Raw genomic sequence first — 142,231 nt, forward strand, 5'->3', positions numbered from 1 at the left:
AACTGAAACACAGCAAGAAAAAGAATTAAGAACAATAAATGGAACATCCATGAACTGTGGGGGCAATTTCAAGAAGCCAAATATATGTGCAACTGAAATTTCTGAAGGAAAAGAGAAAATGAGACTGATAAAAGATTTTTTAAAAATAATGCCTGAACAATTTCCAAATATGATGAAAACCATAAACCCACAGATCCAAGAAGTTCCAGAAAGTCCAGCAATCGAAACATAAAGAAAACTAAACCAAAGCACATCAGAACCAACCTGCTTAAAACTAGTGATTAAGGGAAAAATTTATAAGCAGCCAGAGGAGAAAAAGACATATTACATACAGAGAAACAAAGCTAAGGATAACAGCAAATATTTAATTATAAACAATGAAGATAGAAAACAGTAGAACATCTTCAAAGTATCAACAGAATAAAACCTCTACCTAGCAAAAACATCTTTCAGAAACAGTGGTAGAAAGACTTTTCACAAAAGTCTTTATGAGTACTTTTAAAGATATATAAAAATAAAAAGAATTCATCACCAGTATATCTGTCCTACAAGAATTTTTAAAGAAAGTCTTTCAAGAGGGGGAAAATGATGCCTAATGGAAACCTAGATCTTCATGAAGGAAGGATGCCTAACCCTGGAAATGGTAACTACAATTATTACTACTTAATATATTTAAAACACACTTGAATATTAAGAGGAAAAATAATTATAATGTATTGTTGAATTTGTAGCAAATTTAAATAAGAAATATCTGGCAACAATAGCACAAAGGCTGAGAGGAGACAGATGTAATTATACTGTTACAAGATCTGTATACTCTAAAGTGGTACAGTATTATCTGAGGGTAGACTGTGATAGATTAAAGAGTTACACACCAAAGAAACCACTAAAACATCACACAAAGAGTTATAGATAATAAGCTAGCAAAGGCAAGAAGATGGAATCGTAAAAAGCTATTTAATAGCAAAAAAACAGAAAAGGGGGAGAAGGGCGAACAAATAAGGGTCAGAACAATTAGAAAGCAAGTACCAAATGATAGATTTAAACCCAACCCTATCAAGAGTCACATTAAATGTGATTAAATGTGAACACCCCAAATAAACCCAGAATGTCAGATTGGATAAAAGAGAAAGAACCCCCCAACCTATGTTTGTTATCTAAATTACTCTTATTATTTAACTGAAACATAAAATATCACTGTTTAAAAAAAAAAACAAACAGAAGAAAGACCCAACCATCTGCTGCCTATAAGAAACCCACTTTAAATATGGAGAAGAAAATAGCTTAAAAGTAAAAGGATAGAAAAATATATACTGGGACTTCCCTGGTGGTCCAGTGGTTAAGACTCTGAGCTCCCACTGCAGGTGACATGGATTTGATCCCTCATCAGGGAACTTTCACCTTTCACTTTCCTGCATTGGAGAAGGAAATGGCAACCCACTCCAGTGTTCTTGCCTGGAGAATCCCAGGGACAGAGGAGCCTGGTGGGCTGCCGTCTATGGGGTTGCACAGAGTCAGACACGACTGAAGCGACTTAGCAGCAGGGAACTAAGATCCTACATGTCATGCGGTCCCCTGCAAAATAAGAAAGAACATATATATATATACACCCCATACTAATATTAATCAAAAGATTATTGAAGTGGCTATGTTAATATCAAATAAAGTAGAAATCAGAGCAAAACAAATACCAGAGATAAAGAAGTTCACGTCATAATGATAAAGAGGACAACTCATCACAGTGATGTAACAGTCTTAACTGTTTATCCGTCTAATAACCACATTTCAAAATACACAAAGCAAAGAGCAGCACTGCAAGAAGATAGAGACAATCCACAATTATAGGCAGATGTCAACACTCCTCTTTCAATAATTCATAGAACAAGTTGACAGAAAATCAGTGATATAGAATGATATAGAAGTCTTTAATGGCCCTGCCAACTAACTTGAATGGGCTTCCTAGGTGGCTCCGTGGTAAAGAACCCGCCTGCCGATGCAGGAGATGCAGGAGACACAGGTTCAATCCCTGGGTTGGGAAGATCCCCTGAAGGAAATGGCAGCCCACTCCAGTGTTTCTGCCAGGAAATCCCATGGATAGAGGAGTTTGGCGGCCACAGCCCATGTGGGCAAAAAGATTCTGACATGACTTAGCCATTGAGCACACATACCAACTAACTTGACCTAATTGAAATTTCTAAAACAATATATCCAGCAGCTGCAGAATATACATTCTTTTGAAGTACATACAGGACATTTACCCAGACACACTACTCATTTAAACAAGTCTCAATGAATTTAAAATGACTCGTAATACCAAGTATGTTCTCTGATTACAGTGGAAGTACAGTTGACCCTTGACAGATGGGTTTAAATTGTGTGAGTCCACTTATAAGTGGATTTTTTTCAATGGTCAGTGCTAAAGTACTACACAGTCTGTGGTTGGTTGAATCTGCGGATACAGAATTGTGGATACAGAGGGCTGACTATAAAGTAATATGTAGATTTTTTTATTATGTAGAGGATTGTCACTCCCTAACCCTTGCATTGTTCAAGGGTTAACTGTAATTAGAAATCTACAAAGAATGATCTCTGGAAAATCCCCAAATATTGGAAGCTAAGTAACATACTTCTTTGACCCAAGTGAACCATGGGTCAAAGAAGAAAGCAAAGGTAAATTTAAAAGTGTTTTGAACTGAATGTAAATGAAAACACAGTGTATCCAGATGTGTGGGATGTATCTAAAGCAGTGTGTAGAGGAAATTTTATAGCACTAAAATGCCTCTATTAGGAAGAAAATGTCCTCAATCTATTATTTCAGTGTTTGCCTTAAAGAATCAGAAGAGAAGAGCAAATGAAACTCAAAGTAAGTCGAAGAAGGAAAATAATGATTAGAACAAAAACCAATGAAATAAAAACAGAAAAGCAATAGATTAAAAATGACCAATATTAAAAATAAGTATCACAAATTCTACAGATATTACAGGGATAATAGGGAATGTTATTAATGTGTACAATAAGTGGCAATGCACTTGACAACTTAGATGAAGTGGACAATTTTTTTGAAAGACACAAACTTCCAAAACTCACTCAAGAAGAAGTAGACAACCTTAATAACCCAGGATCGATTAAAGACACAGTTTGTAGTGAAAAACCTTCTTACGAAGAAAATTCTAGGCCCACATGGTTTCACTAAAGAATTCTACCAAACATCTCAGGAAGAAAGCATTTAATTATACACAGGGCTTCTATTAGACTAGTATTATTACCTTCTTACAAAAACCAGTCAAAGACATTACAAGAAAATTACAGACAAATATTCCTCATGAACATAGATGTAAAAATTAATAGCAAAATTTTAGCAATTGAATGTAGCAGTATATGAAAAGGATAATACATTATGTCATGGGGCGGGGGTTATCCCAGGAACACAAGGTTAGTGTACTCTTAAGAAATCAATGTAATTCGTCACATTAACAGACTAAAAGTGAAGAATCACATGGTCGTTTTAGTAAGTGCAGAAAAATAATTTAAATCTGACATCCATTCCTGATAAAAACTCTAAATAAACTAGGAATAGATGGCAACTTCTTGTCCTGATAAAGGGCATCTATGAAAAATATAGCTAACATCTTAATAGTGAAAGATGGGATGCTTTCTCACTAAGATCCCTAAAACAGGATGAGTTTGTCTGCTCTCACCATTTCTATTTACTATCGTCCTAGAGGTTCTAGCTAGTGTTGTCAGGCAAGAAAAAGGAAGAAAAAAGCTTCCCTATTAGGAAGGAACAATCCAGCTGACTGCAGGACAGCAGGCTTTTCCTGGTCTCTGGGGAGGTGACAATGTATGCGTGCGTGTTCACATACATGCGCGTATATGTGCAAACAGTGTTGTGCTGGCACATCTAGCACCTTGCTTTTCTGAAATACCCCTTGAGATAGGGGAGCAGAAAAGGTTTCACAGACATGACCCATGCAAACCCCACAGTTTCTCTTACGTCTGTCTTTTAAAACAAACAAATTCAAACGGTTTTTTTCCTTAATTTTATTTATGATTTTACCTAATAATATTTGTGCTATTTTAATAAAGAAGGCGTGTGCTAGGTAATTCACGCTCAACAAAGCATCGCAATGGAGGAGAAAGTTCTTGTTTATGTGATTGCCAGCACCCTGGCCACCAGGATAAGGCCGACACCCAACTGTGAGCAGCAAGGTTCCTGAAGAATGAGCGCAGATTCAGAGCGTGAGCTGGGAGGTGTCTGTGAGATGCTGGGCTGGCTGCCTCACTTTCCCCACTTTACAGTGGGGATGTGAGTCGCCTCGTGGCCTCCCACTGGGGATTAGCGAGCTGTCGATAACAGGTGGAAATGCTCTGAGGGGCTGCTCTCTTCTTGTCAAGCAGTTGACGCCAAGTCCTCAGCTGACCCCCATGTGTTCTCCTCTTCGTGGGCTGTGAGGGACTTCTCTGGGGTGGGGGGAAGGCTGTTCCACTGTGCAGGCTTGGAGGGCTGCTCCAATAATTTTACGGACGCTTAGGGATGAGGAGTTTTGAGGGACAATCTGAGAAACACCTGTGAGGTAGGAGGACTAATCCCCCACCCCCACAGTGTCCACGTTCTGACCCTCAGAACCCGTGAATGTGTTAGGTTACAAGGAAATTGGGAATTAAGGTTGCAGATGGAATTATGGTTACTAGCAGCTGACTCTAGCATGGGAAGATTATTCTCAGTTATTTGGATGGGCCCAGTGTAGCCACAATGGCGCCCCACGCCAGCACTCTTGCCTGGAAAATCGCATGGACGGAGGAGCCTGGTGGGCTGCAGTCCATGGGGTCCCTAAGAGTCAGACATGACTGAGCGACTTCACTTTCACTTTTCATTTTCATGCATTGGAGAAGGAAATGGCAACCCACTCCAGTGTTCTTGTCTGGAGAATCCCAGGGACGGGGGAGCCTGGTGGGCTGCCGTCTCTGGGGTTGCACAGAGTCGGACACGACTGAAGCGACTTAGCAGCAGCAGCGGTGTAGCCACAAGAGTCCTTATAAGGGGAGGAGGGAAGCAGAAGAGGGTCAGAGGAAGAGAAGCAAGGGAGGAAGCAGTCAGAGAGGAGCGACACCAGAAGGTCAGGATCTCTGTGGCTGTCTTTGAAGATGAAGAGGCCACCAGCCAAGGAATATAGGAGGCCTCTAGGAACCAGGAAAGGTGAGAAAGTGGATTCTGCCCCAGCATGCTCAGGAGGAACACAGTCTTGATGACACCTTGATTTTACAGACCCATGTCAGACTTCCAACCTGCAGAACTGTAACATAATAACTTGCGTCATTTAAAGCCACTAAGTTTGCAGCAATTGGTGATGGCAGCAATAGGAAACTGCTGCCCTGCCAGCTCTCTCCCCTGTACTGGAAACCCCAGCAGATTCAGAGGTACAGGCTCCATATGCCAGGCTTCACGACCACCAGTGCTCTCTGTGCCGACTCTGAGGCCTTGCAGGCCTGTGGGTAATTGGGAAGAGATTCCAGTCAGCCCACGGGGAGGCCAGAGTTCTACCCCGGGCCCCAGTGGGGAACAGGCCTGCAAGCTGCTGTATGTGGAAAAGAGCACTTGCTTAGGAGTCTGAAGGGCCTGAATCCAAATCCTGAATTTATACAAGGTGCATAACTGTGGACAAGACACTTAACCTTTTGTTGCCTTAGTTTCCTTCTGTGTAAAACAGGGAGCGTGGTACATGCCTTAGAAGATTGTTGGATTAAATAAGTTCACACAGGTAAAGTGCTTAGAACAGTGCCTGCTGCTACTGCTGCTGCTGCTGCTAAGTCGCTTCAGTAATGTTCAACTCTGTGCGACCCCATAGATGGCAGCCCACCAGGCTCCCCCATCCCTGGGATTCTCCAGGCAAGAACACTGGAGTGGGTTGCCATTTCCTTCTCCAATGCATGAAAGTGAAAAGTGAAAGTGAAGTCGCTCAGTTGTGTCCGACTCTTCGCGACCCCATGGACTGCAGCCCACCAGGCTCCTCCACCCATGGGATTTTCCAGGCAAGAGTACTGGAGTGGGATGCCATTGCCTTCTCCAGAGCAGTGCCTGACACCTAATAAATGCTCCAAAAACCGTGAGTTATTATTAGTATTATTTTTGTTACAATGACCATGTCATAGTTGATGTCTTTAGGTAGTGAACAATCCAGTGGGAAGGCAACTTGGGATAAGAATAGTATTCATTGGGGCTTCCCTGGTGGTCCAGTGGTTAAGAGTCCACCTTCCAATGCAGGGGGCTCTGGTTCAATCCCTGGAGGGGGAACTAAGATCCCATATGCTATGGGGCAACTAAACCACAACTACTGAGCCAGTGTGCCACAACTAGAGAAGCTGGAACCCTGGGAGGAGGACCCAGAGCAGGGGGAAAAAAAAAAAAAAAAAAAAAATATATATATATATATATATGTATTAATATCTATAGGGTTGTGGAGAGGACTAAATGAGTTAATACATGTCAAGTGCTTAGACAGTGCCTGTAAGGGCTTAGTAAGGGCTGCAAGCATTTGCTGCTTCTCCTCCTACTTTTCCAGAAAAGGAAACAACGAGGGTAAAAGCTGTGAGGTGGGAAAGGGAATGAAATGTTCCAAGATGAGCAAGTAGGTCAGGAGTAAAGAAGGGACGTGTGGCAAGGGACGGTTAAGAAGGCGGGGGTGTGGGTCGGCGGAGGCAGCTTCCTGCTGCAAGTGCGTCGTCCAGGTTCAGGTTTGCTGGCCCCTTTACTGCCCCGAAGCCTACCATGGCTCCCGACTTGGGCCTCCGTTGCCAGGGCACCCGGCGCTCTGCACAGAAAGGTTTCTTGGGTACCTCCTCTTGGTCCACCCGGCCTAGAACTTTGCACAGCCATTTCGGGTTTGAAAACTGGCCCCCCCAAAAGGGGGATCTTTCCGAGGGAGTGACCGCGAGGCCCTGCAGAAAGAGCAGGAGGGCAGGCTTTCCCGGAGGGTGTTCCACCTGGCCTCGGCCCCGCCCTAGCCCCGCCCCACCCAGGTCCTGCTCCATCTAGCCTCCCCGCCCTTGCACCCCTCTCTGCACCCCGATCTGGCGAGTGTGGCCGCTGGCCTCAGTTAGGCTCACCTACTGTAGGCATACTAACCCAGGACGGCTGGGCCTGGAGGCAGGAGAGGCAGGAGAAGGAGGAAGGCTTGTGGCCAGGTCGCAGCCGGCCCACCGGTCTCCCGACGGGGGGCATACTTTTAAAGGGCTGGGCCGTGTTGCCCATGGGAACTTGCTGAGCCTCTCTGGGGTGCAATCATTCAGTGAAAGTTTACTATAGAGCTGGTCTGTGCCGGGGGCTGGGGACGTGGTAGGGAGCAGGAGCCATGTGGCGGTACAAGCCTTGGTGAAATGTGATCCCTGAAGCCCTGCTTTCTATCCTACTGACCAGGGGACTTTGCACAAGAGACTCAGCTTCTCTATACTTCTTATCCTGACGTGTAATTTAAGAGTAAAACACTCATCTCATAGGGTTGTGCCAATTATATGACTGCGTACTTATAAAGTTCTAGGAATAGTGCCTATTAAGCTTTCTGATTAAGTGCATAACAAGCTTCATTATTAGCTATTGTTATCTGCACCTCATTGGAGCTTATATTCACTGACTTCATCTTATTTTTTTAGAATTCAGGACATTAAAAAAAATTAATATTTTATTTTTGGTTGTGCCGAGTCTTGATTGCTGTGCCGGGGCCTTCTCTAGTTGTGGTGAGCAGAGGCTACTCTTGGTTTTGACGCTCAGGCCTCTCATTCCAGTGTCTTCTTTTGTTCCAAAGCACAGGCTCAAGAGCATGCAGGCTTTCAGTAGTTGCGGCACAGGAGCTTAGTTGCTCCATGTCATGTGGAATCTTCCCAGACCAGTTATCAAACCTGTGTCCCTTGCATTGGGAGGCAGGTTATTAACCACTGGACCACAAGAGACGTCTACGACTTTATCTTTTTTATTTAAAATTTCCTTTTCATTAGGAATTATTTGAGACATATTTTTTAAAAAAGTAGAAACAGTGTCCCCATCACCCTATTTAAGAAATAAAGCATCATAAACACATTCTCTCTGCTCAACTAAAGTCAGAACTTCATATCCCATGCCCTGGAGGCCTCCACTCCCTTCTCGATGCTGCTCATGGTCTGTGAGAGATCCAGATAGTACACAATCAGATCCTGCCACAACCCTCTTGAAAACCTCCACTTAGTAAGATAAAATCAAACACATCCCCTTGACATCCAGGCCCTTCGCTTCTGACCCCCACTGACCCTTCCTGTTTGATCTCTGCCGCCCAAAGTCAAAATTCCCCTTGGCATTTCTCTTCTTTTTTAAAAAAGAGATTTATTTCTTTTATTTTTTGGCTGTGCTGGGACTTCCTTCGTACATGGGCTTTCTCTAGTTTCGACAAACAGGGGCTCCTCTTCGATGCAGTGTGCAGGCTTCTCATTGGGATGGCTTCTCTTGTTGCAGAGCACAGACACCAGGCCCATGAGCTTCAGCAGCCGAGCAGCATGGGCTCAGGAGTATGAGCTTCAGTGGCCGAGGGGCACGGGCTCAGGAGTTGTAGCTTACAGACTTAGTTGCTCCGAGGCATGTGGGATCTTCCCAGGCGAGGGATCCAGCTGGGGTTCCTTGCATTGCAAGGCAGATTCTTAATCACTGGACTACCAGGAAAGCCCCCCTTAGCATTTCTTAAGTGTCTCTGCTCCTTGTATATGCCGGCTCCTCTGCTGGGGGGTTCTGTGTAATCCTTCTTCTCTTTCCTTCCCTGCCTCCAGGAGAAGCAGCATCCTTTGATCCCTCAAGACTCCCCGAGCACTGTCCAACTGGGATGCATGTGTGTGTCTCCCCTCGGCTGTAGGGTCCTGCAGCAGGTCCATGACTGACACACTTTCATCTGCTCCTGGTAAGGGAGAACCATACGCTGGACTCCACAGTTGTAGCTGAGTGTGTTTGGGGCAGCGTGCTAAGGTGCAGTATGGATGGTCATCCAGTGACTCCAGCCCCATGCTTTTCACTGGGAACTCACAGTTCATCAGCTTTGAAAGGTCTGGGGAAGAATCCAGAGGTCCTTAAATGGGGGCCTCATTTTAAAGAAACTCCAGCTCAGTGCGGTTTCCTGCAGTGCCTGGTTTCCCTACTCCTTCCGTCTTCTCGGTTCCCCGTTTCCTCTCTTTGAGCTCCTCATGATGAGTGGATCATCCCTGAGACTGAAGATGTGAGACATTCAGTGACCATGTCATGGATCCAAGAGAACTGTAGGGTTAGGGAAACCAAGTGGATGCCAGGTCTGGCTCCAGACAACCTAGGAGCAAAGGGGTTGCTTCCAGAGCAGGGGCTCCTGGCCTGTTTTCATAACACCAGGTGTACCTGCAAGGCACATTCTCTTCACAGAGAGAGGAGAGCCTGAGTGTCCACTGAAAGTAAGCTGAGAAGTGCACTCTGCCTCTAGGGAGGAAGCTGAGTGCCTCGCAGGAGGGTGGGGAGGGTGGGGAGAAGAGGGACACTTGCTTCTATAGACATTTTGTTCTCTGTTCATGTCTGATTTTTCTTTTTTTAATGAAAGCATATTGGATGATAATCAGAAGAGCTGGGTTCCAGTATTGCAAATACCAGTGACCAGCCTGTTCACCTTGGTCTCTCTGAGCCTCACTTTAATAACCACCCAGTTCTGAAGCTCAAAGAGCAGACCTTACAAGGGAGACCTTTGTAAACTAGACGGGGCTGGGTGCACTTAATTATTATTTACTCTGCACTCAGTTCATCTCAATAGACAATCACTGAGGCTTCTCTATTGACCATAGTGTGTGGATCTCTATATACAAGTTTGGGTGTGTATGTCTGGGCATGAGGGTGTGGGTCTGGGTGTGTGTGTGCCTGGACATGTCAGGGTGGGGTCTGAGGTGACTGTGAACTTAACCATTACAGGGTTTCTGCCCCAGGGAGCTCCTGGTGCAGCAGGACAGGTGACCAAGTGAGCAACTTCCTCTGACACTCCTGAACTCTGTTGCTGTTGTTTAGTCCAAGTCGTGTCCAGCTCTTTGCAACCCCAAAGACTGCAGTCTGCCAGGCTCCTCTGCCCATTGGATTTTTTCAGGCAAGAATACTAGAGTGGGTTGCCATTTCCTACTGCAGGGGATCTTCCTGACCCAGGGATCGAACCCACATCTCCTGCATTGGCAGGTGGAATCTATACCACTGAGCCACCAGGGAAGCCCCTCCTGAGTTCTGCTCAGGGCCAAATAAAGAGAAGAAAATGTGGGTGCACAGAAAAGGCAACATGGAATCACACAGGGGCCTTTGTCCTGGCTGTTCCTTCTGCTTGGACTCTTCTTCCTCAGAATCCTTAAGTTCCGCCGCCTTGCCTCCTTTGGCTTTTTGAGCAAATGTCGCCTTCTCAAGGAGGTCTACATGATCATCCCACTAAGTAGCAACTCCACTCTGCACTCCCAAAATCCATCCTGGCATTTTTTTTTTTCTTTTAAACCTAGGCCCTTACTTTCAATGACAGTAAATTTATCTATAACAAAACTTACTTAAACTAGTCTTATACTTTACTCATTTTTGTTTAATTGTCTGTTTCCATCCTTTGCTTCATTAGAATGAAAGCTCCTGCTATGTCCCTGCCCAGGGCCTGGAATGGTATGCCTGGTGCAGAGAAGACACTCAGTGAGCATTCATGAGTAAGGGTGGTAACAGGGCAGGTGTTCAGGGGTGGGTGGCAGAGAGGCCATAGCCTCTGTGGACTAAAGGGGTGCCTCGTGATGTGGGATCTGGGGTCCCTGCGGATGCTGGGGGTAGGACCCTCCGGTGGGCACAGGCAGAAGACATGGCCTAGAGAAAACTTAAGACATTTTGGGAGCCATTCTCTATGTCCCAAATTCCAGCTGAGTGTCCATCTTTTCCCTCTGCCACCCTGAGGATCACAGTCTATGTTATGGGGGAGGGGAGATTCGCGGGCCCAGCTGGTGTGTGGGGGAGGTGATGGTGGACCCATTCATGAGAATCAAAGGCAACCTGGAGGTCCCTTGGCTACGAGAAGGTACCTCTGGGGACATGGGGGGCGGTGCATTTAGAAGAGAGAAGGCAACAGAAGTCCCTGAGATGGTGATGGTGGTGCTTGCATTGTAGACTCCGTGAAAGTGGAGATGTTTTTGCGAGTGTTGGTAACAGAGAGCAAGGTCCAGGCAGAGGGCACTCCTGGGACCATAAGCTAGACAAGAGCTTGAGTGGGGACTGAGGACAGGTTGGGAAGGGCCTCAAAGCCAGGCAAAGGAGTCAGGATAGAATCCTGGGAGCCCCGGGGAACACATAAGGATCTGGAGCTGAGAGTAGGAGATGGCAAAAGAAGGAAACAATTTCTTAAGAAGATTTGCCTTTCAGGGGTCTTTACCCCTGTGAGCTGCCCAAAGAGGAGGAGGAGACATGCTCTCTGAGCCTCATAGACAGAGCAGGGGGACAGAGTGTCCATCTCACTCTGGTAGTCCACTCATCGACTCACTCACTTTATCAAGCACTTAATGTGTGCTGGCCTCCATACTAGGATTTGGGGATCCCATGAAAAATCAGTCCCAAACTTTGACCCCATGCGAGGGAGAGAATACCCCAGGAAAGAAGTGACAGCTCCAAGGAGGCTATGGTTGTGCCCAACTGGGAGATCAGAGAGGGATTCTAGGACCAGGAGGCATCTGAACTGGGCAGTAAAGGATGGTCAGCGGTTTGAAATTCATCTGATCCGGAAGAGAAGGCATTTTAATCAGGAGCTCCGAACCAGAGGTTTTACTGCAGATTGTTTCATTTAGTTCACCCAGCAACTCTTGGAGGAGGTAGCCAGGCCAGAGGAGGTGATATATTATAGATAAGGAAGTAAAGATCTGGGGACCAAGCCCAGAGAGGAGAAGTGCCCAGCCCCACCCAGGTCAGCGCCCTGAAAACCGCAGAGTTGAGACTGGAACCCAGGGCGTTGGGCTCCCATCCAGGTGCCCATCTGTGGGTTCACAGCCACACTGGTTGTTTAGGACTTGAATTCACGGCTGCTTGCTGGCGCTGTGAGTGCTGTAGAGAAGCTGTCAGTCCGTCCCCACCCCAGGCTCTTGATCTGCCTCTGCCTGACCCCAGAAAGGATCCAGGACAGGGACCCAAGACCCAGTGCAGGCTCCTCCGTGCTTGGCTGTGGGCCCTGGTGGCTCAGAAGGTAAAGGACCCGCCTGCAATGCAGCAGACTCGGGTTCAGGTTAGATTCCTCGGTCGGGAAGATCCCCTGGAGGAGGGCATGGCAACCCACTCCAGTGTTCTTGCCTGGAGAATCCCCATGGACAGAGGAGCCTGACGGGCTACAGTCCACGGGGTCCCACGGAGTCGGACACGACTGAGCAACTGAGAACAGCAGCGCAGCCCAGGCAATGGCTAGGATGGAAAGGGGCTTGTCGGACTTTGAGTCTGAGGGCTTGGTCCCAGCTGCGCCACGTGCTGGCTGAGCAGCTTAGGCAAATCACCTCACCTCTCTGGACCCTTCAGTTCCTGCCTCAGTCAAATGAGAATGCTGTTCTCGCTAGTATTCCCCACGTCCAGTCAGTGGAGAAACCGAGGACATGATAGGTATGACCAGATAAAAGCTGGCTGTTATTATCTTAAGGGACTGGGGGTTCTCTGCACCACGAGAATGATGACAGGAACACTACGACATTATGTCTGCAGGGTGAGTTTCTCTGAGTCCTTACCAAGCCCAGTGCTGAGCACTTGCTGTGTATTAATTCACTGAATGGAGTGTGGATGGGAAAATATTGTGGGTAAAACGATCATCAATATGTATGGTCTGTAAATATAATGATGATGAGGGAGAAGGAGGATAAAGATATCTTTTAAAGCTATGTAATTATCAGGTTCAGAAGTCTTGGCCAGCTCCTGGGGGCTTTGCAGACTCTGTGGCCTGGCCCCTTGACAACTCTGGGCCTTTGCTTCCTTCATCTGAGTGGCTAACATCCTCAGAGCTCAGGCATCCAGCCTCCCAGCCCCTGGATGAGGTGTTTAGGCCCCAAGCCAGGCCAGCCCCAAGATTCCTATTCTGGGGCAGCCCAGCTACAGCCCCAGGAGGGCTGCCAGCAAGGGGCCCAGCAGCTTATCGCTGCGCGGGGACTCTCCAGCGGGCAGACTGTCTCCACTGCTGCTGAGCCAAGCTGATAAAGAGGACAGACCCTTGTGTTTACAGTGGCTGGGAGAGTGGGGCCTCCTGGGGGCGGCCCCATCTCCTGTGGGAACAGACTGTCTGTTTGCTGAGATACCATCGCATTCCTGCAGCCCCAGGATGGATGGGGGCGGGCTGGGGTGCGGAGATGGGAGGGGAGGAGGAAATATGACAGCTGCCTGCTCTCTCTCTGTTCCCTGGGGCCCCACGTTGAGAAGGCCAACACTGGGTCTTCTGGTGGGTCTATGGTTTCCCTGCCTGATTGTTAAGCACTTCATTAAGGTCAGTGATACCCAACACGGGCACTTCTCTCTACAGTTTATAAAATATTTTCTCAACATGTATCTTTTTTTGGTCTTCCAGAGAACCTTCTATTTAGTTAGTTTGAGGTCATAACGTTTCACAGAAAAAGATGCCTTTCTTTCTGATCAGACTGGCGCAGAGGACCGGTGACATGACCGGACATTGGGGCAGGGGTCCTGCTTGACGCTCAGCTGACTAGGCCACCCCTCAATTAAAGCTACTTACATACTGCTTGCTATGGGACAATGACTGTCAAAAGTACTTGAGATGCACTAAGTCATTTAATCTTCACAACAGCCCTCGTGAGATAGGTGCTATCATTATACATTTTACGGTAGAGGAAATCAAGGCATAAGTCACACAGGAAGAAAGCGAGCGGGCTGGGATTTGAACCCCAGCAGCACAACTCCAGCATCCCCAATTTAACCATGGGACTACACTGCCAGCTTAAACTCAGTTCATGATAGTTATTGGGTCGGTCGGCAAGTTCATTCAGGTTTTTCTGTAAGATGTTATATCTCTCCCATGCTTACAAAGGCAGCAAGCGTTTACAACCACAGAAGCAGGAACTGGCCTTGGAGTTAGGCCTGTGTTCAACTTCCAGCACTGACACGAATGACCTTGGAGGCTGACCCTCGCCTGTCTGAGTCTCAGTTTCCTTCTCTGGAAAGTGGAAACAAGACCAGCCTTAGCAGCCTTAACTCTGACCAGGGTGTCAGAGTTGTTGTATGCGAAAGGTCTGGGACAGGGTAGATTTTCATTAAATAACCACTCTTATTACTTTGACAGCTGATGTAGGGAGGTGGCCTGCCCAAAATTGAGATTTCAGAAGAGTATCATTTAAACAAGAGAGACCCGCCACTCAGCTATGGAAGCACAGAGGAGGGGTGACATCTAGTTGAACAGATCTGGTGGCTTCTCAGGATGCAGCATGTGGGTGGGACCCTGGCTTCAGTTGGACAGCCTTGAGTTCAAATTCCAACATCCAGCCCTTACTCTCTGGGTAGACTTGGGGAACTGCTTGACTTCTTTGTAAAATGAGAACACTAGGAGAACTATCGGAGAAGGCAATGGCACCCCACTCCAGTACTCTTGCCTGGAAAATCCCATGGACGGAGGAGCCTGGTAGTCTGCAGTCCATGGGGTCGCTGAGGGTCAGACACGACTGAGCAACTTCACTTTCACTTTTCACTTTCATGCATTGGAGAAGGAAATGGCAACCCATTCCAGTGTTGTTGCCTGGAGAATCCCAGATATGGGGGAGCCTGGTGGGCTGCCGTGTCTGGGGTCGCACAGAGTTGGACACGACTGACGCGACTTAGCAGCAGCAGCAGCAGCAGCAGCAGAACTATTCTCCTGGGGTTGTGAAGAACGGATGAGATTGTTCAGGAAAAGCAGCACTGGGCACACTGGCAGGTGCGTGGTAAGTGCTCAATAAATACTGCTGATATTATTGCTCCTGGGGTGGGAGAGGGGGTGGTAGACAGAATAATGCTCCCCCCACCTCCAAAGATGTCTGTGTCCTAATCTCTGCAACCCTCAACTGTGTATCCTAATCGCTGGAACCTGTGACTGTGTTAGGTCACGTGGCAGAGCGGAATTCAGGTTGCTGGTTGAATTAAAGTTGCTAATCAGATGACCTTGAGATGGGGAATTATCCTGGGTTATCAGTGTGGGCCCAGTGTCATCACAGGGCAAATGAGTTAGGATAAACTAGATAATGCTGTGGTAACAAATATCCCCCCAATCCCAGTGGCTTTACTATAACCATGTTTAGGTACTACCTGATGAGTTATCAGGATGCTCTGTTCTTCAAAGTCACTCGACCGTCCAGCTGCAGGAAGTTCCACATTGATATATTTCCATAATGACAGCGGCAGGGAAAAGAGAACATGGCAAGCCACACGCTGGCTCTTAAATCACTTGCCTAAAAGTATTGCGCATCACTTCTGCTCATATTTTATTGGCCAAAGCAAGTCACATGGACACATTTGAGTTCAATTGGGTGGAGAAGCACAATCCTACTATCTTCCCAGAAGAGAGAAATGACTATTTATCAAGTCTTAATACCTATCATCAATGGTATAGTCCAGAGTGGGGCTTGGGTTGAATGCAGTTCAGACATAATTTGTTTGGCATGTTCAGTATTTTAAATAATTATATAAAGTTTCCAACATGTATAACATCAACCTATGTCATATACAAGTTCATATAATCTGGCTAAATTTGAAAAGTTGGACTATTGTGATAGTGAGCCCAGCTGTATTAATTAGAATTAGGTTGGGCAGATTATAACAGAAAATGTCAAAATAACAGTAGTTTAAATAAGATACATGTTTCTTTCTCATATAAAAGGAGCCAGGAGATAAACCGGCAGCTCAGGCCTGGGTAGGTAGATTCAGAACGCCATCAGGGGCTTAGGCTTCCCTGTTCTGTTGCCTTCCGTGTACAGCTCCCATTTGCAAAGGCTGCTTCCCAGTCCGTGGCGGCTTCCAGGCCTCCAGCCATCACATTCACATTCTAGGCCAGAGAAGAAAAGCTGAAGTCAAACAGGGGGCCTCCGGATGAGCCTTCCCAGAATTCCTGCACAACGCGCCTCCCTGCAGCTTATTGTCTCGATAGCTGTATGGCTATACCAAGGGCAAGGGAGGATACAGATGGTCATCTGACTGCGCTCAAGCCGAAGTAGTCCTTTTCTCCCAGGATGAAATTTTCCCAGCTGAAAATAAATCATCTTTCTGCTATTAAAAAGAAAGAAAAAGAACTGGGGTTGCCATTGGCACTTAACAGTCTCTGCCAGGAGCCTGCAGTCCTGATTGTCTGGAGTGGAATAGTAGATTCTCATTCATACTGGGCCTGAGTGCATCAGTTTCCCACAGACCCCACCACTCCCTGATGCCTCTCCAGCACTCTGTCTGTTACTACTTATCATTGGGCTTATGTTGGCTGTTTTGGTCTTTTTTCTTAGCAGAATTAAGAGGAGAAAGAAATATTTCTTTTATTTTGTTAAAAGTCAAGAAAGAGCAAAAAATATACCAAGAGAATCACGAGAGTAGAAGTATATTTCTCTGGGGAAGAGAAAAATATTCTTTTTTAAAAAATTTAAAAATATATTAAAAACATGTTTTATTGGCCACAGTATGCAGTATTTTAGTTTCCTGACCAGGGATTGAATCTGTGCCCCTTGCATTGGGACTGTGGACTCTTAACCACTGGACCACCAGGGAAGTCCTGCGAAAAATATTCTTAGCTGTGTATCATGCAAACACAGTGTATTAAAAAGAATGCAGCTTAATACACTGCTCTGAAACAGCTGACTTGCTTTGGTTGCCGCTCTGGCCAGGCATCTGACTGGTTATGTAGCTCCCTGGGAAGACAGTGGGTCTGCAATCCCTGGTTTTGCACAGCTCACCTTCTTTTTGGGAGGAGAACAGCCCCATTTTGTCCAACATCTTTTACCCCTTATTTGGGATGACCCTGCCCTTCTTTGTATTCGGGACTTATTTTGAGCAAGTTCAAAACTGTCTTGTAAAGTTCAAGATCATTATGGCAGGCAAAAATGCAGTGAAATAGCACACCACTGTCAGTTAATTACTAAAAATCCTTTAATAGCTGACATTATTATAAATTATATACCCATTATGACAGGGACAATTGAGCTCTCTGTTTTTTTTTTTTTTTTTTTTTTTTGCCCTGCATTGGAACCCCAAACAATGCTGTCTTGTTGGAGAATGACCTGGATGCTCTTGGAAGCAAGTTGGGAGTTTTCATGGGCTACCTATGCTGACCACAGCAGCCTGTGGGCCTCTGAGGACACCCTGTTGCTGGGTGGGGATAAGGCAGCTACCTGAAAAGGCCTCAAAAAACAACCATTTTCCTGTTCCGACCTGCCTCCCCCACTGCTATGGCCGCAAGAGTCTCTTCCCCAGTGAACCTCCAAACTCCCTCTGCTCTGTCCCCTGTTCTTTCCCTGTCCTAGACCTAGCTCAAAGAGCGCCTCTTCCAGACAGCCTCCCCTGATTCTCCTTCCTAAAGCTCCAGACACATAGTTAGTTGGTTCTCTTTTGGTTTTGCTTTTAGGTTGAGCACATAAAGTACACATATTAAATGTAAACCTTGAAGGTTTTTTTTTTTTACCTGTGTGTACACTATGTAGCCTCCTCCTGAATCAAGACATGGACTATGGGTCCTCTCTTGACTCAGAAATGTACCTGTGCATGAGAATTCCCTCTGGAGAGTGACAGATGCGGCCTCTGGCCTAATCCAGAGATGCCAATTCAGTAGATCTTGAGTGGCTCAGGAGTGCAGATGAATAGCACTCAGGTCCACAAGCAGAGGGGACTTCCCTGGTGGCTCAGTGGCAAAGAATCTGCCTGCAATGCAGGAGACCCGGGTTCAATCCCTGGGTTGAGAAGATCCCCTGGAGGAGGGCATGGCTAACCCATCCACTATTCTTGCCTGGAGAATCCCATGGACTGAGGAGCCTTGTGAGCTGCAGTCCATGGGGTTGCACAGAATCGGACACGACTGAAGCAGCAGCAGCCTCAAGTGGAGCAGGTCTGCGGCTCACCCTGGAGAAACCTACTTAGTGCTTGCGGGGGTAGGTCCCCTGTCTTCTTTATTACCCGCCCTGTCAGATGGGGGCGTGTTCTGGTCCCTTGTCTCAGGACCCAGCAAGGTTCTGGGCTGAAAGAGGCATCCACAGGGGTGCTTCTAGGCTGGGTGCTGTCTGAATCTATGCAATTTGGGAGGCTGGCCCAGAGAAAAAGAATACTCTGATGGGTGCAGGGCCTTGGAAGGGCCTCCTACAAGTTACTTTTACCCCACTTTCAGTCTACCTCTGGCAGCCACTTAAGAGTTCATGGTCTTAGATGTTGTAGGGGTGAGAAGCTGTCTGCTGGATAAGACAGCTTACTCCTTCCATCCACAGGAATGGTCACCGGGATGCTCAGCCTTGCTTCAAATTAGAATCACCTGGGGGAGCTTAAAAAGAACCCCACATACCCAGCCCCCCATTAGATATTTAGATTTGATTGGTCTGGGGTAGGGGTGGAGCTTTAGTATTTTTTAAGCTCCCAGGTGATTCCAATGCACAGTCAAGGCCAAGAACCCCTGAGCAGAGGCCTGGCTCTGAATTTTAATCTTCATCTGCTCCAGATATATACTGAGTATATAGCTTCATAGATACTGTATATAAGTATATAATGTATATATACTTAGTATATATATTTATAGTCTTATATATTTATACTCAGTATATACACTCATATATAATATTTTATATGTCTAAAAGTCTATGAATATACTTATATAAAAGATTATATCCATATATAAGGGTTTATATACTAAGAGTATAATTAAAACCAGGTAAATGCATGTCCTCCCACCACCTCCCTTCTGCCTCTCCTGAAGGAGCCAGGACTTCTGACTGTGGTTGGTGTCATCCAAGCGAACCATGTCCCTGGGCTACCTTCGGGCACCCACTCCCTCCTGGAGACAAATCAACTAATAATATTGGACATTTATGAAGCATCCTCTGTTATGTTTCTAATCCTCACGGCAACATTGCATTTCAGCAGGAAGGAAGCTGAACTCAGGAAACCTTAGTGATTGCCTTCAGAGCCTCAGTGGGTAGGGACTGGAGCTGGGATCACACCCAGGCCTTTAGGGTTCCAAAGGCCACGTGCATTTCCCAGGCCAGGCTGCTTCTGGAAGCAGCGCCTGATTACTGAACACCAGCCATGCCCAGGGCACAGGCCCACTTACCCATTAGGCACGGCAGACATGGTGCCTAGGGCCCATGGTAATTTTAAGGGGCCTAGAAAATGTTTTAGTTTTCATTGTGTTTGAAATCAGAAGAAAAGAAATAATAATGATAAACATACAATGATGAATCCAGCCTGGATTACATTTGTCAAATGTAATGTCAATTACATATGCCAAAACACTTGTAAAATAAATTTTTTTTTTTTTTATGCAAGAAGGTACCCATGAAGACAAAAGTGTCTAGGGACCGTGGAAGTCACAATGCAGCCCTGTGCAGAGTCCTGGGTCCTGGAAGTTGCTGACCATTTTGTCCCCCAGCCCTTCCCAGAGCACAGTGAGTGCTAGTGGGGACTGAGGCAAGAAATGTTTATCACACACCCTCTGTACACCAAGCTCTGGGAAGTAAACAAAAGCGACAAGTGTGTCCCGGTCTAGCTGAGAAGAGACGATATGCAGACAGGAAGCCAGACAGGATGCCCTCTCCCACTGTGGTCAGTTCTTCTAGCTCTTCTTATTTTTTTTAATGTTATTTATTTGGGTCTTTGTTGTTGTGGGGGCTCTTCTCTAGTTACGGCAAGCAGAGGCTACTCTCTAGTTGGATTGCTTCCATGTCTTGGCTATTGTAAATAGTACTGCTAAGAACACTGGGGTGCATGAATTTTTTCGAATTAGAGTTTTCATCTTTTCCAAATATATGCCCAGGAATGGGATTGCTGGATTATACAGCAGTTCTACTTTTAGTTTTTTAAGGAACCTCCATACTGTTCTCTGTAGTGTCTATACCCATTTACATTCCCACCAACAGTGTAGGACAGACTTCCTTTTCTCCACACTCTCTCCAACATTTATTGTTCATAGATTTTTTGATGAAAACCATTTGATTGATACTGGTTTTTTGATACAGACTTTGTGGTTTTGATTTGCATTTCTCTAATAACGTAACAATGTTGAGCATTTTGTCCTGTGCCGGTTGGCCATCTGGATGATTTCTTCAGTGAAATGTATATTTAGGTCTTCTGACCATTTTTTCATTGAGTTGTTTGTTTTCTGTTACTTACTATCTTGATCTTTTCATACTGAGGGCTGCCTCATTCTTTTCCAATAGCTGGATGATATACAGTAATTGATTTAACTAGATCCTTTATTGATAACCTTGTTTCCAATCTCTTCGTTATAAAGTCACCTTATGGAGCATAACTCCCACTCTTCCAATTGTACATTAAATAACTGTATATATACATTATTTCACTATGTGCGAGCACATGTGTATGTTTGCATATAAAATGGAATCACAGCATCAAGAGGTGCGGGCACTGTGAGGGAGGGGTTGTTGTTTAGTTGCTAAGTCATTCTCAACTCATTGCAACCCCATGGACTGTAGCCCACCAGGCTCCTCTGTCCATGGGGATTTTCCAGGCAAGAATACTGGAGTGGGTTGCCATTTCCTTCTCCAGGGCATCGACCCAACCCAAGGATCAAACCTGTGTCTCCTGCACTGGCAGGCAGATGCTTTACCACTGAGCCACCAAGGAATCCTGCTAGGGAGGGGAAGTTGGGACAACTTCCATGGGGAGGTGAAAGTGGCCATATTTATCTACATTAAATTCCTTCTCCCCAGTTTTGGGAGCACCTCCTGGGTGCTGTGCTAGGGGTACACAGGGGAGGAGCATTCACGCTTTGCTCTTGGGGGCCTCTCAGATTGGGACAATCACTTGCGTTCCTGGGAAGGAGGTCTGTACAGATGCCAGGAGAGCGAGAGGGGGGCAGCCACAGGCCTGTCTCTCGGGAGAGAGAGGAAAAAACTGGCGGAAAAGAAGGAAGAGCATCGCAGGCAGGTGAACCAGCTTGTGCAAAGGCTGGGTGTCAGTTGACAGGAAACAGGGGGCCTTTAGGGTGTTCTGGGGCGCAGGCCTTCTCTTGTTCAGGGTCCACATGATGGGAGGGGAGATGAGAGGGGACCTACACCTAATTGGGCTGGGAAGTGATTCTTTGCCCTTCCGGGTCATGGGGCTTCAATGGTTCTCAGTCTGGGAGCCTTGTGATGAGAGAGAAGTGCTTGAAACCTTTTTCTGGCTGTGGTGTGGAGGAATGACTGAATAACAAGGACTATCCAGTAATCTCCCAGTCCCTGACGGGCAGGCTCCTTGCACGAAAGGCCTTTGACCCATAGCAAGCGCCCTATAGAAACAAGTCCCTGAATTATAGTCAAGAACTCAAATGAGCCCTGTTCCCGGGCATTGTCTCTGAGATGAGGGCTCCTGGATTTGGCTGAAGGCTAAGGGGAGTGAGCTTCCTCCACCAGGAGGCCTGGGCTCAGGCCGGGGGTCGGGTCTGGGGTCACAGTCCGGTGCTGCTCACAGTGATTGTGACATTCTTTAGGAATCTCTCATCTCTGTCCAAAGAAAAAAAAAAAGCCCCTCCATTTTGCATACTATTCCCTGATACATCTAGGTTAGCTTTAATAGTAAAATGGGATACATTGCAAATATAATATAAAAGTAAATTTCTCCAACCTTTTTGAATCAAATTAGCCCTTCAGAAAAATCCTTTGACTTCGAGGGATTCTCCTAGTTTGAGACGGATGGATGAAGGCAATCCAGTTTCACTGCAGCGAAGCTACAGTCCTCACCCAGGTCTCTGTGTAACTACCTCTGGCCCTCTTAACAACCAGGAGACTGTTGCTGATGAAGACTTCACTTATTCACGCCTCTGTTCATTCATTCACCTGGTATTTCTGAAGCCTGATAATGTTCAGGGCAAAGGGCTTCCCTGGTGGCGCGGAGGTTAACGCGTCTGCCTGCAATGTGGGAGACCTGGGTTCGATCCCTGGGTCGGGAAGATCCCCTGGAGAAGGAAATGGCAACCCACTCCAGTATTCTTGCCTGGAGAATCCCGTGGACGGAGGAGCTTGGTAGGCTATAGTCCACGGGCTGTAAAGAGTCGGACACGACTGAGCAACTTCACTTTCACGTGACACTCACAAGGAGCAAAATAGCAGTAGCAGCTCTAAATGCTTTGCATATATATCAGTCAATACAGTGATCCTACAGGGTAGGTACTATTATTATTAAATCCATATTACAGATGAGGAAACTGAAACTTGGAGAGGATAGGTAAAGTGACCGAGGCCACCCTGTAAGCGCCAGAGCCAAGATTAAAACCAGGCAGTCTGACCCCAAGGCTGCCCTTTTATCTCCTCTTCTGTATACACTGCACGGTTAGGGTCAGAAGCCTTAGGCACCGGGATAAGGGGCAAAGAGCCCTGGGAGCTAGAAAACCTCAGGTCAACCTCTGACTCCCTCCAAGCGGCCCTGTGATCTTGGACAAATCACTCTTTTTCTGGTTCTAGAATCTCCTCTGGCTCCCCTCCCTGTCCTGTTCTGAGCTGTTTAGACTATTTAGATAGTGGAGGGTTAAGGGCAGCACAAGGGGTGTGACCAGCAGCATTGGGAAGGGCAGTTTCTCTAGGTTCCCAGGAGCTGCTGAGTTCCACAGGGTGCCAAGACTTTATTCCTGCCACAGTCAAGCAGGCCCATTTTATCGATGAGGAAATTGAGTCTCCCAGAGGTTAAATAAAACAACTAACTCCTTGCTTATTTAGCTAATGTGTGTGCTCAGTCACCCGGTTATGTCTGACTGTTTGCGACCCCATGGACTGCAGCCCGCCAGGCTCTGTCCATGGGATTTCCCAGGCAAGAATACTGGAGTGGGTTGCTATTTTCTTCTCCACGGGATACTTCCCACCCAGGGATCGAACCTGCATCTCTTGCGCCTTCTGCATTGGCAGGCGATTCTTTACCACTGCGCTACCTGGGAAGACAACATCTCCCATGTGCTGAGCACCTATTAGGTGCCAGACACTGGACTAAGCCTTTGAATCTTCAAAACAACCTCCCAATATTATTATTACCAGTTAAGTGTCAGGCTCCCCGTGTATAGTCTCTAATCTGGGAGTAATAATAGCACCCAATTGGGGTTTGTTTTAGGAAGTTAAGGAGGTTGCCTATGGTCACACAACTGAGAGGTAACTGAACAGGGTTTGAACCCAGGTCTGTTTGGTTCAACAAAATGATGGTTAAGAACCATTACCCCGTGCTGCCCAAGCATAGGCTGCCTGGAGTGGTAATGGTAAAGTCGGCATTTGATTCATAGAGGTTCCATAATTGTAGACAGGACCAGGAAAAGTCCTTCTGAGAGAAAGTAAGATGTGAGCAAACAAAAAAGCCTGAAAGTAGGTGAAATTAGGCATTCGTTAAACCGGCGTTCCCAACATTGCATGTATTCAGATGGCTATTAGGATAATTCAGGTGATACACAGATAAACCAGCTATTTTTTAATGTATTATGTATATATGTATTTATTTTGTAAGAAATGCTTTATTTTTAAAATTTGTTTGGTCACACCATGCAGCTTGTGGGATCTTAGTTCCCCAACCAGGGAATGAGCCTGGGCCCTCAGCAATGAGAGCATGGAGCCCTTACCACTGGACTCTAGGGATTCCTGATTTTATATATTTGTTTCATTATTATTATTTTTAAAATTTATTTACTTTTGGCTGTGCTCTTTGTGGCTGTGCATGCTTTTCTCTAGTTGTGGTGTGGACTTGCAGTGGCTTGTCTTATTGTGAACCACAGGCTCTAGGACACATGGGCTTCAGTAGCTTGGCACGTGGGCTCTGTAGTTGCACCTCCAGGCTCTGGAGCACAGGCTGAGTGGCTGTAGTCCATGGACTTAGCTGCTCTGTGGCATGTGGAATCTTCCCAGACCGGGAATCGAACCTGTCTCTTGCATTGGCAGGTAGATTCTTTACTACTGAGCCACCAGGGAAGCCCCTATCATTTTATATATATATATATATATATATATATATATATATATATATATATATATTTATATTTATATATATATAAATATATATATATATATTTTTTAATTTAAATTTGGCTGACCCAGTTTTTAGCTGTGGCATGTGAACTCTCAGCTGTGGGATGTGGGACTAGTTCCCTGACCAGGGATCAAACCCAGGCCCTCTGCATTGGGAGCGTAGCATCTCAGCCACTGAACCACCAGGGAAGTCCCTTTATGTATCTGTCTTAAAGTCATAAATTTAACTAGCACATTTGTGACGCCATGGCTATTACTGCTTGTGACAAGGCTAAATGAAAGTGGTGAACTGATTTTTAAAATTAAGTAAATAAGCGTCAGTAAGGTGTCTACACTGTTCAGATGATCTCTCACACTCTCAAGTCTGTGTAACAGCAAGTCACACTGGTTCTATCTTCAGATATGTCCAGGATCTGACCTTTCCTCCCCATGCCAGCATGGCCTCTCCTGGGCCACTGCAACCGTCTCCCACCAGGCCGCAATCTCTGCCCTGCCATCTATTCTCCGTGTGGCAACTAGGGGGAGCCAGTCAAACAGAAGGCAGACCGTGGCCCTCCTCTCAGAACCTCCAGGGGCTCCCAGCTCACAGGACAAGCCCAAGACCCACCAATGGCCCGGGTGCCCTATAATCTGCATGCCCCCCACCTCCCACAGTACTTGTCTCATCTCATGACCTCTTTGATGGTCCTGGGATATGCAAGGCACACTCCCACCTCAGGGTCTTTGCGTTTGCTGTTTTCTGAGCAACATTCATCTCCCAGATAGTGTCAGATAGTCTCAGACAGTGTCACCATCAAGACCTTGCTCAAATGCTACCTTCCCAGAGAAGTATCCCCTGACCACTTTCTCTGAACCACATCCACTTTCTCCTGGCATTTGTTTCTTCTTATGTTTAACATTGGCACATTTATCTTCCAAGATGCTGGATACGATTATTTTGTTTATGGTCTGTCTGTCCTCCCACTGGACTCCTTGAGTTCAGGAATTTTTCTGTTTTGCTTACTGAAGTATCCCCAGCACTGGGAACATGGCCTGGCACCCAATAGGAACTAGATGAGTATGTGTCATGTGGGTGAATACATGCCTGTGTGCATTCTTCAAGACAGAAAGGGTCCGCAGCATTCATCAGTCTCAGAAGGGTTATCCATCCCCAAAGGGTACCCATGCTCTCCCATTTGGGACCACATTGACCAACGAGATTTAACCTTCTAAAGGGGCAGATGATACCACTTAGCCAGTTGTTGTTGGGCCTATAGTTGTTTTCCTGAGAATTAATAAGAGAAGCCTTGATTTATCCATTAGTCTTCTGTGAAGTGGGCTGGGATGACTCAGTCTCCCTGCCAGTCCATCTCACCATAGCAAGAGGCAGCCAGACTCTGTCTGTGATGCCTCTGTTCATAAGCAGTAGCCCCTAGAGCCTGGCTCTTCCCACCACCAAGTTCTGCCTTGTGTTCTTTCTGCTCTTTCATGCCTTGTGAATTCCTAGCTAATGCGGAAACATCCAGGCTTCCCAGGTGGCGCTAGTGGTAAAGAACCTGCTTGCCAACACATGAGGCATAAAAGTTGCAGGTTTGATCCCTGGGTTGGGAAGATCCCCTGGAGGAGGCATGGCAACCCACTCCAGTATTCTTGCCTGGAAACTCCCAGGAGCCTGGTGGGCTATGGTCTATAGGGTCGCAAAGAGTCAAACACACAGAAGCAACTTAGCATGCAGAGGCATGGAAACATCCCAAAGACAAAAGACCGTGTTTCCTTTTTTAGGGCCAGATACTAAGAAGGAGAACACTCAACTCAAGCGGCCCTGGGTTCAAGTCCCATCTCTGTCACTTCTTGGTTGTGTGACCAAAGACAAATTACATAACCTCTCTGTTTGCTTTAAAAGTGATTTTGTAAGAACAGGAACAAAATCTGGGGGGATTTGATGAGATAGTGCAAATAAGTGTTTGGTCCAGATGATCATGAGCGTGGAGCTTGGTGAAGCAAGGGGTTTTAAACGAAGCATGTCGCAGATATAAAATGCCCATTATGTGACAGGTGTTATGCTAAAGACTGGGGAGAAGAAATGGGGTAAGTCTTGTGTGAATTAGCTTCTCTGATGGTGCAGAGTGAGAGTGAGAGTGAAGTCATTCAGTTGTGTCCAACTCTTTGTGACTCCATGGACTGCAGCCTACCAGGTTCCTCCATCCATGGAATTTTCCAGGCAAAAGTACTGGAGTGGGTTGCCATTTCCTTCTCCAGAGGATCTTTCCGACCGAGCAATCGAACCCGGGTCTCCTGCATTGCAGGCAGATGCTTTACCATCTGAGCCACCAGGGAAGCCCGATGGTACAGACAGAGGGGCATCAAATGGCCTGTTTCTGACTCGCTCAGTGGGGCTGTGGGTGGCCTGTGCCTGACAGTTTCCCCATCTCTAACCACATGACACTTACATTCCAGAGACAAAGGAGAATTGTGATCAGATCGTATGGGTTTATTAACTGTGAGAAAACACGGGGTACTTTGGGGGAATATTAGAACAACAGGGAAGGAGCAGATTTAAATCTGAGGGGTCAGAGTTACTTCTTCGTGAGTTACTTTGTGAGTAACCTGACTGTGGAAACCTGGGTAGCAGCAGCTAGGACCCTACATTTCTCCCTTCCCATACCCCCAGGAAATTTGAGCTTGTTCTCCAGAGGGGTGGTTTACAAAGGCGTCCTTAGGCTGCTGGAGAAGACTCTTGAGAAAGCAAGATCAAACCAGTCAATCCTAAAGGAAATCAATTCTGAAGATTCATTGGGAGGACTGATGCTGAAGCTCTAGTACTTTGGCCACCTGACGGGAAGAGCCGGCTCATTGAAAAAGACCCTGATGCTGGGAAAGCTTGAAGGCAAAAGGAGAAGGGGGTGATAGAGGATGAGATAGTTAGATAGCTTCACCAACTCAATGGATATGAATTTGAGCAAATTCTGGAGACAAGTGGAGGACAGAGGAGCCTGGTGTGCTGCAACAGCCCACGGGGTTGCAGAGTTGGATACAACTTAGCAACTGAACAACCACCACCTAAGGCTGAAGCTCCGAGGCCCTGCCCTCTGGGCACTGCCACACGCACCCTCTAGTGGTCACAACACAGGCAGCCGCAGGCCAGGCTGGATGGGCCCTGGAAATCCAAGGACAAGGGGGCTGACTGTCACCATCCTTTCTTTCCTGATATTATTGCTATTGAGACGTGGTCTTCCTGGAATGAGGGATGCCTCTGGGACCTCATGTCATTGAACTTTGGTTATCCTCTGTGGCACGATTCCTATTCCCACCCCAAGGCTTATAGAGCCGAGGGAGGTTAAGCAGGATCAGTCCTGAACTCAGGCCTACCACACTCTGGTTTCCGTGCTCTTCAGGTGTCATCTAGCTGGCACCTAAAGGCACCCCACCCCCAATGCCTCATCTCTGGGTGAGCAGAAGGCAAACTCTGCCCAAATTACTGCTCAGGAAAGAAGGCAGCCTCCCCAGGAGGTTTCTGTTTCAGGCTTTCCTTGGTCTGAGGCCCCAGACACAGACCTGACATCCCTCAGGGTGCTCCCCCAGGAACCCTTCAGAAAGGAGTGTCCTGGTACCTCAGGGAGGAACTGGGGAATGGAGGGGGAAGGAGACACGGTTTGACTCCAGGGGTAGGTGTTGAGCATTTGTGGAAGCCCTGAGGGGTAATCTGTCTGCTTGCTGTCCTTTCCCTTTAGATTCCCGTCACATAAACCCCTTCCCCCAAACTGGCTGGGGTGAAATCCAGCCTCTGCCACTAAATACAGGCTTGTACAAGTTACTAGGTCTTTGTGCCTCAGTGTCCTTAACTATAAGTTAACGGTTAATAACTATGCCTACCCCCAAAGTGTTGTTAAATGGAGTCTGGGGCCTTACCCCACAATGCTTTGATTCAGCAGGTCCAATGGACCGGTTTGAAAAGCACTGTTCTCAAGGATATGCTCTGGCAACACAGACCCACATCACTTCCTTGCTGTCAGGGTGAGCCCACATACTGGCTGATGTCTCTGTGGTGTTAGCATTATTTTAGCACTTTGAAGACTATCTTCATGTCAATGATTAATTCCTCTTCCTCAGTTTACTTACCTGTGAAATGGAGGTAATAGTATCTATCAGGGCTGTTGTGAGAATGACTAAAATCTCTGTAATGCTTGAAACATGGCCTTGCCCACAGTAAGCACAAGCTATTATTATAACCCACAGTCAAACCAGCGGATACCCTGATAAAACACTTTACATTAAATTTCTTCTCCTATTTTAAGACGCACTAATTTCCCCAGGGGACAGAAGTGACTGAAAAGAGGCCTCAAGGTCCGTTGTCCTCTCCGTATTGCTTACACTGGTGTTTTGTTCACTTGTGAAAATTCACCGTTTGCTTGCGATTTGTACACTTTCCATGCACTTATCTCATAGGGGCTTCATGGTCCCGTGAAAACGCAGGACAGGCATCATCATCTCCGTTTTTCAAACGAGAAAATGAGGCCAAGACAGCTATTCTGTCTTGGCTAACGCAGAAGGGGATGCGGGTGAGGAAGCTTCTAAGCCCGACCCTCCATTCGCCAGAGTAACCGCCTCTCCCAGAGGGCGCAGACTGAACAGTACCTGGTCCAGGTAAAGCTCAGCAAAGGGTGAGCCCATCCAGCAAACACTGCCCTCCCCCCAGCGCACACTTAAGTCGGGGCGGCCCCGGGGACTCGCACTGCGGCTGCCTCACACGGCCAGCCCCACACGTGGGAACCCACACGAGAACCGCGCGCCGGCGCCCCCTTCGCCCCCGCGGGGGAATGGCGCCCAGCCTCGGGCCAATGAGAGTAGCGGAATTTATTTCATTCAGTGCGGGGCCGGGCTCTTGCCCGGAAAGGGGCGGGGCGCCACGCCGGGGGCGGTGCCGCCGCGCGCCCGGGAGAGGGCGGCGCCCGCCCCGTGGCCGGGCCAATCGGCGCCGCGCCCGGAGAGGGAGGGGGGACCAGGCCTTTTTTCCCTCCGCGCGGGGCCAATCCCGACTTTACAAGCTTGAACTTTTGCCACCCTCGGACGAGAGAGCGCGCCCGAGGAGGTACCCCGCCGCGCCGGCTCCTGGGGCAAGAGCGGCCTTAACCCTTCCCGCGCCAGGCGGTCCGCTGCTGCCACCGCTCCCCCACCAGCTTGCCCGGGATCAGAAGGGATCTGGCCCCCAACCCACCCCCATTTCCGTGGTGAAACGTCGCTGGGGAAATCACGAGCCCTACCCACACCCCTCTTTGTGGTGCAGAGAATAAACTGGAGAAGGAAAGAGGGTGGAGAAGTCACCCAGCCTCGAGGGGGCCCGGACGGCTGGCGGCCCGCCTAGCTCTGAGGGAAAGACTTGGCGACCGAAAGGAGCCCGAGAGACGTTCCCCGCCGCCACCCCACCCTCCGTAACTCCTTACCTCGAGCAAGCCTAGAGTCCCTCTGCGTGAGGTATCCCACGCCACCCGACTGGCCCAGCAGACTACCCCCGACTTTGAGCAGGGGTGTGGAAACCTCGTGCTATCACGTTAGATCCCGCCACCCCAACAAATCAGCCGCCCCCTACTGCCAAAAAACGTAAGCCAGGAAAGCACACACGCACACCCATTTTTATTAGCCTTCCCTGGGATAGGGGTTTGTACCAATTCTAAAGTGCAACGTGTGTTTGAAGTTTGTGCACAAGCCAAGGAGAGGCCAAGCGCCCCGTTTGCGTCCGAGTCTCAGTGGGTCCACCAAACTCTCGCGCAGCCAGCCTGCCCGTGGTTTGTGTAACCGTGTGTGTGAGTGTGTGCGCGCGCGCGCGCTCGCATCTGTGCCCGCGGCGCACGCGAGCCAGAGAGCCGGCCGTGGGCGCTGTCAGGCCCTGGGCGGGGGAGGGGGGTGGTGCTGGGGCAAGCGTGGGGCGGGGGCCGGGGCTCGGCCCGCCCCGGGAGCCGGCCCCTTGGAGCCTCGGGCCCTGCAATGGGACGTGTTCTCCTTTAAGAGTTAAGAAACTTGAAACCTTGTTTGCGCAACAATCAGCGCCGCGGAGCCGCCAAAGTGTCTAGACTGGCATATGATGGGAGGCAGCCAATGACTCCGCGGCGCTCCTCCGGGGGCCCTCAGTGTGCGTTTGAGGAGAACAAAAAAGAGAGAGAGAGAGCCGAGTGGGGGAGCGAGCGAGGGAGTCGAGCCGAGAGAAAGAGCCGCCGGGCGCTGCCTCGCCAGACCTCGCCGGGACCGCGGGGCCACCGGGAGGCACTTTTTGTGGAGGGGGAGGGGGGCGACCTCTGCAGCCGCAGCGTCCTGGGCGTCCGAATGCGGCGTGGGGCGGGCTATGACCTCTGCCTCGGTGGATTGCATTTTAATTAAGGATTCCCAGCAGCTCTTTGGGATTTTTACAGTTTCCACTCATGTGTTGACACCGCGTTCAGGAGAAATTCGCTCCAAGTGCATCTAGCGCCTGGGACCTGAGACAGAGTTGGCCTTTCGTGCATGCAATTCCAGGGATTTTGGTTTTGTTTGGGGTTCTTTTTCTTCCTTTCCTTTTTTTCCCCCCTTTTCTTTTTGCAGGGAGTAAGAAGGAAGCCGAGGGTATCATCAACAAGCCTGCCTTTCGGATCCTGCAGGAAAAACCCATGTAGTGAAGCGCTTGGGTTTTAAAGGCAGGGCTTTCCAGACACATTTGGGGAGTTCAGCTCGAGTGCTTTGTGCTCATGGACCAGCCGCGCAACTTTTGAAGGCTCGCCGGCCCATGCGGGGTCTTTCTGGCGGCGCGCCGCCTGCAGTCCCTCTAAAGCGCCGGGGCTGGAGTTGCTGAGCCTCCCGGCCGCCGGGGTCCATGTAGCCGCGGGCCGGGCGCGGACTGCGGATCGGCGTGCGCGCGTTCCCCGCCGTCCAGCCCTGGCGAGCTCCCTCATGTTGCAGCCTTGCGGTGCCCCTTCGACGACAGGCTGTGCGCGGTTTGCACGGCGCCCTGCGGCAGAGCTTCATGTGGGGCTGCGGCCCGCGCAGCCGGCGCCTCGCTGAGGAAACGGACCCCCGGTAACCGGAGACCGCCTCCCCCCCCTCCCCCGGCGCCAAAGGATATCGTATGTTCAGGTCCAAACGCTCGGGGCTGGTGCGGCGACTTTGGCGAAGTCGTGTGGTCCCCGACCGGGAGGAAGGCGGCGGCAGCGGCGGCGGCGGTGGCGACGAGGATGGGAGCGTGGGCAGCCGAGCTGAGCCGGCCGCGCGGGCACGAGAAGGCGGAGGCTGTGGCCGCCCCGAAGTCCGCCCGGTAGCCCTGCGGCGGCCCCGGGACGCGGTGGGACAGCGAGGCGCCCAAGGCGCTGGGAGACGCCGGCGCTCAGGGGGCCCCCCGAGGCCCATGTCCGAGCCGGGGGCCGGCTCTGGGGGCTCCTCGCTGGACGTGGGGGAGCCGGGAGGCCAGGGCTGGCTGCCCGAAAGTGACTGCGAGACGGTGACCTGCTGTCTCTTCTCGGAGCGGGACGCCGCCGGAGCTCCCCGAGAAGCCGGCGAACCCCTGGTCGGGGCGGCCCAGGAGCCGGAGGGCGGCGGGCGGAGTCGCGAAGCCCGCTCGCGGCTGCTGCTGCTGGAGCAGGAACTCAAGACGGTCACGTACTCGCTGCTGAAGCGGCTCAAGGAGCGCTCGCTGGACACGCTGCTGGAGGCGGTGGAGTCCCGCGGCGGCGTGCCGGGCGGCTGCGTGCTGGTGCCGCGCGCCGACCTCCGCCTGGGCGGCCAGCCCGCGCCGCCGCAGCTGCTGCTCGGACGCCTCTTCCGCTGGCCCGACCTGCAGCACGCCGTGGAGCTCAAGCCCCTGTGCGGCTGCCACAGCTTCGCCGCCGCCGCCGACGGCCCCACCGTGTGCTGCAACCCCTACCATTTCAGCCGGCTCTGCGGGCCAGGTGAGCACGCCGCGCCCTGCGGGTCCTCGCGGTTCCCGTCCAGCCGCCTTCCGTGGCCTTCTCTCTCCCCTTGACTCTCGGGAGGGAGGGCGAAGCTGCGGGTGTTCCCCCGGGTGCCCCGGAGCGTGGGAGTTCCCAGTGGAGGCGCCTCATCCTGGCAGCAAAACCGGGTAGTGGGTATGTGGGCGCACACATCAAACGGCAACTCTATCTAAGGCTTCAGCAAACTCAGACTGGCGCCCTGCCGTCCATGGGGTCGCGAAGAGTCGGACACGACTTGGCGACTAAACAAACTCAGAAAGGTGCTCAATGCGCTTTGCTCTGTGCGGCTTCAGGGATTTAAGGCAGACCCCAACTTTGTAGACAGTAGGAGAGAAGGGCAGGTCTAGGAGAGGCCAAAGACACCCCCCACCCCCCAGTGCATTAACCCCTAGTCTGAGCCGTGGCCTGAGGCATTTGTGTGCGTATGCCTATACCTGTGTTATACTTTGTCGGATCCAAGTAGATGCAAGTTGTAAATTCTGGTGTAGACAGTTCATGGCTGGAGTCAAAGGTTTTCGTAAATGTCCCGCTTGTTCCTGTCTACACTTTGGAGCAAAGCTTTGGCAGGATAGCCTTTCTCAGAGTGAAGACCACCGTCTTGTTCTGATTGTTTCCAGAATCCCTTGGGTGTCAAATGCATGGCCTTCTGTCATCATCATTCTCTATTCTGTGTCCAGCTTTTCTAGAGAATCAAAAGCGTCCTGGAGGTGTGTAGCTGGGGAAGGAAGCAGGCTATTTTAGTACCTTTGAGAACCGTTCCCCTTCTTTGTTCTGTTCCTGGGATTTTCTGTACACGTGATCTACCCAGTCCTGCTTACCTGAGCAGGCTCTGTATGCTGGAGCAGAGGTGAGGACAGATGGAGACTCCTGCATCCTCACCCCCTTCCCCTTGCACTACAGGGATCACACATTTTAGCCTGTAGCATCGACTGGGTGTATGCATCTTAGGTGGCATGGCGGGGGGTTCGGGGTAAGGGGGGGAAGAGGGGTGTTCTGCAGGGGTGTTGGGTCTGGGCAGGCCCTGAGTTCTTCCAGTCTGGCCCTTCTTGGGAGAGACAACACCCAGCCTGGGGGCGTTTAAGAGGGTCAGATCACACAGGTCTTCTGACTCCCAGTGTGGAAGGGAAGGGCGGGGCTAGAAGCATGGATGTGTCCCAGGTGTCTTGTTTATGTCTGGGGTGGTGGCTGGAGGGGAAGGACGGTGCTTCAGCGGTGGTTCCTGAAGAGAGAGCGCTGAAGGGGGCTGGGGAGAGGCAGCGTTGATCTGACTGCCTGCTCCTCATATGGTCATTCCAGGCCAGATTCTCAGGGGCTTGGTCAGTCCCTTATCTGTGGCCCACTGCGGGCCTTTTGTGTTTCTTGTTCCTCTCTGACAGCTTCCCCTGGAAGTGGATTTTCCCACTTTTCTTCTCTGACTCCTCCCTGCCTCTGAGGAGTAGGACCTAACTGTGGTTGCTCTGTTCCTGGTCCCTTTTTTTTTCAGTGGGAGAGAATTTGTGGGGTTCCCTCTGCTCTTTCAGAAGGCCCCGCTGGCCATTTTCTTTCTCACCACATCAGTCTGCTAGGGGATATTTGTTGAGCACTTACCCTGTGCCAGGGACCACGCTGGGTGATGTAGTGGGGAGAGTGGAAATATGAGTAGGATCCATGCCCTCAAGAAACAGAATCTTTGGGTAGGGGTCAGAGGAGAGATGGGACAGAGATGGGGGAAGTAGGGACAGGCCGGGCGTCTGGGGTGTGCATGTAACAGGAGCACCTCCAGCAGCCTTGCAGGCTGGGTGGTAAAGGGACATGAGTGTTGAAGGGGAGGAGGAGGGGCCCTGCTGAGAGTCAAGGTGCCAGGCAAGTTCAGGTGCGTGGGTGGGAAGAGATGGGATGAAGAGATTGGAAACAGGCAGGACCCACCCTGCCCGTACTTTTTGGATAAGTCTTGGTTTGAATTTGGTGAACTTGAGCAGTTTTAAGTTAAAGGGCAAACTGCAGTGGACTGGTTCTGACCCACAGACCTGGCCCTAGGCTCTGTCCTGCCAGTATGACAACTTGACCTTGGAGGGGGAGTAATCTCCCCTCTCTGTCTCCCTATGGGTCAGTGGGATTGGCTCTAGAAAATTCTCGACATCAAGTTCCAGACTCAGCATTGGCACTTGATTCCTCTCCTTGTCCCAGAAGGAGGCGCTGTTGCAGGGGCTGTGCCTGCTCTCCAGCTTCTTCACTAGCTCAGCGCTGCACCCGGCCCCCCCCCCCCCCATTCAAGCCACGCCAGGGGGATTTGGGAGGACTGGTGGTCTGGGACGAGTGTCCTATAGGCACCAGATTGACCCTTTTGCTTCATCCTCTGCCTGATGGCTTAAGCCACCAGGACTGAGAACTGGGGGTCTGGCGGGCGGGAGGTGCTGCCCACCCCACCTCCGCCTCCTGGCCGCCAGCCTGACTCCCTGAGCTGGGCGGGTGCATAGCTGGAGCTCAGCCGTGCGCGTCCTGATAAGGAGACTGCTCCTTCCAGGCCCCTGGGGGAGAGGGCTGGGGCACCGGGGCCAGCAGACACACAGAGTAGGCTGGAATACTCAGCAGGCCAACTGAGGGACACCCACTTGCACCCCAGTGCCCCCTAGGAGGGATCCCTAGTGACAGGCGGCCCCACTCTGGGCAGTGTGACTCCCTGCTGCTCAGAGCAAGCGCTGCTCCATCCTTCTGCTTGCTTTGGGGCATTGGGGCCAGTTTTCTTTAGGCCTCTTTTCTCATCTGTAAAGCAAGGGGGCGAACAGCATCCTTAAAGTCCGATGGGTGGATTCCAGGTTACACAGGCCTGCCCTCTCCCTCATGCTTGTCTCAGAAAGTGGGGTCCCCCATACCTAGCTCTGCCCTGGGCTTCCTCCTCCCGTGGGACTCAAGCCCTGGCTTTCCCTCCTTCTGGTGTATCTTTCTGTCCCAGGAAAAGCCAGTTAGCTGAGCTTGGTGCCTATGTGGACGGAAATGTGGAGAAATACTTTAATCACAGTTCTAACCTGTGTTTATAGAGCTCCTTTCTCCCGAAAGTATCCATTAACTTTGGAATAAATCTCCTGCTCTTTGCTTCACCACTTTTTTTTTTCTGTAATTATATTCAGTAAATTACTATTATCCAAATTGCGCCAGGGAAAGAGACAGAGCTAGGGAGAGAACTTCTGAACGACTGGAGGAGGCCGCCTAGGAAAACATAGGGTTCCCAGGCCAGGACTATAGGAATTAGAATGGGCTAGAAAGTTTTCCTTTTATTTGACCTGGCATTATCCCTTTGAAATGAGATCAATTTCAAGTTGGGCTTCCAAGCCCCCGCCCCGCCCCTCTGGCGGCCCCTCGGCCTGCCCGCCCTGCTCCTCCGAGCTCCTCCTTGGAGGTGAGGAAGGGGTGATAATGTGCAGTTTGCCTCTTGCTGGCGCCAGCCGGCTGCGCTGTTTATCTGGCTGCCGGGGGAATCTGGGCAATTAGGCTCCGCCGGCCTTAAAGCGCCAAGAGCTTCTTTTCGGCTTCTCCCACCCCAGGGCTTGGGGTTGATCCCTCAGGTTCTGGGGGTGGAGGGGACAGGCACCCGGGAGGCCACTCCTCCGGAGGGTGAAAACTGGGAGGCCCAGGAAGGCACGTGAACCTTTCCTAAGAAGATGCTAGGCTGCACAGATGGGGTGGAAGGTAATGTCTCCAGTTGAAACCTTACCAGGCAGTGGGAGAGGCTGTGAACTCTTCTGGCTTTGCAGTTAGGGTCTAGATCCCAAAGGCTCAGTACCCCCTGGGGGCTAACCAGAGGCTTGTCTGGGCTGAGCTGAGCTGACCTGAACTGGGCTGAGTGTTAGCCTTCTGATACCCTCGGCCCCTGGCTGACTGCTCTCACTTCTGAAGGAAGTTGGAGGCGATTCCTGAAGTTAATGTCTGAAGCTGGCTGTCTGCAGAGGCTGGAGTTTCTGATCTCTTTCTCTCTCTCCCCTCCCCAACTTCCTCCCTCCCTCCCTTCCTCCTGCCCATGATCGTTTCTTTCCAAGGGGCCTGTAGAGCCTTAAGAGCGCTCCCCTTGAAGTTTAGAGCACAAAAGTTATTATCCGGAAATCACAAGATTTCTAAGTACTAAGGTAGCTTCTAAGAGGGGAGTGCTGACAGAGGGCCTGGAGGCACCTTACACTGTCTCTTCAGACCTTCTGTCCCACCTGAGTTCTTGACCTGGGGCTCCCTCTTCCCAAATCCGTGCGGGGAGGGTTGATGTGTTGGAGGTGCCAGTGAGAGGTTTGGGTATAGCAGCATTTATTTCCTAAGAACCAAAAAGTGGAAACAACCGAATGTCCATTAGCTCATAGATGGATAAACAAATTGTGGTATAGCCATCCAGTGGAATAGTATTCAGCCATAAATAAGAATGAAGTATGAGAGGACAGCATGGTTGAGCCTGGAAACCAGTATGTTAAATGAAGGAAGCCAGATACGAAAGTCCTCATGTTATAGGAAGCCTTTCGTGTGAAATATCCAGAGTAGGCAAACCCATGAGAATAAAAAGTAGATTTGTGGTTGCCTGAGGTTTAGGGATTGGGAGGAATGAATGACTGCGAATGGGGCAGGGTTCCTTTTGGGGTGATGAAAATGTCCTGTAATTAGGGGGTGGTGTTGGTCTCACAAATCTGAATGTACTAAGAACCACTGGATTGTATACTTTAAAAGAGTGGATTTTAGGGTATGTGAATGATAACTTTTTTTTTTTTTTAATGTATCTTGGTATTAGTCCTGAACTGGCCTCCCCCTTTGCTTAGTTGAAGTAGAATAACCTCGGCCTTCCTGTGTGGCTTTGGATGGGCCCTTTACCTGCCTCTACCCAACTTACCCCATCAGTTAAAAGAAGTTGAGTTGGGGGGAACCTCTGATATTCTAAATTCCGGTGTCTTGGGGATGGAGTCTCTTTTTTACTTGCCTAGGATGGAAGTTTGGAGAAGGCAATGGCACCCTACTCCAGCACTCTTGCCTGGAAAATCCCATGGACGAAGGAACCTGGTGGGCTGCAGTCCATGGGGTCGCTAAGAGTCGGGCATGACTGAGCGACTTCACTTTCCCTTTTCACTTTAATGCATTGGAGAAGGCAGTGGCAACCCACTCCAGTGCTCCTGCCTGGAGAATCCTATGGACGGAGGAGCCTGGTGGGCTGCCATCTGTGGGGTCGCACAGAGTCGGACACGACTGAGGCGACTTGGCAGGATGGAAGTTAGTGGTGTGCTCCCAGTCTCTGTGCAGATGGTTTTGCTAGAATGGAGGAGGATGGGGGTGCTGGTGAAGTCCCTCCTAAAAGCTTTGCAGTTCCCAGGTCTGCGGAGTTGCTTTTTGCCTCACTCATGTGTTAGATGCCCCCAGCTCAGGTGTGTCTGTGGGTGGTGAGTATTGTAACTCAAGGCCTAAGTGGCTTCCATGAGGGGGATCTTCTTGAGCCCCTCTTCCCCTTTCCAGGTCCCAGGTTACAGCCACTGGAAGAGATGCTGGGGTTGATTACAGTGGCTTGACTCCAGCCCACACAGCCCATCGCTGCCAGATTTCACTCTTGGGGACAGATCTGAGGGCAGATGTCCAGACTTCCTGCCCACGTGTAGCCTGGGCCTCAGCCAATCAGATGTTTGCAAGAGGAACCCTGACGCAGGAGTCGGAGGCCTTCTGATAAGCTGGTGGGGGCTAGTGGGAAGAGCTTGAGGCTGGGGGTCAGGAAGCCTGGCCTCTGGTTCTGCCTCTGCACCAGCTCCCTGTCAGACTCTGAGGGGCTCACTTCTCCTATTCAGGCCTCAGCCTTCTCCTCTGTACAATGGAGCACTGGCTTCAATTCTCTTTCCCCATGGGTCTCTAGCCCTTCCTGTGTTTTGCCTCTTGTTCTGAGAGTCTAGTCCTCACTTGAGTCTGGTCAGGGTTGGTGGATAAAGGGGCTCCTACTGAAGGAAGCAGTTCCCCTCCTTGAGTCTTGCGTGAGGTCTCTCTTGGGTGACCCTTTTGGCCCTGTATGTCCTCTTTCTCCCTCCAGCTTTACCATTAACCTTATCACTGTTGTCTTTGTCCACGTTATACTGAATGCTTTCTGTGCATGGGATGTACCAGACCCAGCTGGGATGAAGGAGTGGAAGACTGAATGCTCCTTTTTTTTTTTTTTTTAATGTGGACCATCTTAAATCTTTTATGAATTTGTTACACTATTGTTTCTCTCTTATGTTTTGGTTTTTTGGCCACGAGGCACGTGGGATCTTAGCTACCCAACCAAGAATTGACCCTACGCCCCTCTGCATTGGAAGGTGAAGTCTTAACCACTGGACTGCCAAGGAAGTCCCAACAGGGTGCTTCTTGATTGCCTGTCTCATTGGGGTGTATAGTAGAGGCAGGCCTGGGCTCTGATCCCAGCTCCACCATGATTGGCTGGGGAGGCACTGGAAAAGTCAGTGTTCTCATCTGTGAAATGGGGATGATAATGGTCGTCTTCTTTATTTTTGAGAAAGGATGAAATGAAAGTAGGCACCCAATGAGCATGATTAACCACTCTGTACCTAAGGTCCAAAGGAATGAAATGCAGTGAATGAAATGGAAAGGCCCCAGCGCAGAGAGAGACACAGGGTAGGCATTCAGCAAATGTTTGCTTCGCTCCCAGTGGCTAATCCGTGATTCAGTTTCCTTCTCCCCAATCCAGTCCACAAAAGATTCCCTGTTTCTAGACTTTGTTGAAGTCATTTCTAGCTGGAAAAGCCGGGTTGGGGAAGAGGTGAAGCTGCCTGCTCCTACAACTAATTGTGCCTTATTATAATTGCGAAAAACACTTATTACCCCTTGTGTCATTCCTGATACCTGCCTAATAATAGTTATTACCGCTTTACTACCACTGAGAGTTTGTTTTAGTTTGCGATTTGATGGTGTTTAGTTTCATTTACAGAAAATGAAGGGTCATTTCATGCATGCAAATTGTTACTTAGTTTAGCAAATTGTTACTTCCCAGAAAGCAAGAGGCTAAGGAATTCTTCTGAAGACAAAGTATATGTTTTTAAGGACAAGTATTTTAGGCAAATGAAAGGAAACCCAAAGGAAAATGCCATAGACAATAAGGAATCACACAGGGTCTGAGGTGAGCAGCCACGGAGGTGGCGTCCTGCCCCTTCTCTTTACGGAGGGGGAGACTGAGGCCGAGAACCAGTGGTGACTGGGGTATGGTCTCCCATCTGGGGAGCTGGGTTTGGCTTTTTCGGTCCTAACCAGTCATGCCCGTCTCGCCCTGAAGGGCCTTTGCTCTAGGGTAGCTTGTTTGTAAGTGAGCTGCTGTGTCTCTGTGGGCCTCTGCCCTCACTCAGTTTTGTTAGAGTTACCACACTTAGCAAAGAAAAACACAGAATGCCCAGTTAAATTTGAATTTCAGGTAAACAACATGTAATATTTTAGCATAAGTATGTCCCAGATATTGCAAGGGGCATACTTATACTCAAAGTGTATCCCATGTATATCCAAAATTCAAATGTAACTGAGCATCCTAGCTCTGACTTTGCCTGTACCCGTTTCTCTCATTATAATAATAATAGCTGCTGTTTGTCTAGATATTTTTCTGCAGTTCCAAGAATCGTCTTGAGCATTTTACATACTTTATTTGCTTTTGTCTTCCTGGCAAACCTAGGGAGTCTCTCTGATTATTTTCCCCATTTTAGAGCTGAGGAAACAGGCTCAAAGAGGTAAGGTAGCTTGCCAGCTGTCACACAGCTGAAGGAGATAGAGCGGGGATTGCGCCCAGGTTTGTGGCCTAAGACTGTGGCTTTCCCTATGCTGTTCCAGGGGATTTGGGCAGCAGAGGTGCTGATTTCCTGGGAGCTGGGTTTATTATTTGAGGAAATCAATCATCAAAAACACGTAGAACCCCTCTGTGTGAACTTTCTCATCCCAGCAGTGACACACTGACTCCTGTCTTCCAGAATCACCGCCACCCCCCTACTCTCGGCTGTCTCCTCGCGACGAGTACAAGCCACTGGGTAAGTGTGTCCTCCCTCTGACCCTTGGGGAGGTGTGTCCATCCCAGGCTCCCCCAGGGCCCCGCCTCAGTGCTGAAGAGCCCGAGAGAGAGCAAGGGGAGGAAGGGATCCCCAGCCTGGTTGCCTTTGAAATGGGGTGGGTGAAGTTTTACAAACACACTCCCAGTTGGGCCAGAGCCGACCCAGCCTCTGCAGTGGGCTATTTACATCTAGAAATTCCTCGCTCATCATTAACCTCTCTGTGACCTTTAAACATGAGCCTGTGGGAGATGAATGGGTTTTGACTTCAGCATCTCATTGGAGGTGGGTTAGGGTTTCTGTCTCTTTTCCTCTCCTTCCCTCCCAGCCTTAGGTGGTTCTCCTTTGATGTGTATTAATTAGCACCATGACAGATAGGCTGAGCATGAAGTCACTGTCGAAAGGAGCTGTATGGGTCATTCCCCACCCCCACCCCCACCTTTATTAAGCCAAGAAATTCACCTGGGCAGAAAGAACAGTTGAAAAGTTTAGAAAGCAAGTGTCTTGGTACACTCAAGCATGGAGGGTACCCCTCAGTGGTAATGTCATTGTTGGCAGGTCCCATTCAGAGGTAGGATGTGTTTTCTTCTAAGCCTTGGGGCTGAATGCTTAGCCCGTATGCTGGGGTAGATGCATATGGTTTTAAAAGTAGAGATGGCTTGTTTTCTGGGCCTCCCGGTTCCTCCAGTGGAGAATCCCTGTGTTGGGGTGAGTGAGTATGGCCTTAATAGCACCAGGAGAGTGACTTGGTGACCCAGGCAGCTCCCATGAGACCTGAGCTTTAAAAGTCAGATGGCGTGGCAGTGATGCTAACACATTCCACCAGTGACCACAAAAAGTGGGTTTTGTTTTGTTTTTGGTAAAGGCCTCTTCCCGGTAGTGTGTGTCAGCACCATCTGGGAGGTCACTCCTGAGTGTCATAAACTTGCAGGCATCCAGTCCAGTTTTCCTTCCAGGCCCCCCACTGCGGAGACAGCAGTGCCCACTGGTTCCCTCTGGGAGTTGGTCCTCCTCCGTCTGGGACGACAGAGGCTGTCCCAGGATGGGGTATGGGTCAGTGCCTTAATGGTGGCAACTTCCTCATTGCTTTTCCTGAAGTATGGTCATCTCGTGGATGGAGGAGCTTGATTTAGTTCTCTGAGGAACTGGAAAGGTCGTCTGGGGGTACCCTGTCACTTGAAGGCTGCCCAGCTGATAAGCAGTGGGGCTGAGGCAGAAACCCACAGTAGCCCCTGTTCAGCTCAGCGGCACCCCACCCTTCCTTCCCAGGCCTGTCTCAGCATTTTCTGAGTTAACATAATTGTACTAGTTGCTTAGAAGATCCCTAATTCAAAAGATGGGGGAAAAGAAAAACCAAAACCCTCAAATGTTCTTAGTAAATGTAGCACCTGAGTTTGAGTGTCGAGGATCATTGCCCTGAGGAATCGTGGGTCAGCTGGTGATAAAGCCACAAAATATCAGGACCCCGTCCAGCGAGGCAGAGTGACCATTTGAAGATGAACAAGTGTCCCTGTTATTTTACAAATGGGATCACTGAGATGGAGAAAGAGGAAGTGACGTTTGCTGGTGCTCAGGAGTCAGAAGACGACAGCCCACCGTTTGTTTTTGTTCGTGGCTCATGAGCCGAGAATGGTTTTTGCTTTTTAAAATGGTTAAAAAAAAATACAAAAAAACCCCCAAACAAACCCACCCAAAGCAGAAGACTCTTGTGGCGTCTGAAAGCCATGTGAAATTCACATTTCAGCATCCCTGACGGTGTTCTGCTGGAAGCCGGCTGTGCTGTCTGTGGCCGCTGCCACAGGACCACAGCAGAGGTGGAGGGTTTCAGTGGAGAGTTTCACAAAGCTGAAAATACTCTCTTTGGGCCCCTGGCAGGCAAAGCTGGTGACCCCTGATTTTACTAAGAGTGGAGGGTGGGACTCGAACCCTGGGCTCCAGCTTCCAAATGGGGTTCCTCCCTGGGACTTGAGCAGTGACCGAGGCGGGGAGTGTTCTTTTCCTACAACGGTCTTGGAGGGCCTCGCTAGAAGCCCCAGAAGCGAGGGGTTGGAGAGTGCATGGCAGGGACTTGTAGCTGCAAGGGATGGGAAACACCCATCACCCAACCCCTGGAAAGTTCACGAAGCTGGCTGTGTCGGCTCCACAGCACTTCATGAAGAAACAGGGTTCAGCCTGGGATGTTACTGCTTCAGACAAGAAGTGGCAACAAGACTTGGGGCTTGAACACTTTGGGAAGATTAGGTATGAAAAGCAAAATTCTTTTACGAGGTTCCTACTTAGGCATTGAGGTTATTGTCTTTTTTTAAAAGAGATTTTCCATCTGTCCCTATTTTCCTCCAAACCTGTTTGACCAGGAGATAACTTTCTCAGGCCCTGGTAAATAGTCTGAGTTATTTTTTGTATTATTTTCTTTTCCTTGCATTGTTAGTTTTTCATAAACAAAAAGTCAGTTCACTTCTAAGCTGCTGTGATCACATGAAACCAAAAAACAAAATAAAACCCAGAACACCCAGTCAGCATCTGGCAAGTGGGAAAAGAAAGAGGAAAAAAAAATAGAGAAAGGCCAAATTGGTTAATGTTTCATCTTCCCGCTCCCCAAGCCATGTGGTAAAAGGAAAAAAATTCCTACAGGATCGAATGGAATTCTAGCTCGCAAGGGCCTAGGCTAACGGTTTTTGTCTCAGGGTTTCCCCAGCTTGGAGTGGCTCTCCTGAGCCAGTGGACCAGCTGCGCCACACTAAGCTGGGTGGGAAGATGAAAGATGCTACAGGACTTCCAGGAAGAACATGTCTTCTGACTCCTGGACAGACCTGTCCCTTAACAGGGACAACACCCCGTTGCTGGTGGCAGAGGCACAGGCCCAGGGAAAACTTCCCAAGTCAGCCTGTCCCGAAAGGCACCGGCTTGTCCCACTAGCAGCTCAGTGTTCAGGAGAAAACTTGTGCAAAAGAATTTCCCATCTCCCCTCTAAGTTGCACTGCAGATAGAGGAAACAAATAGTGTGCGCCGTATGAGGTACTTAAAACTACTTAAACAACAAATGAATGCCTTGAAAAAAGGAAAAACCAGTCCAGACGTTGAAAGTTCCTTTGGGAGCAGGTTTGGATGTGAGAGAGTGGGGGAAGGGAGAGAGAAAACAGTTAGTCTGGGAGCAAACGCTTGAGCCCTTAATTAGAGGGGTGTAAGCGGGACAGAGTGAGGATGGCTGGTAACTTGTTAAAACAGAGTTTCCCCAGCTCCAGCGGGAGGAAGGAAGGAAGGAAGGAAGGAAGGAAGCAAGAAGGAACAGCTTCAAGAATTTTAATGGTTGTAATTAAGTGCAGCAGCTATGAATTGTTTAGGGGCTTAATTTAACCTTACCCAAGGAGGCTCCAAGTTACTACTTGCTTGGTCCCCTGAACTTGGGTTATTTCTGTGGTCAGAGCAATTGAAACTTTTTCAGGTGCCAGAGCTGCAGCAGTCAGCATTTTCCAGAAGAGTTCCAGGGTTGGCCGGCCTGGTCTCGTGCGATCGTGGGACGGGGAGTGGCAGCAGAAAGTTGTGAGGCACAGGCTGCCCTTTGCAAGCATCCGCATGCCCACATGTGCACGCGCATGCGCGCGCGCGCGCGCACACACACACACACACACACACACACACACACACTCGCATGCATGCTTGAAAAATAAGAGAGGAAACCCCGACAGCCAACTAAGTTCTCTTTCTCTTCCCTCCTGCAGATCTATCTGATTCCACATTGTCTTACACTGAAACAGAGGCCACCAACTCCCTCATCACAGCTCCGGGTGAATTCTCAGGTTGGCATTTCTTTTTCCCTTGCATGTTACTGTTGTGTTGAATTTACAGGAGGGGGTCCAGTGGCAGGGGCCTGATGGAGGTCTTGTTGTTGTCCCCCCGCCTTTTCTTTTCCCTGGGCCTCCTACCCCTCAAGGAGAAGACTATCAGTGTCTTCATCACTGGTGTTCTTGGGGTGAAGAACAGTCTGTATGAATGGGGCCTGCGGGTGAGAACCTGTCCAGTGTCCGGCAATCCATGCTTTAACTAGTTGTCTGTTGTGGAAATGATGAAAACACAGCCCAACTCTCCATCCTGATTTTGAAGGGATTAACTAGTTGTCTGTTGTGGAAATGATGAAAACGCAGCCCAACTCTCCATCCCGATTTTGAAGGGATCCTTTCCCCCTGCTGCCGAGAGGCAGCAAAATGGATGTGTTTGTTTTCATTGTCTTTGTAGGTTTCTCTTATCCCCGCCTCTAGGGAAGGACTGATGTGAAGGGTCAGAAGAGGGGGAAATGGAGTGGGTAGAACATTCATGAAGTCTGACCCGTGAGGAGTTTTCCAGAGGCTGTGGTTTCCATGTCTCTGGGCAGTGGATGCTGGGCTAGGAAGCAGAGAGAACTCTGATGAAGAGCCTCCTCCCACCCCCGGCATTTAGGTGTTGGCCATAGGGCCTTTCCCATTCTGGGAAAGACGTAGATCAAGCTTTCCTTGAGAAATGACAGGTTAGTGGTGAGCCAGGGGATTCCAGGGCCAGGAGGGACTCAGGTGTCAAGGTCTGTGGGGCCCTTTGGGAGCAGGGTGTGTAGGGGGCACTGTGAGGACAGCTGGGGCTCATGGCCTGGTTCTACTGCATTGACTGACAGCCTGTTGGGCTGGAGATGCTTCCAGAGCGGGCATGGCTGGATCTCTGCAAGAAGGCCTCTGTCTGCATCTGAACCATCCTCCCCTGACCCCACCCCCATGTCATAATGGCAGCAACAGTCATCGTAGCTGTTTATTGAGTGTTTACTTTGGGCCACATCCGGTACTCAGGCCCTTTTATGATCATCGACTCATAACAGTAGGAAGGTGACTTGCCCAGGTCACACAGGAGCAGAGCCATCTGCCACCACGCCTCTGTGCTCCTGACCACGGCTCTGTGCCCCACTTCTCCGTAAAGACTGGATGTACCTCCAATGAACGTATTTCACGGACTTCTGTCATTTCTTATGTACGCTCTCCTTGACTTAAGGGTGTCTTGATGTTGGCTGCTCAGGGCTACCTGCTCAGTGCCTATGTCCAGAGCCCTTCCCCGTCCATTCCGTGTTCTGTCACAGCCTCAGGAGAGCACAAGAGTATGTCTGTTTGGAAGACAGGGAAACTAGAAGCCAGAGCAGGCAGTGACTTGCCCACGGGCACGGTGGGGCTCATGACACAGCTGGTACTGCGGCCCGGGTCTTCTGGGCCCCACTTGCCTTCTGCTCTCTGGTGGCCCCTCTGACTGGGCCGCTTTGTTTTCACCCTGCGTTTTGACCCTACTGCTTAAAATGTCTTGCCCTGAAAAACCTAACTAGAGCAGCACAAGACGTTGTTGGTTTAATCCCTTCTTTTCCCTCTCTGCCTATGTGGAGGGAAGCCACATGTAAATATAAAGCAAGAGGCTTAAAAGTATTCCTGAATTCGTGATTCCATGTCTGTGCCAACAATCAGAGTGTATTTAATTTGGATGGATTGCACTGGCGTCGGTCGCACGGTCGGATGGATGGTTTTTCAGCATCCCTTCGCCTTGTTAATGGTGGAAACTGCTGTGTGTGGAGGTGCCTTACGGGTTCATGGCATGTTTGCAGACGTCGTCTCTCTTGATCGCTGTCATCCCAGAGCTGGCCTGGTGTGTGGCTCAGGCTGGAAGGGAGCAGAGCCCAGAGAACCTGCTGGAGGCCCCTCCTTTACTCGGTTCCCAGGAGGGAGCACCCTCTCGAGGCTGGGAGGTCTCTGGAGACCCTGAGGCCGTTAGGTCTGGCTACCTTGGGGTCCAGTGGGCCCGTGTTTGGGATTCCCGCCCAGTTATCCCAGAGTGGTCTTTGGTTCTGACTGGTGGGATAGCACTGATGCCCTTTACTGTGAATGAGGATCACGCGGCTCTCATGAGCAAATCTGGCACCCAGCGCCTTGGCATTCTTAGGGGCTGAAGGAACTGGGGAGGACGTTTGGGATTTCCTGTTGGGGGGTGATTGGTCTGAGTCGCGGGTGGTCTCAGTAGGCAAGGAGAGCGTCCTCTCCAGTGCAATCATCCAAGCCCGCCTCAGGGATGGCACAGGTCTCCTCCCGCTTGAGGGACTCCTGGTTCAGCTTTCCCAGCTTACTCGTGCCGTGGGGATCCCAGGACCAATGGGGTTGGCACTGCCCCTGCATGCTGGGAGCACGCAGAGTTGGGGCTGTGGGTGGCTGTCACCCTGGAGGACAGGCTCAGGCAGGGAGGCCCTGCAGGATGAGGAGAAGGCCCGGAGAGGTCTCAGTGGATGGTAAAACAAGACTCATCCTGTAAAGGTGCATGGTGCACGAGGGCAGGGCGGGAGGTGAGGTGGGAAAGGTGAGGGCTCCGAGTGGGTAGAATGTGTTGAGCCAGGCCCGTGACGCTCAAGGACAGGTGATAAGGATGCTGATACTGACCTTTATTTATTTAACATTTGGCGTTCACAGTTAGCACTTTGCTAACTGCTGGTTGTTCTCCATATCGTTGACTCATTACCATAACCCAGTGACACAGATGTGATTCCCCCCATTTTGCAGGTGAGGACACTGAGGCTCATTGCTGGGCCACTGCCCCAAATTCCCAAACCAGAGGTGATAGGCTTGGGATGGGAGCCTGAGCCGTGTGACTGCCCAGCTCACGCATTGTGTAGGGCCCACCCAGCTTCCCATGGCAGCGATCCCCATCCTCCTCCCCCAGCCACACCTGGCCAGGTAGAGAGAGCCACCTGGGGTCAGCCTGTCCTGATTGAAGCACCAGGGACAGGGCTGGGGCCTGGCAAGAGGCACCTCCCTATCGGGTGAATCTTGCCAACCACCCAGAGACCAGCTCAGCCACCACTCCAGTCCCCTCTGTCTCCCTGCATCCCAGGGGGCGCCGCTGTCCCTGGGAGCCTGGCCTCTCTCTCGGCATCCTGGGACCAGTGTCGCTGGAGCCGGGTGTCTGCAGCCCAGGCCAGAGACCGCCCTTGTTTGCACAATGACAATGCCAGCACCCGGCCCGAGGCTGGCTATTTTTATCCAGCTCCAAGGTCTCTCTGCTTCACTTTCCTGTCCTGTTGTTGAGGCCGCATTGGGGGAACAGGGTGGGGGTTTTGAGAGGCAGTCATAGCTGGGGCAGTTGAGGACACATCGGTGGGTGTCGTGGGGGCAGCAGGACACACGTCTGTCTTGGCTCAGTCTTCTGCTGAATGCTTGACACTCTCTCATCTGATCTGTATGTCGCTTCCCCATGTTGATACGTGATCCACACCATCAACAACTGAAGCTCATGGGGGCAGGTGACTTCATCAAGATCACCTAGTAAGGGGTCAGAATGTGGAGCTGCCACTGAGTAAAGGACTGCCATGCCTGGAGTCTTCAGTGGGATTTAGGAAAACCTGAAAGCCTAGAAGTCCCTTCTGGCATGCCTTCAGGTCCTTGACACTCTGGCTTCCTTGCCTGATTGCCGCCCCTTGACTGCCTGAAGCCCCCTCAGGTCATCCTCTTCTTTTCTACATCTCCACCCCCTCCCATTCCCTTGATTTTGATTTAGTTTGGGGAGGAAAGCAAGAGTCGCTCTAGTTAAATTCAGACTAAAGTGTGAGTGGCTGGTAGGCAACTCTTTTTGGCAACTGAAAGGCAAGATATGCGATAATTCAAAGAAATTGTAGGATGAAGGGCCGCATGGGAATGGCCATTCTGAGGGCTGGGTTCTCTGGGCTCTAGGTTAGAAGCACAGAATGAGCAAGACATAAGGAGCTTTTTTGCCCTTGATGAGGAGGGGCAGCCAGGCCAGACTCGGTGTTGGGTGCTGAGTGAGCTCTGGGCGTTGACCAAGGCTCGAGGTGATGCGCTGCTTTAGAAGCCAGGCCTGCCTGACTCCAGTGCTTGGGGGCTGGGGTGTGGAGCACTGGCTCTGCAGGAACCAGTGACTCCCCTCTAGAACAGAATATCCCATTCTAGTGCTTACTGGATAACTGTTCAGGTGCTCTATTAAGCACCCACTATATGTGAGTCATAGTGTGAGCTGCCTGTCATGGGCACCAGGCAGTCCTTTGTCTGGTACCTGACTCTGTGTACCAGTGTCTCATCCTGTGGAGTGTGCTGGTTTCTTCAGAGCTGCATCAGTGAGGATGAGCCTCTCATTTGGAAGAGAAGGCCCGGGAAGGAAGAGAGCTCTGTAGGACAATGTGGAGAGCTGGAGGTTTAGCTGGATGTGGATGTCTTTCCTCCACCAGTCAGACTGAAAGCGCCTCAAGGGCGCAGGTCATCCTCTAGGACTTGTGCCTTCTGCAGATTGGCAGAACAGAGGCTGCATGTTCTGGACACAAAGGCTCAGAAAGCTCAGGAGAGTGGCTGAGGGCCACACAGCAAGCATATAGCAGGTGGAACCAGGTCACAACTCAGATGGGTCCATGCTGCCCACCCACCTGCCTCCTTTCCTGTCGTTGGTCCCCAGGGAGGTTCCCCTCTGCGGTTGGTCCTGTCTGATATGCGTCAGTGCCTACAGAGGTCAGGAGGGGAGTGAGTTAACGCAGTATTGAATCCTGCTGCTGTTTCTGGGCTCAAGCATGCTCGCCTCAGAGGTCCTGGTCCAGCACAGACCCTAGACCTCCTCGTTCTCCAGGGTCCTCAGCGCAGCTCCGTTAGTGTGTGCTGAGCCTCTGCAGCAGGCTGGGCTGAAGAGCATGCAGTGCACACCAGCAGGCCCTGGGTTCAAGTCCCAGCTCTGCCATTTCCTAGCTGTAGGACTGGGGGCAGCCATTGAGCCACTCTGACCCTTGATTTTCTCACCTATAAAATCGGGTGGAAATGACAATGTATCATCTATAGTGAGGGTGAAATGAGGTGATGCCAATTGAGTCAGCCAAGGCTTGGTGTACATGTGGTAGGTATGGCTGTTACAGTGTGCCAGGCACTGTGCTTGGGCTGGAGACACAGACATAAAAATTACATCATCTTTGCTCTCAAGGTGCTCACAAACAGGTGAAGACACAAATAGTAGTCATGAAAAGTGGTATAAGAGGCAGTCAAGAGGAAGAAGGGCTTAGTGACTAACTCTTGGCGTGGGAAGTGGCCCAGGAAGACTGTCTGGAGGAGGTGATATCTAAGCTGGGTTTTGCAGGATAAATAGGAGTTTACCAAAGAAACAGGGTTTAGGCTTGAGGGATACAGTCCCAGTAGAAGAAATATCAAGTGCAAGGGCCTAGAGATATGAAAAACAGTCTGGTATTGAGAAACCTAAGGAGGGTAGAGAGGTTGGAAAGGAAAGTATCTGATGTTGGTGGGAGATGAGGTGTGAGGAGGTCAGGGTCTAGGTAATACATATATTTTTAAAGACTTTATAATATACCAAGTATACAAATCAGTGTCCAGTTTGGTGAATTTTTACCAACTGATGGCACCTGGGTGACAGGCAGGGCCTGGATAGCATTGTTGCACATGACTGTGCTCAGCCTTGACGTGTGACAGCGCTCAGGGCCTGTCAGGGTCTGGGGGGCCATGTGTTGAATGAGTGGTTTAGAAGAGAGAGCAGGAGGGCAAGGGGACTGACTTCTAGTTGAAAAGAGGGTTTCATTTGGCCTGAGAGAGCAGGAAGGACGTGTTACTAGAGTTTGGGGCAGACGGTGACCTGACTAGTTCGCCTTGAACCTAGATCGGAGGTGCCCTTGGGTGTGGCCCACTCCTGCTCTGCCTACCCCCCAGGTCAGGCACCAGCTTGGACATTTGTGGATGGGGACTGGCGCTGAGCTCCTGGGCCAGGACCAGCTTGCCGTTTCCAATTCCGAAATGGCCCCAGACTCCTTGCCTCCTCTTGGGGCAGGGGTGGGGGAAAAGATGCACTCCCCTCTGGTTCCAAAGTCAGCAGCATTTGGATCTTAACATATCTCTGCCATGGGTTCTTTTGTTTGTTTTTATAATTTTTTTTTAAAGGTTCTAAAACCTTGTATTTATGGCTGTTCTGAGGCTTTCTCTGGTTGTGACGGACAGGGGTACTTCCTAGTTGCGGGGAGCAGAGGCTTTCTCTGGTTGTGACAGACAGGGGTAACTTCCTAGTTGCGGGGAGCAGGCTTCCTTGCAGTGGCTTCTTTCGTTGTGGTGCACAGGCTCTGAGGCACACAGGCTTCAGTAGCTGTGGTACACGGGCTTATGCGCCCCACAGCACGTGGCATCTTCCTGGACCAGGGATCGAAGCTGTGTCCCTGGTACTGGAAGGTGGACTCTTAACGCCTGGACCACCAGGGAAGTCTGTCTGCCATGTGTTTTCTTTCTGTTATAGCTTTCATCTACAAAAGAAAAAATAAGAGGCGTTTCCTCCCTAAAGCCTCCCAGATATCTCATAGAGGAACCCATTCTTCCTGGGCTGGTGGTTTGGGGTTAGAAGAGAAGCAGTGAGGGGGTTGAGGGCTGGAGCAACAGAGATGATGCCAGCAGTCCTGGGAGGACCGGGCCGTGTGAGGAGGCCTGGCGAGCATAGTTTGCCAAGAAGTACGTGGGGGTGGTGAGCAGTGCACCTCTGTGGGTTTCAGGCTTGGCCTTGCCCTTTGCCCTATGGTGTGAGTTTTGGTAAGCTCCTCACTGCCTAGTCTCAGTTTGCTTTGCTCCCTATACATTGGGCCCACTGGACCACTGATCTCAAGGGCTCCCTGGTACCAGCTCCTGGACCTTGAGGGGTTGTGCAGAGCTGGGACTTCTGGCCTGCAGCATCTTAACTTCTCATCATTGTCTCATCAAAGTAAAACTAAGGCCTGGAACAAGGCCATGCGGAAGGAGATGGTTGGTGTCCTGGACTCCCCACCACTCACCACCCCGGCAATCCTAGTCCCAGAGTATGAAAACCTGGGAACTAGAGCTGGGGGTACACTTAACCCGCGATGAATCCGAGGCCCAGAGAAGGTGACTGGTTCACCAGAAATCACACAGCTTTTACACCCTCCAGGGTCCCTGACAAAGGACCCTGGGGCTGGTGTGTTTCCTGACTGTAGGCTTTGGGATGACGAGTCAGCGTATTGAACGCATATTAAGAGCCTGCTGCATGCTGGTGCAGGTGCTCAAAGTGAAGAAAGCCAGGACTTTTCCCTTAGGAGCCGATGGTCTAGGAGAGGCAGATAGCAAGCGGAGAATGGGGAGTGGTTGTGCTAAGCGCTGTGGAGATGTGGACAGGCCTTCGTACCAGCACAGAAACAAGAACGGGGGGAGTGGTTGTGCTAAGCGCTGTGGAGATGTGGACAGGCCTTCGTACCAGCACAGAAACAAGAACGGGGGACTGTCTTGGGGTGGGAATGAGGTGTTCAGGGAAAGCTTCAAGGAGAGAGTGATTCTGAGCTGGGCTTTGTAGGATGACTCGGTGTTCGCCAGGAGGACGATAGGATGGGGACAGCCTGTCAGGAGGAAGGAAGAGCTTGTGCAGAAGCAGAGGGCTGTGCAAATAGCCTTGTGTGTTCTGAGTTTATTTGTGGCGGAAGGTTAATACATGAGAGATGGGGAATAGGGTAAGTTGAATCCAGAGATGTCCTGAATCTGGAAGAATGGCTGGAAGAGATGGGCAGTAGTTACTGGGCCGGGGGACCTCCGGTGTATACTTGGAACTGAAGGGGCTCTGGACCTTGCCTTAGCATCCAGCACAGGTCCTAGCCAATAGCCAGAGGTCACTGGCTTAATGACACGAATGAATTGACATGAATGGTCATGGCATAAATGAATGAATGAATGAATGGATTTTTGCCTGGGGCAAAGAGACCTAGAAAAGAGAGAGAACACATAAAAATAAAGACAGATCATAACACATTTAACAATCACATTTGTGAATCCCCCCAACAGGTCTATGAAGTAGCTACTTATGAGCCAAATTAAAGGACAAGTAACTGTGGCTCGGAGAGGTTAACCAACTTCCTAAGGTTACCCAGCTAGAAAGCAGTGGACCTGGGATCAGACCCAGGCGCTCTGGCCTCTTTTGGGTTCCTTGGAGTCTGGCATGGTGCCCTCTCTTTCCCTTGAAAGATATGGGACTCCTGGTTCTTGCTCTTCTGGGGCTTCTGTGTTCCTGGGTCTCCGAGGTTCAACGTGAACAGCTGCCATCGGGTTTTAGAGAGCCTCTGCTCATCAGCGGTTGCTGGATGAGTACATGAGTACATCAGTGAGATGGCGAGTAGCTGAGCTTGTGCGTGGAGGCTGCTGGGCTGAGGGGGAGCCCTGTGCCTGTCCATGCAGGGCTGTGTGCCTCTGAGCTGGAGGCAGATGGCCCCTGCCCCTCACTCCGCCTCAGGTGGCCTGTGTCACCGGGGGAACCGGCAGGTTTTCTGAGGAGACCTGAAATTCCAGAAAATGCACTTGGTTGCATCCAGCCTAATCACAACCATCTGTCTGCCGGGCCGCATGGCTCGCCCTCCTGTCCCCGCTGGCACGCTTTCCTCCGGTGTCTGTAACAATCGGGAGCCGCGCTCGAAAGTTTCCTTGTCAGGGTAGACCGCCTGTTGCCAAGAGCTCCTTCTTTGATGCAGAAAATATATCCTGAAGGTACTTTGTCAGATGTTTTTATATTAAACATTCTCCGTCCGTGGCCCTTGGCCGCCAAAGGAAGCAGAGGTGCTTCGCTTTTCCAGTTGTCCTTTGTGGAAAGAATTCCTGGTGTTCACGGGCCCTTTTCCCGTGCCTTGCCCCCACCCCCCCAGTCAAGGCCTGGCACCCCCAGCTTGAGAAGGTAAAGCCCGGGGTGGGAGGGCTGGCACCTCTGCAAAGCTGTGGCTGCCCTGGCCTGAGGGAGGGACGCTACCTTCACCCCATGGTAGAAGTTTCTGGAAACACAGAGGTCTCAGGTCTGGAACAGACATCAAAGGCACTGTCCCAGACTGCAAGGTGAATCATCGCCAAGGCTTTAATTGATCTTTAAAAGGCAAGGGGTAGGCTCAGAGATAGGAGCCTGGAAGCCGTTTCCATCTCAGAGTTGTCCAGCATAGTGCCAGCTCTGGACAGAGCAGGGAGGGCCGGCCTTCTGAGCCAGGCTGGGGGAGAGTGGGCTCGGTCACACAGTCATACAGCGTGAAATCCAAAGGAGAAGGGGCGGGTGGGTGAGGCCGAGCCACGAGTGTAGCCCTGGGAAGCAGCTGAATGGGGAGGAGGCTTTGCTGGGGGCAGGTACGGTGAGTGGGTGGGATGGGAAAGGGATGGGAGCAGAGTGTGGCTGGTCTGGCTCCAGCTCCAGTCTGCAACCTCTTGGGGGTGAAATGGGGCACCCGACAAGTTCTGGGCGGGGTCTACCCCTCCACCCATTTCTGCCCACCTTCCCCAGCCCTCTGTCCACCGCCTCTGTCGGCACTGAGGGAACAGGCTCCCCAGCCCTGTGTTAGATCCCGGCCTCCTTTCCGCTCAGCTGCTGTGTGGTCTTCTACAAACTGCTCGTCTGCTCTGGGCCTCAGGTTCTGCCCTGCTGAGCCGAGGGGTGTGCAGGGTCCCTCTCAGGGCCATTTGCAGGGTCACAGGAAAAGAGGGGACAGTGTTTGCAAAACAAGGCTGCTCTCAGAGGGCAGAGGTTGGGAATGGGGTTTGGGGGGGCTTGGCTGTGAGGGCCGCACCTGGGTCACCCCCACCTGGCACCCAGCTCAGGGCCTGGCATGCAGAAGTTGTTGGGATTGTTTTGTGATTCACGGGAGCACCCCTTCCCCCCTCACCCCCTTGTCCCCTGAGGGGGAACAGATTCCACAGAGAGGCTCTGGCTTCACGTCCTGGGACCCTCAGCTCATGTTGTCTGTCTCAGGTCCAAGGAGACCCTATTTGGGTTGAAGGGAGCCTTGTTTCTGGGACTTCTGCTGCTGTTTGACCTGGGAGAGGGGCCAAGGAGGGCAGAGAGAGTCCAGGTACTTGCGGAGACAGACCTGTCTCCTCTGACCTGGCTGCCCAGCTGTGTCTTAGCTCCTTGCCCTCTTCCTCTCAGGGCAAAGGTCAGGCAGAGCCCCCAGGGCTTTCTTTGAGTCAAAAGTTAATGTCGCATTTCACCCGAGGGCCAGGAGATCCGGGTCCCAGTTCCGACTCTGTCCAGCATCTCCTGGTGGTCTCAACCTGCTTCTGCTTGACTTCTCTATCTGTAAGATGGGTCAACTGGTCTCCCACCTTGGTTCTCAATCCTCTTTTGCACATTAGAGTCTCCTGAAGAGTTTTTGAAAAGCTCAGAGCTCACTCTAGAAATGACTGCGGAGGGACTGCGCAACAGGGTTTTAGAAATTCCCCAGGTGATTCTAATATGCAACCAGGGCTAAGATCCCAGAGCTCGACAGACCTAGAAGGGAGCTAGAGTGCCTGGGCCATCTTCCTGTCAAGTCAGGAGCCTCGATCACTTGATCACTTCTGGGATGGGCGTGCCTGGCAGTTTAGAGCAGCTGGATCCATTCATTGGCTGCTCGGCTCTCATCCCTTCAGCTGCCACATGTGATCTGGGGGCTGGCAGTGGGAGAGCACCAGTGCGTCACGTCTGACCCTCCCTCTGAAAGTCACCAGGTGCCTGCACGTTGGAATCTCCACACAGACTGGTGAAGTGGGCATTGTGACCTCCAGTTTTCAGGGGAGATAAACGAGTCTGGGAGATGGTTAATTTGATGCTTAAAGACACTCAGCTAATGGCGAGTGTCTGAGCAGCACCTCCATGAGGAGGTTGCCTTTTGCATCTTCTGCAGGAAAGTGGGCTCTGTGTGGTTGCTCAGGAAAGCTGAAGGCAGCCCCACCTGAGCCCTGAGTCCCTCCTTGTTGCCCTGATGTCTCCCTTGGGTCTGAACAGCTTCACTAAAAAATAAAATAAGCCACTTAGCCCTGCCCTGTCCTGCTTCTAGACCTTGGAGTAGGGATGTAGGGGGGGTGGGGTATGAATGACAGGATGCTTGTAGACCCAGGAGGGCAGAGGTGAAAAGCCCAGGCCTTGGAGCCAGAACAGACTTGCGATTTAAATCACTCAGCCTCCCTTTTACAGGCTCACTTTACTCCACTTGACAAGTAGGCTTTGCAACCCCTCATGGATGCCGCAGAGACCCCACCTATACCATAGGTAATGCAGCTGGAGCACATTTAGCTTTCTGTAAAGGGTAATTAAGTGAATTGGTAACCACATATTAGCATGAGGGATAGGACTGTGTGAAGCACATACCCAAGGTAGGACCTTCCCAAGAAACCTAGAATCGAATTGGAAAGATTTGGGGGGGAAACTTCCTAGAGAGGCGGGGAATAACGCTGTTTCCCAAGTGCACAGTGTGGGCTGAGAGACAGCCGCTGCCCAGGGTGGCTGCTGGGGGCGTGTCGCCGGGCTGGGGGCGGGGAGGGGCAGCCCGGGCCCAGGGGCCTGCAACCGCAAGGCCATGGGAAGATGCTTGTTCTGGGAAGGGAGCAGTCCTGGAGGGGCAGTAAGAAGTGAGGCCCACGGGGAGGGCCTTGAATGCCAATCAGGGAAGCCCACAATTGTCTCTGTGGTGGGCCGCGGTGCCAGCCCCAGAAGTACTTTTGATTGATAGGTGGATTGACCGTTGCTTCAGAGGAAAGGTTTGTATGGCTCTGTCTTGACTTGGAACATCATTGACTAGTTTTCCTATTTTTGAAATTGTTGCAAATGGAAGCAAACACTGAAGGATCTTCCTTTTTCTTTTTTAATTGGGATATAATTGGCCTATCACACTGTGAAACTTCCCTGCTGGTCCAGTGGTTAAGACTCCAGGCTTCCACTGCATGGGGGCATGGGCTCAATCCCTGGTCAGGGAACTAAGATCCTGCATGCCGCGTGGCAGGGCCAAACCCACGAAACATTGTATTAGTTTTAGGTGTGCAAGGTAGTGATTTGATATGTATGTGTATATATTATGAAATGATTACCACATAAATTCAGGTAACATCACCTCAGAGTGACAAATGACTTTTACTTTTTCTCATGATGAGAACTTTTAAGATTACTCTTAGGAACTTTAAATATATAATACTGGATTATTGACTGTAGTCACCATGTTGTATATTACATCTCCAGGACTTCCTTGTCTAATAGCTGCAAGTTTGGACCTTTTGACCTCCTTTATCCACACTCCCCCACCCATGCCTTTGGTAGTCTCCAGACCTGTGGGCTTTTCCTCATTTCAAAAATGGAATGTTTATGAGGCTCACCCATACTGTTGGGGACGTCTATGGTCACTCATTCGCTCTGGGTAATGAATACTCTGGGCACAGCCAGGGTTCTCCCAGGCTAGTGTGTCCATTTCACTCCTGACGGGCACTATGGCAGTTCCCAGTTTCTGGCTTTTACCTGTGATGTTACAAATAAATATTTCTGGACAGGCCTTTCTGGGGACATAAGGACATGCTTCTCTTGGGTAGATACCTGGGAGTGGCCTTGCTGAACTCTCCATCAAATATACTGTCAGCTTTAGTCCACACTCTGCCCGACTGCCGTCCAAGACCAGTACACTCAGTCAGACACTTCTAAGGGGGTTTTGGTTTGTCCCATCCACTTTACAGATGAGACCAGAGAGAGGGCCAGTGCCCATCCTGGGCCCCACAGCTCCCCGGTGACAGAGCCCAGTCCAGACCTGGGGTCTCCCCACTCTGTACCCAGGCCTCTGCCCACATGGAGAGAGAGGGTACTCAGCCCACCACTCAGATAATCTGACTTCAGGCCCCTTCCCCACCTCCCTGCTTCCCTCCAGGCAGGATTCTGGCTCCATATTCTTTCTGAAGGCCCTGGGCAGTGCACTCTGGGAAAAACAAAAAGGAGAAAAGAGTGAAAGGAAACCAAACATTGGAAAAGAAGTGTGTTTCCAATAAACTGGGCCTTTCACCGGTAGCCAAAACACTACATTCCTGTACCCCGGGAGCAGCCGGTCGGCTCTGCCTCTCAGGGCTGTAAATTTTGCAGGCGCTGGGCTGGGACTCTCGCCTTGTCCGGGGACACAGATGGACAGTGTCCTTGGGGGCTTTGGATCCCTGGGCTTGGTGGGGGGACATGTCACATTTTCATTGGGTTGGCTTGGCCCCCACGGGCCGGGCAGCCGGGCCCTTCTGAGGGAGCAGTGTGAGAGTTACCGTAAGAGACTTTCCTCGCCCGCCCGCCCCCTCTCTTGCTTGGGTGCTTTGATGGGTTGGAGGTGTTTATAGGCTTGATTCATGACCGAGTTACCAGGGTTTTCCACGGAAATAACTTATTAAAGGGGAGGTGCACACAGCGACACTGAAGTCTGGAGAGGGGCGTGCGCATCAAAGGCGCCCGCGGCCCCGCCAGGCAGCCCTCCCTGGCCAGGAGCTCCAGACGAGGGCCAGGAGGGGCAGGGAAGGGGCTGGCCTGGGCTGCGGGAAAAACACTGGACTTAAGCAAATACTCCCCAGACAAACCCAAATTCAAGTCCCTGGAAAAAAAAGCGGGGGATGGAGTGAAAGCCTCGCATCCGTGGGCACCCCTCCGTGGGACCCTCCTGCTCAGATGTGGGGACACATGTGAGTGCCCAGATGACGCATGTTGCCGGGACTGACTGCTCTCGTGCCCGCACCTCCTGTTGGCCCAGGGCTGGTCCTTGGTTGGACGTGCTGAGGCTGTGGGCTTCCTGTTGCCTTTTCCCAGGAGAAAGGGTGAGAGGGGTAGAGAGAGTCTTCTCATTCTCCCCCTTCCCGACGGGGCCTCTCTTTGGTTTGGCTGCATCTGATCTGTCCTTTGTGGCTCAGTGAAAGCCTGCCTTTTCCAGGAAGACTTCAGGGATTGTGTAGTTCTGAGTGGCTTCTCTCTTTTCTGAACTTCCTGTAGCTTTCGTCCCTACACCACTCTGTTGCTGTGGGTTGATTTTGCACTGATTTTGTCTGCTGTTTCCAGCCACACTGTGAATGCCTTCTGGGTAGGGCCTAGGCCTGCCTCTCAAGGGAAACTGGTGGTGCTGGTGCTTGTCATTGCCCACCTCGTGCAGGAAGATATGGATCGAAGTCATTTCCTGCAACTCAGTTCTAGCTCTTTGGCAGTAATAATGACAGTAGCCATACGGGAAGTAATACTAATAGCTAAACTTTGAGTGTAGCAAAATATGTTTGTTCTTCCTTAAGCTCATTCGGCCCCAATAAGGTAGCTTCTGTTATTACTTTGCCCTCATTGTTCAGATGAGAAAACTGAGGCTCAGATGGGAGAAGCAGTTTGCCCAGGGGTGGCAAGCAAGCTAATAAGCGGCAGCACTGAGGTTTGAACACAAATCCATCTGACTTCAGAGCTTGTGTTCTTGGGCAAGTCACTTTGCCTCTCTGGGTCAGAGTAACCCCCACATTTATCAAACCGGTTGGAGAAACAAGACAAGCCCTCATGAGGCTGAATAGGGTTTGTTTGGTTTGATTTATTAAGATGCAATCTACGTAGTAAAACTGTTTGAAAGTGTACTGTCCTGTGAAATTTGACAGTGATGTAACATTATCATCATCAAGAGACCGAACATTTCCATCACCCCCAGAAGTTACTTGGTATTTCTTGTGGTCAACTCTTACTCCTCTCCCCAGCTGCTGGCAACAACTCATGTCGTCTGTCTTTCTCGTTTTGCCTTTTCCAGAACACCCTACAGATGTAATCCCATTGCAAATGGCCTTTTGTAACTTTTTCTTTAACTCAGAATAATGCTTTGAGATTCATTTGTGATGTTGCATGGATAGATATCTGGATTATTTCCAATGTTTTTGGCTATAAACATTTTATACTCAGGTTTTTGTATGAACACAAGTTTTCACTTTGGTAAATACCTAGGAGTAAGATTATTGGGTATATGGCAAGGTATGTCTAGCTTTATAACGAATTGCCAAATTGTTTTCCAAAGTTTGTACCATTTTACCATCTCACTAGCAGCGTAAGAGAGTTCCAGTTGCTCTTCATCCTCACCAGCTCTTAGTATGGGCAGTTTATCTTTGAGTTATTCTGATAGATATGTACTGGTATCTCGTCGTGGTTTTAATGCACATTTTTCCTATTGATGAGTGATGTTGAACTTCTTTTCATGTGCTTATATGCCATCTATGTCTGTGATATAGTGTGTTCAGATCTTTACACTTTTTTTTATATTGGGTTGATCACTTTTTTATTGAGTTTTGAGAGTTCTTTTATATATTGATTATCAGTCCTTTAAAAGATAAGTATTTTGTAAATGTTTTCTCCCAGTCTGTGGCTTATCGTTTCCTCTTCATAATGGAGTCTTTTAAAGAACAGACGTTTTTAATTTTTGCTGAAGTCCAGTTGATTAATTGTTTCTTTTCATGTTTTTGTGCTGTGTGAAGAACTCTGCCAGACCTAAGGTCACAAGGATTTTCTCCTATGTATTCTTCTAAAAATTTTTTACTTTTTGGTTTTACATTTAGGTTTGTAATCAATGTTGGGTTAACTTTTGTACAAATTGTGAGATAAGGGTTTAGTTTCTTCTTTTTTTTTTTTGCCTATGGAGGTGCGATTATTCTAGTACCATTTGTTGAAAAGACTTAACCCTTTCTCTTTTGAATTATGTTGGCCTTTTTGTTAAAAATCAGTTGATCATTTATGTCTGTTCTCTTTCTGGACTCCATTCTGTTGCACTATGTGTCTATCCTTTTATCATTAATGCCATCCTGTCCGGATTATTGTAGCTTCGTAGTGAGTTTTTAAAAATGTTTGCTCGTTTATCTTTGGCTGTGCTGGCTCTTTGTTGTTGCACGCGGGCTTTCTCTAGTTGCAGAGAGAGGGGCTTACTCTTCAGCGTGGTGCCCGGGCCTCATGTTGCGCTGGCTTCTCTTGTTGGGAAGCATGTGATCTGGGGCACATGGGCTTTGCTAGTGGCAGCTCCCTGGCTCCAGGGCACAAGCTCAGCAGTTGTGGCACACAGGATATTCCCGGATCAGGGCTCGAACCCGCGTCTCCTGCATTGGCAGGCAGATTCTTTACCACTGAGCCACCAAGGCAGCCCCATAGTAGGTTCTGAAATTGTGTAGCATGAGTCCTCCAACTTTGTTCTTTTTCAGTGTTGTTTTGGCTATAGCAAGCATTTGCATTTCTATATTAATTTTAAAATCAGTTGTTGATTTTCTACAACTGCTGGGATTTTGGTTAGAATTGCATCAAATCTATACATCAGTTTGGGCAGAATTGACGGCTTGATATTATTGAGTCTTGCAATCAATGAGTAGGGTATATTTCTCCATATATTTGGGTCTTTGATTTGTCTCATTCGTGTTTTGTAGCTTTCAAAATATGGATCATACACTTTATTATTAAATTTATTCCGACTTTGTTCACATTTCTCGTTACTATTATAAATTATAAAGTGTTTTCCTATTATTTATTACTAGTATTGAGTTTATGCATTGACCTGGTATGCGGAGAATTTTAATGGCTTTGGTGCTTGGTGCCATGTTTCAGAGGAAGTGTTGCAAAGTGGAGAATTATTTTCTCCTGGACTCTTTGGAGCTTCACCTATGCCCCATGATTTTCCCTGAGACAGTCGAGTGTGAATTTATCCTACCAAGACGCATGTGACACTGGGCGAGTTGCCTCAAACTTTGGGCGTCAGCGTCCTGTCTATGAAGTGGAAGGCAGTGGAGAGGACTGAATCAGGTGACCTGGAGAGATCCCTTGCAGTTCTGAGCCTGCTGCTCACAGAAGCCACAGGCTGAGAGCTTTGGAAGAGGACTGAGTCCTTGCTTCAGGGAATCCTCCCCTGATTTTACAGAACGGAGAGGGCAGGGGACTTGCCTGGGGTTGCACAGTCGTTGATGAGAGGACAGGGCCCCTCTTCTCAGACTTGGATGGGGAAAGACAGCCCAGCACGGTAATGGGGAGGGAGGGAGAGCCTGGCGAGGCGGCCCTCGCTGCCAGCAGCCAAGAGGCCGCCAGGAGCTGTGACCCTCAGAAGTAGCCAGTTCACGTTTGGCTGTTTTCAAAGTATAAAAGCGCCGTGCTTGGAAATGCGGGTTTTGGCTGACCTCGCCTCGAGTGTGGAGTTTAAAGGCCTTTGTAACTCTTTGGTTTGGAACCGGGTCTGGGCACGGAAAAGGGAAAATGCTGGAACCCGTGAGTGCTCATTCCAGTCGCTCTGCCTGTGGGAGACGGAAGCAGCCTCCTCTTGCCTTCATCACTGCAGGCAGCCCCAGATCCTAAAGGGTACCAGTGGGGAGGGATGGGCAGTGGAGGGAATGGGCATCCTCTGCCACAGAGGCCCCTGCCTGGCCTGAGTCTAACAGCCCCAGGAGCAGTTCAGCACTTTATCACCAACAGCTTTGATTTTCATGGCACCTCTCTGAGTTCTCATCCCATTGTACAGATGAGGAAACTGAGGCTCAGAGAGGTTTCACTTACCTGCCAGCATCACAGAGTAAAGAAGTTGTGACTCAAACCCAAGTTTTCTCTGAACTCAGAAGCTGGCATGAGGGGAAAGGCCGCTAATGGGCATGAGGTTTCTGCGGGGGTGATGAAGTCCTGGAACCAGATAGTGGTGATGGCTGCCTAAAGTTGTGAATGTTCTTAATGGCACTGAGTTGTATGTTTAAAAATGGTTATAATGGTTGACGTTTATTATGTGTATTTGTGGTCTTTCCCCCATCTGTGCTGCCTCCAGCATAGCAGACTCCTGATGTGTCAGAGCGTGTGGACCTTTGCTGCTGTGCCTCCTGGCTGGTAGGACTGCCCAGGGTCCAGGCAGGAGGCCAGGTGGGGGCTTTGGCCAGTGGCTCGCCATGACTGGGCTGGCCTTTCCATGCCATCCCCTTCTTTAAGAATAGAGAGACACTTAAACCCTGGCTGCATCCCTGAGAAGATGCTGGGACACTGTCCCGGAGCTCTTGATCCACACAAAAGAGGTGGACCTGGGTGAACATGGCCTGCCGGCCACCAAAGCCACGCCATAGTCCAGGGCTGGGCTGGAGCCAGAGTAGATGGCCTGGTGCCTGCCTGGTTGGCCTCTGATCTCTGTCCCTTGGCACTGCTGAAAGTTATGACTCTTTCCCCCACAAGAGCCTTCCCCTTTGGGAGGAAAATTAGGGAAGGAAGTCAAAACCTTAGAGGCTGACATTTTTTTTAGACGCACATAATGAAGGATGTAGGGGGAAATGATGGGAGGTACTTTAGCCAAAACAAACACGCGAATAAATAAAAGGGGCTAAATGAAGCAATCTTAATCATTGTTGCACGAGTGAGAGTTAGCTCATGTTGGCTTCTGAGAAGCAGAGGCTGAGATGGGGATTTGGACACACTCAGCTTACTACGGGGTGTGTTCTTGGGAGAAGCGAGTGAGGGAAGTGGGATGGGGCAGCAAGGGTGTGGGCTCAACTGGAGTTTAGCCTCAGCCTGTTCCATGGGGAGCTCTGGGACGGGCACTGCACCTCAGAGTTGGGCACACTTTGAGGCGAGGGGTCAGCTTTTTGTTCCCGTCTCATCGCCTGCGGGTAGGTGTGCACACAGACGCACATTCACACACTCTGGGAGGGACTATTATTGCCTGACCAGGACAGTTCTTCCAGGAAGGGGCATCTGTGAACCATTAACAGCCCAAACCTCCTAGTAGCTGGGGACAAAGGGAATCTGGGCGGGGTGTGTAACAGCATCCACTCCATAGGTATAGAGGAGTTTATTGTTACTATTCTTGCTACTTAGCTGTGTGCTTGAAATTTTTCATAGTGAAAATTAAAAAAAAAAAATCTGGGACAAGGTTCTGAGAAGAAAGGAAGAAAAGGGTAACATTCACCCAGTGAGTACTGGCTTTATGCCAAGCACATCACTGCCTTCTTTCACCTGGGTTATTTTCCTGATGCATTTGGAGAAGTTGACTTGGGACATACTTACACTAAAAGTTATTCGTAATTCAAATTTTAAGCAGGCATCTTGTATTTTACCTGACAACCCTACCTAGAGCACATATCTTGTAAGTGGTGGAGCTAAGATTCATACTCCTATGGGACAGACATCAAAGCTTATGTGTTTTAACCTGGATGGGTACAGCACTAACAAAAGGTTTTTGGAGGCAGTATCTTGCTAGGGCGTCAAAAAGGTCTTCCCTGGGAACTCCCTGGTGGTCTAGTGGTTCAGACTCTGCTGCTAATGCAGGAGGCTTGGGTTCGATCCTGGGTTGGGGAACTAAGATTCCAAATGCCACGAAGCATGGCCAAGAGATTTTTTAAAAAGAAAGGTCTTGCCCGACAGCAGAGCCCAGTTAGAATCGATCTGGGCAGCTTTGGATAATCTTGATGATGCCTAGGCTGCTTTCATTATTCGTGACTGTGGAAAGGAATACACAGACCGAGAGGGAACCTTGGTCTGGTACCTGGAGAGTACCCAGGGCCCCTGCCCTGGCTTGGGCCCAGGAATGTGTTGGGGTGAGGCAGGGAGTCTGGGCCCCCGTTCATTACCTCCCCAGTTCAGCATCCTCCCACGGCTCCCTGCCACCAGCAGGCGGAAGTTCAGCCTGGCACACGGGCCCTGTCCCAGACTGCCAGCATGCCAGGCTCTTTCTCGGCCCCCGAACCTTTGTTGCGCCCTTCACGTGGACTGTACTGCCAGGCTGTTTCTGTCCATCTGGCCAGCTCCTCCTATTCCTTCCAAAGGTCCAACTCATGTCACTTCCTCTCTGGCGCTTGCCCTGGCCCTCAGGGCAGAGCTGGTCATCCTATCCTTCATTGACTCATGGCGCAGACTCAGGGATAGCAGTTCATGTCTTAGCAGGAATGAGCGAGGGGTCTTCTAGCCCCTCCACTGCTAGCTCAGTACTTGTCCACGTCTGCAGGTTGTGCCTGGCGTGGGGAGGAACTTGGTAAGTGGGTGCTGAATTGAAGGCAGAAGGAAGGGTTTTGATGAGGGAGTGGGGTTCCATCTTTCCTCCCCTTCCCGCTGTCCTCAGGAAGGGCCCCCTCTCCTGACTCTCCTCCTCTTGGCTGGTACCTGAGTGCACATGCCTGGAGCCTAGGCCCTTTGTAGCCTAAAGGTAAATAGGTTTAAATGACTTGAGGGAGGTAAAAAAAAAAAAAAATGCAAGTGAGCCAGGAAGTTGTGTAGTGCCAGCTCTGGACCTGGGTAGGTGGAAAAAGGCCCCGATGGCAAACCTGGAGCCTTGGAGCCAGGCCCCAGCCAGCCTGGGCTGAGCCTCCGCCGCCCAGAACTCCGCTCTGGATAAACATGGAAGTGAGGAGCACGGCCTCCCCGCTTTTGAGATGGGCTATGGCCCAGAGGGGGTGGAGGAGCTGGGGAGGAGGATGGGGAGCCAGGACCCCACTTAGAAGAGGGGGCCCTCAGGCACTTGCTCTTTGAGCATGAGAAGAATGGCTTTGAAAAAAATTGTTGCAAAATACACAATATACAATTTACCATTTTAACCATTTTTAGGTGTCTTCTTCAGTGGCATCAGATACACTCACATTGTTACGCTATGCATCTCCATCCATCCATAGACTGTCTCACAAAAGGAGAATGAATGGCTGTTTTAAAGGCTTGTGTTAAATTTTGTTGAAAATACACACCTACATGCTGTTTTCGCATCACCGACTGGGGACATAAATAAAACAGCTGCTGGCACTTAGGGAGCTCTCTTTCTTTTGGGACAGCTAGGACCAAGGAGCCAAGGGAGGTGGGCACCGACGCGTGGTGAGGGCACGACTGAATGTGTGTGGTGGGGCGGACGTTGCTGGTCTTGGACTCTGAACTGGACCCTGGGTGATGGTTCACGTGGGCTACTCGTGGGTACGCCTGTTCATGTCTTCCCATGAAAACAGCGGGTGGTGGTGCATGAAGTGAGTGTCATGATGACCCAGGAAGCTCAGAAATAAGGAGAAAAATGACTCTTCCCCACAACTGCCATGCCTGTTTCCCCCCTGGCCTTCAGGAGCTCGTCTCATGGGTGTATTTTCACTCTGTTGCAGTGCACTGGCAAAGAAGAGAGCATTTTCTGCCCTCCTCACCTGCTGTCATCTTAGAACTGCTTTTCCAGTGTTGCACCCCCTCCCACCCCAGGCTCTGGAATGTTTATGAAAAACCCTGCTTTCTCCAGGGAGCAGTTCTGCTGTTCCCCCTCTGAGGGGTGGGGTGGGAGTGGGGTGCTGCTCCATCTGGGGCCAGAGGACAAGGTCGAATGGAGGGGCTGAACTGTAGCAGGAGTAGCCCAGGTGCTTTGGCAGCTTGTGGGGCACCTTCTTTTCTGAGCAAGCTTATGGACGGTGGATGCTGGGACTGTGGATGCAGCATCTTTGAGCCCTTGCATTGCACTCTCAGGTACCCCTCTCTCGGTCCTATATCACCAGTGGGGAGCTATGGCCCCTGCCTAGCTGCACACAGAACCCAGGTGTGGATTGCTCAACCCAGCAGCCTTCTGGCACACTAGAGATGGCTGAGAAATGTGCAGCTTCATCTGTCCATCTTTCTGGGGCTTCGGATTGTCACTCCTAGGGCCTCCAGGAGGAGAGCGCCTCAGCCAGGCTGTCTGTCTCCCAGTGCAGCTCCTTCATCCTCTGCACAGAGGGATGTGGGGCGGGGGTTAGGGGTCTGCAGTGGCATCATTGGGGTTCACGTAAAACACACCCATTTGCTTTTGTTTTTCAAAGAAGCATATAGCTCATTAATGGAAAATGTGGAAAGCATAGAAAAGCTCAAAGAGGTAATCCTCCCCCTCTCAGAGATAACTACTGGGAAAAGTTTTGGCTTATTCTGTTTAAATTGTTTTTCTGTTAAAAAATGCAACTTTGTGTCCTGCCTTTTTCCTCCCCTCAGCATTTGGTAAATATTTCCTTGAGTCCTTAACACTTTTTGTAAACATTGTTTTTTGATGGCTGCTTCTATTCCAGCCTATGGATCTCCCCAGGCTGATTCATTCGCTCCTCAGCAGGACACCCGGCCTCTCAGGTGGGAAGATGAACCCTGGTGTGCAGAGGGCTCTGCCCACAGGGCAGGCAGTGGTTCCTGCTTCTTCCTCTACTGCTCCTCTGGGCTGTGTTGCTCCCTAACTGGGCCTGGCCCAGGGAGGTGGTCACCCCGAGTGGGTGGTGCTAGCCACTCCTTCCTTTGCGCTTGGGCAGCCCCAGATACGGATGGCATGCCTGTCTCAGTTCAGTTGAGTTAAGTTCAGTCGCTCAGTCGTGTCCGACTCTTTGCGACCCATGAATCGCAGCACGCCAGGCCTTCCTGTCCATCACCAACTCCCGGAGTTCACCCAGACTCATGTCCATCGAGTCGGTGTTGCCATCCAGCCATCTCATCCTCTGTCGTCTCCTTCTCCTCTTGCCCCCAGTCCCTCCCAGCATCAGGGTCTTTTCCAATGAGTCACCTCTTCGCATGAAGTGGCCAAAGTATTGGAGTTTCAGCTTCAGCATCAGTCCTTCCAATGAACACCCGGGACTGAGCTTTAGAATGGACTGGTTGGATCTCCTTGCAGTCCAAGGGACTCTCAAGAGTCTTCTCCAACACCACAGTTCAAAACCATCAATTCTTCGGCTCTCAGCTTTCTTCACAGTCCAACTTTCACATCCATACATGACCACAGGAAAAACCATAGCCTTGACTAGATGAACCTTTGTTGGCAAAGTAGTGTCTCTGCTTTTTAATATGCTGTCTAGGTTGGTCATAACTTTCCTACTAAGGAGTAAGCATCTTTTAATTTCATGGCTGTAGTCACCGTCTGCAGTGATTTTGGAGCCCCCCAAAATAAAGTCTGACACTGTTTCCACTGTTTCCCCATCTATTTGCCATGAAGTGATGGGACCAGATGCCATGATCTTCGTTTTCTGAATGTTGAGCTTTAAGCCAACTTTTTCACTCTCCACTTTCACTTTCATCAAGAGGCTCTTTAGTTCCTCTTCACTTTCTGCCATAAGGGTGGTGTCATCTGCATAGCTGAGGTTATTGATATTTCTCCCGGCAATCTTGATTCCAGCTTGTGCTTCCTCCAGCCCAGCGTTTCTCATGATGTACTCTGCATAGAAATTAGATCAGCACGCACTCCTTTTCAGTGCCTGTCTCAGGTCATCTTTTTGGAAGTTTTCTCAGGTAACCCCACCTTGGGGTGGCCAATGGGTGCTTGCCCTCCTCTGCCAACTCCCAGGAAGGAGGAGCCTTTGCATACCCTGCCTAGATTGGGTGTGTCTCCAGAGTGGGCATCAACCCTGCCACGTTTAGCCGCTTTTCTTCCTGACTTTAGGGGAAGGCCTTAGTATTCCCGAGCTGTGTACTTCGGGGCGGGTTCCTGAACGTTTCTGAGTCTTGGTTTCTTTGTAAATGAGAGTGGTTACTAAGGTCCTGTTTGCCAGGTTGTGGTGTAAATGAAAAGAGATAATATATGCCAGGTGCCTGGTATCGTCCGGGGGCCTGCTGGGTGTTTGGTAAGTGGAGGGGGTTGTTCTGAGTGAGCACGAGAAATTGTGCTGTCCTGCCGTCTCCCCATTTGCCCGCAGGAATGAGTAGCCCTGGCGGGATGGTTGGCCTCGCCTGTGGTTGACTCAGCCGCAGTTGGATGAACTACACCTTGGTTCCCTTTTCTCCTGCCCACACTCTGGTTGGGGAAACTGAGGCCACCCTGAAGTTCCGCCTACACTCGCAGTCTCTTGGCGGATCCCATGAGGGTGGCTTCAGAAACGGCTTTGGAGATTCAGGAACACACTGGATGCATCAGTTGGTGAGCCAGGGAAATTAGCAGTAACGAGCTCATTTCGATAGCAATGAGCTGAGTCTCCCTCCAGCTGCCAGACATTTATGAGGCTGGCTGGGTGCCGGCGGCCGGAGGCCTCCAATGGCCCTCACCCCTCTGCCTTCCGGCTGGAAATAATTCGTATTTAAAAAATAACAATAATAAAAAAAAGGATCTCCATCTCCTCTGGCCTTCTGGTTCTTTTGGGTCCAGGTGGGGAGACAGTAGATGCCTTTTCCCTGTGAACTCTGTGTGGGGCAGTCAAGACAGGAACGGGTCCTCTGCAGCCCCATTGCCTGGAGTCTCAGGGGCCTACAGCATGTCTAGCCAGCCCCCTGGGCAGTAACTTTAGTCCCAAGGATGGGACTCAGCCATGGTGCTCTCACTGGTTGCCCCTTCCCTAGGGGAAGACTCTGTGGCACCCCTCCTCCATCCCCGCCATGCAGCTGGTGGGTCTCAGGTCATCCCTGGCATTTCTGACCCTGTCACAGTTGGTGCCCCCTCTGGAGCCCCGGCCTTACTTAGGGAAGCCCAGTGGGTCACTGGGCATGGCCTTCCCTCCGAGCTGCCCACTGAGCCCTCTGCTGAGGCTGCCTGTACCTGCTTCTGCTTCTCACCTTGGGGTGGGGGTGCATTTACTGAGTTCTTGCCTGAACCCTCAGCCCTGAGATCGGTTTTCTTGGCGCCCCCCCACCTGGAGGTCCTGCGTTCCAGACCTGCTGCCCCTTGATGATCAGCACGCGGGAGGCTGTGCCCTGGTGGCGTGGTTTTTCCCTCTGTGGGCCTCAGTTTCCACCTCGGGACATAACCATGCTCTGCTCTTCCCTGAGTCACCCTGGCTGTTGCAGCTGCCCAGGGAAGGCTGAGTGAATGGGCAGAAGCATTCACCAGCCAGAGACCCTGCAGGGCCTACTCCCATGGGATTCTGAGTGTCCCCTGCGGGGAGAATGTAGCAGTTGAGAGTGCTCCTTTCTTAGAAGGGTGGGTGGCTCTGCAGTGGGGCAGGTTTTCCTAGCTTCCCACCCCACCCCCTACTCCCAGCCAGTGCTGCAGGGTTGACATGGGCTGTGTTCTCTTGGGGTGGCTGGTGGTGGGGCTTAGATGGTGAGCAGGGGGGTCTAGCATGGAGTCTGTTTTTGTATATGCAAAGTGGGTGTCTACCTGGAAGGGCTTTGTGTGGCTGTGCAGGTATTGTCCTGCTAGCTCTCAGTGTCAAGGAGCCGGCCCAAGCCCCGCCCCAGTAGCATTTCCTCTTTCTTCCTTTTTTAAAGTAATACATGATGAATGCAGAGCATTTAGAAAACAAGAGAAGCACAGAGGAAAAATAGATTACCCTTAGCTCTACCACCCTGAAAGGAAATTATTATCATCTAACTAGCTTGCAATAGTATTTTTCTTGTCATCCTCTTTCTTAGCAAAAAATGGGAAGTATTATAGAAATCTGCTCTATAGGTATATGTACATACTGCCAAATGAAAAGAAGGGAGTTATTATTAGCAACTGAACTGAACTGAATTAAAAGTATATATAGCCATTTGTAGTGCTTTTAGCAATATTGAGAACATTTGCTTAATTCAACATATATTCTGTGGGCTTTCTAATGTCTACTTAGCGTTCCATGTCATGGATGTGCCATATTTCCTTACTAGTATCCCAGGCCTGGTTGTTGCAGTGATTTTTTTTTTTTTTTTTAACTCAGAAGCATGGCTTCCTGGTAAGCGCCCTTGTGCACATGTGCACATCACTGGCTATTTCCTTAGAATAAATTCCTAGAAGTGGGACTGCTAGGTCAAAGGCTGTGCACTTTTAAGGTCAGAGTGCTCTCCGGAAAGGCTGTACCCATTTTCTCTCCCAGCAGCCGTGAATGAGAGGGCCCGGATCTTGTAACTCACAACCCTTTGCTCTTTCCAAACCACGAGCCCAGAAAGAGTTGAGGGGGGTTGGGGAAAAAACCACCGTGCTGGGAGCGACTTCCTGCCAGAGGAAGGGAGGCACTTGGTAAATAGTCCACTCCCAGCGTTTGAGTGGATGCTCTGCGGCCTGCCTTGGGAGCAGAGGAAAGAGCTGAGACCTGTCCATGTCTCAGGTGGCTTCTCATCCCCCTGGATGGGGAGGATGCTGACCACCTGAAAGGCCACAGGAGCATGCGTGCAGGACGTGTGCCTTGGCCAACCCTGGTGTCTGATGCAGGCACGTGGACCAGACCTATGGTGAATGTTTGTTGGATAACAAAAAGCAGCTTGTTACCAGCGGAAGCTGGTGTGAGCTCTTTGAAGTAGGGTTTGAGTCTTGTTCACCGCTGGCTACGCCCCGAGCCTAGAACCACGTCCCTTCTCCATAAATACTGGCTGGATGAACGAAGGTTCCCAGGGACAAATGCATCCAAGAATGTGGCAGAGGAATGGTCCAGATTTCTGCAAGGAAACCGATGACCCATTGTGTGCCACATACATCCCCTGCCCCACTCCTAGGTGCTGGAAAGGGCCAGACAGGGAGTCTGGATGCCAGTTTCATGCCCCCACTCCCCGTGAGCAAGGGCAGTTGCCTCACTGACTGAGCCTCAGGACCCACACCCACCAGCACCAGCACTTAGTGGCATGTGGGATCTTGGCTCCCTAACCCAGTATCGAACCTGTGCCCCCTGCAGCGGAAGCTCGGAGTCTTAACCACGGGACCACCAGGGAAGTCCCTTAGCCTGTTTCTTAAGGGACTAGACTTTGTTCTCAGGGGCTCCCTTCTGTGGTCAGGATGTGGTTGAAGAGGCTGTCAGTCGGCAAGATTCTGGCCCCACATATCCAGCCAGATGGGGTACCCCAGTGCGACCTCAGGATGGAGGGTACCTAACTGTCCCAGCCTGGTCCCTGCCACTGCTTCCTACCCACTGGTCCTCAGGCCCCTTGAGGTAGCTGCTGGCACTCCCTTGGGGAGGGGATATGGAAATGAGGTGATCAGGCCCTTCCCCAGCATACCCCTCCATTTTGAATAAGGTTGTGGATTGTTTATTTGAGAGAAGAGAGGCCCCAGCCAAACATCCTGCTTTTAAAGTCCGGAGCTCCAGCCCCAGGCCATCCAGCCCCACCCTCCCAACCAAGAGGCCCTGCTTTTGCAGCACCCACCTGACTGGCATGCCCTCTGCCCCTCAGCTTGACTCCCCCATCCCCTTCCCACCTCTCATCTCCCTGCCTGGGGCCCACAGTAAAACAGCTTTTGAGGGGCTCTCTTTTCCCCCCTGCTCTGTTCCCCTCCGCTCCTTGCACTAAACTTCCCCTTTGCTCATGCTAAAAGAAGGGCTTCCAACTCTAGGAGGGACTGTTATTTTAGCAAAAGACTGTCGCATCTTAGATTTGTGTCTTCATATTCTGAGTACAAGATCATTTTATTGGTGAGGACTTAAGAAAAGCAAAGCCCTTTGCTCAGGGCACATGGCCCATCAGCAGCCTAGCGCAGGACAGAGAATTGGGCTGGGAAAGCTGAACTCCAGTACAGCCTTTGCCTCCAGCTTCCTGTGTGACCTTGGACAAGTCTCATTCCCTCTCTGGGCCTCAGCTTGCTGCTATACAGTGTGAATGGATGGTCTCTTGAGTTCCTTTCCACCCCTGCTTCTCTAAGTGAAGATCACGTGACATCAGGTGGGGAGGCCCCTTAGAGTGCCTCCAGAGCCTGTGGCACCCCGACCCCTCCCTTGCGCCCCACTTCCCGCAGCCAGTTTGGAGCCAGAGACAAAAGCGTACTCTGGGCGGAAGGTGCGGCCAGTGGGGATGTGTGCTGCTGCCTGGCTGGCGGGCTCTGATAAGAGGCCGAGGCTCCCCATGAGTCAGCTGGAGGTGCTGGGGGTGGGGGAGATAGGGCAGGCTGGCACCGGTCTCGCCAGTCTCTGCCCGCACCCTCTGGGGCCTCATACAGGTGAGAGGATTCAGGGCGCAGGCAGACAGAAAGGGACCCCAGCAGCTGCGTCACTGTGGTGACTCTTGTCCTATTTTGTGTTTGCAAGCCTGGGATTTTCTGGCCCCAACAAACCTGAGAGCTTCAAACGGCCACGTGACCCTGAGGCTCTCTCCTGGTCGTGGGACAATGTGTGGGATGGGACGTGTGTGGTTTCTGGAAGTTAAAGGTCTCCCTTCCCGGCGAGCCAGCTCTTTGTTCCACATCCTCAAGGACCCTGACTTCAGCCTATTGTTCCTGCTGCTGACACAGAGGCTCCCAAGTTCCTCTCTGGACTTGGGCTGGGGTGGGGGGTTCCTGGGGTTGGCAGTGGGGGCCTGGGGGTTGGGATCTGTGCATACCTGCTTATGAAAAGGCATCCTCTCGTTCAGGGAAAAGCTCATTTGGGGACACCCTCTTGCTGTGTGGGAGGCTGAGACAGCAACTGCCAGGCTTTTGTGTCTTTTGAGTTTTGTCAAACTGAGGCTTGGCGACTTGTGGCTGCGGCTGATTCTGTGCCCTCGGTGGACATGATAATTAAACTGCTCGGGTGGCCAGTCAAGGACGAGGTTCATTGTGACAGTAGCTGATGGTGGCATTGCGGAGAGGACTCACTTCTGGATGTGGGCAGTTACAATGGCCCACTAGCAAACCCAGCGTGTCCCCCCAGTGCGGCTTCATTGGAGTCAGAGTTCATTATGAAGAACTGTGTTCTTCAGAGTTGGGAGGAGGATCTCAAAATGCAGAGACCTTGGTTCTGTAGGTTTAGCTTTAACACAAAAGGAAGGGAAAGGCGTCTTTAAGTCACTTTCAGTGAACGCTATGCAATTGGGCATTTATTATGTCAGTTATTGGTATGACAGTACTGATACAAAATTCCTTCTGGCCTGATTTTTCAATTTACAAAGAACAACCCAGTTGATCCAGTTGATCTTCCATGAGAAAATCCAGCCAGGAAAACAGAAATTCTTAGCTCCATTTGGCAGGTAGGGATACTGAGGCTTGGCAGGAGTTGCAATTTGCTGAGGGCATGTATCCAGCCAGTGGGGTGTGGACGGGCCTTGGGCCCCTGGCTGCCGAGGCTGGCCCTTGCCGCCACACCTGCCCTTCACTTGAGAGCTTCTTCTGCCCCTATAAGCCAGCTCATCCTTGATTAGGGTCCCTTTGGTCAGTGGAAAGTTCTGGCCAGATGCCTCAGCTCCCCTGTGGGGAAGCCAGCCTGCTCATGCCAGCTGCTCTTTGAGGAACCATGTCCTCATCTTCTCGTTCCTTGGGAGCAAAAGAGTTTCGTGGTCGGGACTGGGGATGCTGTGGCAGAGCCCACTGGGCCAACGATACCGCCTCATCTGCCCACATTGCTTCTTCACCTGAAGAGTATTCATAGATGGTTAAGTCCAGATTACTTTCCCTTGGCACTGGGGTCCCCCCTTGTCGTATACACTTAGTAAAAGTTGAGAAGTGAGCAGCGTAAACTTGATAGAGGTCAAATGAAACACCCAACCTTAGGATGCAAGGCAAACGCAGGTGGCTTGGGGGTCATCAGACATTGGGGTTATCTGTGGAGGCTCCAGCCACCTTTTCCTCAGGGGGCTGAGTGCAGCCACCTGTTCTGTGTAGGAACCACTAACTCACCCTTCTCACCCCTGCAGAGATGGCCTAGAGTTTCCCCTGAGAGTCCTTCGGGCTCTGCAGTATCACACAGCTGCCCCCGTCTCCTAAGTTGCCCCGCTGCAACCAGCCCCTCCCCGAATCCTGACTGAGCTACATAAATCACCCTAAGAGCACATTCCTTGGGGGATTTGTAAAATAATCAAAATATTTGGGGGAAAGACCTTAAGATTACTTATGGCTATTAGTGCGATCCATATATTTTGGCACCAAGCATGGCTTAATTGAAAAAATATGTGCGCTGGGTGATTTCTTTCTTTCCATCTTTTTTTTTTTCCTTTTTTCATAAGAAGTAGGCCCAGAGAAAAAGAGTGGTTAAGGGAAAAAAAAAAAAACAGGAGGAATTGAATATCAAAAGGGTTTGTGTAGAGGAGCTGTTTACAGAATTTTGGAAAATATAATGCTAAATGGAAAGTAAGCCCTGCCTATATAGTCCGGAATTATTAATAGAACGGAGTTACCAGGCACATAATGAACCTTTTAAGAGACCTGGGACAACTTTCCCCGTTGCAAAACAAGTTTCCTTCGAATAGCACCATTCACGCAGCTAAGGGCATTGGGTTACAACAATAAATAAAAATGAACAGTGCCCTGAGAAATTCAAGGAATGCACCAACGATTCAGTGATTTAGTATGAGAAAACACTACTTAAACGTTTAATTGAATCGCATACTTTCATCTTTAAAACGCCAGCGTTTGAACCGCCACCTGAATCTTTCTCTTCGCTTCATTAGATGGCAAGGCTCCTGGGGGAGGGGTCGCGCTCCAGCCCCTTCACAGGTTTTTCCCTTCCCTGCTGCGCCCTGACTCGCTTTTGCCCGAGATCATCAGGAAGAGGCGACTGGATGGGAGTTTCCTCCTAAAGCTATAGAGAGAGGCCTGTGTGTGGGATGTACTTTTTCTCAAGCTTTATTCGCCAGGACTTGGTCTTAGCTTTGGGCTCTCCAGATGGCTCAGTGGTATAGAATCTGCCTGCAATACAGGAGATGAGGGTTCAATCCCTGGGTCTGGAAGATCCCCTGAGGACGGCATGGCAACCCACTCCAATGTTCTTGCCTGGAAAATCCCGTGGGCAGAAGAGCCTGGTGGGCTACAATCCATAGGATCACAAAGAGTCGGACACAACTGAGCAATTGAAACGACGACAGCAAGAACGAGGTCTTAGCCTTGGAGCCCTGTCCGTGACTGCCCCTCCCCAGGGGCTGTTTCCCCTCTGTTTAATGAGGGGCTTGGATCCGAGCCTCTGACTCGAGGCTTTGCCGTGATACACATGGTACATGGTGCCCAGTACTGTACCTGGTGCCCGGTCTGACTTAGCAGCTTCCCCACCTTCCAGATTAAGATTTCCTGGAGTAGGTGTGCCTGAGAGCCCTTCCAGGTGTAGGAAGCCTGAGGGCAGGGACGCAGTGACAGCAGGGCTCCTCTTGGGGCCAGGCCTGCTGCACGCGGCCTTCCTGGATCCTCAGGTCTGGAGACTTTGTGGTTTGAATTTCGGGGTGGGCTGGGCCAATGCTGGGATGCCTGGACCCAGATGATGTCCTGGAGTCAAGTCTGTGTGTGTGGACAGTGGTTCTGAGGTGCCGGGTCCGCGGAGCCAGCCGGAGCCTGCTGACAGGCTGGGTTTGGTGTCTGGGAGAGCGAGGGGAGACCCTGGGTCTGCACACATTTTTCAGACCTGGCGGGGGCTGAAAACCTTGTCACTCAAGGTTTTAGCGTGTACACACCGTGCACACTCACCATGCACGCTGGCGACCGCTGCCTCAAACGTTCAGCATGGCGGGGCTCCCGGGCTCTCCTTAAAGATTCACCAGTGGCTCCTTACTGATTGCTTGCTGTGTTCAGACCATGCTCTGGGCCGCTGTGCAGGACACAGGGTGGGGGGAGGCTGGCTTTGCTCACCCCTGCCCTTGATGAGCTCGTAGTCTTTTTCACGCTGAGACCAAGAGCCGTGTGACCTTAGGTAAGTCAGCTCGCAGTAAGACTTGTGACCTTTATCTTGACACCTAGGAAACCCCCCAGTACCAAATACTTGTTTTTGTGGGAGCATCTTCACGGACTGTTTTATATCTTATCTCCCACCTAGACTGGGGCCTGGTCAGGACAAGGATGAGTGTTCCATCCAGTGAACAAGCCATCTCTCATGTTCATTCTGGTCCATTTAGGGGCACCTCCCTGCAGCCCAGCCTGTGCCTGATGCTGGGACACAGAGCATAGAAGACCCAACCCTGGTTCCCACAGCACTTCTTGTCTCTCTAGGAACTTGGGCCTGGGAACAGCTACTGTAGCTGTGATTTGTTTGGTGCTAAGGCAAGGTTTTCTTCTTTTGAGGGGTCGCAAAAGCAGCCCGTGAGATAGGAATTTGAGTGCATGGTTTATTGGAGCAGGAGGTTGACCCAGGAAATAGCAGTGGAGAGTGGAGAAGGGATGGGGTGGGAGAAGCCAGGGCAGGGAGCATTATATGAAGCCAGTTACCTCTGTGGACACTTGGAGCGGAATCCTCCTGGGGACTTTGGGAAACAACATGTAGTTCACCTCAGAGTTATCCCAGCTGAGCAGGGGGACCAGTCCATCACTCCTGGGGTGTTCATTCCTGCTATTTCCAGCTCTCAAGCAGAGGAAGCCCACAGCAACCTCTCAGGAGTGTCCTGGGACAAAAGCAGGTCCTGGCATTTAGAAGTTGAGCTGTGCACTGGACTGGTGCAGGCTGAGGGGGACATGGACAGAACACCAGCAGTGTTTGTGGGCAGCCTCCACGTATGAGGCCACTGGTGGCCCCGGGACCCTGCCCTTGGCTGAAGTTTGTTCTCAGCAAAGGAGAGCCTGACAAGCCCCTACCCTTTGCAGGGCCAGCACTAAGGCAGGCCCTGGGTTTCAGGTTCTTTGGGTGAAAGTGCTTTGTACATTGTCGAGTTCTGCTCTGCGGGGGAGGGTGGGAGGCTAGGGGAGCAGGGGTTGGAGGATGATGGTGGATCAGGTGATCAGAGCTCTGCATAGAGAGCTCTGCATAGAGGGCTCAGACCTTACTCCAAAATCAGAAGACAGGGCCAGTCGGTACCCTATGGCCTTGGGGAAGCTACTGAACCCACCTTGCTGCTTACCATGAGCCTGAAATGGAGCCAGTACAGCGCTCAGCCTGTTGCCCAGGATAAAGATGCTCAAGAAAAGGCCACTCTCACTCCCATCCCTCACAGACTGAGAGCTTGTGCAGCCCTTCCAGCGTGCTGGACCGTGGCCAGTGGGAAGGGTTCTGTCACTGCCTCTTTCACAATAGGAAACTGAGGCTCGCAAGAACTAAGACTGAACCTGGGTCACTGAGCCCCCTGGGTCACAGTGTTTTCCTGACGTGACAGGTATGTGCTGAGGTCAAAGCAAACCACAGAGCCAGCCTGGGAGCGGGGAGATGGGCTGGCCACGTGCTCTGGCCGCGGCACTCACCTGTCTCAGGCAGGTCCTGCCATCAACATATTGCACTGGCCAAAAAGTTCATTTGGGTTTTTTGTAACATCATATGGAAAACCGCAAATGAACTTTTTGATCAACCCAACATTTAGGCTCCCTGGGACTTGAGCCCCTGATCTGTGCATGCTGCCTTCTCGGTGCCTTGACCGTCCTGGGCATGGAGCAGGTTTTTAGTGCCAGAGGGGCTTTGGCGGTCAGCCAACCAAACCTTTGTTTTGTTGGGAAGAGGAAACGGTCTCAGAGACACCAGTGACTTCCCCGAGACACAGTGACTTATTGACGACCAGAACTGCAGCCAGGCCCCGGATGGCTGGCGTGCTTTCTTCCTACGCCTTCCGTAGGAAGCTGCTGTGTAAAGTCCGTTTTATTATAGTTGCTTATAAACATAATAGAAATCCTTTACATTTAATGGTGCCTTTTTTTAAAAAAAGCAGTTTACATCCCAGCTTTTCACTTGCTTCTTAGGAAACCCATTGAGGGACAAACAGCCATCACCCGTTTTCAAGCTGTAATAACTGAGGCTCAGCAAGCCTGCCAGGGTCTTGAGTCTCCCAGGGCAGTGATCTTTCAGCCCTACATGGATTTTAGTGGGTCAGTGTTGGAAGTCTTGGCTGGGAGGTGCTCTCCCCACTTTCTGACAGACTATAGACATTTTTGGGTGGAGGGATTTGGGGAGGGAACCCTGGGCTGATGTCCAGAAGGGGTTCAAGGCCACCTCTGGCCTGGCTTGCTGTGTCACTAGGGAGTCCCCTCACCTCTGTGCTTAGAATTTTTTACACTTGGCTAGGTGGTCACATCACCCTCAGTACTCACAATTTGATGGTAGCAGGCATGTAATTTAAAAGCCAAGTACAGAACTCTTGATTATAAAGGTCTGACTAGATTGCTCTAGGATCCCAATGGGGGTTGCCTAGGCGAGTGCAGGAGGGCTTCATGGAGGAGGTGACCTTTCGCCCAGGCTGGGATAGTGAGGGACACTCCAGGGAGAACTACAGGGGGATGGCAGTAGCCTTTGCCAAAGGCTTTGCCGCAACACCACATGCACTGTGTTTTCATGTATTGTCTTGTTGAATTCTTACAACACACCGCCCTGGGAAGGTTGTTTAATCATTGCCATTTGGCATATGAGGTCATGGAGCCCCAGAGAGGGCGGGGAGCTAGTTGGGGGCCACGTGAAGCAGGTTGTAAAGCCCCTTTGTCTTCTTTCTACCTCTCTGAAGCCTCCCACACCACTGCCACAAAGGCCCTGAGGCCCCGATCAGACTTTCTCACTCAGCACTTTCAGGATGTGAGGTCTGCAGAAGGTGCTGAGGTTCAGATGGTACGCCCAGGCGGGGCGTGGCAATCCAGTGTCCACCACGGTGCCAGCAGCCTTGCTCCCCAGCCCGCCCGTGTGTCATCCCCGCTGTGGGATCTGGGCAGAGTTGAACCTTCTGTGAGTCAGGCATCCATCTGCAAGGGGCCCCCAGTGCTCCTCCCTGCCCCCAGACCCCTGAGCACTGCCCCCCGCTGCCTTCTCGCCACCCCTGCCGTCCTGCTGCCTTGGCTTCCTTGAGCTGCCCCCAGCATACACCAGGGGTGAGCATGTTGCCTCTGCATGCCTGCTCCCCGCTCAGCTCTCTGGGCGGCCTTTTTTTAAAGGGTCCTGCCTTATGGGCGTGAAACATCGGGGTCAGTCAGCTCAAGATTTCTTTGCACAGATAGGGTAGCCCCGGCTCACAGAAGGGAAGTGACTTGCTCAAAGTCTCACTGCATTAGGGGCTGGGCCAGAACTCCTGGCAAGGCCTGGCCAGGAGTGACTGTTGGGGGACTCTGCAGCCCGCCGCCACGATAGGATGGCTCATGGGATTCAGTACACACTGCCCACCTTTTATGACTCTGGTGCCTCACCCTAAACAGCCTCGTGAACTTGAGAAGGAAACTTAGAACATTTTCCTCCTCTTGCTGCAAGGGCTTCATTGGTCTTCTGGAGATTTGTGCGGACAGGGTGTTGTTGCTGAGGGAAAAAGCCCAGCCAGGTGATGCTTCCTGGCACTGCCTGCCTTTACTATCAGAGGGCCCAAAAGGCAGCATGCGGGGTGCTTGGGGATTCAAGCTCTGGGGTCAAATGGCACAGTCACCGTGGGTGGTCACGGGCTCGTTTGTCCTCCTCTAGAAGAGTGAGGATAATAGGAGCCCTACCTCAGGGGCCTGATTTAATAACAGGCCTGTAGGAAGAGCTCCATGAATGGGTCATATTGTTATCTGGTCCTTGGAGACAGGGGGGGTTACTTCTCATCCCTCTTCTGTCTCCATCTCATGTGTTCTCTGAACTTGCTCACTCTTACTGACTGGCCTCTTGCTTGTGATCTCTTTAAATCAAGGCAGGGGTCAAGTTCAGAGTCATACTTGCAAAAAGGTCAGAGTTTGCCAGGCTCCAGGTGACCCTGCCTGGGGCGTTGTCTCATTGCACTACTCAAAGAGTTGGCTGCAGTTTGCAATATGCAGGGGTTCACGCCCACTTCTTCCCTGGCTGTCCTCCCCTAGCACAGGAACACACACACACACGGTTCATGCAAATCCTCATGAAAGTACCACTGGTGGTACTTGGTTGGAGCCCAGTAAAGGCATGTGCCCATTTTATTTTCTGTCCTTTGGTGGTGGTGTTACCAGGCGGGCACTCTGTGCTAAGCATTAGAGGGTTGAGCAGAATAAGTGCCTACTAGCTGTCGCACAGAGTCGGTCACGACTGAAGCAACTTAGCATGCATGCATGCGTTGGAGAAGGAAATGGCAACCCACTCCAGCATTCTTGCCTGGAGAATCCCAGGGATGGAGGAGCCTGGTGGTCTGCCGTCTATGGGGTCGCACAGAGTTGGGCACACCTGAAGCGACTTAGCAGCAGCAGCATCTGTTCAGCACAGAGTTGGGCATTTTTAGGAAAGTGTTTCCCATGATTCTTGTAAGCACTGGGAGTAGGGGCAGTATAGTTCATTAATCCCCATTTTACAGGTGGGTTCACTAAGGCTCAGGGAAAAGGCACATTACACTTCAGGCAACAGTGCAGGGGTTAAAAGTCCATTTAATGATACAGATGCACTTATTTACAAAATAGCAACAGTCTCACAGACATACAAGGCAAACTTATGGTTACCAAAGGAGAAGGAGTGGGGAGGATAAATTAAGAATTGGGGATAAACAGATACATACTACTGTATGTAAATAGACAAAAACAAGGATCTAATGTCTAGCACAGGGATCTTGTAATAACCTATAATGGAAAAGGATCGGAAAACGTGTGTGTGTATGAATCACTTTGCTGTATGCCTGAAACATTGTAAATCAACTGTACTTCAATTTAAAAAAAAAAGAAACTTGTGTTAAAAAGATCTCATAAAATTAAAAAAAAGTCCATTTAAGACAAGAGGGCACAAAGGACAGGATGAGCCTTGTGGCTGCCTTCAGAGGCAGCAGTAAGGAGCTGGGGGAGGGGGGGGGAGCCCTGTGGTCTGGGGGCGCCGTGTGTCTCCCCTCGCCAGAAAGAGAAGGCTTCCATTGGAGCTCAGGGTAAGCTGCTTTGTCCTTGTGCCTGGGCCCTCCTCTGCTGTGTGCTTGCTGTGTGACCTTAGGCAAGTATCCTTCCCTCTCTGGGTCTATAAGGACTGCTCACTCATTCACTCTCTCTTTGAATTTTCTGGAAACTCAGGCAGCTAATCAAACATGTTGGTTCTAGTGCTGTCCTTACTTTTCAAAAACGTCTTAGGACTGTGGGGGGTCATGGCCCAGCTCTCAGGGTGACCTTTATGTTGAGGAGTCATCTCCAGGCTGGGAAGCTGTCAGAAAGTTCCTGTTTGCTCACAGGATGGTCCCAAACATGCCCGCATGGATTCCCAGGCCTCCTCAGTGTGCATGCAGGACTGCACTTCCCAGAGTCCCCGCCTGCCCTGAAATTAACAACCCATGGGCCATGACTGTTACTGGTCCTGTTTCCCCCTTTTGTACCAGGAGAGGGGACAGCTTGGATCTTTACTTTTCAAACTTTTTCAGGTGCTGCTCTAAAGCATGAGGGAAGGAGTAGTTGTCCTTGTACCTGTTTTAGATCCTGAGATTAACAGTAAGATTCTATATGCGAGACAAAGGGCAGTGAATGTTCCATTGCTGAAGAAGGAAACAAGCATTAAGAATCGAGTAGATGACACCTTCTGGCTCAAGTCCATTGTGATGAGAATATTATTATGCTAAGGTCATCCTTGGATGACCCCAGGGCCCTGTGATCGCCACTGCAGCCTTCTGCTCACCTGCAGTAATGGCCCTACCTGGGCTCCAGGTGGAAGAACCTGCACCATGTCCCTGGACTTTGTGGGTACTCTGTGGCTGACAGGGTGCTCACCACTGACCTCTTAGCACTAGCTTGGGTAAGGCAGCTGCTGTTGCCACCCCATTTTAGGAATGAGAAACTGAGGCTTGGGGCAGGAAGAGCCTGCCCAAGGTGAGAGGCTGGGCCATCACCGTGGGGGCCGGGTGGTAATATCCCGCTCAAGGGCCAGGCTGGGCTTGGCCCCCACCTCTGCATGGGGCTTCCAGCCAGCGGAACCCACAGTGGGGTTAAACAGAAAGGCCTCCTGGAGGAAGGAAAAGATTCCCAGAGTTCTGTGCTTCAGGCCATTTTGGTTAAAAAAAACCTAATTAGAGGTGACAATGGTGACTTTGTCTGTGTGCTCACGTTTTCCTCCCTCTTCCCCACACCTCCCCCTTCTCTGTCCCTCATTTGTTATATCCATGGGAAAACTAGGTAACGTTATAATTACTGAAAATATTGTGGGTCCGTGGAAGCTAGGGGGAGGGGCCCTGTGCCTGGGAGTGCAGGAGGCCCTTTTTTTAAAAAAAAAATTTTTTTTTTTTAGGCTTTATTTTTTTCCTTTCGTTTGGAAATGGAGCCCTTTGCAGTCATGCTGTCACAGTTAAAATAAGGTTTAAATTACAGGCCAGCCCGTGGCTTTTCCCCTTTCTTTCAGAATTTTTGCCAACTTGCAATTTACTTAATGAAATCCTGCTATTCCGTTTAACGGGGATATTTTTTGCAGATGTTGATTTAACTTAGCTTTGCAAAATATGTGAACTGTACCGTTTCTTTTCCTATTTTTAACGGTTTCAGGATTCTAGTTCAGCAACTCCGCCGGCTCTGCCATGCCAACCGTGGTGTTTACTCCCAGCCCTTGAAAATATTTGTTTTCCATTGCGCTGGCTGCCCTCCCCTCCATCCCACATGCCCACAGAGGGGAGGGGTCCCATACACAGCAAATTCTTCCAGAGGCGACTCAGTCAGTTTCAGTCATGGGTGGAACTGGACTGAAGGGACACCAGAGTTTCTTACAGTCCAACCCCCTTGTTTTGAGGGAATGGATGCTCAGAGTGGGGAAGTGACTTGCCTAAAGTCGCACAGCAAATTAGGAGCATGGAGGCTTGAGGCATAAGCTGGGTCCTCTGGAGAGAGGTGAGAGTGGGGGAGTCAGGGTGTTTTTGCCTTGTGGCTATTTTGGCTGGTTCTTCTCTCTAGGAAGAGATCTGCCCTCTCCCCCGACCCCGCCACTGCTGGGCTGGGGGTGGTTTGGGCTTGACTGTCCTGTGCCAGGGGAAGTTCTGCTTCATATTTACCTGAGGCGGCTATAGCTAGTGTAGAAATACCCCGAGAGCGCTGAGGCTTGGAGCTGTGGGGAAGGGTTCCTGCTGCTTGGCTGTCTTCTGTGAGCTGGTAAATTGTTTCCTCTCCCCAAGCCTCAGTTTCCCCACGTGTACAGTGTAGGTGAGAGTCCTCGTCTCCTCTGTCAGGGTCTAATGAGGAGGCCAGTGTGAGAAGCTCTGGCTGGAAGCCCAGCAGGTGTTCAGGGAATGCTTTTGTAACATCCTCACACACTGCCACTCCCCACGGGGGGACGCAGGAAGAGAGGTGTGACACGCGAGTGAACCTGGGGTCTGTGGGTACCAGGATCTGGGTCAGATGTAGTAGGACACGCCCCTTCTCTTCAGTGTGGGAACCCCCGCTCCACCAGCCACCCTTTCTTTAATGAGGACTCACCCAGAATGACAAGGACTCCCATGGTATCAGGAGAGAGTGAGCAGATTATTTTACTGAGTAGAGGCAGAGGCCCAGACTGGCAGGGGACTTGCCAGGGGCAGAGCTCAAACCCAGGGCATCACTCTTACTGGCTCCTGTGGTGATGGGTTCGGGGGGTCAGGCCCTGAGGATGGGTCTCTCTCTGAGTCCCCAGGTTGGGGGCTGGTACATCTTGACCCTGGCCCCTTTCAGGGCCTCGCCCCCAGTCTCTTGGAGGGCTTGCCTGGCTCCAGCCTTCTGGAGCAGGCTAAAGGAGATTCTGGAGGTGGGGCCAGCCAGGAGCGTGGGGGCAGCGATTCAGTGCTGGAAGGCGCCTGGCTGGGCCTGCCCCGATCGCCGCATTCCGCACACACGCCCTAGATGCTGGAATGTCCACTGAGCTGCGAAGGAAGTGCTGGCAGGACAACAGAGCCGCGGGCGGGCGGAACGCGATGGGCCCGGGCACTGGAGATCGGGCCCGCTGCAGACGTGGAGATGGCCGGGCTAGGGCCAGGGATGGAGCGACGGCCTCCTTGGCAGGCTAGGTGACCTCAGGGAGCAGTTTCCCATGGCCTCGAGGGCCTGGTTTCTGGTGAGGCTGACGGAGAGGACCAGGGACCCTCCTTGAAACCAAGTCCACATTATGCAAACCCCATTTATATAAAGTGGTTGTTGTCTTTGTGTATGTCTGCGGGTGGAGGTGGTGGGAAGGGAAGGGTGACTGGAACTTTTGTTGCCTGAAGAATTCATCACATGGATCCTTGTATACTCATGACCCTTGGTTCCTTAACACTCTCCTTTTTATTACTAAATATAAAGTAGCATGTCATCACACAAGCAATGTAGTTATAGCCTCTTTTTATAACACTGAAAATATACTGGCAAAGCAGAAGTCTCCCTCTCTTTCCTTGCGACTTTCCTTCTGGGGGTTAAGCAAAACAGCAATGAAACAAGGTAGATTAAAAAATAACAACACGGCAAATCCCGACACTAGTGATAGTAACAAAAACATCATGAAAGCTCTCAGACTATTTTCATAAATCTAGCTACATGCTCAATTTCCAGGAGAGACATAGCTAAACAAAATCATATAGGAAGGTTGAAACTGAAGAGAATTGGTGGAGGTGGGTGGGACAGGGAAGATAACCTAAGTCAGTGCTAAGCAGAGAGAAAGCAAGTGCAGCAGTATTAACACAAGGTAATATAATTCCAGGCGAAAGAGCATTAGAAGGAACAAAGAGGCAAACTCTACAAAGATCAAGGGTTGGCAGACTTCGCCGTAAAGGGCTAGATAAACATTGTCGGCTTTGCAGGCTGTTCCGTCTCTGTCCCACTGCCGAGCTCTGCTGTGTGGCATACGCATACACACAAACACACAGACACACACAGACAGAGACACACACACACAGACACACAGACACACACAGACACAGAGACACAGACACACACAGACACAGAGACACACACACAGACACAGACACACAGAGACACACACACACAGACACAGACACACAGAGACACACACACACACAGACACAGAGACACACAGACACACACAGACACAGACACACACACACAGACACACAAACACACAGACACACAGACACAGACACACACAAACACACAGACACACACACACACAGACACACACACACACACACCTCAATGCTCGTGATTATGTTCCAGTAAAACTTCAGTACTCCAAACAAGTGGCAGGCCACATTTGGTATTTGCTGACCCCTGACATAGGTCAAAGCTAAACAGCCAGAAAGATATAATAATCAAGAATCTTTATACACTTAGCAACATGGTTTTGAAATCTCTAATAAATCAGAAGATGGATAGAGCTTCCCTGATGGCTCAATGGTAAAGAATCCACCTGTCAAGCAGAAGATGAGGGTTCGATCCCTGGGTTCGATCCCCTGGAGAAGGAAATGGCAACCCGCTCCAGTATTCTTGCCTGGAGAATTCCATGGACAGAGGAGCCTGGGGGGCTAAAATCCGTGGGGGTCACAAAGAGCTGGACATGACTTAGCGACTAAACAAGAACAGCAACACAAAAGATAGACAGAAATAAAAAGGGAATTTGACAGACCTCCAGAAGAATGGGAGTTTGTAACAGTGCTTTCCGAAGCTGACAGATCCGGGAGACGAGAGAGAGAAGGAGGGTTTTATGAAGACCCTGGCAAACATTTTGCACTACGTGTATCTGTCTGTTTCCTGGTGCTTGTCCCATTGTCCTATGCCAGGACCCTGTTCCTCCTCCAGGTGTTTTAGGGTGGTCCATCTTGTCTCTAAATGGACTTGATGGATCAAGATAAGGTTGAAAAAGCTCTGCCTCTGTAGCATTCTGTGCTTCCTGCAGTTGTGGAAGCCCCACCTACAAAATCCACCTGTCTCCCAGTGTTAAACACACCCAGTTGTAGGCAGGGTTGCCGCCCTGAATGAGCTCACAGTGGAGTGGGATCCTTGCCCACCACCTCGCTGTGGCTCCTTGTGTCCCCAGCAGCCAAGGGCGCAGCCCTCACCGACGCCTGCAGACTCTCTTTTCTCCGTGAGCCCTTCTGTATTCTGTGATCTGGCCTCAGAAGGCTGCTTTGCCTTGATTTTGCCCATGTGCCTTTGCCCAGCCCAGCCCTCAGCCCCGAAGCACCACGCCCCACCCCTTCCACCCCTCCGTGGTCCCCCTCAGCTTCCTCTTCCCCTGGGTGAATTTGGTGGCCCAGCCTTCTTCGCCTCGCTGCCCCTCACTTACGTTCTTGGTGGTCATGTCCTCTCTTACCCAGGCTTGGAGTTCTGAGGGCAGAGGTGCACCCGGTCCCCTGACCCCGGGAGACCAGCCTTGTGCCCTGCGGGGGCTCTGAGCAGCGACTGCATATGGAAAGGGGCGTCCATGGAGAGAGAGCCTCCCTGCCTCTCACACGCGCCCTGGGGGCGGAGGTTAGACTGCATGTTTGTGAGTCCTGCCACCACCCCTTCACCAGTGGGTGACCTTGGATGAGTTAGGAGGCCTCAGTTTCCTCAGTGTCCAGTGAACAGGCGATTAATAATATCCCCCCCTACCCCACCCCCACCCGCCCAGAGTTGCTGTGGGAAGTAGATGCCTGCCATGGGGTGAGCTAGCAGGACAGGTCAGCTCCTGGCACAGTCGTTCCCTCTCCCATGATTCTTTGTCCTGGATGCTCTTGATCCCATTTCACAGATAGGGAGCCTGAGGCCCAGAGAGGCTAAGGCCATTCATCCCTGACACATAGCTAGTAACTGGCAGAACTGGGATTCGAGCTGAGGCCCCTGACACAGGATCCCACGAGGAGGTGCATGCTGTCCCCAGGGCCTGTGCTCAAACACGCCCAGATGCACTGAGTCAGGCCCATCCACGGTGGCTCCGGAGTGTCGCCTTCCCGGCTGGTCTCCCAGCCTGGCGCTGGGACCGCCACGTCTGTCTAATGCTAGGAAGTCGATTCGGTTTGGTCTCCTTCCTGCCCCTGTCATCTGTCCCCTGGGGAAGCCAGCTCTGTCACTGCTATGCCAGGCTGCTGAACCCTCTCCTCATGGGATCGTGACATATCAGCCAGAAAGGGGCCTCTTAAATATTGTGAAAAACATAGATTCCTGGGCTCCACCCAGGACCCATGAATCAGAATCTCCAGGGGCGGGGCCTGGGAATCTGGACAGAAGGGCCCAAAGCAGGGGAAGCACTAGTTCTTTCAACCCTTTTATTTTTCAGTTAAAGAAACTGGGCTTCAGAGAGGAGTCTGTGTTGCAGGGAGGCTCAGAGAGCCTGGGGGCCTGAAAAGCCTTCTCTAGACCCTTACCTGGGCCACAGCTGCTACCCCTTTCCAGCGCTGGTGCCCTCCGCAGCCCTCCCCTGCCCTGGCCCCAGCCTAGCCCTTAGCCTTGGACCCCTAGGAACCCTGTGCAATGGAAGTGGTTGCGAATGGGTGTGCAGAGACCTTCTGGAAACTCAGGCTCTGCTTGGAGACTTCCTGTGTCTTACAATGTTATCTTCAGAATAGGAAACTTTGCCCCATTTTTGCAACGCACATCCTTTGCCTGAGAGTCTGTGGTGGTGCCGGCCAGCCGGGGCGGGTCACTTCTCAGGCAGAGGCGGGGAGTCGTTCTGACAGCAATGTGAGGAAGACCTCTTTGCCTGCTACCCACAAGAACAAACAAACAGACCCTTTTGCAAAAATAATTCCTGTTGGCCAGACTCATCAGGAGCGTTTGTTCCTTGAGCTCAGTGATACTGAGGAGCGTGTCCTTCCTTAGAGACAGGCTCCCTAGCCACGAGGCCCAACTCTGCTGCCTAACCTCTGGCAAGTGACTTCTGCTCTCTGAGCCTCGGTTTCCCCTTCTGTAAAGGGAGGAGGCTGGGCTGGATAAGTTCTGGCGCTAACAGTGAATAGCTCCCCAAGTATCCTTTTGATTCCTCTGCTTCCTCCAAGTTTCTCTTTGAAATCAGCATGCTTTTGCTGTTAGACAGTGTGTTCCGGAGTACCCTATAATTTTCCGAGATTCCACCAATGCAAGACAGGCATGCCCCTCCTCACCCTCAACTCTGAGACATTCACATGACCCATTGGGGTGGTGAGTGGATTTCCCGAGTGACAGGTTCCATTTTGAACTGGGAGCAGGGAAATGCCCCTGGGAACTCAAAGGGAGCAGACTTTCTGCGGGCTTGCAGTTAGTTACACGCCCGGTCCAGAACTCACTTCCTATGGGCCAGCTGCAGAGAATGTTTATGCAGTTTCTTTTATTCTCCTCAGGCTGGAAGTCTTAAGGAGGACTCTTGGTTTGAGGGGAAAAAAATGTGTTTGTGTAGCCCACTAAATAACTTGGAACTGACCAGAAGGACTGATGTTTACAGAAACGAGAGCCTCTCTGATTTCCTTTGACACACACTCCTTGCCACAGGACTGATGATTCCTGCTTCCAGGGAGTCCGGGTTGGTGCACCCTTGCACACAGTAGGCATGAAGTGAGCGTGAGAGAGGAGCCCCACCTCTTGGGCAAATGCTCTTCTTGCCTCTCCGTGGCACTTCTGTTGGCTGGACCCCAAACCCACAATGAGTGGTTCTTGAAAACATCCTTCCCACTCTTTCCCCTCAGGGAATTGCTTTCAGGGTTTCAGGGTGGGGCCCTACGTATTCCAGGCCTGGGCAGGGCAGCTCTCGTGGCTGGGTGGGAGCAGTCAGGAGGAGGGGTGCCTTGGGAAGGTAGAGATGGTCAGACTGTGGCATGAGTGACCTGCTAAGATGCAGTTCTCGGTGGGTCTTTGTAAGTAAGCGAGTCGGTCTGCCTGTTTGATGGTAAAGACCACGAGGAGGGAGAGGGTCAAACCTAGAGGATGGCCAGATTCCAAACATATGGGTGAAGGTCCTTCTGGCCAAACTGTGGGTCAGCTACAGAACCCATGGTGACTGTGGCAGGACGTCCATCTGGGGGCAGATGCAGGCATATGGCAAGCCCCAGCCTCCATTGTGTTGTTGGTCTTACCTGACAGCGATATGTGAAGCCCAGGGAAGGGGTGCAGGAGTGCAAAGGCATTGGTAGGGAGAGGGAGAAGAAGCATCCCCCAGCGCACCTGGCTTCCCCACCCTGCAAGACACAGGATGCATCTTGCCCATGGGACATGGCGAGAGGCCCTTGCTAGCCTAAGGGGCACCTCTATGGCTGGCTTCATCACCCAGTGGGTGCTCCAGAGTCTTGGTGATCCAAAAGATGTCAGGAATGCACAGAGGACCGGAGCCGCGGGGTGGTGGTCTCAGGATGGGGGGCGGCGGCTCTGCCGGGCAACTCTGGATCTAGGAGATGGGGGGGTGGAGGGAGAACGATCTTTCAGCCTCAAAGCTGAGCATGAGGCCAGTGCCCCTTGCAGGGCGGGCTGGGGGGAGGCTCTGCCTTCCTCTGGGGTCTCTAGGTGGGCAGGCTGCGGGGTAGCGCCAGGACAGGGGCACCCCGGGGAGGCTGGCGGCTCCAGGTCTCCCTGGCACAGCTCCAGCCCCCACGTGCCCAGAGACACAGGCGGTTGCTCCTGACTCGGTGGCCTTGGGGACCCGCCCGGCCGGAACCTGCCATTCCCCCGTCAGTGCCGCCTCCCTGACTTGGCAGGGCCATCTCCTCGCGCTGGAGCAGCCCTCGGTATTTCCAGCTTGGCCCTCTGCCCGTCTCGCTGGGGCCTCGCAGTCTGTCCTCCCGGGCCAGGACCAACACACCCTCTCAGCGTGACGGCTTCCCAGCCATGCCCGGGCCTCTTCCTGCCACCCCCGACTCCCTGAGCCGAATCTTCGGTCCCCTCACCTAGCCTGCCTCTCAGAAACCATCAGTGGCCACCCTCTACCCCCATCCCCCGGAGGTGAAATGCACTTCCTCCCAGGGAGAAATGTGGGGCCTGGCTCATTTAGAAATCACCGAGGAAGCCATAAACATCCCGGGTTCCCCTGCTGCAGTTGACGCCCGAGGGGTTTCCACGTGGGGTGGGGCCCCTGCCCACCAGCTCTCACGTGGAAACGCCCCAGTTGGCTGCGTCCCCTGGCCACACGCCCTCGGAGAAGCTGCTTCTTTCAGATGCCATGGAGATAATTGGGTGGCACGTTGGCTTGCGGGAGCCAAGGGCTCCCTCTCCTTCCTGGGCGGCCGCTGAGGGACCTGGGGGTGCTAGAAGTGTACCCCCCCCAACAAGTGGCTTCCTTTGCAGATGCTCAGAAAGGGAGCACTGAAAACCCAGGGGCTCACCAGCTGAGGCCATTGGCGGGTGGCTGATTGGAAAGGTTAGCATCTGGGAACCAAATTTTGTGACGTTCAAGTACCAGAGACGGTGATGCTAACCGGATAATGTTTCCCGTTAGAGGTCATTTGGAGATGCGCTTTAGTGCACAGATAAGAGTGATTTGTAATTGGTATGCCCGTTGTTTATACAGTGCTAGTAGAATAAACAGTTCTCCTGAACCTTATTTATATTTTGCATTTGTTTATCAAAACTTTTTTTTAAAACCTCAACCCAGCTGCTTTCGGAATTGTTACAAACTCTGGATTTATGGGTCCTGATCAGTGATACTTTATGTGTGTGTGATCATTTATTTTGACAGCATGCATGTTTTATCCAAGAGCCTCAGTGCATGGGGTAAGGGAAGCCAAGAGTGTCCCTTCCTCCCCGGAATGTCAATGCTATAGGAAGGTTGGGAGACAACTGTTTGTCTTATCTGATCAAAATCGTGGAGTAGATACAAAGTGCCTTCCTAGACTAAACCCTGAGGGCTTGAGTTTGCAGAGCTTAACTGGGACACTGGTGAGGCTGACTCCTGGGGGATGCGTACGTGGCCAGTGGAGGATGGAGGAGCAGAGATGACCGAAGGATACTTGGCAGCAGTTTCCAGCAACAACAGACATTTCTCCTTTATTTATGACCATATATGACCAAATATGACCATATGTATGAACATATAATGATATGTTGTCATTGTTCAGTTGCTGTCACGTCCAACTCTTTGTGACCCAGTGGCCTGCCACACACCAGTCTTCCCTGTCCTTCACTATCTCCTGGGGTTTGCTCAGACTCACATCTATGGAGTCAGTGATGCTATCTAGCCACCTCATCCTCTGCCACACTCTTTTCCTTTGCCTTCAATCTTTCCCAGCATCAGGGTCTTTTCCAATGAGTCAGCTCTTCGCATCAGGTGACCAAAGTATTGGAGCTTCAGCTTCAGCATCAGTCCTTCCAATGAATATTCAGGACCGATTTCCTTTACGATGGACTGGTTGGATCTCCTTGTAGTCCAAGGGACTCTCACGCGTCTTCAACACCACAGTTCAAAAGCATCAATTCTTAAGCGCTCAGCTTTCTTTATAGTCCAACTCTCACATCCATACATGATCACTGGAAAAACCATAGCTTTGACTAGACGAACCTTTGTCAGCAAGGTAATGTCCTTGCTTTTTTAATATGCTGTCTAGGTTTGTCATAGCTTTCCTTTCAAGGAGAAAGCATCTTTTAATTTCATGGCTAACCTCTCTATTGTTTTTGTCCTTCACTGGTCTTACAGCTTACTTTTGACGTTCATCCACTAGCATTGGCATCCACCCTTCAGCGTGACTTCTAATCAGGAATTAATGGTGCCACTTAGCCCAAGGCTTTGGCACTGATCTCAGGAGAGCTTTGCTCTGATTTCACAATTGAACCTCGCTGTTACAGGGGACTACATTTCACACTGAGGTTGGTCGCCTTGTTCTGTTGATCCCCACTTTTCTTGGGGTGTTTGTCTGTATAAAGACCTCCCAAAGACTTGACCCAAAGAGGGGCTCACAGTTCTATCCTCTTCCTCACGCCCGAACTCACCCGAACCACTTGAATAAAACTGAACACAGCTGTAGCCTCTCCTGCCCTCTGGTTACCCAGCTCCCATTATTTTTATTCATCATTTAACCTTTTCCTGAGGCTAAAGTGAACAGGTGAAGTTAGGAGCACCACCTTCCCCCTGCCTACACACACACACACACATACACATGCACAGACGCACAGACGCACACACACATGTTGAGGGGGATGTAGCCCCGTTCTACAGATGGGAAACAGGCATGCTATGCTTTTGCACACAGGTAGGGTAGACACTCTGGGATGGGGTTGGAAAAGGAGACTTCTGGGTGTTTGGGTTTTCTGCTGTTATTTTTAACTCTGGTATGAAGCATCCTTTCTTGCAGTTATGGCCACGGGATAGGGCTGGGATGTTGTGAGACTCTTGATGTAACTGAAAGGGCCTGGCCTGTGAGTTCCTGACCAGGGAGGAAGTGGTTAGGTGGCCAAGAATGCAACCTGCACCTCCCAGATTAATTAATAATTGAGTGCTGGCTCCTGGCCAGAAGGAGCCAGGGGAGATACAGTGAACCGAGAGTGGTTAACTGCAGTGGGGGAAGGAAAAGTTTGACTTTGCCTGTGGCTAAAAGGGAAATTCACAATGGCTGTGATTTATGAGCTGAATTACTTCGGATCCTCCTTCTTGGGCCTGCACTCCAGGAATGCAGAGCCAATTGTGCCCACGGGGAAGGGAGGTGGGAGGAGTGGGGGGACAGGCGCCAGCCTCGGTGGAGGAGGTGTTGGTCAAACCCCTAGGAGAGGACCAGGAGAGAGGCTGGCTAACTGCCTGTTGGAAATTGTGTAGGCTAGAAGCTGAGTGCCCATCAGGTCACCCTCTGCAAGAAGGATGGGAGGAAGAGTGGCTATGGAGTCGGTTCTCCTGGGTTCAAATTATGGCTGATTGACTTTGTGACCTTGAGCCCAGGGCTTAACTTCAATGACCCTCCATTGCCTCCACTGTAAGATTCTGCCCACCTCCTCGGGTTGTTCTCAGGGTTAAATGAGATGGCGTGTGGGGACAGATGGTGACTGAGAGCCCCTGAATTCCCATGGGATGAATGGAGGCCTCAGTATTGGCCCAGCAGTGGCAGGATCATTACTTGGCGAAGTCCTGCTAATGTTTGCTGGGCCCATGCATGTCAGGTGTGTGCCACTTGGTCAAGTAGACACGATTATCCAACCTCCTTCCCCTACTAGAGTTGCTTCAGACTTCAGGTTCAGGAAAGGCACTCCTTCCCCGCCCTTGTCATGCAGGTCCCTGTGGCTGCAAACAGCCCTATGGAGGAGGGGGACGTAGTTCTAGAACGCACTTGGGTGTTGCCATCTGTTGCGTTCAGCCCAGGTATATACCTGGGCTCTTTGTCTTTCATAGAAGACGTTAAGAATTACGAACTGGGAACTTCCCTGGTGGTTCAGTGGCTAAGACTCCAAGCTCCCAATGTTGGGACCCAGGTTCGATCCCTGGTCAGGGAACTAGATCCCACATCCTGAAACCAAGAGTTCACATGCTGCAACTAAATATCCACACGTCAACAAACACTGAAGATCCTGTGTGTTGCAGCTAAGAGCAGGCATAGGCAAATAAGTACAGATAAGTATGTTAAAAAGAATTAGGCACTGGGCATGGCAAACAAGCCTTGTACCTCTCTCTACTGAAAAGTTAGCCTTGGGAATAGGAGACCAAACAGAAGCACAGTTGACAGCTGTGACATTGCTCCCACACTTTGCTGCACTGACTTGAGTCCCGCAGCTTGTGTGCCCATGTGTATCTGGACACAGATTAAAAAATTACTCTGAGGGACTTACTGAGCCGATGGCTCACTTTCCCAAGATGCTTGGCTGACAGTGGAACCGACAGACGGGGGAGCATCTTTGGCCTCCAGAGACAGGGATGAACCCTGATCCTCCTTCCTCATTAACCCTGTGGGCAGTCACCCAGCCTCTCTGAACTTTATAGGCCATAACCTAAAAAGGGGTCCTTTATGAATGGACTTGGAGAATTGGAAAACCCAGTTAGACGGAGAAGGCAATGGCACCCCACTCCAGTACTCTTGCCTGGAAAATCCCATGGATGGAGGAGCCTGGCTGGCTGCAGTCCATGGGGTCGCGAAGAGTCGGACACGACTGAACGACTTCACTTTCACTTTTCACTTTCATGCATTGGAGAAGGAAATGGCAACCCACTCCAGTGTTCTTGCCTGGAGAATCCTAGGGACGGGGGAGCCTGGTGGGCTGCCGTCTGTGGGGTCGCACAGAGTCGGACACGACTGAAGCGACTTAGCAGCAGCAGCAGCAGCAGCAGCAGCAGCCACAGTTAGAAACAGCATCCTACCATCACCACTGATTGGGGGAGAACCAACTTCTTGACTTGGGCTATAGGGGCTGCGAGAACCAAGCTTGGCTGCTTCCTTCTGCTTTGGAAACTGACCCTGGACTTGGGGTTGAGGCATGGGATGCAAGTCTATGAGTCTGTGTCCACCTGCAGGCCTGCTGTGATGGACGGTTGCCTGACTTGCTCCTCCTCCACACCTCTAGCCCCACATCAAACAAGCCATCCCTTTCCAGGCAGCTTGGAGCTTGGGCAGGGATGGCGCCCAGCAGCTCCAGCTGCGCACAGTAGCGCGACTGCAAACAGGAGGCCGACTAGCAAGGATGAGCTTCTGCCAAGTCCTGGTCATTTTGCAACATTTTTGTAAGGAACCTTTAAATTTCATGCTACTGTGTTCTTTGCAGCAAATATGAATATTTAATTGTGGCTTAATGATCTCTCCAGTCAATATTAGCTTTTTGCTTATTATAAAGCATCCTTGTTTGCTCCAGAAGTGTGTAAGAATGATCCAGGCAAGCCTCACTTGAAGAAAATCCAGTATGTAGGACCCTGCCTTCACTAAAGAGATATGGATTAGGTGCCTTAGTGTTTAAAGATAAGGTTTCAATGCAAGGATTATTTGTAAATTGAATGCCTCTGCCCCTGGGACTTTAATTTGGGGGTGTTTATCCCGAAGTGTTAGTTGCTCAGTCATGTCCAACTCCTTTCAACCCCATGACTGTAGGCTGCCAGTCTCCTCTGTCCATGGAATTCTCCAGGCAAGAATACTGGAGTGGGTAGCCATTCCCTTCTCCAGATCTTTCTAACCCAGGGATCTAACCTGGGTCTTCTGCATTGCAGGCACATTCTTTACCATCTGAGCCACCCAAAACGCATCCCAAAGCGCATCTTTAATGTAAATAAGGCATATTTGACTTGCAGAGGTCACATGATACTGGTTCATTGGTAAATAACAACAAGCTGGTGTTAGGTGAGGCATATCTTTGAGAGCTTTGCAAATGAGAAAATCAGCTCCCATCCTGTTCTCTGGCATTTCTATGGAGAGCCATGCTCCCTGTTCCATTCACCCTCACAGACCTAGCAAGCCTGAGAAATTAAGTCCACCCCCATTGCCAAACAAGGTGACTGTAGGCTTCAGGTGATTTTGCTTTATTGAAACAAATGTGGTACATAGCGAGCTCATCTGGCGTTCCATTGGCTGGGTTGCATCGTGAAGATCAGCAAACAGGGATGTTGCTTCTCCCTCCCCGGCTCCATGCCCTGGCTTCTAGGCCACCTTGGTGTCTGTCATCTGTTCAATGCGAATGGCATGGCTGCTGCGTTTTTTCCAACCTGGGGAAAATCCGATGATTTCCCAAGTGCCCGCCCAGCCCTCAGATGCGAAATTCCAGTCATCTCCTGTTATTGACAGCGTCTTGGTCAGGAGGCAGGGTGCCTGATCCCAGCGTGGGAAGGGCAGAGGCAAATCCCCGGCCAGCCTGCTTGCAGGTGGGTGAGGTAGAGACACACACCCTCCTGATGCCGGCATCAAAGAGCATCATGGAGGAGGGGCTGAGTGGTGCAGACCCAGGGACTCAGGAAGGCTTTTCAAAGGAGGTGACATTGGGGCCTTGGTAGTTGAGTAAGAGTCTGATGTACTTTGGGGAATGGAGGAAGAATCTCATGTCCATCAAGTGCCAGTTACTGTCGTTACGGCTGTCATGAACCCGCCCCTCAACCTTGACCCCTTGGAGTGAGTTGCACTAGCTTCATGGGTGTTCCATGATGTGTGCCCTGCTCAGGGCCTTGTGCAGAGAAGGGGCCTCTGCTCAGTTTAAGGCTCCGCTTTCACTACTGAAATTCTGGATACATTTTGAACAAGGAACCCTGCCTTTTCATTTTGAACTGGGCCCCCCAGTTCTAGCTGGTCTCTACACTCAGAGTTGTAGTCCCCTGCTCACAGTAATCCAGTTGTTAGGATCTGCAGTAGTTCACCTCTCTGCTGCCTGTGGTCTCTCGGTCTCTCGGAGAGAGTGGGATGGACAAAGTACACCTGGGGGTGGGGCGGGGGAGGCGTTCAAGGCTCAGGGAGCTAAAGGATCCACAGGGGACGGTGGAGCCAGGGGTTTGAGGGGCCTGGGTTGTCGGGACCTCCCCTGGCAGTGTAGGTTCCTGCCTCCGAGACAAGTTGATTGAGGGCAGTTTTAAGGTTCTTTGCTTGTATGGCTTTCCATTAGGTCCAGGAAGAAGTCTGAGGCAGGAGGTTTGCCAATAAAACTCATATTGTATTTGGGAAATAAAAGAGAAATGGAGGTGCCCTGAATTCCCCCGACAGGGCAGGAGCGTGTCCCCAAATGGACTTCCTTGAAGCACATCGCCAATTTTCAGAGACCGTTTCCCCCCACTTCTGACGCCTGCGCAGGCTGTCCCCGTCTGAACCCCCAAAGGGCCGACTTGGTTCTCTGTGTTCTCGGATTCAACAGGGAAGTCAAGGTGGGGTTGAGTCAGTGAACTTTGGCATCTGAAGGCTCAGGTGAAAACCCACTCTCCCCCAAGACAGGAACCCCGAAGAGCAGCCAGGGCCTGGCTCCTGTGAGAATTCAGGAGTTCAGCCATCAGCAAGGCTGACTCGCAGGCAGGGAGGACGGGGGCAGGGGAGGGGGGGCCTTCCCTTCTCACAACTGCTGCCTCTCCTGGGGACCCAGGTACCCAGCTTCGTCATTGTGCGCACACAGTGCTCTTTTAGAATCTTTCCAGGGTTAATATGAAGAGCCAGGCTTTCCCACCCCAGGGGGTCTCTGGCTAAGGAAACAAACAAACTTACTCAGAGCCCTGACTTTGTGATAAAACAAAAGACGACCTGGAATGGGAGCAAAGTTCAGAGTCTTTTGTTGCAGAAACTGGTTCCTTCTGGAAAACGTGGGGCTGATTTTATAAGCTGCTTATCGCCGGCTCTCCCCTCCCCTCCCCTTGGAGACTGACGCTTTTCACCGTCCTTCCCTCCAGGACACAGGGAACCAGAATTCTCCCACCTAGACTCGAATTTCTGCCTGAAGTCTGAGAGGTTCTCCCGCTCAGCCTCCTTGCGGTTGTTTTTCAGTCACTAAGTCATACCCAACTCTTTACCACTCCGTGGACTGCAGCCCACCAGACTTCCCTGTCTTTCACTATCTCCTGGAGTTTACTCAAATTCATGTCCGTTTAGTCAGTGATGGCATCCAACCATCTCATCCTCTGTTGCCCTCTTCTCGTCTTGCCCTCAATCTTTCTCGGCATCAGGGTCTTTTCCAATGAGTCGGCTTTTTGCATCAGGTGGTCAGAGTATTGGAGCTTCAGCTTCAGCATCAGTCCTTCCAGTGAATATTCAGGGTTGATTTCCTTTAGGGTTGACTGGTTTGATCTCCTTGCTGCCTCTTTGGCGTCTTGTCTTGTCCAGCATAGGGTGTTGGGGCTTCCTTTAGGACCGTCGGACCGGGCCAGGTAGGCCTGCCTGTGTTTCTGGGGTACAGTCTGATGCTCAGCTCTGATGGAGAGTGATCTGATGGCAGCCTCAGTGTGGCTCTCAGAGCTGGGCCTGCCTGCAGAATGTTTTTAAGAAGGAAGCTTGGACCACAAAGCACCAAGGCCTGGGGAGAAAAGCCACAGCCCCCAGGCCCAGAGAACCTCAGAAAAGCTTACAGGGGCAGCAGGGCGAGAAGGATGCTGATGGAAGTGGTAGGTCCTGGTGGGCTCCGGGGATACTACGTGTGGAGGACACCCTTAGCAGGCCTGTGTAGTAGGGCCCAGATGAGAGCTTCTTTTATGCCAGGGTGGTAAGAGGAGCTCATCTTTTCAGGATCCATTCGCATACTGCAGGAGATTAAATAACAGAAACCTTACCCACCTCAGCCCAGGCCGCCACCTGGTTCTGCAGGAGACATGGGACTGAGCAGGCAGGGGTCAAGGTGCCAAGGGTGAAAGAATCCCGCTGGGTCCAGCAGGACTGTTCTTAGAGAAGACCAGCGACGACTCAGCAGGCTGGCCACTGATAGCGCTTACTCCCTCTAAACCCCTCAGGGCGGCGGCTCCCTGGGCCTCCCAGCAGAGCAGCGGCAGCATGCAGGGCCCAGCAGAGAGAAGCGGGTTCAGAGTCAGGCCATCCGGTCAGGATTCCCACGCAGCCCTGCTCTGTGGCCTCTGTGACTTGGGGTCTGTCCTCAGAGAATGGGGGTGATCCTGCCTCCTGAACTGGGTGCAGAGCAGAGAGCACCCGGCACCCCCCACACCCTCCAATTACTCAGCCAGGGTCAGCAGCCCTGGTCACCCACCATTACTGCAGTACGTGTAGAACACGCTCCTTGTGTCGAGGAGTGGAGATGGGAGTCCATGGGAGAAACTGTACTGAAACACTGAAAAAATATATGTTCGCAGGGCTGCATAGGGATCCATAGATAGTTGTTAGAAGGCATGGTTTTTGAAAACCCCCAAAAGGTGGGCAGTGTCTGTTGGGGCCTCCATATCGCCACATCTAAAGACCACTTTGAACATCCAATCTTTATAAAGCCGCCAAGTGCCGGCTTGGAGTGGACATGGATGGGCTGTTAGAACACAGATTCTGTGCCATTACCCTGCAGGCCTCTGGGGTTTTGCAGCTTATAGGTTGTAACCATGAGAGAGCAATGCAAAGTCCCCAATCTCCAGATAGACATGAGCTTGGATCCCAGATTTATCTGTAGCTTCTTAGGTGAGGACTCTGGACTCACTACCTGACTTTCAGGCCTCAGCGGCGTCTAAAAATGGGAATTGCTAAGAGAATGAACAGTATGATGAGACAGTGCATTTAAAGTGCTTCCTACTCTGCTTAGCATTTGGTAAAAGTTCATTAGATGTTGGCTGGTATATCATCATCATCATTACTACTATTACTACTGGCGGGTTCATTTCATTGTTCTTACTACTAGTGTGTCTCTTCTTAGCATTTCCCCTTGATTCTCAATTCCACTGGCACATTACCTAACCTAATATGAATACCCTTATGAACTATTCAGGCTGAACCAATCTATTAAATAATTTATACAATTAGAGATAAGATATACAGTGGTAATAACACTAGTGAAAAAGAATAGCTGTTACTTACCGAGTGCTTATTTTGAACCAGGCATTATTTTATGCGCTTGAAATTAATCCCACCAGCTCGAGGCAGTAAGCGCTGATTGCATCCCCATTTTACAGATTAGGAAACTGAGGCCCAGGGAGTGAAAGCACTTACCCAAGATTTCACTGCTGGTGAGTGGCAGGGCTGAGATTCACACACATAGGCAGCTTTGCTCCTGGACCCTATGCAGGAGACACCCAACTGGTCCTAGCTGCCAGTCTGTTGTGAATCTCTCCTGTAGCCCTGGCCAGTTCCTTTCCCTCTTGGGGCCTCAGTTTTGCATCTGCAGAATCCTGAGTTTTGGCCACATGGACCACGAATTTCCTGGACTCCCTCCTCCTGTTGTCATTTTCCCTTTGCCTGCTTCACTGCTGTCCAGGGGGTAACCCCCCGCCCTCCTGCCCCCAGCAGAGCGGCTAGTCAACTGTCTGCAAAGCGGTGGCCAAACAGTCCTTGGCCCAGAGACCAGCGGCTGAATGAGCCCCCAAGGTGGACCCCGTGAAGGCGGCGGTGGTGGCCAGACCGCCCGTGATGTAATGACCGATTAGGAACTTCCTCTTGGAAGCCTGGCTTCCTCCAGGGGCCAAAGGTGCTGGAGTTGAGGTGGGGGTGGGGAGGGGCGGGTGGGAGCGAATAAGAGGAAACTCCTGTCAGCTGGGCCCTGCTTTTGGAAAGCTTTCAGCAGAGAGGCTCGTTCTAAGCTGTTGACCATTAACATGGCCCTGTGCGCATTCCTTCTCTGCTTTTACTGCCGGATCTCAGTGAATAAAGGACGGGTCTCCCCCTCCCTTAACGAAGCGGAAAAAAAAGAGCCTCTAATTAATGCTGCATCTTTAGACTTGCTGCAAAACCTGAAGCCGTTTCTGCAGCTTAAAATGACAAAGGAAGGTTAAGTGGAAACTTCTCTTCCCCCCTTTAGTTTGATAACAAAAACTACTTATCTAATGGGCAAACAAGGCTTTTAAAGGGGTGTTAGGTTAACCAGATGCAGGGCCACGTAATTACTCCCAGGCCTGAGAGCCTCAGATGAAAAAGCTCCTGCTTGGATGGGAACTTAAAAGCCGCGGGCATGACATGGGCCAGAAGAAAGGAGTTTTCCAGGAGGGCAGGCGGCCCCAGCAGGGCTCTGTGCAAAGGGGATTGGAAAAGTCAGCCCTAGGCTCCTCCTTGGCTCTGCCACCAACTTGCTGGGTGACCCTGGGCAAGTCACTTAGCTTCTCTGAGCCTCCCTTCCCAGCTCTCGGTGGGGTCTGCCCTTGTTTCATTGTTCATTTAAGGTGTGGCTGGGCCAGCCCCCGGAAAGGCAGTGAGGCTGCTGTGGCCCAAGGGGGTGTGAAGCAGCAGCCAAAGCTTTGAACATGGAGGAGGCCTGAGCAGCCCAGCTAGGCGCTGGAGCCTGGGGGACTCAGGGCCAGCTTCCTGCGAATGCCCGGAGCCTTCACATTTCCCTTCCTTGGAGTCTAAGCGATCCGGAGACTTTTATCTGGGCACTTCTCTGGTTCGCCTCCCAGGGTGGGCAAGTCCAGGGCAGTCTGGCACGGCGGAAAGGGGAAGTCACGAGGGAAACAGGCTGCATTGCGTTGTTCAGGCTTTTGGAGTGTGCAGCCCACGGGGGAGCACACAGGAACGTTCCTGCCCTTTGTTTTGACAGAAAGCTGCTGATTCAAAGAACCTAAAGGCTTTCCTTGGTATTTCAGTTTTCCCTACCTTCCCCAGACTACAGTTGGCCCCCTAGGTGCCCCAGCACCCCCACAAAATTACACATTGGGCTCACAGGACCCTCACTTGGTCAAGAGGCCCAGAGGAAGGAATGCCAGCCATCGGAGGGGCTGGCTGCAGTGCAGGGGAGGGGACCTTCTGCTGGGCCAGTCTCCTCCTGCCCACGACAGGCATCCACCACCCTCTGGTGGCAGGAATGTGGGCGCCACCCAGAGGCCAGGCCACCCTTGTCCGGCCTGTCCCCTGGGCCCCCTGGGAGCCCTGCTGAGACCACTTTTAGGACAAGCCACAGAGGGCTGGCCTGGCAGCACATTTCTATCTTTGTTGTCATCCTTTCAAGGCGTCATACCTATGATGCATTGCACAGCTCTTCAGTACACAGGTCATGATTTTTGACAGTGTGTATACCCGAGTTCCTGCTGTTGAAGACAGCAAACGTTTCCAGCACCCCAGAAAGTTTCCTCATCCCCAGGGATTACTCCCCAGAGGTAATCCCTGTTCTGATTTCTGTCACTTTAGCTTCGTTTTGTCTACTTAAGAATTTCATATCAGTGGAGACAGCACATCTTTTGGGTCTGGCTTCTTTCACTCAGCCAGATGCATCTGAGATGCACCCACGTTGGGGTGTGTTTCAGTAGTTTATTACTTTTTACTGGTGAATCGTGTTCCACTATATTGCGTGCATGCTCAGTTGTATCTGACTCTTTGAAACCCTATGGATTGTAGCCCGCCAGGCTCCTCTGTCCACAGGATTTTCTCAGCGAGACTACTGGAGTGGGTTGCTATTTCCTCCTCCCGGGTATCTTCCTAACCCACGGATCCAACCTGAGTCTCTTGCGTCTCCTGCATTGGCAGGTGGGAATTTACCACTGCACCACCTGGGAAGCCCTCTTGTACTGAATGGATGTGCCTTATTTTTGTTTATCCATTATCATAGTCTGTTTGGGCTGTAATCACAATGGTACCCTAAATTGGGTGGCCTAAATAATACATATTTATTTCTCACAGTTCTGGAGTCTGGGAAATCCAAGATCAAAATGCTTGCTGCTAAATCTGGTCTCTAGTGAGAGCCATTTCCTGGTTCATAAATGGCCATATTCTTGCTATAGTCTCACACAGTGGAGTGAGGGGGCTTTCTGGGGTCTCTTTTAAAGGGCACTGATCTGTTCATGAGCTCCTCATTTCCCAAGGACCCTATCTTCTAATACTGTCACGTCAGGGATTAGCATTTTCACCCTGAACTTGGGGAGGGACACGCATGAGCATTTAGTCCATTAACATCCATCCTTCTGCTCATGGACATCTGAGCTGCTTTCCAGGTTTGGGTGATTATGGGTAGAGCTGCTGTGAACACTCATGAAGTCATAGACGCGTAGAGCTCACTGTTCAGAGGGGAAGACTGAGGCCGGGAGAAGAGAGCGCGCCTGCAGATCGGGGCTGGGAGACAGGACACCTGACTGCAGCACTCCTGACCCCCCGGTCTGGTGCTGCTCCTCCAGACCCGCCCCAGACATCACGCCAGACCGCGCCTCTCCTCTCCCCCTCCCCCCGGAACCCTTCCAGCCGGGACCCAGAGTCTGGCTGGGAACTAGGCCAGGCCCTGAGCAGGGGGTAGCGAGCAGGAGTTTCGGTCAGAGAGCGGTCATCTTTGATGTTGTTCACTCCGGTCTGACTCCCCGGTATTTATTTGCAATTAAGGAGCTGGTTCCTAATTAGGCTGATGGCGGGACCACAGCCTTGGAACCATGAGAAGAAAAGGATCTGCTGCAGATGAGGCTGTCCCCTTGCATCCCGAGAGGCAGCCCAGGCTGCAGATGAGGCTGTCCCCTCGCATCCCGAGAGGCAGCCCAGGCTGCAGATGAGCGGCCTGGTGGGTGGAGTGGGGCTCTGCGTCTCAGGGGAGTGGAGAGGGGACCCTGGGTTTGGGCGTGCCTGCCTGCTCACTCGCAGAGAGCGTTGTTAGCTTGTGAACACGCAGCATTAGATGTGAATACACGTTTGTGTGTAAACAGAGCCACAGGAGCACTCATCTGTGTCCCTCATGTTCAGCTATTCATCGCCTCACTTTTATCTCTTCACTTAGGAGCACCTCTTTGCACTTCAGGTACCAGGTTGGGAGCTAAAGCTTAACATTGGTAAAGTGCTTTACAATTTGCAAAGGCCACTGCTGTCCATTGTCCTGTTGTAACCTCCCATGGTGGTGATCCTGGGTCATGACCCCCAACACCTAAGGAGCCCTGGCCTTTGAAGGGTTAGGCCAGCATGGGGACAGATAAACAGCTGCTTCTTTCTGCTCCAAATTGATCTGCTGCTGGAGTTGCCAGAAAGTTCAAAGAGGGACTGTGTAATTGAGGTACTCAATTATGAACAAGTCCATTTTACAGATGGGGAGATTGAGGCTTGGGGACATTCAGTGACTTGTTCATGGCCACATATCTAGTCAGTGGTGAAAGTTAGGTCTGTCTCGCTCGGAAACCTTTCGGATCATGGGACAAGCATTAGGTTAGAATTCGGAGGTCTCTAGTTCTGGTCCCACTTCTGCCACCTACCGCTGTATGTCCTTGGGCAAGTCACCTGGTACCCCTCCCCCCCGGCACCATCTTTGGGGCACAAGGACACTGGACTCAGTTGATGGTTCCCACAGGCCACTCTCAGGACTGAGTTTTCACTGGTCTATTGTGAAAGAAACAAGAAAATTTCTTACAATGTAAATGTATTTTAAAATGTTCTGATTTGATTTTTAAAATACTCTATTTTTTGAGAATCAAATTATACTTTCTTTTGTGCTAGTGACAGTAGATGGTCTTGGGGTTTTTAACCAGTCTGTGTGTGACAAAATAAAATTGTAGTAACCTTGTAATATTCCCACCCCACACCCATTAAACAGTGTATTGGTTTGTGAAATTCCAGAGCACTGGGGCTCCCTGGATGAAATAGTGCTGGGGGACCCTCAAGCACCGGAGCCCAGAGACCCTGAGAGCTAGGTGGAGACAAGGAGGCCTCAGGCATGGTGACAGGCTCACCTGCTGCGCTGCTGTCTCAGGATGAGACCTGAGACCCTAGACCTTGGCCAGCAGCTTTCAGGCCTGAGGCCATCAGCCCCAGCTACTGGGAAGGATTCCAGTAAGGGGTAGGGTGACGGCAGTATGCCCACACTTGGCATATATTCTGTTTCCTTCCTCCTTCCCTTGCAGGGTGTTCCAAGAGCACCCTGGACGATACCCGCAGACTTGGGGCAGACGCAGAGGGGACTAAGACCCACCCATTCCTCCTTGAGAGTCAAGGCCAGCCAGGGACACTGACCAACCGCACAGACCCCTGCTCAGGCCAAGAGTGAGGCTGCATTTGAGGCTCTAGGCGCACAGGAGGGAGAGGTCGGAGAGGGCTTCCCAGAGGCGGCAGTCCATCCCTTGGAATTTGGAAGCCCTGGCCCAGAGCCCAGGCTTGATGAGGTGTTACTGCTCATCCAGAGGCCACAGGAGGTGAGCCCTGGACTAGGCGGTGTCCTGGAGCACCACAGCTGGGGCAGGCTGGGCCCCAGGGCAACTCAGGGTGGGTGGTTTATCCCCATGCATAGGGTTCCATCCCCCGTGAGGAGCACTGACTGGGACAAGACCCGGGACACAGGTGACAAGACCCGGGACACAGGTGTTGACTGGGGTTTGAGGGGGTGGTTAGATGATGAGGGCACAGTTGGTTTGGCTTGGCTGGGATTGGAGGTGCTGAGGAGGGGGACAGGAAGGCCCACCTGGCCTTGAATTAAAAGCCTTTTAGGAGCTGGGAGGGAGGAAGTGCCCCACCCCTAGGGTCCCATTACTCCTCTCTCTGTTAAAGTGCTTCTTAAGCTTTTATGAGTGGCTACACCCTGGGGCAGAGCTGCCCCTTTATGACTAGGGTGGCCCCTCTGTGCTTATCGGCGGGACAGCAGCACTCCCTCCCTCAGTAGGACTGTGTGAGTCTTCAGGGGATGAAGGTCTTTCGTTTGTGACTCACCAGCTTGTGGGTAAGCACTTCTAGGGATTCACAGCCCACGAGAACTGTCATGGTTACAGATAGGGAGACTGAGGCTCCGACAAGGTGGGGCGCCTGTCTGGAGTATGGAGACGAGCTCCCCTCGAGAGTGTGGCCTGGCACGGATGCCAGCCCCAGCACTGGTGAGCATGTGCCCTTGGCCGGTTATGGCACCTCCTGGGGCCTCAGTTTCCACACCTGTAAACAAGGCTGGTAGCAGGTGCACCAAGGCCGTTGTGAAGAAGTCACCTGGCTTACGGAGGGCACTCAGAGGTGCCTGCTGCCTGTGTTGTCCCCCAGCATTCTCCAGGCACATTTCTTTGCCTCCACACCTCTGTGCCTGGAGCACTGACGGAATTCTCCTCTAAGGAGAAGGTTGGTTTCGGAGTTTCACAGCCAGGCTGGGACGGTGCTGCCCCTCTGCATCTTGACAACTCTCAGACCAAGGCCAGATGGATGGATGGATAGAGAAAGGGACAAGGGCGTGGGGTACTCCTGGCTGCCCAGCTGCTGGGACTGGCCTAGTGCCCACTGGCTGAGGGGTAGGTCAGCTGAGAGCAGGGAGCAGGGCCTATTTCCCCCACTCTGACCACAGCTAGAACCATGAGGGGTCTGCGTAGGGACCGTGAGACAAAGTATACATCCTCAGGGGCTAGCCTGGGGCCCTGTGGCTGGGACCTTAATGCCACCCTTTGAGACTGTGCCTAGCCCCAGGCAGAGCAGAGCAAGCAACCTAACAGGAAGCCCCTCAGGTGCACAGCTCCCTGCTTGGCTGGGGCAGGGGGGCGCTCCCAGAACATAAGGGAACGTCGGGAGCTCTGTCACCCTGCTGCTCTGGGACGTCTGGGCGGGACTGGACTGAAGGCAGACAGCTGACCTCACCCAGGCTCCTGAATGAAGTTGTTGGCAGTGCTTTCTCCCTCAGGTGTGACTGGACTTTGCTCTGTGTCTCTGGGAGAAGCTGAGCTATAAAGGGCCTCACTATGTCCTCATCAGGCCTCCAGCAGGCCTTCTCCCTCTGCCAAAGCCCCAGCCAAGGGCCTGAGTGGGAAACACATCACCCCACTGGGCAGTCTGCTTCTGAGAGCCGTGAGCTCAAAGGAGAGCCCAGGCGTCAAAATGCTTCAGAATCTGAGGCCAGCCATGCCTGAGGGCAGTGAGGAGCAGGCTGCCCTTCAAGACAGGGCCCTTGCTATACCTAGTTTCAGGAAATTGTTAAATTCACGCAGATGCATAGAGGTGCTCCCAGCTGGAGTGAAAAGGGATTCCAGTCTTCATCCAGGCCACATCTTTGCTGTCACTGGGGAAAGTGGGGTCTGGAGAGGAACAGCTCAGAAACTGGAGCCCTTGAGGAGCGATCTCCTTTCCCTCTTAGAGACCCTTCATTTCTCTGTCTCACAGAAGCGGCTGCAGTTCTGGTGAAGACCTCCACTTCCTGCCAAGAGAGCCAACCTGAGGGGCTGGGGGTGGGGGTTGCTGGGAGACTGCATGACACTCAAGGCTGAGGCTGGGAGCCGTCAGCATTGAGCAGCTGTGATTCCCAGCTGCAAGAGATACTGGGGGCCACGTCCCCTACCCCACCCTATCCTGCCTTCTGATTCCTGAGACCCCTCCAAAGGGTGATTTACATCCCTCCATTGCCTCACCCTGGTAGCTCACACAGTAAAGAATCCACCTACAATGCAGGACAGCTGGGTTTGAGTCCTGGGTCAGGAAGATCCCTTGGAGAAGGGAATAGCAACCTATTCCAGTATTCTTGCCTGGAGAATCACATGGACACAGAAGCCTGCCGGACTATAGTCCACAGGGTCGCAAGGAGTCGGAAATGACTGAGCGATTGACTTGCACCTCACCCCACTCTGTTCAAGTTGAGGCTTGGACTGAGTGGGTTCAAATCCTGGTGGTGCCACCCGCCAGCTGGGTGACCCTGGGCTGCCAAGTCTCAGATCCTCATCTGTAAAATGAGAAGGTGGCCTCCTCGCCATTTCAGGAGGCCCCAGAGAGTCACGTGTGGAGTGACGAGTGCAGACCACAGCACCCAGAACAGTGTAGGTGCTCACCGTTCAGCCCCTCCCTTGGGTGTGTGGGTGTGTGTCCCTCTTCCGCTGGCTTGTAAAACTCTGTGGGCCGGAGCCGGGTGTGGCTCGTGTTTGGGTGCCCGTGGCACCTGGCACAGTAGGTGCCCTGCCTTTGTGTGTGTGTGTGGGTGGGGCTGGGCGAGGGGGCCTGCGGGTTAAGTTTGAGGACAGCCTGGCCCGCAGTGGATGCTCCCCATGTCTGTGGGGTGCTAGAAACTCCACGCACCTCCCCCTTCTCCCCGGGCCAGGCAGCCACACCACCTCCGCTGCCCGGCAATAACAGCTGCGTGCCCTGTGCTTGCCCCGCAGACGCCAGCATGTCTCCGGACGCCACCAAGCCGAGCCACTGGTGCAGCGTGGCCTACTGGGAGCACCGGACGCGGGTGGGCCGCCTCTACGCGGTGTACGACCAGGCCGTCAGCATCTTCTACGACCTACCTCAGGGCAGCGGCTTCTGCCTGGGCCAGCTCAACCTGGAGCAGCGCAGCGAGTCGGTGCGGCGCACGCGCAGCAAGATCGGCTTCGGCATCCTGCTCAGCAAGGAGCCTGACGGCGTGTGGGCCTACAACCGCGGCGAGCACCCCATCTTCGTCAACTCCCCGACGCTGGACGCGCCCGGCGGCCGCGCCCTGGTGGTCCGCAAGGTGCCTCCCGGCTACTCCATCAAGGTGTTCGATTTCGAGCGCTCCGGCCTGCTCCAGCACGGCCCCGAGCCCGACGCCGCCGACGGCCCCTACGACCCCAACAGCGTCCGCATCAGCTTCGCCAAGGGCTGGGGGCCCTGCTACTCCCGGCAGTTCATCACCTCCTGCCCCTGCTGGCTCGAGATCCTTCTCAACAACCACAGATAGCGCCCCCGCCACCTGCCCCGCCGCCAGGGGGGCCCCGTGCCCAGAGACACAGCCCCCACGGACGAACCCCCCCCCCCCCCCAGATATCATCTACCTAGATTTAATATAAAGTTTTATATATTATATGGAAATATATATTATACTTGTAATTATGGAGTCATTTTTACAATGTAATTATTTATGTATGGTGCAATGTGTGTATATGGACAAAACAAGAAAGACGCACTTTGGCTTATAATACAGATATATTTTCTTTCTCTTCCTCCTTCCTCTTTATGTTTTTTTTTCTTTAAAGAAAATGATACAGCAGAGCCAGGTGGAAAAGCCTGGGTTTGGTGTCTGGTTTCTGAAATATTAATGCCCAGACAAAAAGCTAATACCAGTCACTCGTTGATAATAAAGTATTCGCATTATAGTTTTTTTTTTTTTTTAACTGTCTTCTTTTTAACAAAGAGGGATATGCAGGGTTTCCGTGGGTTTCTGACCAGTGGGGCATTTGAAACTTGATTTCAATCTTTTAGTGGTTAAAGAATAGAGGGAATTACATTGAAAAGGAAGGAAAGACCTATGTTTGTTCTTAAGACCAGAGAAGGTTCTGTTGATCCTTCCCTCCCATGGCTGTGGGGTATCCACAGGATTCAGGAGGAGGAGGAGGGGGAGTTTGTGGCCCATCCATCCTGGGTAAACGCTTCCAGTCTGATGGGGGAGGCTCATGCTGTGGCCTACGCCAGCTCTCAGTCTGATGGGGAAGATGTGGGTCCACACCTCCCATCTCTGAGCTGTCTGCAAACTAGAGGACTAATTCTCACCACTTTGGGGAAATGATCTGTGGAAGAAAGACTGAGATGGTGGGTGTTGGACCCACTTAATGGCCTTGTGGAAACTCCCTGAGCCCCAGGGTGAAACTCCCTTTTAGGACCTAAATAAGCTACCCTCCAATCCCTCACCAAGTAGGTCAGAACCTGCCCATCTGGGGCTGTCGTCATGATTGATGCAAAGGCAGGTGGTTTCTTTCTACTCTATAAAAGGGAAAAAGTTAAAGGTTCTGGAAGGGTAAATGACTAGCTCATGAAACAGACCAAGGTTTGAACTTACATCTAATTGTAGGACCAGAGCCATATTAAATTAGTTTCCTCTCTTGAGAAAACTCAAAAAAAGAAGGCCTTCTTGGCCAAATAACTAAGGGGAATGCTACATTGTATATCTTCTTTCTTGGAGATTTACATTAGCCTATTAAATGCTCTGAGAAGTCCTGTGTATTATCTATTGCTGCGTAATAAATTATCCCAAAACTTGGCAGCTTGAAACAACTACCATTTATTATCACAGTTTCTGTGCTCAGGAATGCGGGAGCAGCTTAGCTGGGTGGTTCTGATTCAGGGTCTCTTGAGGCTGCAATCAAGCTGTCGGCCAGGGCTGCAGTCATCTGAGGCTTAACTGGGCCTGGAGGACCCACTTCCAAGCCTGCTCACGTGGCTGTTGGCTGGAGGCTTCAGTTCCTCACCACGTAGGCCTGCCCATTGGGCCACTCATGACGTGGCTTGCCTAAGAGCAACTGATCCAAAAGAGAGAGACCAAGTGTGAGGCTGCTGTGTTTCCTAACCTTATCTCGGAAGCGTCATTCCATCACTTCTGCCATGTTCTATTGGTCACACAAACCATTCTTGCTACAAGTATGTGTGTGTGTGGGTGGCAGATGTGTGTGTGTGTGGGAGGGGGTGGTGTTGCTACACAAAAGTGCCCGGAGGTGGGAATCATGCCCACCACATCCTCCAAGAACTACACTATTTTTACTTCATTTCCCAAAGTGCTATGCCAGTGGACTCCTTTCCACCCCTCTAATTCTGTCTCAGACCCAGGTCAGCCAGCCCAGCCCCTTTCACTCCCCTCTGCCACCCCAGACCCGAGCTTCCCAGGAGTGCCCCCTTCCTCTGCTGTCCCCGCTGTCCAGGCCTTGGTCCTCCTGGGGTGCAGTGAGCAGAGCCGTGCTGTGTTGGGAGGAGGGGCCCGGAGTCACTGTATCTGTCTCCTTTTCAAGTCAGTGATTACTGACATGAACTGTTCGTGAGTCCTTAATACCACGGAGCGAGAACCTCTGCGAGGGTGTTCTTGGCCAGTCCCTCTTTCCAGATGGAGAAATGGATGCTTATGGGAATACTGTCCTGTGCCCAAGCTCCCTGGGGAACAGGACACGTCTCTGTCTCAGATGTGGGCTGGGCGTCTTGTCCGATGTCCTCTCTTGTGCTGGTTGTGACTGGCTTTGCTGGAGTGGGCCTGCCCCCTGGGGACCGTCCTTGAGTCTGGAGGGCTGAACTCTGGGGACCCAGGGGCCTCAACCTTGGAGCAGTCTTGCTCCCAGGCCTGCCCTCTGCCCAGGCTGGGAACCTCCCTGAGCTCCTTGGATGGCCTCAAGTGTTGCGGAGAGGCCTCATGGCTGCCTTTCTTCGCGGGGGTCTGAGGCTCCAGTTCTGGTCCTTCAGTTCACAGGGGGAAACCGAGTCCCAGACAGGACAGGCTGAGTTGCTGAGGTCACAAGTGGCAGCAGGACCTCCATCCTCCCCCTTTCCCAGTCGTGGTGCCTGCAGAAACTTTGTGGTTCCCCCCAGACCACCCAGGGATTGGTGACTCAAGCTCCAGAAGACACTTTCTAAACAAGGCCCTGTCTCTGGAGAGCGTGGTGGGAGCCGGGTCGCTGCAGGCTCTGGGAAGTGCGATGGGTGGGGTTTACTGCCCCCAGGCCCAGACCTAGGATGGGAACGGAGGAGGAATGGATTTCCTGCTATTGGCTAGATTTGGGGAGAGGCGTTAGTCCCTCCTTTGCCCCTCTCTCTCTGCTGCACAGCCCACCCCCATGTCCTGTCCCTTCCCTGCCTTAGTCTCTGAAAGTGTCTGGGGGTGAGGGTGTGCAAGGATGGGTCTATGAGCCAGAGGAGTACAGCTGGAACGGGGAGGGGTCCTGGAGATCTTGTGTCCAGGTTTCAGGTGAGAAAACACAAGGCTCAGAGAGGGCTATGAGGAGCCCACGGTCACACAGCAAGTTTGGGGGCAGAACTGAGCCTGAATCCCAGGTCTCAGAATGCCTGATCAGGCTGCTTCCTCCATGTCTGGACACAGATTCCCTCATTACTCCAGAGGGTGTGCACACACCTCTGTTCACTTCTGGGAACTACCCCCATCCCTTCCCACTACCTGTTCCGGAAGCTTCCATCCCACACACTTCAGAAAGCTTCATTGTTCTGGCTGTCTTTGGCTGTAACTGCCTTGTTCTAATCCAGACTCTGCCACTTACCACATAAAGTGATCTGAGGCATGTTACTTAACCTCTCTGTGCCCGAGTTTCCTCATCAAAATTACAAGAGTATTTCCATCCTAGGGTTGTCAGGAGGATTACGTGAATTAATACCTGTTAGGCAATGGCAGCCCACTCCAGGACTCTTGCCTGGAAAATCCCATGGACGGAGGAGCCTGGTAGGCTGCAGTCCATGGGGTCATTACGAGTCAGACATGACTGACTTCACTTTCACTTTTCACTTTCATGCATTGGAGAAGGAAATGGCAACCCACTCCAGTGTTCTTGCCTGGAGAATCCCAGGGACGGGGGAGCCTGGTGGGCTGCCGTCTATGGGGTCACACAGAGTTGGACACGGCTGAAGCGACTTAGCAGCAGCAGGCACTCACAACTGGCATGTATTAAGCTCTCAGCAAGTGCCTTGAGGCCTAGAAAGCAGCTCAGGTTGCTAAGGAAAGCTGGGGTTAGGGTCTCAGCATGTATGAGGTCTCAAATTCAGATCTCCTAACTCACTCCTGGCTTGGGGCAGTCAGCTGACCTGGGAGAACCTCACTTTCTGCAGCAGGGATAGTCAGTGACCCACTTGGACGTCCATAGTCCAGGATGCCAGGGCCTCCACCAGCAGCTGCTGTGGCCTCTTGAGTAGGCCTCCCTCCCTCTCCCGCCCCTTTCAGTCCACTCCTCACCCAGAGTCATGGTCTGCACCCAAATCTTTGTTTAACAAATAAGTAATTGATGTGTTTTTGGCTGTGCTGGGTCTTCGCTGCTGCTCAGGCTTTCCTCGAGTTGCGGGGAGCAGGGGCTTCTCTCTGGTTGCAGTGCACAAGCTTTTCATTTCAGTGGCTTCTCTTGTAGCAGAGCGTGGGCTCTAGGGCGAGTGGGCTTCCATGGTTGCAGCTGCCGGCTCCAGAGCACAGGCTCAGTAGCTGTGGTGCATGGGCAGCGTCGTTTCGCGGCATGTGGGTCTTCCCCGATCAGGGGTCGAAGCCATGTCTTTTGCGTCGGCAGGCGGATTCTTTACCACTGAGCCACCAGTGAAGCCCCTGCACCCAAATCTGACAGTGAACCTCTTCCATGTGATGGTGACCTCTCCGCTGGCTGCCTGTGTGTTTAGGACATAGCACTGCCTCTGAGAGGACCTAGCCCTGCCCTGAGTCGTCTTGGCCAAGTACCTTCACACACACACTCCAGACCTCTCTCTCCCCTCTAGGCCTTTGCCCAAACTGCCCCCTGCTCCCGACCATGCCCTGGCCTGCCCAGTGCAAGATCTGACCACGCTGCTGTCCCCTCTCTCCTCCCTAGGAGTCTCCTGGAAGCCAGAGATGTCTTATGACCCTGGTCTAGCCCAGTGCCGGACACAGAGGATGGGCTTTCTGGATGTTTGTGGAGTGAAAGGGTCATGGGAGTACTAGATGTGGGCGTGTTTTATAAACTCTGCAGGAATGAGCAGGCATCCAGAGGGGGGTGTGTTTATTAGTACCATGCATCTCCATGACAACCCCAGCTGACTTCTCCTTCTAGGCCTCTAAGAACCTTCACGCCCTCCACTAGCCTCAAGCCCCAGTCCTATAGTCTTATTTTACCCTCTTGGGGCTGTGATAGCAAGAATTCCTGATTTGGGATTGGGGGGCATCCTTTAATGATTTAGAGCACAGAATCAGAAAATGTCCAGAGTGGGAGGGCATCTAGTTCCATTACTCTCATAGAACTGAAGCTCAAGAGAGTCAGGCTGCTAACCAGGGCCACACAGCAAGGCAATGGCCAGTGGAGGCCAAACCCTTGACCTGGGGCTCCTTTCAGAGCTGACCTCCCAGAGATGCTGTAAAGGCTTCTGAGAAACCTGCATTAGTCTGACCAAAGCAGAGGAGAGGCAAGAAGGTTAGTGGCAGAGATCATTTTTTGGTTGTGTCTGTTTTTAATTGTGGTTAAAAAAAAGAACATATATAGTGTAAATTTGACCAGTTGAACCATTTTGAAGTGTACAATGCAGTGGCATTAAGTGCGTTTGCACTGTTGCACAATCATCACCACCAACCCTCCCTAGAACTTTTTCATCTTTTCTATGTTTTTGTGGTGAGTGTTATTATTGTGGTAAAATACACATAGCAGAAACTGCAATTTTAACCATTTTTCAGTGTGTGGTTCTGTGGCATTAAGAATATTCTCCTTGTTGTGTTCCCTATGCTTTTTAATAAAAGGCAAATGAAGACAAAGTTTTACAATTCTTCACCCTGAGATTGAGGGTTTTGCTGACTTCCGGCAGCCTGGATAACCTAGAGGAAGCTGAGTGTCACCTTGGCCTGGTTGGGGGCTTGGTGGAGGATACTGGGAAAAGGGGAGTCCGGTGAAGGCTGACTGTCACCGGGAATATGAGTTGAAACAGCCTCGCAGCCTTGCTGTTTTCAATGCAGGTCATAGCGAGGCTAGTGGAGTGTAGACGAAATGCCTAGAATTTCTGAGTGTGAGACCAGGAGCTCATGGGCTGAGCAGAGGATACAGATCGTTTTTAATGTGACCTCCTTGACTCCCTGGGGGCACTGTGGGAGACCTGGCTGAATGGTGCTAGGAAAGGCTCCTCCCTGGGCTTTAATTTCCCTTAAAAAATGAAAGGTCTAAACCAGATGTCTTGATGATGCCTTCTGGAGGAGCCCAGGGGTTCTAGAGATCCCTTGCTGCACACCCCAAAATCTAAGGTGGGCTTTCTTTTTAAAAAATTTTATGTATTTATTTATCTTTGGCTGTGCCGGGACTTTTTTGCTGTGCCAGCTTTTCTCTAGTTGCAGTGAGCAGGGGCTGGTCTTCTTTGCGGTGCGCCGGCTTCCCATTGCAGTGGCTTCTCTTCTTGCGGAGCACAGGCTCTGGAGCACAGGCTCAGTAGTAATACACGGGCTCGGTTGCTCCAAAGCATGTGGGGTCTTCCTGGACCAGGGATCGAACCTGTGTCTCCTGCATTGGCAGGTGGATTCTTTACCACTGAGCCACCCAGGGAAGCCCTAGGGTGGGCTTTCATATTGGATCTGCTGAGAGGAGCTGGGGCGCTTGCTAGTAATAGAACCCTTACTTTGTTTAGCAATAACCATAACAGTTTTCATTTATTAAGGGACTTGTTATTAATATATACTAAAGTGTTAGTCACTCAGTCATATCTGACTCTTTGTGACACCATGATCTATAGCCTTCCAGGCTCCTCTGTCCATGGAATTCTCCAGGCAAGAATACTGGACTGGGTTGCCATTCCCTTCTTCGGGGGATCTTCCCCACCCAGGGGTCAAACCTGGGTCTCTGCGTTGCAGGCAAATTCTTTACCACCTTGAGTGTTGTATACTAGGCACTTTGTATTATCTCATTTAATCCTTATTCCTGATTTATAGGTGAGGCTCAGGGAAGTTAAGCAAGGTCATACAGCTAGTAAGTATCAGATGGAAGATTCCCACCAAGATCCCTGGTTCCAGAGCTGGTGCTCCTACCTACCCACCCCCACCCCTCTCATCCTGCGAATGAATGGCGCACTTCTGAACTTGACTGAGCACACAAGCTTTGGAGGCAACTCCCACGGCTCCAGGCCCAGCTCTGCCTCCAGCTAAGTGACTTCGGATAAGTTATTTAAGGACTCTGTGCCTCAGTTTCCTCATTTGTTAGACTGGACACCTTCTAGGATGATTAGGAAGATGAAATTAAATGGGTTTCTATTTGGGAAGCGGTTAGAATAGGACCTGCTTATAGTGCCATTTAGCATTTGTTGAATTTTTAAAATACTGTATTTATTGCCAGCTTTGGGGGGTCAGTTTTGCTTGAACCAGCACATGAATTGGGAATGTTTATTTATCATAGTTTCACTTTCTAGCTCTCATCTTTGAGCAGTGGTCTTTGAGCTTCAGGAATGCCTAGGAAAACATGCATATAAACAGCACCGCGTCCATGCGTGCAGGGCAAGCGGCGCTTCCCTTAGCACTGCAGACGAAACACAGCTATTCGTGAGTGTTTGTAGGGAAGGGGGGAAGAAAGATCTTCTCCGTTGGCCATAGAATGTTGGCTAGGCTCCTTAAATTGTCTAAAATGGGCAGCAGTTTGGTGCTTTCTGAGCATGTGTACAGGAAGCAGATCCTTTGGAAGTGGCAACTCCACCCCCGCCCCATTCCCGCTTCACTCTCCTCCTCCACCCGTGGAGCGATGATGCTTGCCGTTCCTGGCCCTCATGACAGCTCTTTTGACTCTTTAAGAATCCCCAGCTTTGTGCTGCCCAACATATAATGTCAATACACGTCAAAAACCACATCGGATCCCCAGAAAGCCGAGTGGCGCCTTGGTGACAGGCCTCGGCTGGCTCCCAAGCTCTCTGCACTCTGGGGCTCCGGGGCTGAGGTCTGACCCTTGGGCTCCTTGGCCCCATCTGGGCTCACAGCCCGGGTCTCTGCCAGGCCCTGGCTGTGCTGAGGGGTGTCCCTGCCACAACTTGCAGGGAGGAAGAACCAGCTTGAGCCACACAAGGATTTTTAAACTGAGGAATTAGTCTGCATATTTGGGATCCCATTCTATCCGAGTCTGAGGCTGGAGATTCCCAGGGGTCTTCTACTCGGGGAGGGCTCTGGCCGGCCTGGCCCTAGCTTAAGCAGGCGATGTCATCAAACATCCCCTGGAACAGTTTCTAAGCCTCAGGGGTGGGCTCCCAAGTGACCAGGATAAGCCAAAGGCCTTTGAGGTGAGTCTGTTCTGGAATTTGTCATGGTTAGGGTGAGAAGAGCCACGAAAACCATCTCTGAATTAGAGATTTTGCCGCCTTCTCTGTCAAGCCTTCTGTCTGAACTGCAGTTGCTGAGGAATTTGGGCCAGTTTTGGAGAGAAGTGGGAAGCTTTGATGTCCGAATCCTAGCCCCACCATTTTCCACTCTCTCTGAACTTTTCATGTGTTTCCTCTGGGCTGTGGTTTTCTCATACATAAAATGAGAATGATATCCTCTATCACGTAGGGACCAAATGAGAAAGCTTGTAGTGTGGGGAGATAATTCTCCATGGGACTCTCTAAGAATCTTGGCAGCAAAGGCACAGACTGCTTGTATTCCAGACTCTCTCTCCCAGGATATATGATAACCAACAGCCTTAGAGATAGTGTCTCCCTCTGGTGCAAAGGACAGGCATTTTACTACCCCATATAAAAGATCTGGGTTCCCAAGCTTAGGATTCTGCTCCTATAAAGCACCCTACTGGGTGTGAAGTTGTCACTTGTCCCTCTTTGCATCACAAGAAAACCAGTGTGGACCTGCTGCCAGCAGTGACCTGAGTGCTGGAAATCTGTCGTCTCTGAACCAGGCTCTCGTGTCTTCCATCAGCATCCAGGAAACAGGGCAAGCTAACTTATTGTCTTACAAATTGGGGAAAGTCTCAGATCCTTCATAGACTTTGACAGTGATGCAGGAGGGATGTTGAGAGAGACATGGCTTTCTGGATGAGGAAAGAGGAGGGTCTTACAAGCCAGTTAATGGACTTTTGAGGAAGTCCATGGAACTCAGTAGCAAATATATTGATCAAGATGTATGGCCAATTGGGCAATAAAGTGAAGTGAAGTTGCTCAGTCGTGTCCAACTCTGTGACCCCGTGGACTGTAGCCTACCAGGCTTCTCCGTCCATGGGATTTTCCAGGCAAGAATACTGGAGTGGGTTGCCATTTCCTTCTTCAGGGGATCTTCCTGACCCAGGGATCGAACCCAGGTCTCTCGCAATGCAAGCAGATGCTTTACCCTCTGAGCAATAGATGTCCCTATATTTTATTGCCTTTTATTGAGGAGGATTGGGGAAGTGGTTTCAGGCTGAGTGCTAAGAAGGAGATTCAAAGACAGCTGCCAAAATGTTTCCCTGACCATGGTTAACTCTCTTCCAGGTAGTGGGACTTCCTTGTCAAGGTAATGCCCAATGTCAGTTTCCCCCATCAAAACAAGCCACCACTAGAGTTTCTCCTGGGGGACTGAGGTTGCTCTTGCCTTTTAGATAGCAGTTATGGAGATGGGTACTTAACACTGAGAAAGGAGAGAAATTCACCACTGACATGGACAGGAACCAGAGGGATCCTTAGAACTTCAGCTGGTTCACTTGGGAGAAGAGGGTGGCCCAGGTCACGCTCCTTAGGGAAGAATGATGACTCAGCCCCTCATACAGTGTATCCTACCGACTTTAGATCCAGGCAGAGATGACAGTCAGAAGTCTATAAGTGGGTCTTGGCTGCTCTAAGGTAATTTTTACTTTCTTGGGGAAATTTCCCTGAGACAAAATCCAGGAGGAAACCATAGGTGGAGAATGGACTGGTATCAGGGCTCTTTCCCCTGCAGGTTGGGTTTGTCCCGACGGTGTCCACTGGGCAGCGGCAGCTACTCCGCATCAGTGTGTCAGCTCTGCGAATGGGCACAGCCGCTGTGCTCAGTGGGCAGAACTCAAGACTGTTCTCATAGCTCCAGCCAACAGTCCTCTTGATGGAGCTTGTTATAGTTTTGCTGTCTCTTGGATCTAACCGATGACCTGGCTGTTTCATTTGTCCCTAGGAGAACTACAAACTGGCAAATTAAAGACACCTCTCTATAGGGACGCAAACTGTTGCCACTAATTGAGCCTGCTGATTGAACTTTGTGGGTCACTCCTGCAGACGCCTGTTGGAAATGGTCTGTTCTCTGATGAGACTGACTGGCATGCCTGCCCTAGCCAGCCTGCCCCCTGTTGCTGCCCGAACCTATCCCCTACCAGACATGACTACCCTCAGAGACCTGAGCAAGGAAAGGATGGCATGTTTCTACACAGTCCACCAGGCCTGAGACTGCTGCCCAAAGCTGACCTGTAAGCATGAACCTTGGCTGCTTATGGGAGATTGACTGCTTCAGACCTCTGACCCCGTCTTGGGGCTGTGGGTGTATGCTTCCATGCTGTTGACACATTTTTAAGTTATGTTGTCACTGGCAGTCAGATCAGCCAATTCCAGCCACAACATTTTGGCCCCAAAGCTGATCTGGGTCATGTTTTCCCATTCAGGGCCATTTACAGTTTAACAACGGTGCAAACTTACTGCAGAAGACACTTGACAAGGGGCTGATGGTCAAAGTGTTCATGACTGTCCCTGTTCCCTGCCGTTCAAAGGGATGGTCTTGGTTGGGTCAACATTCCCAACTTTCTCTCCCTCCCCTCTTCTTGGTCCACACACCTGAATAAGGCAGCTTGGTCATTGATTGTGACTGTCCCCAGAAAGGGATCACCTAATTCTGGGTCACCTCCTGGGTAATAACCAGGATGAAAAGGGTTGGGGAGTGGATTTAAGGAGATTCTGCCCTAATAATTCCTGGGCCAACGACTTCTTAGCTTCCCTGAATGGCCAGCCTAGTTAATGCACCCTATGCTTGGTAGTCTGACCAAAGGGGATTCAATGGAATTCTTGTTAGTTTTTATTAAAGTGCCTTGCCACTCAGTGTGCCTGGCCCTTCTGGGTGAAAGATTTGGGTACAAGTAGAGGGTGAGTGTGGAAAAGATGGATACTGGGAGAGAACACATAGCTTTTGTGGCGGTGGAGCAAAAAGCAGCAACCCAGCACCTGGGAAGGGAGCACCTTGCATGCCAGGACCTTCTTCACAATGGGCAGCACCCGTGCAGCCTGCCACGTTGGTGTGCATGCCTTAAATGCACTGCTGGACTAGCTATCTACCACCAAATAGCACTGACCGTGATTTGATCACTCTTTCTCTTAACCTTCCCAAACCAAGAAGTTATGGGAAACAGCATGAGATATACCCTATTCCTGCACCTCCCATGCAGAACACCTGTCAGCACCTTGGAATGTCTGCCTCTCCCAGCTTCCATCACTCAGGCATCTGGTGGAACTGATGGTGTTGACAAATACGACAGGTTGGACTGACTAGTTTGGGGAGATAGTCTTTCTAAAAACAATGTAGTTTGTTACACAGCAGTAAATAACTGGTACACCATCAGTTCTCTCGTTTCACGCTCCCAGCAATGCTTTAGCATCTCTGGGATGATGCCTGTTTTATAGATGAGAAGCAAAAACTCTGAGAAGTCAAGTGATTGCCTGAAGGTCACACAGCCCCATGGTGGTGCTGGGTTGTAACTGGGTCTGCCTGACTCTTGTTCCAGTGCTCATTAGCTTTCTGTCACCTAAGGTGCTGGGATTCTTTCGTGTGCCTCGAAGACACTGGCTTGTAGAATTTCATGCCTCTCAGCCAGTGCCCTGACTCTGAACACCATGGTTGGGAGACTGAGAAGGCTGGGGAAGCATAAAACAGCCAAAGGGCTTCCTACCACCTTCTCCCCACAAGGGAGTGGTCTCAGTCTCTTTATCTATGAAATGGGTCTAATACTTGTTTTGACAGAGTGGTTGCAAGGAATAAATGAACTTGGAAGCAGGAAAGTGCTTTGGAAAACAAGATGGGAACTGATGCAAGCACTGATGTGGTCTGAGACACGACCTAGAAGAGAATAAGGGCTTGATAGAGGGCTGGGAGGACTTCCCTGGTGGCTCAGTGGTAAAGAATCTGCTGCAATGCAGGAGACCTGGATTCAATCCCTAGATCAGGAAGATCTCCTGGAGGAGGAAATGGCTACCCCTCCAGTGTTCTTGCCTGGAGAATTCCATGGACAGAGGAGCCTGGTGGGCCACCGTTCATGGGGTTGCACAGTGTCAGACTTGACTGAAGGGATTAAACAGCAGCAGCAGCAGCAGCAGCAACAGAGGGCCGGGAGGGAAAGAAAGCAGAGCAGAAAGGGCTAGTCAGACACACACACTGGCCCAGTGTTCTTTTATAAACTGTTGTTTATCCGCTCTGATACCACCTGCCTTCCTGGGCCTTACACCTGGCCACTCCTTTGGGTTAAGCAGGAGACTTAACCTTTAGGGCAGTGGTATGGTACTGACATAAACTGAGTCCCCTCCCACTAATGGAATACTCACACTGGACCCTCATGCTAGCACTTTCTACAGATATGGCTGTCCCCTTTTATAGATATGGAAGAATGAGGCTAGCAAGAGCTCAGGACTTTGCCTGAGGTCTCACAGGAAATAAGGCATAGAGCTAGGGTTCGACTGAGATCACTGCTGCTTCAAAATCTGGTGGCCTTTGGGCTCCGAGGTTTTTGTATCCTAGACTTTCACCCCCAGAGCAGCCAAGCATGCCGAGACTGGGACCAGGGCAAAGGGGCTCAGAATGCTCCCTGGTGGGTGGTGTCTCACAGGGACTGGAGGCCAGGGCTCGCTTGTTCGAGGACAGACTTCCAGGCTTGGAAGGGGCAGCCCCAGACCACCTTGGCTCCGTCACACGATCTTTCTGTGGCATCGCCGTCACCCCCTCGTAGCGGATCCCTCCACAGGCCTCTAGGAACTCCCTTTGTTCCCCTCTCTATGCTGCAGCCAGATGGATTTTCCTAAAGTGCAGCTTAGTAAGTCGTTTCTCTGCAAAAAGCTATCCTTTGGCTGCCCATCAAAGTCCAAGCCCCTTGTGGGATGTATCAGGCCCTTCTCAGTCCCCTCACCCTCCCAGGTCTGAACCAACCATGTTCCCTAAATAGGCCAAACTGATTTGTGACTCCAAACCTTTGCTAATTTTTGAAAAAATATTTATTATTTATTTATTTGGCTGTACTGGGTCTTAGCTGTGGCACACAGGATCTTTAGTTGCTGCATGTGTGGGATCTAGTTCCCTGACCAGACCTCGAACCCCCCAGCCCCCTGCATTGGAAGTGTGGAGACTTAGCCACTGGGTCACCAGGGAGGTCCCTCCAAGCCCCTGCTTATGCCGTTCCCTTTTCTAGATGCCTTTCACCCACTCTGGCGCTTCACTGTGAGACTCCTTTCCTTTAAAGTTTGGAATATCTTATGAGCATTTAACGCAATAAGAGATAAGCACATGTGTTATAAATGGCATGAGGAGGACTGTCTTCTCCCACTCAGGCACCCTTGGGTCACCTATTTGTTGAGTGCCTTTGTGTACAGAAGGTATCACTGGAGGGCTGGGGGGGGGCGTCTTCAGGTGGCGATGGCACAGTGTCTGAGGCTGCTATACTTTGCAGTCTCCTAGAAAGGACTTCCCTGGTGACTCAGACAGTAGACAATCTGCCTGCAGTGCAGGAGACAGGAGTTCTATCCTTGGGTCAGGAAGATCCCCTGGAGAAGGGAAAGGCTCTTCCAGTGTTCTTGCCTGGAGAATTCCATGGATAGAGGAACCTGGTGGACTACAGTCCATAGGATCACAGAGTCAGACATGACTGAGCGACTCATACTTTCACTTCTAGAAAGGAGGTTTTGCTTTATGAGTGGTGCCTAGGAAACCAAGGAGATGGACGAGTGTAGTGGGGAGGAGGGAGACGGCAATGGCACCCCACTCCAGTACTCTTGCCTGGAAAATCCTATGGATGGAGCAGCCTGGTAGGCTGCAGTCCATGGGGTCGCTAAGAGTCGGATACAACTGAGCGACTTCACTTTCACTTTTCACTGTCATGCATTGGAGAAGGAAATGGCAACCCATTCCACTGTTCTTGCCTGGAGAATCCCAGAGATGGGGGAGCTTGGTGGGCTGCCATCTATGGGGTCGCACAGAGTTGGGCACGACTGAAGGGACTTAGCAGCAGCAATGGGGAGGAGAGAGAATAGCTCCACCTGCACCTCACACTATAGAGCAGAACAAATTCCAGATGGCTGAGACTGCAAAATGTGAAAACAAACCATGAAATAACTAGAATAAAATGTTCATGATTTTGATCTCTGGATGGGAAGGGTCTCTTAGCACCAACAGTCACGGAAGAAATTATACAGAAAAAGATGTATGTATATGTTTGTGTGCGTGAGATCGGAAATTTCTGTATATCAAAACATCCCATAAATAGAATTAAAATCACAACACATATGTAAAGAGCCCTGGCAAATCAAAAAGAAAAAAATTTAAGAAACTCAATAGGAAAAAAAAAATTAAGAACCTCAATAGGAAAAAAAATGCACAGTGGACATGAAAAGAAAATTAATGAAGGGGAAAAACTGTGACTAAGTTTATGTTTATATTTGAAAGTAAGTATCTAAAAATATGTTTAACTTCTTTAGAAAACAAAACCTCAATTAAAACTGCAAGATGTTATTTTTCACTCATCACCTTGGCCAGACTATAAAAAAATAGCCCTCAACGGGGCTGAGATGGAGTGAGGTAAGTAAGATGAATGTACTTCTATGCTGATGGGCCACCAAACTGGGGTGGGGGTGGGGCGCAGCTTTCAGGAAATCAGTTTCTCAATATGGATTAAAAGCCTTAAAAATGTTATGCCCTCTGTGCCAGCAGTTCTGCCTCTGGGGATTTTTCCTGAGAAATATTCATTTGGTATGGCAGCAAAAATTTTAAAAGTCTAACTGTCCAATATAAGGAATTACAGAAATGATGGCGCATCCATGTGACAAAATTTTATGCAGCTTTTTAAAATCATGTTTAATTTTTCTTTTTTTATGTTTAATTGCTAATGGCAATTGTGCCTGAGAAAATGGGAGAGAAGATCAAAGTGAGCTGGGGGAGTATTTTCTTTCCAATTTCTATTTTTCTGAACTATTTATCCTACCATCAGCATGTGTTATAAAGAAAACTATCATGTTTTAGAATCTTCAATTATCTGGAAAATTTATGATATAATGACAAATGGAAAAAAACCCTAGTGATAAATCTATACATATGTAAAGTACTTTATTTCCATATGTACACAGATAATACAGTAAGCACTGAAATTCCACCCCTGACACATATATCAATATTGTGATATTAATGCATAAACATGTATATTAAATATATCCAGTGAATATTTCTGGGTTGTGGAGTTAGGGGTAGTTTTAGCATTCATTTTTTTAAAAATACTTTCCCATGTTTTTAAAATTTTCTACAATGAGCATGCATTATCTTTATTATATTATATTAAACTTTATTATAAATTATAATTATAAAACCAGACTCTCCACTATAAACATTGAACCACAAGGGATTTGGTGTTAAGTCTTAATTAAACATTTCTATCTGCCAGTATTCTTCTTAGTTGAAGTTTGACTGTATTAAATGACAATAAATGAAACTTACATTTTTTTCCCCATTTTTTTGGCAGTGTCCCATGGCATGTGGGATCTTAGTTCCCAGACCAGGGCTGGAACCCGTGCCCCCTACATTGGAAGGGCAGAGTCTTAACCACTGGACTGCCAGGGAAGTCTGAACCTTACATTTGTGTAGTGTACTACAAACACACACACACACACACACACACACAGCTGAGGCACAGTCTCGATGGCTCCAGTCTCGTATAAGCCCCACACTGTGGCTTTAGGTGGCCAGGCCACAGCATGGCTTTCTAACTGGGCTCCCTGGCCTTGCTGCCATCTGTCAGGTCCAGGTGGGAGTTAGCAGGGTAGGAGGGGAAGAGAGGCACATGCCCGCAGTTCCCAGAAGGGTGATGGGGCGCATTTCCTCTCTCACTTGGCTTTCAGAGAAGACTTTTCGGCTGCTCTCCCTGGAAGACCCCACCCTGATCAATGAGGCTGCTGTCCCTCTGGATGCCGCACAGACCCGCCCTTCTCAGCTCAACAGTGGAGTTGGCAAAAAAAGGACATTTCCTTGGAAGAACAGAAGACCATGCTTCCAGGGTAACTGCTTTCCATTCTTTCAGTCATTAGGTTCATGTGTGATGGGTTTCTGGGGTACTCGGGATACAGACGGTTCTGTGAGCCTCAGCACTGGAACCCTAGTTCACAGATAGACTGAGAAACCTTTGAGGGAGAGGGGACACAGGTCAAGCAGGATTATGGGGCAACATTGCATTAGACATGTCGTTGCTACACGCTAGAGGCCATGCCATAAAAGAGTTTAGAAAGAGAATAATAATGTGGATGATGAGGAGGAAGTAACTATTGTTTATTGAGCACGATCTATTATGTGCCATCTGTAATCTCATTTAATTATCCCAGCATCCCTGTGAAATAGGTAATGTTATGTCCAATTTACAGATGGTGAAACTGAGGGAGGTAAAGTAACCTCCAGATACTCAGCAAGTAAATAGCAGAGCTGGAATTCAAATCTAGGTGTTTCTTCCCCCTAAGCTAATGTCCAGAACTTACCTGGCACATAGTATTCTCAGTGGGAGTTGCTTGAAATGGATGGATTTAAGGAATATCTTCTGAAGGCCAAATCATGGCTCACGTGCTTTTTACATGATATCTCATTTAATCTCCACAACAGCCTTGGTGGGGTATGTGTAATTATTACCATTTTATAAATGAGAAAACTGAAGCTCAGAGGTTTGTTGAAGGTCAAACTGAGCCAAATAAAGACCTTTTTTAGGGACGCACTCCTGGGGAGAATGAGTCAGGAACAAACTGGACCCAGGGGCCAGAAAGGACTAGGGAATGGGGTGGGGCAGGGCGAGCTGGTAACTGGATGCTGTCTTCACCCACAGGAGGCAGTAGAGGGTCCATGGGTAACTATGATTTTGGACAAGCCACCCTGGCCTCAATTTCTTCATCTGACAAATGGAACCACCAATATCTACTATATCTGGGCTTCCTAGATGGCACTAGTAGTAAAGAACTTGCCTGCCAACACGGGAGACTCAAGAGATGTGAGTTCGATCTCTGGGTTGGGAAGATTTCCTGGAGGAGAGCCTGGCAACCCACTCCATATTCCTGCCTGGAGAATCTCATGGACAGAGGAGCCTGGTGGGCTACAGTCCTTGGGGTCACAAAGAGACGGACATGACTGAGCGACAGCACACATATTACCTACTATATGGGGCCGTCAAGAGGATTACGTGAGATAATGCACATGACTTGCTTAGAGCAGTGCCGAGCTCACAGAGAACGGCAGGCAAATGTGAGAGCCCGCTCCTTCCACCCACGTTCCTACCCCTTCTCTGTTGGTCTCTGTCAGCTGGCCAGTATTCCTGGTATCTGGAAGACCACTTTGGCATCCCATCTACTGGTCCCTGTCCCAGACCCAGCACCAGTGTGTCGTCAGGGTTTATGGACTGAAACCCAGCTGAGCTGCTCCCTGGCTGTTTGACCCAGGTGGCTCAGAGGTAAAGAATCTGCTTGCCAATGCAGGAGATGCAGGAGAGGCGGTTTTGATCCCTGGGTTGTGAAGATCCCCTGGAGGATGAAATGGCAACCCACTCCAGTATTCTTGCCTGGAAAGTTCCATGGACAGAGGAGCCTTGTGGGCTGAAGTCCACGGGGTTGCAAAGAGCCAGACACGACTGAGCGACTGAGCGCCCCCCACCCAGCTTATTTACTCTCTCTGACCCTCAGTCTGGGCTTTCAGGTCAGGATTGGCGGGGGCAGGGAATGCTGCCTGGACCATCTCCGGGGCCCCGCCATACCCACGTGAGCCACTCAGCGCCCCCACACTGGCTCTCTCTCCCCCAGCCTGTACCTCCTCCACCCTGACCCTGCGCACGAAGCCTCTGGAGGCCGAACCAGCTACCTACTCCCCAGGGACTGTCCTAGAGGCTCCCTTCCCTAGCCGTGCCAGCTGACAGACCAATCCTTTCTCCCACAGCCCCTGGTAGGGGCCCTCCCACTCCAGCAGGGGACAGGAAAGTGACTCAGTCCCTACAGCCCCCTCCTCAGACTCACACTTACAGTCTTGCTTTGGAAAAAGGATGGTTTTCATTTCTTCTCTTTTTTCCTTTTCCTTCAAGTGCTGTTACTCTTCTGTTCCTGGGCTGTCTCTCCCACGGGCCTCTGTGGTCTGGGCCAGGAGTCTGTGGCCAGCCCTTCTCCATCGGCTCCCGCTGGAGGGTCTCGCCATCAGGGCGGGCTGTGTGGCCCTACTGTGCGTGGTGGGAAAGAGGCTGGCCTCTGGAGGCCCCAGCTGGCCCCCTATTATATTGGCTTCTATTAAACTGAAACACATAGCACATCTATTACACAATAAACCACAGCTATTTCATGGATCAAATTAAGTTTTATTTGGGCAAATTACAACCTTTCCTACAGTCGTGCCTTTGTGAGGCCATTCCTTTTTAATAAAAGCGAGCATTTCTGGGGCTAGCCCTCCTGGACCAGAGCTCCATGGTGGGTTGGGGGCTCCGGCCAGGGCTGGCAAGGGTGTATATGTGTGTGTGTGATGGGAATTCTTGGGGCCCCTCTTGGGAATGGATTTGACCACCTTCTCCCGCTGCCTCTCCATCCTGAGGTTGCCATGGAAGTCTGCAGAGAACTTCTCATTAAACAAGAAAAAAAGCAGCAGCAGCAACAGGAGGAAAGCATTTCCCGGAATCCGGGAGGAAGCGTGAGTCACCAGGCCTGCTAAGTGAGCCCTGCGTGGCCACTGCAGCGCCTGCCCAGGAGGCCTGGGGAGCAGGGCCAGCCGCCAGGACTGCGCCAGGCCTGCCCGCATAGACATGCCCACTGCCCAAGCTGACGCAGGCTCCAGGAATGCAAACAAAGCTGGGTGGAGGGGCCTTCTGAGGGCCAGGGCGCTGGGCCAGGCAGGAGGGAACCGGCCTGGAGGAGAGGCCTGCGGAGGGGCCTCAGGCCCCTGACGAGCCCCTCTCTGGTGTCCTTGGAGCCCAGGCTGCTGGAAAGGTACCCCCTCCTGGTGTGACTGCCCTGGCACTGCCAGCTCTGGCCTGGCCTCCAAACTCCTCCTTTTAGGGTAGGGACAAGAGTTCCCCTAGGTCAGAGGGTTTCCAAATTGGTCCCTGGATCAGTGGCATTGCATCACCTGGGGACTGGTGAGAAATACAGTCCCAGACCCCCACCCCAGCCCTGCTAGATCAGAAACGCTGGGGGTGGAGGCCAGAGAGCTGAGGTTTAGCAAGCCCTCCCAGGTGACTCCGATGTGCGCTCAGGTTTGAGGACCGCTGTACTTCATTTTCTCCAAGTCAGCTTCAAACCCACATCTGCTGGTTATTTATTGACCAAATTAAGAGGTAATGCTTAAGGAGCGCCTTCTGTGTGCCAGACCCCAGGCTAACCGCTTGACGCATGCTTGCTCATTCACTCCCCACGTCAACCCCGTGACATCATCTTCTGCGATCATTTCTCCATCTTACAGGTGCCATAAGCACTGCTTTTTAGCTAGAAGCCAGTGCTCTGGGACCTTGTAGGTGATGGGAGTTGCCGGGCTCAACTCAGATTTGGCCCATGTTGATTAACTGGTTTACAGAGTCCTATCCAACTCTTTGTGACCCCATGGACTGTAGCCCCCCCAGGCTCCTCTGTCCATGGGATTTTCCAGGCAAGAATACTGGAGTGGGTTTACGAGGCTGACCTTTCCCTGTGCAACTTTTCTTAAATGCCCTTCAGAGACTATGCTGCCTCCTGAGAGGTGGTGGTGGAGAGAGCTCTCATTCCAGAACTGGGAGGGATCAGGCAGGTGGAGCCTGAGAGGCAGGGTCCTGTAGTGTCTTGTTTCTCCAAATGTGGTCCCTGGGCCAGCAGGGATCAACATTACCCAGGAGACTTAGAAATTCAAAATCTAGGGCCTTGCCCCAGACCTGCTGAATCCAAATCTGCATTTTAATAAGATCCTTCTGGTTTGTGTGCACAGTCAGGTTGGAGAAGTGGGGCGAGGCACACAGATGTGTCCCCCGGCCTTGTCCTGCCACATAGAGGGGCAGGATAACAGGACCTGCACCAGCCTCAGCCCAGCTCCCAGAGAGGGCAATGGCACCCCACTCCAGTACTCTTGCCTGGCAAATCCCATGGACGGAGGAGCCTGGTAGGCTGCAATCCGCGGGGTTGCTAGGAGTTGGACACGACTGAGCGACTTCACTTTCACTTTTCACTTTCATGCTTTGGAGAAGGAAATGGCGACCCACTCCAGTGTTCTTGCCTGGAGAATCCCAGGGACGGGGGAGCCTGGTGGGCTGCCATCTGTGAGGTCACAGAGAGTCAGACACGACTGAAGCGACTTAGCAGCAGCAGCAGCAGCAGCAGCCCAGCTGGTCTGGCTCCCCTGTTAGCACCGGCATCCCCTGAAGACCCTGGAGGGAGCCTCCAGCCCTTAACACCCACAGGCACACTAATACAGTGGGAGGGACTCTCCCTCTGATGAGCCCGCTTCCCAGAGCTGAGGATCTTAACTCCTTCACCTTTCTTCCTAGAATGTGCATGTCTGTGTGTGCTCAGCTGTGTCTGACTCTGCGACCCCAAGGACTGTAGCCCCCGAAGCTCCTCTGTCCATGGAATTTTCCAGGCAAGAATACTAAAGCAGGTTGCCATTTCCTCTTCTGACCCAGGAATCAAACCCCCGTCTCCCATGTCTCCTATATTGGCTGGTGGATTCTTTACCGCTGAGCCACCCAGGAAGAATATGCACTCTGCGTTCAGACCCAGACTTCACCACTTACTCTTGATTATTGTTGCAAACTTCTAGTTCCTAGGTTTTCCTTTTCCATAAAAGAAAGTGAAAGTGAAGTCACTCAGTCGTGTCCGACTCTTTGCGACCCCATGGACTGTAGCCTACGAGGTTCCTTCATCCATGGAATTGTCCAGACAAGAGTACTGGAGTGGGTTGCCATTTCCTCCTCCAGGAGATCTTCCCAACCCAGGGATCGAACCTGGGTCTCCTGCATTGCAAACAAGTGCTTTTACAGTATGAGCCACCAGGGAATAGGGTAACAATATTTCCTGGATCATACACTTTTGTTGAGCAGGTTAAATCTATGAATACACATCAAGTACTAGGAATGATGCTTGGCACATAACTACACGAACATTAGCTACTTGCGTTCAGCCTGCCTTCTCTCCCTCCTTTAGCTGGCCCTCGGGCTGCAGTGGGATGTAGAGAAGGCTGGACTGACTTGTGAGGCCCCAGAAGTGCAGTGACCAACCCAAGGCCACAGTTAGAGAAGGATGGAGCTAGAGCTGGAGGGGGTGTTCTTGGCCAGCCTGCCCTCATGACCCCATGCTTCTGCCTCTACTACAGCTCAAGCCAGTCCCTTGAGGAGATAGAGGGATCCAGAAGGTCAGAGCTGGCAGAGGACTGGGAAGCAGACAGGTCCTAGGGTTGTGGTTCTAGGCTGTTTCATCAGAACCTCAGTTTCCCCTGATGGTACCTCACTCTTGCAAGGAGCAGGGAGAGTCTTCTTTTTTCTTTCTTAAGTTAATTGATTTTCGACTGCTCTGGGACTTCGTTGCTGTATGCCAGCTTTCTCTAGTTGCGGCAAGCCAAGGCTGCTTTCTACCTGCAGCACGCGGGCTTCCCACTGGAGTGGCCTCTCTCGTTGCGGAGCTCAGGCTCTAGAGTGAGGCTAAGTAGTTGTAGCACATGGGCCCAGTTGCCCTGTGGCACGCGGAATCGTCTCAGTCCAGGGAGGAACCTGTGTCCCCTACATTGGCAGGTGGATTCTTGAACACTGCACCACCAGGGAAGTCCCAGAGTGGGTCTTCTGAGTGGCCCTGCACTGAGCTTAGCTGCTCCTGGCTTTGCACCCCATTCCAACACAGTTGCCCGTCTCTGTGTGCCTTGACTGGAAGGCAGGCCTTTGGCAGATGTGTTAAGACCCCAGTGGGGGGACTTCTGGTTTCAACACCCATGTATAAAATGAGTTGGAAGATGTCCCTCTCATCCTCACAGCAGGAAAGAGCTGAACAAACTGAAAGTCAACAACTTTTAGATCCATCAGAGAATTAAGGTCCCAGGGCAGACTGTGGCTCTAAAATCTGGAGACACGGTTGAATATAGAGGATCACAGCTAAGACCAGCTTACTTAAGCAGAAGCCGCCAAAGCTAGTAACTATTACGAACGCTTGAATAGTAATTTTTTTTAATTAAAAAAAATTTTAATTGAAGTATAGTTGATTTACAGTGTTGTGTTAGTTGGTAGTGTATAGCAAAGTGATTCAGTTACATATATACATATATATGTATATTCTTTTTCATATTTCTTTTTCAAGATTTTATTTTAAAAATTTTATTGAAATACAGCTGATTTATAAGTTTAAGTTCTGCTGTACAACAAAGTGATTCAGTTATACATACATATACATACGTACATCCTTTTTAATACCCTTTTCTTTTATGGTTTATCATAGGACATTGAATCTATTGTAGTTCCCTGTGCTTGCAGTAGGACCTTGCTATGTATAATGGTTTGCATCTGCCAGCTCCAACCTTCCACTCCACCCCTCCCCAAGCTCCTCCCTCCGGCAGCCACATGTTATTTTCTGTTTGTGAGTCTATTTCTTTGTAGATAAGTGCATTTGTACGCATTTTATATTCTGCCTTAAGTGACAGTATACGGTATTTGTCTTTCTCCAACTTACGTCACTGAGTGTGGTCTCTCTGGATTCATCCATGTTGCTGCAAGCGGCATTGTTTCATTCTTTTCTGTGGCTGAATAGTATTCCATTTGTTCCACATCTTCTCTATCCCTTCATTGGCTGATGGGCATTTTAGGTCGTTTCCATATCTTGGCTATTGTGAATAGTGCTGCTCTGAGCAGTGGGGTGCGTATATCTTTCTGAATTATCAATTCGTCTGGCTATATGCCCAGGTGTGGGGTTGCTGGGTCATATCCCACACATCCCGCATATCCCACATTGCTGGGTGATTCTTCTTTCAGTTTCTGAGGACCCTGCATACTGTTTTCCATAGTGGCTGCACCACTTACATTCCCACCAACAGTGTATGAGGGTTCCCTTTTTCTCCATTTGTAGACTTTTTAATGATAGCCTTTCTCACCTGTGTGAAGAGGTATCTCACTGCAGTTTTCATTTGCATTTCTCTAAAGCAGTTAAGAATCTCTGTGCTGAAATTTCCCTGGTGGTCCAGTGGCTAAGACTCCATGTTCCCAGTGCAGGGGATCTGGGTTCAATTCCTGGTTGGAGGACTAGATCCCACATGCTGCAACTGAGGTTTGAATTATGGAACTAAAAATCACACATGCTACAACAGAAAGATCCTGCATGCAAGATTGAAGACCTGAGTGCCACAACTAAGATCCACATATGTATAATATGTAGTATTATATAGGTATTATATATCTATAATATAAATAAATATGAAAAATCTCTGTGCTAAATATAAAAACACACACACATTATATATGTACACACACATATGGGCTTCCCAGGTGGGAGTATATATATAGTGTGTATATATATATATATATATATATATCAGTTCAGTTCAGTTGCTCAGTCGTGTCCGACTGTTTGCGACCCCATGAATCGCAGCACTCCAGGCCTCCCTGTCCATGACCAACTCCCAGAGTTTACCCAAACTTATGTCCATTGAGTCAGTGATGCCATCCTGCCATCTCATCTTCTGTCGTCCCCTTCTCCTCTTGGCTTCAATTGTTCCCAGCATCAGGGTCTTTTCCAATGAGTCAGTTCTTCTAATCAGGTGGCCAAAGTGTTGGAGTTTCAGCTTCAGCATCAGTCCTTCCAGTGAATATTCAGGACTGATTTCCTTTACCATTGACTGGTTTGATCTCCTTGCAGTCCAAGGGACTCTCAAGAGTCTTCTCCAACACCACAGTTCAAAAGCATCAATTCTTTGGCGCTCAGCTTTCTTCACAGTCCAACTCTCTTACTCCTTGGAAGAAAAGTTATGACCAACCTAGATAGCAAGTTGAAAAACACCAATACAGTATACTAACACATACATATGGAATTTAGAAAGATGGTAACGATAACCCTGTATGCGAGACAGCAAAAGAGACACAGATGTATAGAACAGACTTTTGGACTCTGTGGGAGAGGGAGAGGGTGGGATGATTTGTGAGAATGGCATTGAAACATGTATAATATCATGTAAGAAACGAATCGCCAGTCTAGGTTCAATGCAGGGTACAGGATGCTTGAGGCTGGTACACTGGGATAACCCAGAGAAATGGTATGGGGAGGGAGGTGGGAGGGGATTCAGGATTTGAATGTACACCTGTGGCGGATTCATGTTGATGTATGGCAAAACCAATACAGTAATGTAAAGTAAAATAAAGTAAAAAAGAAAGAAAAGCAAAGACATTACTTTACCAACAAAGGTCCATCTAGTCAAGGCTATGGTTTTTCCAGTGGTCATGTATGGATGTGAGAGTTCCAAGGAGATCCAACCAGTCCATTCTGAAGGAGATCAGCCCTGGGATTTCTTTGGAAGGAATGATGCTAAAGCTGAAACTCCAGTACTTTGGCCACCTCATGTGAAGAGTTGATTCATTGGAAAAGACTCTGATGCTGGGAGGGATTGGGGGCAGGAGAAGAAGGGGACGACAGAGGATGAGATGGCTAGATGGCATCACGGACTCGATGGACGTGAGTCTGAGTGAACTCCAGGAGTTGCTGATGGACAGTGAGGCCTGGCGTGCTGCGATTCATGGGGTTGCAAAGAGTCGGACATGACTGAGCAACTGAACTGAACTGAACTGAATAATTACCAGTATCTTTTCATGATTGTTTGACCATCTATACATCTTCTTTAGAGAAATGTTTATTTAGATCATCTGCCCATATTTCTTTCCTTTTTTGTAAATTAATTTTTATTGGAATACAGTTGCTTTACAATGTTGTGTTAGTTTCTGCTATACAGCAAAGTGAATCAGTTATACATATCTCCACTTTTTTTCAGATTTCCTTTGCATTTAGGTTGGCACAGATCATTGAGCAGGGTTCCCTATGCTAACCGGTAGGTTCTCATTAGTTATCTATTTCATACATAGTAGTGTATACGTGGAGAAGGCACTGGCATCCCACTCCAGTCCTCTTGCCTGGAAAATCCCATGGACAGAGGAGCCTGGTAGGCTGCAGTCCATGAGGTCGCTAAGAGTCGGACATGACTGAGCGACTTCACTTTCACTTTTCACTTTCATGCATTGGAGAAGGAAATGGCAACCCACTCCTGTATTCTTGCCTGGAGAATCCCAGGGACAGGGGAGCCTGGTGGGCTTCCATCTATGGGGTCGCACAGAGTCGGACACGACTGAAGCAACTTAGCAGCAGCAGCACTGTATATGTATCGGAGAAGGCAATGGCAACCCACTCCAGTACTCTTGCCTGGAGAATCCCAGGGACGGGGGAGCCTTGGTGGGCTGCCATCTATGGGGTCGCACAGAGTCGGACACGACTGAAGTGACTTAGCAGCAGCAGCAGCAGCAGTGTATATGTATAGTGCCAATCCTAGTTTCCCTGTTTGTCCCCTCCACACCCTTCCAGGTTCATGTGGTAAAGATCAGAGAAAAATACCCTCTTTGGGGCAGGAGAAATAAACACTTTAAAATATGCCAAAACAAAGGCCTACCGCTCAGGAGAAACATACATTACCAGAGCCTTGTCTGACCTAGAGGAAGGGCAGTTAAATAACTGCAGCCCTCTTTAGCCTTACTGTCTCATTTAAGAGGAGAAATAAAGGCTAAGATATACTTAAAAACGTCACAGCCTAGGGACTCAGATCAACTGGATATCAGAGATTTAGTGATAGGAATATAGTCTGTTTCCCCTTCCCAACATCTTACTGCTAATATAACAGATCGTCAGTATTATAATTGATTACAGCTGAAAGAGCTGCAAGACACAGCCTGTTTTTAAGAAGGAGTCCTTAGGGAAGCTCAAAAATAACAGGGGAGGAAAACACAAGCAAGGAAATTCTAGGGAACTAAAGTCTCTGGCACCTACAGCGATAGCAAGGCTTACACACAGGTCAGCTCCTAACCAAATTAACATAAAGCCTCATTACCTAAGTTCCTATAACCTGATATATCATATCTGGTTTTCAACAAAAAAATTAATGGCATGCAAGAAGACAAGAGAAAACAGTCTGAAGAGACGAGGCAGGTGTTAGAACCAGCCTCAGATATCACAAAGATTTATGGAATTAATCAGATAGAGGTTTTAAAATATTGATAAGTTTGGTTAGTATTCCAATGGAAAAAAGTAAATAACATGCAAGGCTACATGGAGAATGTAAACAAAGAGGTGGAAATTCTAAGAAAATATCCAAAGGATATCTGAGAAATCAAAACCATTGTACCAAAATGAAGAAAGTCTTTAATGGGCTCATCAGTAGACTGGACATGGCCAAGGCAAGAATCACTGAACTTGAAGATATGTCCTGATAAACTTCCCAAACTGAAATGCAAACAGAAAAAAGAGTGGGAAAGAGAAGAACTGTGGGACAATTACAAAAGGTATAATATATGCACAGAGGGAATACCAGAAGGAGAAGGAAGAAGAGAAGAGACATTTTTGAAGTAGTAATGGTTGGGAATTTTCCAAAATTAATGACAGACACCAAATCATAGATCTAGGAAGCTTGGGGAATACCGAGTAAGCAAAATAGAAAAGTATCTATACCTAAGCAAATCTTGTTCAAACTGCAGAAAACCAAAGACAAAGATAAAATCCCAGAAGAAACCAGAGGAAACATACACTTTGTCCAGAGGTGGGGAAAGGTAAGAATTACATCAGGAACCATGCAAACAAGAAGGGAATGGAGAGGGGATTTTAAAGTATTGAAAGAAAAAAATGCATCAACCTAGAATTTGGTATTCAGCAAAATCATGCTTCAGGAAAGAAAAGTAAAATTTCTCAGAGAAACAAAACCTGAGGGAATTTGTCACCAGTAGGCCCGCCCTCCAAGGTATGTTAAAGGAAGTTTTTCAGAGAGGAGGAAAGTAGGTAAGAAACTCAGATCTGCATAAGCAAAGGAAGAATATCAGAGAAGGAATAATAAAGGTAAAAATCTTTTATTTTCTTATTCTCAATTGATCTAATAGACAACTGTTCAAAGTGAAAATAGCAAAGATAATAACAAAACCCCAGCAATAAAAGTATTGGGTGTTTATAGTATATGGATAAGTGAAATAAACACCAGCAATGTTATAAGGGATGGGAAGAAAAATTGGAAATACCCTACTACAAGGGACCATGAAGCAATATAGTTATTGAAAGTAGACTATAAATTATAATCTATAGATTATATAGACTATAGATTATAACTATAGATTAGTTGTAAATGTATATTGTAAACTCTAGGGCAACAACTAAAAGGGTTTTTTTAAAGAAATTTCAATTGATGTGCTAAGAGCAGGGAGAAATGGAATCATATAAAACCAGATGAAGCAAGAGAAGAAGAGGAAGATTAAAAAAAAAGAAACAAGTGTAACAAATAGAAAACAATTATAAACATGGTAAATATTAATCCAATTACATTAGTAATTACCTTAAATGTGAATGGTATAAATATACTGATAAAAAACAGAGACTCTCAGAGGCATAACTAAATGGGACTCAACTACCTGTTGTCTATAAGAAGCCCATTTTATTTTTGTTAACTTTCACTGGAGTATAGTTACTTTACAATGTTGTGTTAGTTTCTTGCCGTACAGCAAAGTGAATCAGTCCTATGTGTATACACATCCACTCTTTTTTCGATTTCCTTCCTATTTAGGTCACCATAGTGCACTGAGTTTGAGCATTCTTTGGCATTGCCTTTCTTTGGGATTGGAATGAAAACTGACCTTTTCCAGTCCTGTGGCCACTGATGAGTTTTCCAAATTTGCTGACATATTGAGTGCAGCACTTTTGCAGCATCATCTTTCAGGATTTAAAACAGCTCAACTGGAATTCCATCACCTCCACTAGCTTTGTTCATAGTGATGCTTCCTAAGGCCCACCTGACTTCACTTTCCAGGATGTCTGGCTCTAGGTGAGTGATCACACCATCATGATTATCTGGGTCATGAAGATGTATTTTGTATAGTTCTTCTGTGTATTCTTGCCACCTCTTCTTACTATCTTCTGCTTCTGTTAGGTCTATACCATTTCTGTCATTTATTGTGCCCATCTTTGCATGAAATGTTCCCTTGGTAATTCCAATTTTCTTGAGGAGATCTCTAATCTTTCTCATTCTATTGTTTGCCTCCATTTCTTTGCATTGATAATTGAGAAAGGCTTTCTTAACTCTCCTTGATTTGGAACTCTGCACTCAAATGGGAATATCTTTCCTTTTCTCTTTTGCCTTTAGCTTCTCCTCTTTTCTTGGCTATTTGTACAGCCTCCTCAGACAACCATTTTGCCTTTTTGCATTTCTTTTTCTCGGGGATGGTCTTGACCGCTGCCTCCTGTACAATGTCACGAACCTCTGTCCACAGTTCTTCAGGCACTCTGTCTATCGGATCTAATCCCTTGAATATATTTGTTATCCCACTGTATAATCATAAGGGATTTGATTTAGGTCATACCTGAATGGTCTAGTGGTTTTCCCTACTTTCCTCAATATAAGTCTGAATTTTCAATAAGGAGTTCATGATCTGAGCCACAGTCAGCTCCTGGTCTTGTTTTTGTTGACTGTATAGAACTTCTCCATCTTTGGCTGCAAAGAATGTACTCAATCTGATTTCGGTGTTGACCATCTGGTGATGTCCATGTGTAGAGTCTTCTCGTGTGTTGTTGGAAGAGGGTGTTTGCTCTGACCAGTGCGTTCTCTTGGCAAAACTCTGTTAGCTTTTGCCCTGCTTCATTCTGTACTCCAAGGCCAAATTTGCCTGTTACTCGAGGTGTTTCTTGACTTCCTACTTTTGTATTCCAGTCCCCTATGATGAAAAGGACATCTTTTTTGGGTGTTAGTTCTAGAAGGTCTTGTAGATCTTCATAGAATTGTTCAACTTCAGCTTCCTCAGCATTACTGGTTGGGGCATAGGCTTGGATAACTGTGATATTGAATGGTTTGCCTTAGAAACAGAGATCATTCTGTTGTTTTTGAAATTGCACCCAAGTACTGCACTTTGGACTCTTTACTAGGAGGGCTATTCCATTTCTTCTAAGGAATTCTTGCTCACAGTAGTAGATATAATGGTCATCTGAATTAAATTTGCCCATTCCAGTCCATTGTAGTTCACTGATTCCTAAAATGTCGACGTTCACTCTTGCCATCTCCTGTTTGACCACTTCCAATTTACCTTGATTCATGGACCTAACATTCCAGGTTCCTATGCAATATTGTTCTTTACAGCATCGGGCTTTGCTTCCATCACCAGTCACATCTACAACTGGGGTTGTTTTTGTTTTGGCTCCATCTCTTCATTCTTTCTGGAGTTATTTCTCCACTGATCTCTAGTAGCATATTGGGCACCTACCGACCTGGGGAATTCATCTTTCAGGAGACTGTGTGGATCACAACAAACTGTGGAACATTCTTAAAGAGATGGGAAAAGCGGACCACGTTACCTGCCTCCTGAGAAATCTGTATGCAGGTCAAGAAGCGACAGTTAGAACTGGACATGGAACAACAGACTGGTTCCAAATAGGAAAAGGAGTACATCAAGGGTGTATATTGTCACCCTGCTTCTTTAACTTATATGCAGAGTGCATCATTCAAAATGCCACGCTGGATGAAGCACAAGCTGGAATCAAGATTGCTGGGAGAAATATCAATGGCCTTAGATACTCAGATGACACCACCCTTATGGCAGAAAGTGAAGAACTAAAAAGCCTCTTGATGAAAGTGAAAGAGAGTGAAAAAGCTGGCTTGAAACTCAACATTCAAAAAACTAAGATCATGGCATCCGATCCCATCACTTCATGGCAAATAGATGGGAAAACAGTGGAAACAGTGACAGACTTTATTTTTGGGGGCTCCAAAATCACTGCAGATTGTGACTCTAGTTATGAAATTAAAAGATGCTTACTTCTTGGAAGAAACACTATGACCAACCTAGACAGCATATTAAAATCAGAGACATTACTTTGCCGACAAAGGTCCATCTAGTCAAGGCTATAGTTTTTCCAGTGGTCATGTATGAATGTGAGAGTTGGACTGTGAAGAAACCTGAGCGCTGAAGAATTGATGCTTTTGAACTGTGGTGTTGGAGAAGACTCTTGAGAGTCCCTTAGACTGCAAGGAGATCCAACTAGTCCATTCTAAAGGAGATCAGTCCTGGGTGTTCATTGGAAGGAATGATGCTGAAGCTGAAGCTCCAATATTTTGGTGACCTGATGTGAAGGACTGACTCACTGGAAGAGATCCTGATGCTGGTCAAGATTGAAGTCAGGAGGAGAAGGGGATGACAGAGGATGAGATGGTTGGATGGCATGAGTTTGAGCAAGCTCTGGGAGTTTTTGTGGACAGGGAAGCCTGGTGTGCTGCAGCGCATGGGGTCTCAAAGAGTCGGACATGACTGAGTGACTGAAGTGACTGAACTGAGAGCATTGAGTAGAGTCCCCTGTGCTATGCAATAGGTTCTTCTCAGTTGTCTTTTTATACATAGTTGTATATTTATTTCAGTCCCAATCTCCTAATTCATTCCACACCCCCTCAGGGAGCAGGTGCACAGGCTTCTGGCTGGTGGGGGTACAATGTGAGGCTGACTCAGCTCAACTGAATTCAGGGACACTGGGTGGGAAGAGTTCCCCAGATGGAGTGTTTGGAGATGTCCCAAAGATGGGGGTCCATTCCAAGCTGAGAACACAGCCTGAGCGGGGCTTGGAGGGTGGCTAAAGCAGTGTTCGTGAAGCATGGTGAGCAGGCTAGAATGGATCATGGACCCCAGAGATGGTCAGGGTGCAGAGGTCACTTGGCCCAGTCATCTTGACATAGAGATGCAGAAACTGAGGCCTAGAGAGGCAAGAAGAGACCTCCCAGTTGTCACACCGTTAGATTTGCTTCCATCCTGGGGCCTCACTTAACTTGGAGAATGAGAGTTTTGATTAGAAAGAAGGATAATTTAGCGATGATAAGGGACTGATTCTTACTGACTGATGAAAGTGTGTCAGGCACTGCTGTGCGGGCTTTACAGGGGATATGCAGTTGTATCTTCGCAAGTAAACCTGTGAGTTAGAAACTATTATCTCCATTTTAGAGTTGAGGAAACTGAGGCACAGGGTGGTTATTAACGAGTCCTCAGTGCTTTGGGGACTTCAGCAGATACCACTCACTGCCTCGTCCGCATCCACCCTGGCGTTTCTCCCTTGCTGTCTCAGCAGCTGCCTTGTTCCTCTGTCCCCCTGGTCCCACCACTGCAGCTTCAGGAGAGGCCAGCTCCAGGGGGGCCACCCATGATGGCCCACCCCTCCTGCAAGAGATTGTTTTAGGGATACACATAAGATGTCTTCTGGCCTGTTAGAGGTGGAGGGAAGTTTGGGGAATTCTGGAAGGAGTTCCTTGATTGTAAAAAGGAGAGAATGAGAGAGAGAGAAAGACAGAAGAGAGAGAGAGACCCATGGAACATACAATAGCCCCTCTTCCCTTCTGAATGTTGTGGTGCCTGCATGTGATGTTGGAATGATGGCAACCACTTTGGGTCCACGAGGAGACAATTCTGACACAGAAGATGGCAGAGCAAAGGCAGGAACTAATGGAGACCCCGAAGATGTGGATGAGCTGCTGAATTTACTAACCCAAGATGGGCTTCCTCCCGTTTTCTTGACACAGGGGAGCTCCCATCTCCTATTTGCTAAGCCAGTTGCATCACTGTTTTCTGCTCCTTAGAGCTGAAAGCATTTTTGTTGGTGGAAGGGTGAACCCCAGATCTCCTCAAATGTCATTCAAGGCTCCGCCTCCTGGCATCCCGTTTCTTGTCAGCATCTGCTCCTCTGCCGGAGTTGAAGGCTGGCTAACCCCCGGATGGCCGTGCTCTCTGGGGCCTTGGGGTCTTTGCATTTTCTGTTTCCTCTGCTGTGGTGCCCTCCCACGCGCCGGTTTTACACACTCCCTCTTCCCTCCTGAACCGGCGGCTCTAGGACCTTCTGTGCAGAGTCCCCCAGCACCGGTCTGCGTGATGACGATGAGCACCGCTCTCGTCACCCAAGTTTTCCCGTGCCGGTTTATGTATCTGCCCATTTTCCTGGACTGAGCTCTGGACTGAGGGCAAGCCCTGGCCGTGTCTGTTTCTGGGCCCTTATCACAGGGCCCGGCCTAACACACATACCCTCTCAGTGGCTGTGGGATAAATAAGGGCGTGGGAGCTCTCTGGGTACCCCAGAGCTCCTGAGGGGGCCTGCAGACATCAGCAATATTAACAGTGATCGTCAATGAACCGCCAGGGTTCCATACACATTGTCTCCTATGCTCTTTGTGGGACTGCCAGTCTTCTTTTACAGATGGGGACACTGAAGCACGGAGGGCTAAAGTGATGTGTTCAGAGCCGGGATTTAAATGTGAGTTTTCAGCAAAGTGAAAAAAGATATACATAGAATTACCCATGTATGATTGTGTATGGGAGCATTGAGTGTGTGTGATTGTATATGTGTGTGTGTTTAACTGCCCTAGGATAGTATGAATATTGGCCACTGACTTCCAGTTTTCCCAATATTTTTAATTCTGTTTCAGAAGCATAATGGGGGAAATTTTTAAAATATATAACCAAAGGTTTAGAGAATTAACTTTAGGCTGGGCTGTGTACCTGGAGGACTTCATTTTCTTAAAGATTCTATAGTGGACCAGGAAACCCACGTCACTCTGTGTTCCTGAGATGCGATCTGAACCGTGTAATATCGAGATTTCCTGATCCCCTGTTCTGTAATCTGTACTCTCATGAATTGGGGGAATTTTTGTTTGTTTTTTTCCTCCTTCCCTCCCTCCCTCCCCTGCTTCTTCCTTTCTCTTTTTCTTCCTTCCTTCCTTTTTTTTTTTTTTTTTGCCAGAAAGTGAGGATAAAGCATAAGCAGTGTTGACATTTTTCTAGCACAACTTACATTTTTCCTACTTAGAAAAGGTTAAGTCATTAGGTCATTGGCATGTGGATAGGGAGATAGGAAACTCAGTTCCAAAAATCCATCTCCTTTCTTTCTTATTTACATGAAACTTTGTGCTGAAGTCTTCTCAGGGGCCTAAGCACAAGCTCACAAACAAGACCAGGTCATAACCATTCTGTTCTCTGCCCCTTGCCCAGCTGGACCCTGGGTGGAGCCCCAGGACAAAGCTCTGGGGGGCTCGAGGCAGCAGATCCAGCCCACCCCAGGAGGGAGGCCCTGCTGCCCTGCTCTGGCTCAGAAGAGGAGAGAAGCTGCTGGACTGAGGAGCCAGGCTCCCTCCCCATCTAGCCCAGCAGAGAGTCTGTGCTCAGAGAGGGGAGGCCCCAGTCCCCGCCTCCATGAGATGGGGCTGTTGTGAGAACCCAGTGGGAGGACGCAGGGCCCCAGTGGGAGAGAGGACCAGGCTGGACCAGGAGCTCGGGCAGTGTGGGCTGAACGCAGTCCACAGCCTGGGTGGGGGAGTTTTTGCAAGTCAAAAGGCATGTGTTTTGAGAACCCTTCATTCTGCTCTTGGCTTAGGGCTCTCACACCCCTGTGGATCACTTCTTGCAGCACTGGTGTTCTCCTCGGCTTGTGTTGAAGTCACATGAACCCCTAGCACCCCTTTCTGCTTCCCCCTGGGCTGGCCACCAGGAGCTGCCTGTCTATGCCATCTTCTTCTCTTTTTTTTAATTTATTTGCTTATTATTTAATTTATTTTTGGCTCAGTAGTTGTGGTGCACGGGCTTAGTTGCCCTGTGGCATGTGGAATCCCCCAGGACCAGGGATCAAACCCATGTCTCTTGGATTGGCAGATGGATTCCCAACCACTGGACCACCTGGGAAGTCCTGTCTATGCTATCCTGAGGCAGCATGAGGGCCAGGTGAAGAGCAGGGCAGTGGAAAGAACTCTTGATTTGATCAGAAGCCATGAATGTCTCACAGTCCTGCCACGAAGCTGCCCTTACCACCTCGGACCTCAGCTGCCACCCTCCCAGATGGGACATCTAGCCTAAATGTCGGGAGGGGCCCTCTTAGCTCTGTGGTCTCAAGGGAAGGGCTGGGGCAGCTGGAGGGAGGCTGGCAGGGAGCTGAGCCCTCTCTTGTTGGCTCCCACCCCATCCGGCCCAGCTCCCAGACAGGGTTCGAGGCAGTGGCGGCTACTGGGTAACGCAGACCAGATGCAGCCCTTTCCTCGGCCATGCTCAGCGGCCTTCCTCCTTCAAGGCCTTGGGGATATTTGAAACCCCATGGAGTTTGGCATCAGAGTCTGGAGTGGAAACCACAGCTCCATTACGTGAGCACACATGATCTCCCTGGGAGAAGAGAGGCAACCGGCCTCAGCATGAGAGACGAGTTGGAGGTTGCTAGCTCCAGAGGACACTTAGGATGGTGTCTGGGACCCCAGGGAGGTGAAGTCCAGGTCACTCGGGTCAGATCCTGGTGGGACCTCAGAGTGGTGGGCTGCCTGACACCAGAGGATGGAGCAAAGGCCAGGGCCCCTTAGAGCAGAGACTTGAGCCCTGAATAAGAGCTGGACGTCCACCAAGGAACCATTCTATCTCCCCCGCCCCAGTGGATTGCACATTTTGAAAGCTTTCTGTTTGCCATACAAATCACTGAGGAGAGAAAAATTCCACTGAAATGGAATGACCTCCCCATCCCCTCCCCCAGGGCAGAACAAGCAACTATGTCTGCACGAATTAGTGAGAGATGATTTCAAAGTCACTGCCAGTTAAGATATTCCAGCTTCTGCCACTGCCTAGTTGGGTAACTTTGGACCAATAATTTTGTTTTCTTTTTTCCTTTTTCTCTTTTTAGCCTCAAGGCATGTAGGATCTTAGTTCCCCAACCAGGGAAAGAACCTGCTCCCCCTGCAGTGAAAGCACAGAGTCTTAATCACTGGTCCACCAGGGAAGTCCTTGGGCTAATAATTTAGTATCTCCAGCCTCAGATTCTCGTTTCTCAGTAGAAATACTGAGCCTCACCTTGGGATGGGGGTGGGAGGCTCTTAAATATGCATGAAAGGTCCTAGCA

The 142,231-nt window shown here is 50.3% G+C and overlaps 1 protein-coding gene and 3 long non-coding RNA genes across 4 annotated transcripts; 3 read left to right on the forward strand and 1 right to left on the reverse strand.

Moving 5' to 3' along the window:
- Positions 1-7,946: 7,946 nt before the first annotated feature.
- On the reverse strand, positions 7,947-29,772 carry LOC138444299 (uncharacterized). The gene is made up of 3 exons (XR_011258426.1): positions 29,568-29,772; positions 15,281-16,016; positions 7,947-9,219 (listed from the first exon to the last, which is right to left on the reverse strand). It is a non-coding gene; the product is annotated as an uncharacterized lncRNA (long non-coding RNA).
- Positions 29,742-107,655, forward strand: SMAD6 (SMAD family member 6). Its single transcript, XM_069597646.1, has 4 exons — positions 29,742-32,036; positions 40,007-40,063; positions 43,801-43,878; positions 106,699-107,655. The coding sequence occupies exons 1-4, from the start codon at positions 31,220-31,222 to the stop codon at positions 107,238-107,240; spliced, it is 1,494 nt and encodes a 497-aa protein (XP_069453747.1). The 5' UTR covers positions 29,742-31,219; the 3' UTR covers positions 107,241-107,655.
- A 15,358-nt stretch (positions 107,656-123,013) lies between these two features.
- LOC138444300 (uncharacterized) lies at positions 123,014-125,569 on the forward strand. Its single transcript, XR_011258427.1, has 2 exons — positions 123,014-123,169; positions 123,979-125,569. It is a non-coding gene; the product is annotated as an uncharacterized lncRNA (long non-coding RNA).
- Positions 125,570-134,912: 9,343 nt separating this feature from the next.
- Positions 134,913-137,746, forward strand: LOC138444074 (uncharacterized). The gene is made up of 2 exons (XR_011258396.1): positions 134,913-135,170; positions 136,624-137,746. It is a non-coding gene; the product is annotated as an uncharacterized lncRNA (long non-coding RNA).
- The last annotated feature ends 4,485 nt before the right edge of the window (positions 137,747-142,231 follow it).

This window comes from Ovis canadensis, chromosome 7, assembly GCF_042477335.2.
Source record: "Ovis canadensis isolate MfBH-ARS-UI-01 breed Bighorn chromosome 7, ARS-UI_OviCan_v2, whole genome shotgun sequence".
NCBI classification, from domain to species: domain Eukaryota; kingdom Metazoa; phylum Chordata; class Mammalia; order Artiodactyla; family Bovidae; genus Ovis; species Ovis canadensis.

Bases quoted from the DNA above. Each gene is read 5' to 3' on its own strand.
- SMAD6 (XM_069597646.1), top strand. From the start codon at position 31,220: ATGTTCAGGTCCAAACGCTCGGGGCTGGTGCGGCGACTTTGGCGAAGT. The intron at 32,037-40,006 runs GTGAGCACGCCG...CCTGTCTTCCAG, and splicing joins CAGCCGGCTCTGCGGGCCAG to AATCACCGCCACCCCCCTAC. The intron at 40,064-43,800 runs GTAAGTGTGTCC...TCCCTCCTGCAG, and splicing joins CGACGAGTACAAGCCACTGG to ATCTATCTGATTCCACATTG.